The sequence below is a fragment of the Molothrus ater genome, chromosome 7 (assembly GCF_012460135.2).
Source record: "Molothrus ater isolate BHLD 08-10-18 breed brown headed cowbird chromosome 7, BPBGC_Mater_1.1, whole genome shotgun sequence".
In the NCBI taxonomy this organism is placed as follows: domain Eukaryota; kingdom Metazoa; phylum Chordata; class Aves; order Passeriformes; family Icteridae; genus Molothrus; species Molothrus ater.
Genome location: NC_050484.2, coordinates 18,715,886 through 18,857,471, shown reverse-complemented (window position 1 = coordinate 18,857,471; position 141,586 = coordinate 18,715,886). Strand labels below are relative to the sequence as shown.

The 141,586-nt window shown below is 38.2% G+C and overlaps 7 protein-coding genes across 22 annotated transcripts; 4 read left to right on the top strand and 3 right to left on the bottom strand.

Moving 5' to 3' along the window:
* Positions 1 to 154: 154 nt before the first annotated feature.
* LOC118689163 (cilia- and flagella- associated protein 210-like) lies at positions 155 to 8,349 on the bottom strand. 4 transcript variants are annotated; one of them, XR_004980570.2, is made up of 8 exons: positions 8,074 to 8,349; positions 7,157 to 7,313; positions 6,030 to 6,169; positions 5,543 to 5,735; positions 4,837 to 5,001; positions 4,035 to 4,141; positions 3,130 to 3,328; positions 155 to 581 (listed from the first exon to the last, which is right to left on the bottom strand). XR_004980570.2 is itself a non-coding variant. In XM_036387263.2 (7 exons), the coding sequence occupies exons 1-6, from the start codon at positions 8,169 to 8,171 to the stop codon at positions 4,040 to 4,042; spliced, it is 855 nt and encodes a 284-aa protein (XP_036243156.1). In that variant the 5' UTR covers positions 8,172 to 8,348; the 3' UTR covers positions 155 to 581; positions 4,035 to 4,039. The 4 variants fall into 4 exon arrangements, 1 of the variants encoding a protein (XP_036243156.1); XR_004980571.2 differs by having other exon boundaries at positions 3,130 to 3,296; XR_004980569.2 differs by having other exon boundaries at positions 3,130 to 4,141.
* Positions 8,350 to 8,475: 126 nt separating this feature from the next.
* PHOSPHO2 (phosphatase, orphan 2) lies at positions 8,476 to 18,567 on the top strand. 9 transcript variants are annotated; one of them, XM_036387268.2, is made up of 5 exons: positions 8,476 to 8,553; positions 13,538 to 13,669; positions 14,646 to 14,799; positions 16,131 to 16,310; positions 17,250 to 18,567. In XM_036387268.2, the coding sequence occupies exons 4-5, from the start codon at positions 16,226 to 16,228 to the stop codon at positions 17,975 to 17,977; spliced, it is 813 nt and encodes a 270-aa protein (XP_036243161.1). In that variant the 5' UTR covers positions 8,476 to 8,553; positions 13,538 to 13,669; positions 14,646 to 14,799; positions 16,131 to 16,225; the 3' UTR covers positions 17,978 to 18,567. The 9 variants fall into 9 exon arrangements, with proteins under 9 accessions (XP_036243161.1, XP_054371336.1, XP_054371335.1 ...); XM_054515361.1 differs by lacking the exon at positions 14,646 to 14,799 and having other exon boundaries at positions 13,538 to 13,580; positions 16,191 to 16,310; positions 17,295 to 18,567; XM_054515360.1 differs by lacking the exon at positions 14,646 to 14,799 and having other exon boundaries at positions 13,538 to 13,580; positions 16,191 to 16,310.
* Positions 9,898 to 16,533, bottom strand: CFAP210 (cilia and flagella associated protein 210). The gene is made up of 9 exons (XM_036386691.2): positions 16,486 to 16,533; positions 15,180 to 15,391; positions 14,764 to 14,937; positions 14,473 to 14,669; positions 13,409 to 13,565; positions 12,283 to 12,422; positions 11,282 to 11,474; positions 10,795 to 10,959; positions 9,898 to 10,300 (listed from the first exon to the last, which is right to left on the bottom strand). Exons 1-9 carry the CDS (start codon positions 16,526 to 16,528, stop codon positions 10,091 to 10,093), a joined length of 1,491 nt encoding a protein of 496 aa, XP_036242584.2. The 5' UTR covers positions 16,529 to 16,533; the 3' UTR covers positions 9,898 to 10,090.
* A 3,962-nt stretch (positions 18,568 to 22,529) lies between the features above and the next one.
* KLHL23 (kelch like family member 23) lies at positions 22,530 to 29,247 on the top strand. Of its 2 annotated transcripts, XR_004980567.1 has the most exons (4): positions 22,530 to 23,855; positions 25,476 to 25,628; positions 26,142 to 27,168; positions 27,255 to 29,247. XR_004980567.1 is itself a non-coding variant. In XM_036387260.1 (3 exons), exons 1-3 carry the CDS (start codon positions 22,643 to 22,645, stop codon positions 26,450 to 26,452), a joined length of 1,677 nt encoding a protein of 558 aa, XP_036243153.1. In that variant the 5' UTR covers positions 22,530 to 22,642; the 3' UTR covers positions 26,453 to 29,247. The 2 variants fall into 2 exon arrangements, 1 of the variants encoding a protein (XP_036243153.1); XM_036387260.1 differs by having other exon boundaries at positions 26,142 to 29,247.
* A 175-nt stretch (positions 29,248 to 29,422) lies between these two features.
* SSB (small RNA binding exonuclease protection factor La) lies at positions 29,423 to 38,311 on the top strand. Of its 2 annotated transcripts, XM_036387262.1 has the most exons (13): positions 29,453 to 29,502; positions 30,245 to 30,304; positions 32,702 to 32,776; positions 34,275 to 34,378; positions 34,546 to 34,720; positions 34,843 to 34,950; positions 35,041 to 35,141; positions 35,336 to 35,407; positions 35,492 to 35,534; positions 36,142 to 36,282; positions 36,646 to 36,829; positions 37,003 to 37,134; positions 37,855 to 38,311. In XM_036387262.1, the coding sequence occupies exons 3-13, from the start codon at positions 32,711 to 32,713 to the stop codon at positions 37,950 to 37,952; spliced, it is 1,224 nt and encodes a 407-aa protein (XP_036243155.1). In that variant the 5' UTR covers positions 29,453 to 29,502; positions 30,245 to 30,304; positions 32,702 to 32,710; the 3' UTR covers positions 37,953 to 38,311. The 2 variants fall into 2 exon arrangements, with proteins under 2 accessions (XP_036243154.1, XP_036243155.1); XM_036387261.2 differs by lacking the exon at positions 30,245 to 30,304 and having other exon boundaries at positions 29,423 to 29,502.
* Positions 37,969 to 42,753, bottom strand: METTL5 (methyltransferase 5, N6-adenosine). 3 transcript variants are annotated; one of them, XR_008508487.1, is made up of 8 exons: positions 42,305 to 42,617; positions 41,831 to 41,952; positions 41,059 to 41,173; positions 40,452 to 40,633; positions 39,988 to 40,070; positions 39,111 to 39,714; positions 38,950 to 38,999; positions 37,969 to 38,077 (listed from the first exon to the last, which is right to left on the bottom strand). XR_008508487.1 is itself a non-coding variant. In XM_036387266.2 (8 exons), the coding sequence occupies exons 2-8, from the start codon at positions 41,937 to 41,939 to the stop codon at positions 38,024 to 38,026; spliced, it is 645 nt and encodes a 214-aa protein (XP_036243159.1). In that variant the 5' UTR covers positions 41,940 to 41,952; positions 42,651 to 42,753; the 3' UTR covers positions 37,969 to 38,023. The 3 variants fall into 3 exon arrangements, 2 of the variants coding, with proteins under 2 accessions (XP_036243159.1, XP_036243158.1); XM_036387266.2 differs by lacking the exon at positions 42,305 to 42,617 and adding an exon at positions 42,651 to 42,753 and having other exon boundaries at positions 39,663 to 39,714; XM_036387265.2 differs by having other exon boundaries at positions 39,663 to 39,714; positions 42,305 to 42,614.
* A 737-nt stretch (positions 42,754 to 43,490) lies between these two features.
* On the top strand, positions 43,491 to 141,370 carry UBR3 (ubiquitin protein ligase E3 component n-recognin 3). The gene is given in 40 exon segments (XM_054515359.1): positions 43,491 to 44,000; positions 55,531 to 55,670; positions 56,058 to 56,216; positions 57,200 to 57,343; positions 57,969 to 58,018; positions 60,599 to 60,665; positions 64,433 to 64,563; positions 69,798 to 69,828; positions 69,831 to 70,025; positions 72,027 to 72,206; positions 72,943 to 73,076; positions 75,244 to 75,330; positions 75,776 to 75,841; positions 75,930 to 76,019; positions 77,535 to 77,663; positions 77,761 to 77,813; positions 78,433 to 78,566; positions 79,056 to 79,143; positions 80,539 to 80,678; positions 83,743 to 83,839; positions 84,262 to 84,403; positions 86,644 to 86,748; positions 87,606 to 87,779; positions 89,247 to 89,707; positions 92,617 to 92,705; positions 99,195 to 99,344; positions 99,764 to 99,897; positions 101,469 to 101,579; positions 103,134 to 103,334; positions 104,128 to 104,264; positions 109,760 to 109,845; positions 117,218 to 117,323; positions 124,254 to 124,354; positions 130,500 to 130,624; positions 133,129 to 133,236; positions 134,003 to 134,113; positions 134,935 to 135,111; positions 136,728 to 136,937; positions 138,178 to 138,317; positions 138,927 to 141,370. Coding segments are annotated over 40 exon segments (5,547 nt in total). The 5' UTR covers positions 43,491 to 43,554; the 3' UTR covers positions 139,045 to 141,370.
* Positions 141,371 to 141,586: the final 216 nt, after the last annotated feature.

Here is a 141,586-nt window from a genome sequence, read left to right as displayed (position 1 = left end):
GGGTAGCTGGAGTGCTAGATGCAGTCTTGTTGCAGACATCTCTCATAAAGGATTAAAAGACTCAGACAATGCCACAACTTCTCAAGATACTGTTTCTACCTTTCCTTGCATTCTCCAAAGTAAAAGTAAGTAGAAAACTGTCACCAAAAAAAGGTACAGTCAACATGGATTTTATTGTTACAGACAGATATATCCAATTCTATTTGTTGAGTAGGATTTTTTTTTTTTCAAGTCAAAACAGAAGGTTTTAGTTGAGCCTGGAGGCCCAGGCATATTCAAGGAGTACAGTACAGATGAACTGATAGTTTACCTTTGGTTGTTACCACTTGACTTTCTGAAAAGAATACTGCTTTGTTCCATAATAAAGTTAGACTAGTTCAAGTCCAGTTGCAAGCTATAGCACTTGTTTCTTGAGCTTGAGTTATAGGCAGGTTGTAGCAAATAGCATGTTTGTAACTTGGTCCACAGTTAGCTTCTGCTCTTAGGCACTGATTGGTTTTGCAGGCACACAGAACTTGGAAGGAGTTAGTGGCTAGCTTCTTACTCCTTTGTAGATGCTTCTGTAATGGTAAAATATGTTTCTGAAGAAAAAAGAAACAGTTTAAGTGTATAATTAGTAGTTTCTATTAATTGTATATGCACTGATAGATTGTAGCTGAAACTAATGCAGAAATACTTAATAAATTTTACCAAAGATCGTTCCAAACTTTGCCCTTGTGCATTGTGCCAGTTGTTGGATTTTTCTTGGTCTGCTCAGTAAAACACACTTCAGTACATGCTGCTTTTTCTTTCTAATCTTTGCTTATTTTCCTTTTACAAAGAAAAGGAGTCAGTCCAGATGCTACTTATTGTGGGGGGGTGTGTGTGCAATTACTATGTTATCAGTGTTGAATTTTCCTGGACCTGCAGTGCTGATGTTAAAGCCCTTCAGTACCCACCAGAACTGTTAATTTCTCTGGATAATGTATTGGAGCTGAGGCAATCCACAGAAAAACAAAGTGCTGTGCTGGTTTATACAAAATAGTGTCAGCAAGCAACAAAGAGCTCTGCTTTAAGACTGCTTACTAGAGACTGGTTTACCAGATCAGAGGACAGATTTGAACCATTCATGTATCACTTAAATATCTAGTAATAAAAAAGCCATGATATACCAAAACAAAAAGAAATTTAGGTTAAAATGGTGGGAGTGCAGTAGTATGAAAGCAGTGACTTCACACATTACAAGCCTAACAAAGCCTATACCACAACTTAGTCTAAACAGAAAAAAAATTAAGATAATTCCAAAGAAAATGTCTCATATGGTGTTCTCTAATCTCTCACCTTTACCTCCCTCTACCATCTTAGCCTTCACTGATTATGGGGATTTTTGTATGCTTTTTAGAGGTAGTGAATTTTCTGTCTCTCAAAAATACCCTCCAGAACAGGAAGATCAGTATCAGAAACAAGGATGCACTGCCAGAACAAGGAGGAAGATTACAGACTAGCTGCAGCACTCTTCCATTCAAGAGGTAACAGGAAGGCCTAAGTTAATAACAGACATTTGAAAGAATTTAGCTGTTAAAACAGTAAATTATTTGACCTCACATGACTAGGAACATGTTTCAAGGAAGCTTTGAAAAGATTTTTTTTCTTTTTCAGAAGTATAGAGCAAGTCTGTATTGGGATGTGAAAATGTTCATCCTTAAATGTCCCATGGTGCCAGCTCTTCTGTTCGTGGGCCGTTTGTTTCCAGGTATGTATCCTCTTCAAACTTCCTCAGAGCTAATTGGTAACAAAGACATGCAAAAAGAACTTGCACAGACCTAGTAAGTCCAACCTGGAACACTACCTAAGAGTAAAGAGCTGCACAGTTAGTTAATTCAAATTCCCTTAGGATATTAGGCATTTTAGAGAGCTGGTCTCTTCCGTTTGCCAGGTAGGAGTTGTATTAGATCCATGAGAACAGTACTTTTACATGTCCACCACCACACAGGTGTGAGCTGAAATACTGTTGGGAGAGTGCCATGTCAGACACTGGAGGCACACATGTTCAAAGTAAAGTTGCTGTTCTCTTCCCAGAATTGGATCACAAGTGTGGAAAAAATGCAGTTGGATTTAAGGTCTCAGTTTCAGTCCCTCTGAGGGGTTGCCTTGCATTTCTAAGGTCTTGGTCTTCAAATAAGGCTAATATCTATCATGACTCTCACCTGCTGCAATGTCCTGAAGCAGAACAATATCTGAGAAGATGCTTTTTTGAAGAAAACCAATAATTAGAGTTTACTAGTCAAATTATTTCTCAAGCATTTTCTGATTTGCTAGTTTTTAATTAAAACTTTATAGAATTCAGATTGGAGGAGACCATTAAGATCAAGTTCAGCTATTAACCCAGTATTGAAGTCCAACACTAGCTAATCCATGTCCCTAAGCACCATCTACATATCTAAATACCTTCAGGAAGGATGACTCCAGCTAATAATTACACAAGAGTGGCCCTAGGCATTAAATGAAGGTACCTCTCAATGAGTAGGTTCTTCCAGGTCAACAGTTTCTTTTTTCATCAGCTGCAGTTTATCTCCCTGTATTTTAATCTCCCTATCTTTAAATGGCAGCTGAGAAGGACTCTGGTGAGCAACTAGACCAGCCTCCTGCCTTACACAGGACACCTTTTACCAGCAACATTCCATCACCTCTGGCCCTTCTGATCTAGTGTCATCATACTATGCTTTGCAGAGGTTTTACAGAAAATTACTTATTAGAATTAGTTATCTAAAACAACATACGAAGTATGTGCATCTCAGAGTCAATAGAATAAATTGAGATCATGATTGCTGCTGGATTTTTTTCATGCTGCATTTAGGTAACTAAATGTATATTTAGCCAACATGCTTTAAAAATACACATAATTCCCACTTTATTCTAGGTGTACTGAAATGAAGAGTTGTTTTCTGGTACTGGAGTTTAATGGGTTTGATGGGTTGTCTGTTCAAAGTAAAAGGAGTAGAAGCCTGATGGAAGCAGGCTGTAGACTTCAAATGTAGATGTACGTGAACTGCAGAACAGGACATTTCTGGAAGCTGAGTAGGAAATGAGGCTGCAATCCACCTTGTTTCTTGCTGCTGTGGAAGTAGACTAAAAACCCATTGAACTCACCAATTGCATAGTAGTGAGCATGTGCAAATTTGCACTTAGGGATTCATTTGGAGCATTATCAAGCTCTGCAGGTTTCAGCACCACTCCTGCTGTAGTCAATACTTCTTTTAAGGCTCCAGCTTCTGCCATCAAAAGGCTTTTATAAAAGTTTCCATTCTTTCTGCTTGCTGAAAAAAAGCTTGATGTAATAAAATGAGCACTGGCTCAGAGAAAAGGGAAATAAATTTTTCATTAGTGAACAAAGGAAGAAAGTACGGAGGGACAATTTCACAAGTTAATTGCCACATCTCTTTTTGTAATATGTAATTTTCAAAATTAACTACTCCAAGATAATTGGAGAGAACTCTGCGTGACTTTTAGTTGATAGTGCAGCAATGTTAGTCTTTTACTTTAGATCTGAAGTGAGGTTTTGAAACAAGTCTTCATTATTTCTACTTATTGTGCTTTGTCTTACATTACAGAATAATGGGCCATGCTAATTGACATGGGTACAGAGTCAGTCAGCTCCACCCAGCCATGTTCTTCTATCCAAAAAGTGTGCAGCCGCCCAGACCACAGCAGGACTGACCAAGACAATAACAGTCTGTGCTGGCCCTGAGGAGAGTTCTTGGCCCTGCCCTCAGGCAGAGCTTTGAGGGCCAAAGCAGGCTTTAAAAGTCATGGCAAAAGACCAAGTGTTTTCTCAGTCCTGAGCAAGCTGGGGGCTCATATATGAGGCAGGAAGGCATTGCATCAACCATCTTTATCCACCCACACCCCAATTTTTACTGTTTTTAATACTGCAGATTATCCACTCCACCATTCTTGCAGTTGTTCTCAATAGGAAACCCACATCTTGTTCCTTCCTTTAATGTTTGCATAGAATAGAAGTTACATCCAGTAATGGCACTGATTCAGTTACTCACTGCCTTTATCTCCGAAATGCTCGATCCTGATGGAAAGCAGCCTCTCTCTGAGCATTGTAGTCCAAGTCTGCTTGCTTTTCCTGCTCTTTTCTTGCCTGCTTTTCAGCCTGATGAGAAAAGGGAATAACAAAGCTTAGTACTTTGTTCTCAACATCACCATCCTGTAGAGCTGAGAGAGGGTAAAAGCTTACAGAAGGTCTGTGGCATCCTTAGCTGAAACTTGGCACTTATCATCCCTCCCCACTTCTCTCTCCTGCCTTATCTCCCCAGAAAGGGTACATTGAATAGCTGAGTGAACATCAGCATTAGCTGCTGCTCTTTGGTGACCTGCCCAGAAGATACAAGAGGACAGCAGTGCATGGTTGAAAAAATGTCCTAATGGCACAGGATAGGATGTGATCTGTCATTGTTGATCTCTTATTACCAGCCCTCACAGTAATCCTCCCTGACTCATATGGGCCAAGTCCACCTGGAAGAGGTTTCTGTTCTACTGCTCCAAGAGGAGGCCCATAAACCTCTGAAATGTGTATCATGCATTGTCAAGTTTTCAGCAGTAACCTTCTCACTCCACAAACAAGCCTCTTGTGGCCCATAGATACAGTCAGTCACCTCTCAAACATCAGCAGCTCCAGTGCACACAGGTAAAAAACCAAACCAAACAAAATATGTACATCACACCCATAGCAAGCTTTCTCTCCCTCTCTCACCCCCCTCTTCTCTTCTGTCCAAGAGGTCTAGTACTATGGATATAGAAGTGTGCTTCTTTCTGAAGGGGCTGACAGTATACAGTTTTTCTATTTACCATTTGCTGGAGCTGAAATTTCTGTATTTCCATGTTTGCATCACGCTGTCTTTGTTTCTTGGCTTTTTCCATTTCCATGTAGACATCATTTTCTGTCATCCACTGATTACGATCCTTCTCATCCTCTTCTTTCTCCTGTCTCTCCTTTTTCTCTTTCAACTTCATCTGTAGTTCACAAAACACACAGGAGTTAACCAAGGAGCTGGCCTGCTAAGCTGGAAGTTGTATCTCCGTGCAGAAGCAGCCCTGAATCAGCGCTCCGATCAGCACGGTCAGTGTGGCTGGCCAGTGTCCAAGCCCAGGGTTTCAGCAGCCCTGGCAGAGGTGTGCCCAACACAGAAGGGGGAAAGGGAGAGGGGACTCCAGGAAAGGTGGCAGCAGACTTGCTGAAGCCTGCTGATACTTGGCACCAGAGTCACCAGCTGTGGATTGGGCCAGGCTCCTCAGCTGGAGTAAGCAGTGCAATTTGCACAAATTACAGAGCCTTCCCAGTCTAATTTTATTGAAGAGAGGATCACCATATATGCTGCCTGCACCCTTCTTGAGGATTTAGTTCTAAAATTCTAGATGATAAATGAAAAGCAACTGGTGAGAATGTGCATGTGTGTCTCACTCCAGACTGTGCTAGAAACTGGCATTTCCAAACACCATTCCTACGTACAAGTATATGACAGAAAGAGGAATAAGGACAGCCCCCGTTTCTTACCACAGTGACTCTGTTTTCTTCAATGGATTCAAGAGCAGCCTTTTTTTTCATTTCTTTCTCTTTATTTTTTATTTGGTACTCAACTTCTACCTCTGCAGCTCCTCTAGCAAGACGATCATCTTCAATCTTGAATTTCTCATTCATCTGTGCATTTAATTGTTCAAAAGCTTTGTCCTTGTCCTTCTCTGTCATCCTGCAGGAGAACATGAATTACTGTAACATCCCAGGACATCTGCTCAGATTACCAGAGGCAAGTGGTACCTATTGCTTCTAATAACACCAGCAATCCTACCTCCACCCCAACAGCACCAATAACTACTGGAACTGGTAGGCATTTTTTCTGCACTTTCTACTCCAAGTTTTAATTACAGAAAACTTGCTTGCATCAAAGTTCTGATCTCGATGATATAACAACTGAAAACACTGTTTGTCACAAAATGAAATTGCAAGTTTGAATCTTATCACTGAAAATTATCCCTGGACTCACCTGTTAGTCTCTGCATTTTTTTCTCTAGTCAGATCAGCCATCATTTCTTTTCCTTTAATATAAGCCCTAATCCGATCATCATCTTTGTCTTCTTTTTGTTTCTCTTCAGCTTTAAATATTTTCTGTTCAGCTACATATTCCTGTTTAAATGGAAAACGTTTATTTTCATGTAGAACTAGATTTTGGAAACATGAACTAAAAACAAATTCTAGCAAATACTTCAGGCTAGCCAGTAATAAGGAGTTTTTTACATCAGAAGTTCTTTACAGAAGATAGAAACCCAGGGATAAAAGAAAATTTTTATTATCTACTAATCACAAACCACAGCAAAAGTAAAATTAGTATGTGGTTGCAGTTCTGGGCTTATAGCATCTTTATATTCTCTCCTCTACATTCCCAGTGGCTCCAGCTATACTGTTCCCATCCTGTCTATCATTCATATGGTGCAGACTCTGAAGAGCTTGAACAGTAAGGCTGTAGACCATCAAAGTAAGGCATTTTGTAATGACTCAGAAGTGGCACTGTACCGCTTGGCAGTATGTATAGCTTTTTGTTGCACATACAAGGTTGGGGGGAAATGGGGGGAAATTTGTGTACTTGGGGTGAGGAGTATGCAAGGAAAAAACGCAAGTAGGGTTTTAGTGGAAATTCTCTCTTTTTACTCCCTCACATGGTAGTGAATCATCACAGTACCTCTACTTCAGTTTCCCTGCTCAAGCAGGTATTGGCAGGAAAACAGAACTCAGGTCATCGAGTTTATAAGATATTGTCATACTCAGGCTATTCCTTCTCCCTAACAAAGAAAAATGGACTTAAAACAGAGCAAGTACATGGAACCTAAATCCAGTTCTCAAGTAAAGGACAATCTCCTTGCTGACTCTTGCAGACTTTTCCATTGTAAACCAGTTAAAGCTCAGGTGCCTCATTAAAACTTCCAAGAGGTCTTTCTCAAAAGCACAGAGGAAAGACATGGCCTGCAACTGGCAGGGTAGCCATTTGATCCCAGGCTACTAAAGCTGTCATCAAACACCCTGTTACCCACAATACTGTTTATTTGTGGGCTGAGTCCAACCATCACAGTCAAGGTGAAATATGTATTTTGAACTGTCTGCTTTCCTACTACTTACATGATGCTGCCTCTGGAATTCAACTTTTTTCTCCTGATCCTTCTCTTTATCTCTCTGAATTTCCAGTTGGTACAATTGGCTTGATTGCTGTATTCGTTCCCCTTCTCTTCTCTTTTCCAGCTTAGCCAGATCTGCTTGATCCTTGTGCTCCTTTATTCTGAATCAGAAAAGGGAAGTGCATAAATGAGCTAGGGACAGCATGAAGTAATAATGAACAGATATAGATTATGCACATCTATAGGTACTTTAACAGTAAAAACCCTGGTACTTCAAAGTAAAATATCAGAGATGAAAACCAGAATAAGTTTCTATAAGCGAGAAACTGGCCAAAGCTCAGTTCCAGTCTGAGGGCACTAGAGAAGTCAATACTAGCAAAAGTGAACATGAACAGTGTATGGACTCAAATGTTAGATTGAATTGATTTGCCTGTTTCATTGTTATCCCGCTCCCTGTACAACCTCGGCCTTTTCCAGCAAGGAGCCTTCTAAGCAGTGCCACAGCACTGTGCAAGACATGGCCATGATGCCCATGCCAGCTGGAAGTGTGAAGGCTTCTAGGTAGAGGGAGAAGCAGCAACAGTGAGACAAGCCACTTGCTCTCGGTGCCAGAATTGAGCCAGTCTTGTTGGATGTGTTGGGATGGACATAACCCCTGACAGCAAGAGACCTTTCTGAAGCTGGAGAACAGAATTATAGAGGATGGGGAAAGGTCAGTCCGACCACGAGGTGAGGATGATTTAAAACCCTCGTTGAAAAGCAGTGAGTCACGGAGCCCCGGGCACGAAACGCGGGTTAGCGCCCAAGAGCCGCCCCTTTCGGCGGGCCGTGGCGCCGGGACCCGCCCGGGCCGGGCTTGCCACGGCGAGGTTTTAACCCAAACCCCCTCGCCCCGCTCCCGGGCCCCGCCGCCGGACTCACTGCGCCAGCTGCTCCTGGGCCACGGCGCGGCGGCTCAGGTAGCGGCCACGCTCCACCTCTGCCTCCTGCCGAACGGCGTCCGGCCCATCGCGGTCCATCGCCGGCCTTCTTCGCCGCCTCGTGCAGACGGAGCCTCTGCCGAAGGAGAAGCAGGGATCCTCACCGACGGCTCTGTTTCCGGGAAATGGGGACTCCCTCTCCCGGCCCGCTCAAAGGCGGTGGCCGCGGAAGCGTTCCGGCGCCGAGGCGGGAATGGCACCCGAGTGGGCGGCGGGCGCTGTGTCGCGATAGATGGAGCGGCACCGCGCCCCGCCCAGCCCCGCCCCGGGGAGCTGCGGGCGGGCAGCGGCCGGTCCGTCACACACGGAGGGAGGGGAGGGGAGGGGCGAGGAGGAAGCCGTCCCCCAGCCCCGGAGGCCGGACCCTTCTCCAAAGCCGGTTCCGAACATCTCGTTTCTCTGCGGAGCGTCCGTACCGTAGGTAAGAGGCTGAAATGGCCCCTCCGCCTCTGTCCTTCTGCTCCCGCCGGTTCGCCGGGGCGTTCGGCCGGGCTCCGTGCGCCGCCGCGCCTCACAAGAACCTTCGCCCGGCCAGGCCTGCCTGTTGCCGGGGCCCGGAGCCCTTGGCGGCTCTGGGAGCTGGATGAGGAGGTCGGGCCTCCTTCTCCTTCCAGGGATTCACTCCTTGCCTTGCCTGGGAGACTTCTCGAGGAGGTGAGTGCTGCCCCCGGGAAGGACAGCACCGCCCTTACACCCAGGTTTGCACAGTGTAGGGAGGTAAAGCCAGTTCGGCTTGGCCCTCAGCTCCCTAGAAGTACCTTGCCTCCAGGGTAGGCTCGCATCTTCCTCGAAGCCCTGTGCTTTTTCCAAGGCCTGGCTGCTTTCGGCAGCTAGGCCAAGGAACTTGAGGACACAGCAAAGACCTACGTTCAAAACTAAAATATTGGCAAGTGTCCTTTCTGGATTTTTTTTGGATGTATTATTTTCTGGTCTGGCCAGCAGAGACTGGCAGCTGTGGGGTGCAGCAAAGCAAAGCTTCAGGTTTCTTGGACTTTGCTTCCAGTGAACACCAGGCTAGTGGGATACCCTGTTTAAAGGCCAGGGTGCTGGTGGAGGAAGTCATTTCAGGAATCCCTAATTTCCAAGGCAAGGAAATGAAAGAAACGTAAGCTTAAGGAGGGAAATGTATCTGTGACTTGGGTGTTGGTGAGTAAAATTGCTGAGGAATCTGAGAGACAATTTTAGATCACATCTATTTACCTATTAAATAGATCACATCTATTTACAGCCTGAATTGCTGTTAGTCTTTTTGAAGGAACAGCCCAACTATGTTGCCTCTTGTTGATGTGCTGATTTTGTAGGCCCTATTTACAGCTGTATTGGGACCTATTTGTCTCTTTGGTGACTTTTTAAGGGCTGGAATCAATTTACATTAACATTTTCATGTAATAAAACTGATTTATAGCATGACATTTGTTTTTCAGACATAGGTGCAAAATACTACCAAAACTGCACACCCTAACTGTTCTAACTTTCACATAAGTTCTCTTTTTTTGGTCCCCTGTAGTTGTAACCTGGGACAGTGAATTTTTAGATCAATGAATATTAAAAATATAACAGAAGTAGTGAACTTTTGGCTGGAATGGCTTACAGTGACAATTATATAATATGAATTCCTGTCTCAAGTTTAATAAACTAACATTCATGAAATAGGCTGGGGATGTTTGAATATAACCAGTTATATGGCAATCTTTTATTTTTTCAAATGGAAGTCTAGATTCATGGTATATATTTTATATAAATAATTTACAGTTAACTCTGCCTGTATGGTTGAAAAACATATTTATTTAACTTGAAAATGGCTTCTGCCTTTCCTTGGTGGACAGTTTAAAAAACTTTCTTAAACAAAAACATTGCTTCATTTTTTTGTTTCTTGAGCAGCACTACAGTTACAACAAGGTAACTGGGTCCCAACATAGAATTATATGTTTGGAAACTAGTATTTATTTCTTCTTCTCTCAGAAAAACGGCCTATGTCCAAGTCCTCTTCCATTTTCACATGCTTTGAGAAGAGGATAAAGATGATGTGTCGTCTTGGATTCTGTTTCAATTAATTCCTTTGCATATTTCTGAAACTCTTGCTCTTTATAAAGTGCAATAGCCTCTCTCTGAGCATTGTAGTCCAAGTCTGCTTGCTTTTCCTGCTCTTTTCTTGCCTGCTTTTCAGCCTGATGAGAAAAGGGAATAACAAAGCTTAGTACTTTGTTCTCAACATCACCATCCTGTAGAGCTGAGAGAGGGTAAAAGCTTACAGAAGGTCTGTGGCATCCTTAGCTGAAACTTGGCACTTATCATCCCTCCCCACTTCTCTCTCCTGCCTTATCTCCCCAGAAAGGGTACATTGAATAGCTGAGTGAACATCAGCATTAGCTGCTGCTCTTTGGTGACCTGCCCAGAAGATACAAGAGGACAGCAGTGCATGGTTGAAAAAATGTCCTCATGGGACAGGACAGGATGTGATCTGTCCTTGCAAACCACCCTTGATTTGCACCAATGCTCTGAGGAGGCTGGTCTCCAACACCAGCATATGCCAAGCACATGTGATTAAAAACAACCCAACAAACAATAAAATCCAAACAAAACAGCAAACTTCTTCTCTTTCTCTCAGCAGGAACTAGTGTATTGGTTTAGGTGCAAGCTTTTTCTGAAGCTTTCTATTTACCATTTGCTGGAGCTGAATTTTCTGTACTTCTCTGTTTGCCTCATCTCGTCCATGTTTTTTTTTGTTTTCCATTTCAAGGTGGATGCGGGCTTTTTCCATTAACCTATCACGTTCTTTTTCAGCCTCTTCTTTCTCCTGTCTCTCCTTTTCCTCTTTCAACTTCATCTGTAGTTCACAAAACACACAGGAGTTAACCAAGGAGCTGGCCTGCTAAGCTGGAAGTTGTATCTCCGTGCAGAAGCAGCCCTGAATCAGCGCTCCGATCAGCACGGCCACTGTGGCTGGCCAGTGTCCAAGCCCAGGGTTTTCAGCAGCCCTGGCAGAGGTGTGCCCAACACAGAAGGGGGAAAGGGAGAGGGGACTCCAGGAAAGGTGGCAGCAGACTTGCTGAAACCTGCTGATGCTTGGCACCAGAGTCACCTGCTGTGGTCTGGGCCAGGCTCCTCAGCTGGGATAAGCAAAAGTAAGATCAGCCCAAGTTTCTTACCACAGTGGCTCTGTGTTCAGCAATAGATTCAAGGGCAGCCTTTTGTTTTGCTTCTTTCTCTTTGCGTTTTTTTTCTTCTTCAGCTTCTATTCTTGCAGCATCTCTAGCCAGTCGACCATCTTCCTTCCTTAATGCCTCACTCATTTGTTCAGCTAATTGACTAATGATTTTGTCCCGTTGTTCCTGTACTTGTCTGCAGAAGAACATGAGCTTCCATAACATACCAGGGCAACACATCTGGGTCTACCTGAAGCTACCAAACTCAGCAATTCTGGCTCTAGAGCTCTCTCCTCTTGAACACACAGGCTGGCCCACCCACCCAACTCGTGATCTTCTTCTCTTCCTCCTGTTTGGTTTATTTTTATATTATCTGCTTTAGCAAATAAATGTTCCCAGTGTTCTTGTATCACTGGTTTCTGTTCAGTAATGAGCTGGATCACTCAGTAAGGATTCCAGCAAGCATCTTGCCATCAGGAGGGGAATGCTGGCCAGAAGCAGGAAGGGAAGAAAACTCTTAGATGGACTCAGTGGTATCGTCACGTGGTACCCTTAATGCTAAACTGATAAAATATCTCCCCTTAAGAAAATGATGCTGTTAATTAATATTTGGGCCTTGTTGAGAAGTCAAATAATTTTTCTTGAGCTGACTCAGAGAAATATAGCTTATACTCAAAAATATTTTCATCAAGGATCTTAATTGTCTTAATTGTTGAGGAGGTGGAGATTTGGCAGGCCATATGAAAATCACTCTTCACAATACACTGGTGCAAAGCTTTGCACTTTCATAAGCCTCTGTACTTTGAAAGGTGAGATTGCTCCTAAGGAACCTGTGAAAAAATTTCCTTTTTCTCATGAATTCCCTGTTCTCTCTATGAGTAGAATTTAGAATAATGTGTTAGAATAACTGTTGATTGTGTTACATCATTAGTCTAAATGATCTGAAAACAACTACAGTATAATTTTTAGATCATTTATGATTTATACTCTAGCATTGCACCTACCTACGCATTTCAGCTTCTTTCTTTTTTCTTATCCGGGCAATAATTTCCTTTGCTTTGAAATGAGCTTTGATCCGCTCATCTTCTTCCATTTGGTTTTGTTCCTCTATTGCTTTGATTATTTTCTGGTCATTTACATACGCCTGTATGGGCAAAATGGTCCTGATGTAACAGATGATGTTTGGAATATCTGCACCTTGGGTAGCAGCTTATAGGAATCACTCCCTATTCCCCCTCCTCAAGTTTCTTTCAAAAACAGAAGAGAGAAAAGGGATCCTCAGAAAGGAGAGAGAAGACAAGAAAAGAATACTTCCACTTACTTCTGCCTCCCTATTCAAACATGCATCAAGAGGAGGCAGTCAATGTGAGGGTTGAGCATCAAACAGATTGAGCATCAAACAGCTGCTTCTCACACAAACAAATTGCTGTGCAATGCAGAGAGCGTTGTCCATGCTCCCACTGACACACATGGGCCAGGGGGATGGTCCAACCACCACCCACACAGATCATTCTGCTCCTGGCCCCACCTCATCCAAAACTACCCCTGTCTAAGAGCTTAATCCAAAGCACAACAGAAGAGGAGTTTTCTATAGTTTTATGTAAAAAAACAACTGTCCTTTGCATGCTGGCCAGAACTGCTGTGAGGCAGTTCTTGTTTGTACCTTAGTAGCATGCCTTTAAAGAAGAAATGAGATGGCAGCAAGTCTTGACTAAATCACTAAACCTCTGCAATCATAAATATTGACTCAAATTAAAAAGATACATTCAGTGTCTGTCTATTTCCTCTTTCTAACAAAGAATAATGGGCTTAAAAACAGCAGGAATGTGAAACTTAAATCCAGTTCTCAAGTCAAGGAGATATTCCTTGATGTCTACAGCCAAATCTTTAACCATAGACCAGTTAAAGCATCTTCAGACAACAGTAGGGAGGGGCCTCCAAGAGGTCTTTCTCAAAAGCACAGAGGAAAGACATGGCCTGCAACTGGCAGGGTAGCCATTTGATCCCAGGCTCCTAAAGCTGTCAGCAAAGACCCTGTTGCCAGTAGATCCCTTTATTTGTGGGCTGAGTCCAACCATCACAGCCAAGGTGAAATGCACATCTTGAACTGTCTGTTTTCCTGCTACTTACATGATACAGCTTCCGGCGTGCAAGTTTTTCCTCGTGTTCCTTTTCTTTTTTTCTCTGAGTTTCCAGTTGGTACAGTTGGATTGATCTCTGTATTTCTTCCTCTTCTCTTTTTTTTTCCTCTTTGGCCAGATCTGCTAGATGCTCACGCTCCTTTATTCTGAATCAGACAAAGGTGAATAAATTGTCTAGGAACTGCATGAAGTAATGAACTGCACAACCATAGGTACCTTGCAGTGAAAAATGTGATACTCTGAGTTGAAGGTAGGTAGAATATCAGAGGTGAATAACAGCATGATTGTTTGTAATGGTAACCCTGGTCAGAAATGAGCTGCATGGTATGCTCACAGTTTGCAGTGTCGTGGTGAGAAGCTTTAGCTGGATGACTCCTTAGCACCACTGCATTGGTAATGCTCTGGCCTATATCTGCAGCATCCTTGGAGAACAAGATTTCCCCAGTATGACCCACCATACCTGTGTTTCTTCTGGGCATGCGGGCAGCAGCTTAAACTGGTAATGTTCTGTACTAAGTTCTGCAAGGATCTATGTGTTGTGCCTGGAATATGTAAGACCAGACTTTGAACCCTTTCTCTGCCTTGGGAAATTCGATTCCTTTCATCAGATCTCCATGGCCAGTCCTATAAATACCACTGGGGACCACTCCATAAGATCTACAGAAAACCTGAGAGAAGGAATAGAAATGACAGTAATGCCTTCTCTTGTTGTGCAGTCTGGAAGCTCATTATGGGTAAATGGAAAATCTAATTTAAACTTTTCCTTGTCTGGAACAAAAACTGAGTAAAGTACACTTAAATTTCATTAACAACATTTGAACAGTGATTTGACTGAAACCTGCTGATGCTTCCAAGAGGCAATTTTGCATACAGACTGTTGGCAACTAAAAATGCATGTAGCTTTTCCCTTTTGGGCAAGATCTTCTGTGATCTTCTTTTAAAAGAATGGCATTTGTGAAACTATTAGCAAGTTTTTGTAAAAACCTCATAGAATGTATTTTGAGAAGAGTTTAAGTAAATAATGAAGTAGGGTTGCTTTTAATTATTACTTACTGTTGTAACTGATCTTTGCATAGTGCCTGTTTATTCATATAATGCTGATGTGCTTTTTCTTGCTCACTGAGAATGTATTCTTTAAATCGACGTTGCTCTTCTTCATAGTCCTTCTTTTTGCTATCAACTAATCTTGACTTTAGAAATTCAACTTGGGCATCTCTTTCTTTTAGGACCTTAGTAAGTAGAAGTGCACTCTGCAAGAGAACATTTAAAGTCATTTTTATGTTCAGAAGCCTTTAGAGACATTCAGTACAATTGCAATGTAAAATATATGAGTTGTCAACAGACATGGAACTGTCTCATTCTGTCATCCTGATAACATAGGTAGGTTTTTGCACGATCAATAACCTCCTTCCGTTTTGCCGCTTGGAACTTTGCTTCTTCCAAATCAAGTAACTTTCTTTCTTCCTCTTCCTTTTCTTCACGTAATTTTTTGGCTTGAAGTTTCTGTTTTATCAGGTTCTACAGTGCAGACAAAATTAAAAATCACACTTAAATTTTGTATTGGTTTTTTACTTTGCATTTTAGCTTTAGGTAAAAAAATACAAATGTTTAAGTTAGATGTTAAACATATTTAAATGGCATTTAGCTGAAATACATATTCAAAAGCAAATGTTAAACAAAGGGAGTATAGCTAGAAATGTTACGATGTGTGGTTTTGTATATACAAAAGCAACTTGTGTACAAATGTATCTTGTTCTTACCAGAGTGGCATTGCGCGGGTCTTCTTTTCCAGCAGCTTTGGAGTCCAAGTCCACTTCTTCCTGTTCTTTTTTCTCATCAATGTGTGGTGCTTCTCTAATGCTGCCTTGAATCCTTTCCCATTGTGCTTTTGGCAATACAATGACCTGACGAAGATCTCTTTCTTTTCGAAGGAAATACTCATCTAGAATATTCTTTTCTTTCCAATGATGTGCTGTGCAGAGGGAAGATAAAATATGAAGGTTACTTAACCAGAAAATCCAATAATCAAATGTGTATCAGAATTTGAATGCTGGCATGGTAATAATACTAAGGTATCCTTAGTATTACTTAGTCCCCCATCCCCAAACCCCAGAGCTAAGACAGGGTATCTGTATCTGTAGTCTGCCTACGAGCAGTGCATGTACTTGGACAGGCACTGACTGCCTGGACTTTGTACTGCCAAGTACTGCCCTTGCCTGTTTGTGTGTCTGTGTGGGCTTGGCTTGTAGTAACACGCTTCCCTGGCAATACTTGGGCATGATTCTTAGAACAGCAGGGAGCAGAGACCATTCCCAATATGAAAAGAGGAATATTGTTAAATTCATTCTGCTGGCTGGATGAGGCAGCAGTTTGAGCACAGACTGTGCCTTACTTCCATGTCCTGCATGCTCATCATATTTACTGAAATAGTTCTGTTGTAGATCAGTTTTTGATTTGTTGGCAAGACTAGGATTTCTTTGTTGCATTAGGCTCACATACACGTGTGAAGGCGTAAATGCAGCTTTTCTATTTGATGTCTAGGTTTTGTGAAAAGCTCTTTCAAGTGTCACCACCCGTTTTGAAGGGAGTGGCAATCTGTACAGGCTGGCGTTCTGTAGAAATTGTGTGATTTGAGCAGACTAACAGGCCATGCCTGAAAGGTAAGGAGGCTTTCTCTTAGAGTGACACCGGTGTCAAACTCTGTTTTCCAGATGCCGTTGCCGATCAGTCTCCCGACAGGGATGGGACCTGATCCTCTCCCTCTGTCCTAGGTGAAGACAGCCTCAGCAGAAGTAAAGGCGCACTGATGCGCCTGCAGGCAGGACTCTGCCAGCCCCTCCATCTTCCCCAGCCGCTGCCCCTGGAGGTTACTGGACCTGCGCTGCGTTCAGGTCAGTTCTCTCCACTCCGTTCCTAGGGAGAAACAGCCCCTCTTGCCGTCTGCAGCCGGGGGAGCTTTGATGAGAGTCCCGCTGGGCACCCCTCCAGCCTCCCGGAGCCGTGCGGCCGCGGGCTCGCCACTGCCCTCCCGCCGGGTCCCGCTGCCCGCGGGGGCAGCCCACTCACGGGCGCCGCGCCGCCGCCGCCGCCCCGCCGTAGCCGCCGCCATCTTCCCGGGCCGCGGCGCCGTTGCCGGGCGACCGGCGGCGCGCGGTCACGTGACGGCGCGCGGGGGGCGGGGCCCCGCCGGCCGGCGCTGCCCCTTCCCCTCACGGGCCGGGCCGCGGCCCCGGGCGCTGTTCCAGCGGCTGCGGCCCCGCCCGCCAGGCTGCTCTGCCGGCTGCGGGGCCCGGGCAGGGCTGACCCGCCCGGGAGGGGCCGGCAGGTTCCGCTCCGCTAACGGCTGCATTTCGTCTCGTTGGCTGCCTTGATTTAGCGCGGCCTCGTTGAAGGTTCGAACCCGTTCCGTCTGTTTGAACAGACGGTGATCGTTTCCTTTTGAAACACCTATTGAGGCGTTTTGCCAGGAGAATCCCTGTTCGGTTGCATTGGCGAGTGCTGATGGAGAAATTAGTGTCTGCTCAAACTGATGGTATGTGAATACAGGAAGATTGGTGCTGTGTTAGCAAGTATTAGTAAGCATGAGTTAGATACTCTCACAGTTACTATTTTAAACAGAAGTTGGACACTGAACTTTGGCATTTACAAATTGCATTTTTAGCTACAGCACAACTTCCCGTCATGGTAGTGGCCATAAATAGTTTATTTTGTTCCAATATTTTCTTCCAGAATTTTTCTCTTCTGAACACAACGTCAGGGTAGAAATATAGTACTTCTGTTTATATAAATAATTTTCTTATTTGTTTGTTTTGGAAACTATTTTCTCACAGCTATGAAATTTCTGTTGGTTTTTGATTTTGACCATACAATCATAGATGAAAATAGTGACACCTGGATTGTGAAATGTGCTCCTGAAAGAAAACTTCCTAATGGATTAAGAAACTCTTACCAACCAGGACATTGGACAGAATATATGGGCAGAGTCTTCGTCTACTTGGGAGACAATGGTGTCAAAGAAGATGAGATGAAAAGAACTATGACAACAATTCCTTTCACTGCGGGAATGATAGATCTTCTGGGATTTATTGGCGAGAACAAGGAGTTGTTTGATTGTATAATTGTTTCAGATTCTAATACAGTATTTATTGACTGGATTTTGAAAGCTGCTGACTTCCATAAAGTGTTTGATGAAGTGTTTACAAACCCTGCAGCATTCAGCAGTACTGGCTATCTTACTGTACAGCACTTCCATGCTCACCATTGTGCAAAGTGCCCTAAAAACCTTTGCAAAAGGAAAGTTTTAAAAGAATTTCTAGATAAACAGTTGGAGAGAGGAGTGAGTTATACACAAATTATATATATAGGTGATGGTGGGAATGACTTATGTCCAGTAATGTTTTTGAAGAAGAATGATATTGCTATGCCCAGGCAGGGGTATACCTTGGAGAAAAGGATTTCTCAACTGGCCCAAAGTCTCAGTCCTGTACAGTGTTCTGTTCTGGTTTGGTCATCTGCAATCGACATTATGTCTTACCTGAAATTACTTATAAAGGAATGATTCAAATGATAAAAGGAAACTGATGCAGTTGCATTTTAGCTTATTGGGAGAGAAAAACTACATGTGTATAAAAGCTCAAAATTGTAAAATTGGACTATTTTCTGAAATTATGGGGTTTTTAACCACAACATAAAACTGTTTATGTTCAATCCTGGTGATAATGGGAAAGTGCAGTAAAAAAGGCCTTCTAACACAGTACAGATTCCAACATAAGTGGAGAAGGGGTGTTGGGACAGGACTTGTCATTAGTTTTTATTTATTCCCTCCCCTCCAACCCTTTACAAGTATATAGCTGATATATATACTTGCAATCCCACACACTTAGGGGAAGGAGTAGGATTCCTGTTCAAAAGAATGAAATTCTTTATTAGAAAACATTAGGTGCCAGGAGCATGGTTCTAGACCCGTTGGCTTTTATGCTTCTCTGATCTCATGGCAAATTATTTGCTTGTAATCTTGTTTAATCCAAAGATGCACTTATATTTTCAATCGATTATTTTACCGAACAAAATTACTTTTTAATACTTTGTATTATCTTGTATTGTAAAGACAATAAAAGTTGCTGTCACTGACAAATGCAACACAACTAATTTGTGTCATGTATTCTGCTGGTCTGTGTTTCATCAGGCATGGAGAGAGTAGACACAAGTGTAGGTGTCAGCCTTTGGCCGGTCAGACCCTTTCTCCTCTGGAAAGCTGTAATGATGTTGCTTTTTTGTTTAAAGAAAAGTCTTTCTCCCATTCTGACTACTGCCCTGACAGTGTGCTACTGGCACTCTGTACAGAGCTGGCACTGCTTTGATCTTCCATGCTGGCAGCTCTGAGTCAGCCAGGTGCCTTTTTTTCCTCCTTGGTTGCTGCTGCAGTGCACAGGCTCACAGAATGGAACATACATATGCGTGTATACACTGATTTTACCTATTCATTCTCATTTATATCTACAGCACAATCTCTAACAGTCTGGAAGGAAGCATCAATGTCCATTTTAACTTTTAAACAGATTGTTCTGTCTAAGTAGTTCTAAAGAATTCTTTGTGACTGTGCAGTCTTTCTCTTTACCACTGACAGTGAGATAAGCCCCAAGTGTTGGTGCACATAAAGGTACTAAAACTAAGTCTCATTAAAGTTAAATCATGTGTTTTCCTGCCAAATGATTTTATTCTCATATCTCAGAAAAGGTTCAAAATGCTGATGTAGTCTGCTATTAAACTGAGGTCATATTTAGCTTAAGTGCTTTAATAATTGAGAGATTAGGCCAACTTTCACAGTACCTCAGTTGCAGATGTCTGAGGAGTAGCTCAGCAGCCTGCAGTTGCTGTATCTGTCTTCTTTTGTTTTCTGTGCAATGTTATTCTCATTTTCTTTTCAACATTTCATGATATCACTACCTTCTTTTTCCTTAATTGAAGATTTTTGAGTGGTCTTTCCTGTTTTCAGGCTGCTGGTTTACATTAATTTCCCTTTTGCACTTCTTTCCTTGCCTCACCTATTTTATTGTATTGTAGAAGGTTGCTTTGAACACTCTGTTGCCTAAGATGTCCAAAGTAATATACTTCAGTTCTCAGGAGCCTGGCTTTAGTGATGGATATTTGGTAAGTGTCTGAGATGTTCATATTTGGGATCTTGGCCTATTGTTTTACTCAAGGGCACAAAGACATCTAAGGACTGGTGGGTCTCAGGCTGTGGCAGGTTTAAGTTGTCTGGTTTACAGGTCATACAAAAGAATGATAATATATGAAATTGCCCTGTTGCAACAGGGCAATTTCATATATTACTTGGGCTTTTAAGTTGTTGTCATTTTTTGACCCCAGCTGGCAACTAAGTGCACTCCAATCCCTCACTGAGTGAGGAGGAGAATTGGGGAAAAAAATTAAACCTCATGAGTTGAGATGAGAACAATTTAATAATTGAAACAAAATAAAATATAGCAGTACTAAATTACTATAATTGTAATGAAAAGGAGAAAGAAAGGAATGAAGTGATGTATCATGCACTGCTCCCCACCCTGTGATGGATGCCCAGCCCACCCCCGAGCAGTGATGGGCCCCTCCCAGCCGACTCCCTCAGTTTCTGTGCTGGGTGTGCCCTCCGTGCTGTGGAACATCCCTTTGGCCTGGCCAGGTCAGCTGTCCTGGCCATGCTCCCCCCAGCTCCTTGTGGAGCTTCTCACTGACAGGGCATGGGACACTGAAAAGTCCTTGACTCTGGGTAAACACCACTTAGCAACAACCAAAACAGCAGTGTGTTATCAACATGATTGCCATGGTAAATTCAAAACAGCACTAACCAGCGACTAAGAAGGAAATTAACTCTATTCCAGCCAAAACCAGGATAGTTGTATGTTTCCTTAATTCTAGATGTGCTGCTGAATGTTCCAGATTCTGTGCTGGTCTCGTCTGTGTTTTTCAGAACTTGGTTATGGACTAGCTTGCTTTCAGTTTGTCCACAGATCTTGGTTACAGCTTGCTTAAAAACAAACAAAAAGTAGTATAGCAATAATTACTCAGCTTTTTCTTCCATTTACACTAACTATTGTTGTTTTAGCCTTAAGGGACCTACCTTGTAATTTGCTGTGAGAGTGAGATATTGGGTGAGAAATTGTTCTTCTTCATCCTCAAAAAAGGATTTTTCTGTGGCTTTGATTAAAGTGCTGAAGCAGGAGTTGAGAGTAAATTATGCAGAGTACTTGAAATATTAGCAATTATGTTCTAATCACTTTAAGTAGAGGATAGAGCTGACGATATTTGCCAGCCAAAGTGCATGTTGGAGACAGAAGAAATTTTTGAGTTCCAGTAGGCAGACCATTAAGCTATTAATTAGGTCTTGTTTGGGTTTTTTTCCCCACTTAATAGAAGTGAGGATTTTTCTGAAGCACCACAATTACCAAAATTTTCCACGTTTGGTTACAATGGAGGGGAGATGAGTATCTCCAGAGAGTGAAGCTGGTTGAAGCTGAGAGCCCAGCCAAAAAAAAGGGAAAAGCTCCTTGAAGGGATGTTCAGTACTAAGTGTTGCTGATCTCCTGACTTGCTGTCTGGGAAGCAGATGACTTAGGGAAAAATGTTATGAAAAAAAATGCATAACAAAAGTCATATCTGTATGGGAAAGGTTCTGTATGGTAGCAGGCGTGCTGTCATACACCATGACTGTGCGAGTACTTAGCCTTAGAATCGTGTGCTAGTGCAATAGCCGAGACTTCAAAGAAGTTCCTGCTTGTCCATAGGAAGCTGATGAAATGGAAAATGCAACCAAAACAAAGCTGTTGACACGGGGATGTATAAATACTTTGGGCTGCACAAGAGAATTTTCTGGCTAAAGAAATGGAGTAATGTAGCTGAGGGACGGGCCCCTGTCAGACAGCAGAGCTGTTGTAATTACTGAGTTACACTACAAACTCCAATTCTCTGGGCTAACAATGCATCCAGAGGGGTTGAAAAAAAGGAAGGCGTAGATGTATGTAGGTGTGGGGAAATTTTGGTATTGTGGGGTTTTTTGTTTGTTTAGATCATTTTGTCTCATGTTACTGACCCTTTGAATCCTGGTGCAGGGCTAGCATGGGAGGAAGGATGGCAGAGGAGTACAACCATTTACACTTTCCTGTTTGGATTTCCTTAGTTCATACTTCTGCTTTGTGGCAGAAATACCACCAGTAATTAAAAGAAAAATATTATGCTTTTTCATCTGTGTTGAGTGGGAATTATCAAAATTTCTCCTTTTGGGTATTGCTGGCACTTATAATAATAATATTTGCCTCCTTTTGGTTGAAGAAATTACTGGCAGTTCTTTCAATCTCCCTGCTCTGGTAGGACAGGGAGAGCCTGGCTGCTGGATGCAAAGAATCTGAACCCTGCTGGAGATGGAGAGCCCACAGCTGCTTGAACCCGGAGGATGCTGTGTTTCAAATAAAGAAAATATGTAGCTAGCAGAAAAAAAAAAAGACTTCTTAAATTGTGAATCACATTTTCAGGAGTTTTAAAAGCCAATATAGCCTTCTTCCTGAAAAATTTACTTATAGTTGGAATCTGTTTGTGGGCATCATTTATTACTGTCCTTTGCACCCTGCCAGATTCAGGAGTTTGGGGAGAGCTGTGGCTGCTCCCTTTCGGCACCTGCTCTCCGGTAATGGGGGAGCCCTTGGAGCTTGCTGCTCTTCGCAGTATCGCTCCTCCAAGCGCCCTGGGAGCGCGGGGCGCCCTGCGAGAGGCGGCTTTAGGTCGCTAACAGCGGCCGCCGAGGCCCCTCGCTTTGTTGTGTGGCTGAGTGACACCGAGCTGGTGACGCTCCCCAGGCATCTGCTCCTGTCCCTAACACGGCCGGGCCTTCTGTCACCACCGCTGACAGCCTTTAACCCCTGCCCCGGGGTGGGGAGCGCCGGGACGGAGAGGGCAGCGGCTCGGGCCGGACCTTTCGGAGGCGAGCGGGCGAGCGGGGGCCGGGCTGGGCGCCGGGGCCCGCCGGCCTGGCTGAGGGGTGCCTGGCGGGGGGGGGCGGCTGGGACACCAAAATAGGAGCTGTTTCTGCGGCCCCGCTGCTCCCTCCGGCAGCGGCCCTTCCAAAGACGGTCAGGGGCCGCCGCGGGCTGGGAGCTCCCGTGTGCCGGGCGGGTCCGCAGCCGGAGGGCGGCCGGGCTACGCGGACAAAGCGGCGGGAGCTGCGGGCGCGGCGATGGCCGCGGCCGGGCAGGAGGAGTACGCGTTCCTCTACAAGGACTCCGCGCACCCCGCCGGCTTCTTGGAGGCGTTCCGGGCGTTTTACCTGGACGGGCTGTTCACCGACATCACCCTGCAGTGCGCCTCGGGGGTCATCTTCCACTGCCACAGAGCTGCCCTGGCAGCCTGCAGCAGTTATTTTAAAGCCATGTTCACAGCCGATATGAAAGAAAAATCCAAAAATCAGATCAGCCTTCCCGGGCTCAGCCATGCAGTACTGGAAGCTCTCGTGAATTATGCATACACATCACAGATCCAGATAACAAAGAGAAATGTCCAAAGCCTACTCCAGGCTGCAGACCTGCTTCAGTTCGTGTCAGTAAAGAAAGCCTGTGAGCAGTTTCTGGTAAGGCACTTAGATACTGACAACTGCATTGGGATGCACTCCTTTGCCGAATATCACGATTGCTCGGAGCTGGAGAAAGAGTCCAGAAGGATATTGTTATGGCAGTTTGAAGAAGTGTGGAAGCAGGAAGAGTTTCTGGACATTGGCAAGGAGAAGCTCTCATATATTCTCTCCAGGGAGAATCTCAATGTTCAGAAAGAAGAGGCAGCTATTGAGGCTGTCATTAAGTGGGTGACACACAACGTGGAAGGAAGAATTGAAGACATCTGTGAAGTGCTGGGCTGCATCAAATTAGACTTAGATAATGTGTACTTAAGGTCAGCTTTAAGCCTGCAAAAAAAATGCCGACTCAATGACAGTAAGATAAGGTCACTCATATATAATGCCCTGAACCTCAATCCCAAAGGTCTTTCCAGAAGATCCACAGCAGCCATGTATGTAATTGGAGGATATTATTGGCATCCCTTATCAGAAGTGCATGTTTGGGATCCTTTAACCGATGCATGGGTCCAGGGAACAGAGATGCCAGATCACACCAGAGAGAGCTATGGGGTCACCAGTTTGGGACCAGACATATATGTAACAGGAGGTTACAGAACAGAGAGCATTGAAGCTCTTGACACCGTGTGGATATATAACAGCGAGAGAGATGAGTGGACAGAAGGCTGCCCCATGCTCGACGCCAGGTATTACCACTGCGCCGTGTCCTTGAGTGGCTGCGTTTATGCTTTGGGAGGGTACCGAAAGGGAGCTCCAGTCCAAGAAGCTGAGTTTTATGATCCTTTAATACAGAAATGGCTTCCCATTGCAAACATGATCAAAGGTAGGTAAACTTTTGTATAGGGTCTGCCTCCAATGTCAATTCTTTACTATTTGCCATTTTTAAGTGCCATGGAAACATTTAGGATTTGATCCAAAATCTAGAGAAATCCATGGGAATTTTCTGTTAATGTTGATGGGCTTTGGTTCAGGTCTTCACTAGCCAAATAACCACAACCATCCAAATGCTATACTGGGCTGTGCCATAGAACAGCGGATAGAAAAGTAAGTGGTAGTCTCAGTTTAATTTTGCCTTTTTCATGAGTAAAATTTCTGTTCAAATAAGAAAGAAATCAGAAAACTACCCAGGATAAGAGTCCAACATTGCGGTGTGATTTCAGGGTTTACCTCAGAAACCCGGGTCATCCATTCAGTACACAATCAAAGAGCAAGCTTCAATAAAGGGACTGTATTATTTTTACATATGATTTTCCATGCAGTCATTTACAAAGGTGTCATAATTTAAAACTTCTTGCATGGAGTTCCCTCCTATTTCTGTGTATCATCTGTTCAGGATTCTTTGTTTAATCTTTAGTACGAGGATAATGAAAAGCACTAATACCTGTTTCTAGCAGCCAAAGTAGTGATCTACTAAAAATGTATGAATCACAGCCTAACCAAAGGGTATTAACTCTGAGATAAGCTCTGTTGGTGTGAGCCTGGTGCTAAATAATGCCAGGGTCACTGGTTTGATCCCTGTATGTACCATTCACTTAAGAGTTGGATTTGATGATCTTTCTGGGTCCCTTCCAACTCAGACTATTCTGTGATTATTTTGTAACAGTAACAACAATACTACAGTTTAACATTTTATCATACATTTTTATAAATGAATGCAAATATTTATAATTAGATATAAAAATTTAAGTTAATGCAACATAATATTTTTCTATGTACAAGAGAATTTTTGGATGTATATGTAAAACAAAAAAAAGCAGGCCTTTACAACTTTCTCCATTGTTTGTATGTTTTCCTCAGACATTGCTACTATTTTCTTTTTATTTCCTTCGAAAGTAGAAATGCTATGCTAATCCTATGAGTTACACATTCTGTGCAGTTGTTTTGCCAGTTTTTATAAGTGTGAAACTAAGATGCTCAGACCCCCCTTTGCTTTATTTCATTTTGTTGTCCTAGAGACAGTGTTAGAATGGCTTCATTCTGTTTGTGTCCTTGTATATACAATAGCTTAATTAGTAATACCATGAGAATGACCAAAAGTATCAGAAAAGATACCCCAAGACACTGAAGAATCTCTACTCCCATTATCTTTGCTCTTGCCATCTAAGTGATTTTTTTAACAACTCTAACGTAGTGAAACAGAGAAACTAATTGCCTATTCCAAAATCAGTGAGACCATGTGACTTTACTTACTGTCTAAAAATCCTGTGAACTATTGGGTGGCCGTATTATGCGCAATATATATTGGTTACTGCAATTTTATTTAGTTATTCTTGACTTTTGCTGATATCTTCATAAATCTGTTTTATTCACATTCAGTTAAATACTTGCAAGCATATAGTGTTAATAAATATTAACAAATCATTTGAAATGGGGTTATGGATGGAAGAGGCCATGGTTATTGCATGCAGTCTGAATGCATGTTTGACTTTCACACTGTGAACAGGAGTTGGAAATGCCACTGCCTGTGTCCTGCATGAAGTCATCTATGTCGCTGGAGGTCACTATGGGTACAGGGGAAGCTGCACCTACGATAAAATCCAGAGATACCATTCAGGTAGCAATGAGTGGAGTATAGTCACCACAAGTCCACATCCAGGTAAATAATTTCTCTAACAAACATAGAGCTTGATTTGATTACTTGTACTTGGGAGTCCTTAAGCCCAGTTAGGGGTTTTTGGCATATTCCTAATTAAAAAAAGAAATGCCTCTAGGGCAGCAAGGGCTGTTTCCAAACTGTGAAAGTGGAAAGGAAGACCTTCTTCAGGTATCTGTTCTACAGAAATCACTATATAAACACTGAATTAATGAATGTCCACATTCTATTAAATAATATAACTTTCTGTAAAACCTAACTATGCATTGACATTTGGCAAAAACTATTTATATTAATTTTTAAAGGGTTTTCTCTATGTTCTACATCTGGTAACTAAGATTTTAAAGCAATTTTCACTGAGTACTAGTGCTGTAGTGTAGCAGAAAATCTTGAGGTGTCTCCTGAGCTCAATGAGGACATTCAGTTGCCCTCAGTGGTGCCCAATGTTTGTCATGTACTTGCAGTTTAAGTTAATGTTATCATGCTGAGTTGTACTGTGTTCCTTTCTTTCCAAAGAATATGGATTGTGTTCAATTACGTTACAAAACAAGATCTATTTTGTGGGTGGACAGACCACGATCACTGACTGCTATGACCCAGAGCAAAATGAGTGGAAGCAGATGGCTCACATGATGGAGAGAAGGATGGAGTGTGGCACGGTGGTCATGAACGGGTGCATCTATGTAACAGGAGGATATTCCTATTCAAAAGGAACATACCTGCAGAGCATTGAGAAGTATGACCCTGAACTGAACAAATGGGAAGCAGTAGGTAATCTTCCCAGTGCTATGCGGTCACATGGCTGTGTCTGTGTGTATAATGTGTAAGCATTTCATTTACATTTTGCTGTTACAGAAAACAGCAGATGCAGTATTCATAACAGTACTGATTACCTCATGAGGGGTTGTCTAATACAATCACTTAATGCACATTGTTAATAACTAGATATAATTTGTTCTCATTTTAAACAGCTCAGAAACATAAATGTGGTAACAAGATTTCCATATATTTTTCAGTCCAATCATTCTTTGTCATGGAAGTTCTCAAATTGGTCTAATACTTTGTACAGCAACATAGGAACTACTGTGAAAAATGGATTTGCTTTTGTTAATCACTGGATGAAACTATGACTTGGTGCTAAGATGAGTAAAGCCAAACAAAATAGGATTCTAAGGACTACTGGCCTTAAGATGAAATCTTTGTATTCTGAAGGTAGCTGTAGAAATGGATCATTGACACAAGCTAAGTGTATGCAGAGCAATATCACTGGGATAACCAGGTTATCAGATTCAGAAATGGGCATTTACAGGACGCCTCTAACTCTACCTTCAAGTGCCAAAGCAAAGAAGAGCTTAGGCTAGAATGAGGAAAGAAATGTTGGTAATAGCCCCAGAGCATGGGCCAAAAGCATGCACTAGTTTTCCTGAAGGAGAAGTAAAAGAGCATTTCTCTTTGCCAGTCTCACACTCTCTTCGACATTGCCAATGAGAAATGAAAAAAGACTCTGCAAGGCTTTGCAATGGGATCTTTGGCTGATGCACAGGTATTTGTAGTCTGGGTGTTTTTTGGGGGGAGGGCTGTTCAGAGAAAAGCCTTAATGTGTTAACTCTTTTTTTATATCAATTCAAGATATGTGCCTGTGTGGAATGGAAGGAGGAAATGAGAGAGACTGGAAAATTAACATCCACCTGAGATTCAAACTTCTCTATTTTGTATAATGCCATTTGATCTTTTCTAAACTGTGACTTGAACAAAGGTAACAACTAAAGAAACTTGTCAAAGTATGTTATGCATGAAGAAAAAACATGATATATAGGATTGATTTATTTATTATTTCTCTCAAAGCTTAATATGGGATCTTCAAATCCTGTGTAGAAAGTAGATTTTTGTAAAGTGATTTACTGACAAACAGATCACACTCTGTGGCCTGACAGTGGTGATCCAAATGAAGAAATGCTTTGGGGAACAGAGAAGGCTCTTGTAGCACTGATCCCCCAGTCCAGTTTATAAAATGACTGCAGAAAGAGCTGTTAGAGATTGGTGTGAGAGGCAGGGACAACACAGGGCTGCTGTAGGGTGTGGTGGGAACTTCCCACACCAGCACTGCTATCTGAAAAGAAATGTAGGTTTTATTGGATTTCTCATATACAAATAAAGGACTTTTCCAAGCAGTAAGCTCTGAGTTTATAATATTTGCTTGATTGTAAGCATTTTCAGCTTTTTAAAATTCTTTTGCATTTTTATGCTATTTCTGACTTGCATTTTACTGCTGGTAGCAGGTGGCACTCATCTCTGGCTTTGATGTGAAGTTCTGTGGTGTATATGTAGTTATTTTTTTTATATTTTCATATGTTGCCTCACTATGTCATAAGATTGTATGTGTTCAGTGTTTTGCTTTGTTACCCATCTCAATGAGATCTATTTAGGGATCCCATGTTTAAAGACTCTAAAGAGGGGTAGAGAATTGAACTCTGAGGCTGTTTGAAATGCGTGGGCTGAGCAGGTGAGTAAGAGATAAATTGAGTTTGTTTCTCCTGGAAATCTCCACAGTTGACAATTGCTCAAGGGCAGGTGGGGATTGAAAGGACAACATCACAAGAATATGAAAGTGATCTTTGTATTGAATGAAACCACACTGAACTCAATGTGTTTATGTAATTTTTCAGTGCAGATTATGAACCCATGAGGCTTCATGTTTGTTGAAAAACACAAGCATAAAAGAGCTGCTTGTGGCCTTGAGGTTCATTCTGGTCTGTATCCTGTCACCAACAGTCGTGAGTCAGTGAAAGCATCTAAGAACAAAGTGAGGACTAACAAAACCAAACCCCTCAGCATCCACTTGCCAACTGCTTGCAAACCAGGTGTGTGATGTTAGTGAAAGACAGTGCTGGGGATTCCAGGGCTGGGGCACCGGCACAGGAAGCTGGACTCTGCCTTGTGCCCCTGGACAACCTGCAGGCAAGCAAATGCTGCTTTTTGACCTGTGTGTTAAGTGCAAATTGGAGAAAAAGCCTTTAGTTCTCTGCTGTCAGGAAAGGGTTTGTTGGTCTGGCATAAATAAAAGTCAAAGAAATTACTGCTTGGTACTTCAGTTGAATCCTAATTTCTCAGAGATTTTCAATGCATTAGAGTAAATGGAGAGAAGGTAAGTTCAGACTAATGGTTAAATTTCAACTGGTGCTATTTTTCACAATAACCTACAATGCCCTTTTAAGTTAACTCATGTAGCACATCCCAAGAAGATGTGTTGCAACCATGTCTCGGGCACAGGCAGGAACATGAACTCAGCGGGAGGAATAGGATTCTGACCCCTGGTCAGCAGCCTACGAGGAATCTCTTGGCCATCTGTGTAGTATGTTTTTAGAAACAGTTGAACGTAAACACTGAATTATTGTGCTATTGGACCTGTACTGTGGTAGACACTGTTTTACTGTTTCACCTCTAAACTAGAAAATTAAGTAATATGGAAGTCAAATCAATTGTAAAGTCAATACTATTGCTGAAAATTTTCAGTTCTGCGATTCCCCTGTTTGTAGCATTATAGATACCCTCAGTACATCTGTAGTGTTTAAGTGAATGTTTGCAATACTTATTAAATGTGAATATACCAGTACTGTACAAATTCAAGTTGTCAGTTTTTGTTCCCAGCGCGCAGGAGCGGTGACATTAAGGCTGACCGGGCGAGCACAATCCCCGCGCGCCCGGCCCGCACGAACGCGCGCGCTCCCGGCGCGGGGCGGGGCCGCGCTGTGGCCCCTCCCCCTCCCCGCCCCGGAAGTGGCGCGCGCGTGAGGGGCGGGCGGGTCGCGAGGGCTGCTGGGCTGCGCGGCGCCGACTCGCGGTTTCTGGAGCGGCGGAGTGGGGCCCGAGCGCGCAGGTTCGTGTGGGGCCGCTCCCGGCGGCGCCGCTGCTCGGCCGTGCCCCGCCGGGCCCGGTGCTGCTGGTCCTGGTCCTGCCGAGGAGCGCCGGACAGCGCCGGGGCAGGGCTGGCGGCGGGGCGCGGCGGCCGGGCCGGGAGGGAGGGAGGGAGGGAGGCAAGGAGGGTTCCAGGAGCAGGGGAGCACGTGCCGTCTCGGCCCGGCCGTGCCGCCGCTGCCGCGGTCGCTTCCCGCCAGCAGCGCTTCCCGTGGCGCTCGGTGCGCGCTGCGGGGCCCGGGCTCTGCCGGGGAAGCGGAGCCGGGGGCAGCGTTCCCGCTGCGGGGAGCCGGGCCCGGCCTAAGGGCAGCGCTCCCGCTTCTGCCGGGCAGAAGTGTCCGCTGGGCGGGAGGCTGGGCCACGGCGCCCCAGGCTGTCCGGCTGTGTGTTGCCGCTGCAGGCATGTAAAAGTGTCGACAGCAAACTGATGCTCTCCTGGCACAGTTCAGGGGACGACATTTCAATTGCTTAAAGAATTCTAAGAATTTTTTTCTTACATTGCACTGATTCTACTAAAAAAAAAAATCTGTTAAAGTGACCATCTGTGAAAATGTGTGGCTGTAATTAATCCTTACCCTTAAATAAAAACCACGCTCGGACCTCTTATGCAGGGATTCCTGAAGGAGGCACAATATGACTACAGATCCATGTTATCTTAACGGGAAAGCTTTCTTTTTAAAACAAAGCCTTTCACTCTATTACAGTAACAGCAGAATAATCAGCCTGCAACTAAACTTTGTCTTGAGCTAGAAACTAAATGTCTGGTAAGAGGAAAATCTGCTTGGGAGTTCTTGTGGCATGATCTAGCTAATACAGTGTGGGATCTAATTCGGGGGTTTACTGTAATTGTTTATCATTTAAACCTAATGACTACTTGCTTTATTTTAACCTGGTTTTTTAATGCTTCATGTGGTACTGATACAGACTTTTGGCATATGGAAGGAACACGTCAGTATAGTTTATTAAGAAAGCCCTTAAAATGTTTTGTAGGATTTTGCATGCAGTTCAGACTGTGATTGCTGTTCATTGGAGCTTTTTATCAGTCATCACTGCTGCACAGCAACTGAAAACTATTGATCTGGAAGTTGTTCTTGTGCCAAATGACTGAGCTAGAGAGTCTGAAGTGAGCATGTGCATGTGCAAAGGCTAGAATTTCCCTTAAATTAGTAAGTCTGCTTCTGCTTTTGTTCTAAATAGGTTAGAGCTCAATCACTGAACTGAATTCCATGCATGGCAAGTTTGAGTCTTTCTTAGTCTTCCTTACTAACACTAAGTTTGTTACTTGCAGCTGAAAGGATGCTTTTTAAAAAAAACTTTTCCATGTGTAAGACTTATTCTAAAGGACTTGTCCTAAGTCCTGTGTTCGATCATGCTTTTTGGTATTATCCTTGAAAACACTCTAAGGAAGTAGACTTGGTTTCTTTCTCTTCTTGACAGTGAAGCTGAGCCTTATGTGGAAATTGAGTTTTTGGTTTTGAGTGTTTTGGTACCTGGGCTGAGGCAGACTGGGACAGCAGGCAGAGACTGCTCTGTAGGTTGCCATTAAATTAGATCAAATTTGGTGTAATGTAAAATAGAACACTGATTTCTCTCACAAGGAGGGTGCTAAGACAGTACCAGCACCTGAATGGTGGTGAAGCATTTGTCTCCTCTAGTCAGGGTGGCTCATGTGGGACATCTCTGAAATAACTGCAACGCTCAGCTTGGGTGCTCTGGCCTGGGTTTTGTAAGGTGCTTTTTTAATGGATCACACTCAGCATAGCTGGCAACTACCACTTGCTGAAATCATGCTTTAAAGAGTGTTACAGTGTTAGGTACAGGTGAAAGCACAGCACCTTTCAAGGCTGTAAGTGCTGAAGAATTACAATTAAGTTCCAAGGCTTGAATGTGGCTTTGAGATCAGGAAGAGGAGGTAATGGCAATACTGCAGACTGCAGTAAGCTGAACAGTTACTGGGGAATTAAACTACTAAAATAAGAAGATGAGGCTGCTAACGGGGCATTCTGCTAAAGAACATAATTTCCTGTAACAAGGGCACCTCAGGGGAGTTTTCCCTGCTTCTGTGTTGCCAGTCATTTAGATGCTCTGAAAGATGTTACTGCCCTGCAAGTAGCAGAAGGTGTATGGTCAAATCTCCCCATAAACCGTGCAAGACATGAGTGCAAAACCATCTTTGCCAGCAGCCTTTGTGATCACAGATCTATGAACTGGGGTAATACGACCAGGAAACCTCTTTAACTTCTGCAGCTGGATTTAAAAAGTGTGGTAGTGCTCAAAGGGAGAAAGAAGAAATCTCTGCTTCATAGTTCAAAACTGAATTCAATCTAATTTCTGACAGCTTCATAAAGCTACATTTTTTCTCAAGATTAATCTTCACACTCTATCCTTATCTTAAAAGCAACTGGATAGAAAATGTTTGATCCCAGTTAATTTTCTGGCCAGTAGCTGCTTTTGTAGTGACTGCATCTGATGTACTGGGATTATACACTTGCTGCCAGTTCAATAAAGTTACTTCCAAGTTAAAATGTCTTATGTTACAAAGATACTTGATTCACTATTGAAGCAGAACTGCAGTGAAGACACATTTGTAAGGGAGAGAAGGAGACATCTTTAGGAAGTGTCAGTAAATGCAGATATTTTCATTCCATCCTCCAGTAAGTTCTGTGTACTTTCCAAAGATTAATCACGAGGCAGAAACTTCAGAAACACTTTCTCATTATACATGTGTAGGAATTGAACATTTTTGTTATTGATTGTTTTGCCTAGTGATGAGAGGTTGGATTTGACTTAAAAAACAAATGTTGTTGGCTCTCAGTTTTGTTGTTGTTCTAAACTGAGGATCTGTGCCTAGAAAAAGGTATATAACAAATAAGGCTGAGAAGTGCCAGCATTTCCTAAATTTTATCTTGACTGCTGAATGCCAAATGCTGCCCTAACAACCAAAGTGAGGGGATTTTTTTTCCCCAGTTGTTTCATAGTTTCCTCTTGGAGTTCTGCAGTCATGTTAGTAATTGCTTCACAGACATAAATGTATGGCTAATGAACTTGGCTGTTACCTTATTTAGATGAGGCTGCAGTGAAATGCAATGCTACATGAATGTAAGTCTGTAGAAAATATTATTCAAAACTTAGTGCTTTGCTCTTTATTCTCTTCAAAACAGCTGGTGAAAATGGCTGAAAATGGAAATGGTGAAAACATGTCTATCTTGGAAAGCAAAATCTGTCAGCAAATTGAGGTGAGTTCAGTTTATAGTTTGGGATCTGGACTGAGGTGTTTTGGGGGCGTTCATTGGCAGGGACTTGGCTAACTGGAAGCTAACTTATTGAAGACTCAAGTCTTCAGCTCTTTAAAAATGTCAGAAGTCTGTAACAGGTATTTAATACTTTAGGATAGTCATAATTGTAATTTAAGTTGGAAGCTATACTTCTCTAGAGTTGCTTGTAAGAACACTATTTCAAAACAGAAAAGGTTTAATTTGCTAGCACTTTAGGTGCTATAGCAAGTGAATCATTGAACAATTTACTACCATGTTTCTGGGGTTATTCTACATGTGCAAATAGGAGAAGAGTGCATTTTAATTCTATGTGCTTCAATTTTTGTGGGAAAAAAATCCTCCTCCTTGGGAATCTCTGCTGGTCAAAATAGTAGCACATTGCATAACTTGCTATTATGATTTACTTCTTTGTAATTTATTGCTACAAATTACAACTAAACTTATATGCCTACTTTGGATTAACTCTTTTTTTCTTTAGAGGCTTGCAGGGTTACCCTACAACAAAAAACCTGAGCCCATTGCTTTAAATGGCATGTAGAACAAAACCACTTTCCTGAAGGACCAAAATGTAGCTGCATGCCCATTACCATATGGAGCCATTATTCATATATAACAAACAAACAAAATGTGGAGATTCCTCAACCTCTACATTTTGTTGGTTTGTTATATATAAATAGTTGACAAAACTAGACTTTTGGTAATGTGAGTTTGAGATGTACTAGAGGAAGAGGTAGTGTTGTAAAACTTGCACTGACTTTTCAAAGCACTACGATATTGGTGAAAATATTCCAGCTTACCTTATGGTTTCAAGTATTTGACCTTTGCTAGATGACTGCAGGGAAAGAATCTGATTAACTTGTCTGTCTTGAAGTGAATTGTCTTCCCATGCCGGACAAGATCGAAATAAGAACATAATAACTAAAATTAAAAATTAAATAATGATTTCTTTATCTTAGAGTGTTTTCTCAAATGAGACCTAGAAATTCCAGTCTGTGTGTATGATTTTTCAGTGTGCATATACCATATTCTTGCATACATACTCCTTAAATAAGGAGTACAACCTGGATCTGCTGATGACACATTTGACTTTTGACTCTGCTAAGCTTGATCAGGGTGATAAATGCTTATCATGTTAACAGAAAAAGCTTTGCTCCTTTCCTAAACAAAACTGCAATCTATTTTTGCCTCATTAATGCCATTGGATGAAGAACTGTTTTGGTGTGGGGTTGGTTTCTGGTGATTTTGTTTTAACAGCTTACACATTGCAGCTAACTTTTTATAAAGTATCACATTAGAGCAGGAAGTAATAATTTCAGAATTCCCAATTGTTCAGATTAATTAATTAGTTTTCGTATGTCTCAATCTACTGCAATAAGCTGTTTAGATGAAGATGAGATTTTAAGACTGAAAATTTAAAGACACATCTCTCTTTCCTCCCCTTCCCCCTTCCTTTTTGCAGTACTATTTTGGCAATCACAATCTACCAAGAGACAAGTTTCTAAAGGAACAGATCAAACTAGATGATGGCTGGGTACCTTTAGAAGTAATGATCAAATTCAACAGGTAAAGCAAAGTACAACTAATGTGGATAAAAGATTAACTTTCAGCTACCTGTCTCTATTGGGGGCCAAGTGTTCCTGATGTGCATTTACTTTTCCCATCTCTTTTTTAACATCTGGCTTCAGTTTTGCCTGTGTATTTGTAATAACCTCTGTCTGCTTACTCAATAGGTTAAGTCGCCTTTCAAAAGATTTTGGTGTTATTGTAGAAGCACTTAGAAAATCCAAAACTGGTTTAATGGAAATAAATGAAGACAAAACTAAAATCAGAAGATCTCCAAATAAACCCCTTCCTGAATTAAATGACCAGTATAAGGCTGCAATTAAAAACAGATCTGTATACGTTGTAAGTAAATTTTTCTCTACTTTGTGCTGTCCTGCATGACTTTAATTAACACGTACTATAGAAGTTATAATTTTTAAGAGTCACTTTGTGGCATATAATTGAAGCTCATTGCTATCTTGCAGAAAGGCTTTCCACTAGATGCTACTCTTGATGATATCAAAGAATGGCTTGAGGATAAAGGTCCAGTTGAAAATATTCAAATGAGGAGAACATTGCAGAGAACGTTTAAGGTAATGATGAACATTTAGCCCAGGGGCAGGGATCCCTCCTGGACAGCATTCTGTTCAGTTACTCTAACAATATCTCTTATCACTTAACAGGGCTCAATATTTGCAGTTTTTGATAGTGTTGAATCTGCTAAGAAGTTCACAGAGATACCAAATCAAAAGTACAAAGACACAGAGCTGATAGTACTTTTCAAGTAAGTCCACTTAACTGGTACATGAACTAACAGTGGTCAGGGGTGGATTTAACAAGAACCAGGCTTGGCCTGAGAAGTGAGTTTTTCATGGCTTTTGGAGACTGAGACTTAGCATCTCAGCTTGGAAAAATAATTTCATCTGTTTCACATCTATTATAACAGAGTATTTTAAATTAACCTATATTCTGTTGAAGGGAGGAGTACTGTACAAAGAAGAATGAAGAAAGGAAACAAAACAAAGTAGAAGCAAAAGCAAGAGCTAAACAGTGAGTCACTGCCAATCAAAGTGTGTGTCTTGCTTGCCTGACCATGCTTGAACTGACTCATAACTAATTTAACTTTTTTTGCAGGGAAAAAGAAGAAAAGCAGAAACAAGCAGCAGATGCTGAAATGGTATGGGTTTCTTAAATCACCTACATTTTATAAAGCTAACATGGAATATTCTGTTTGAAATGTTGTAATACAGAACACTTTCTAGAAAGTCACTTCAGCTTTTCCAACTAACTTACAGTAAGAGTGTTTTGTCATGGTGTTTTAATATTATTTTCAATAGGCTAATTTTGTTTAAAGGCTCATGTTCTGAATTTACATTATTAGACATGTTTGTCTGTTCAGAGTGTTCCTGAATGCACTACTGTGAGATGATGGTTGTTCTATGGTATTTAAAGGATCCATTAAGGATTTCATCAGTATTATATAAATTTTTAACCTATCAGACTTCAGAAAGCTGTTTTGTAGAATTGAAAGAGTGTAATTAATATGGGAAAAGAGTCATAAGTTCCATATAAGTGCATCACAGTAAGCAAAGAAAAAGGAGGGGACACACACTGTACAAGACTTGGACATCAGCAGGACTAGGTTATGTAGGAAAAATGCTTGAATTACTGTAACTTCAACTGCTTGTTTATCACTAGTATGTTTAACAGGGTTGAGTTATGAATATATGAATATTCAAATTTGACTCTTCAATGATAATGTGGGGATTTTTAATTGAATTTAGAAGTCTCTGGAAGAAAAGACAGGATGTCTTTTGAAGTTTTCTGGTGATCTTGATGACCAAACGTGCAGAGAAGACCTCCATGAAGTATTTTCTGGTCACGGAGAAATCAAGTGGATACACTTTGTCAGAGGTGCAAAGGAGGTCAGTAATCTTAGACAAGGACTTAAGATTTCAGTATTGAAGTTTGAAAATGGATGATTAAATGTTTGTTCTTTTATGTTATCGAGTAAGTTATTGTCTTGTGAAATTGCAGAATATTTAGAGAATTAAATTTTTCCCTTCTTTCAGAAGAACAGATAAAGGTTCCAGCCTTGTTAGTTGAGAAGGTCAAAACTAAGAATGTTCATTAGCACAGTCTGAGGGCTTTGCTTCAGTCTAGTCATGTTATACAATCATACAAAAGTAATGAATTTGCTGAGGCACTCTACAGGATATGTTGTTCATCATTCTAGCTGAATGTTTTTGCAGTAAGATTAAAATGAAAATACCACTCTTCTTTTAAAGGGAATTATCCTATTTAAGGATATTGCCAAAGAAGCTCTGGAAAAAGCCAAAGCAGCACATAATGGAAACTTGCAGCTCCGGAACAAGGATGTTTCATGGGAAATACTAGAAGGAGATGCAGAGAAAGAGGCTCTGAAAAAAATCCTGGAAGATCAGCAGGAATTGCTGAAACAGAAAACAAAAGGTTCTCCCTCCTCTTATTAATTTAGGCCTTTATAATGTCCTAGAATTGGTGGATGAAATTCACTATTAAGTAGTCGATATATACTACAGACTGACCTTAACTGTAAAGCAGCCTCTGCAGTTGGCCAGTTAAGAGACAAATGATACAAAGTTCCCGATCTTATGTCTCCACAGGGCGCAAAATTAAAGGAAAAGGAAGAGGAGGAAAGATACCTCAGGGTGCACAAAAAGGAAAAATACAGTTTCAGGGCAAGAAAATAAAGTTTGAGAATGATGAAGAAGATGGTGAAAATGATACTAAAACAGGTATGTCATTCTGTGCACTTGATGCAGCTTATTCAATACTTTTACAGAAAGTAGCTCCATGTACTTGTGTTTCACATTTGGTTCTGCTTTGTGTCATTTCTGCTCTCCTTACAGTATCTGCCTTAAGAGTCTTGTGCTTGATTCCTTCCACAACTGTCCAAAAAGCACATTAAGATAATTACGATATAGATATTAATTATCTATATAGTAGTATTATATTGCATGGTTGTGTAAAACAACCATGCATTGAAACATGGTGATTGTCAGCAGCATTACACAACTGGACAGACTCAGTCTCTTGAGTGGTGCTTTTTTTTTTTCCCTTTAAGGATATGAGAAGATTTAATAGCTCAGCCTGTCAGTATTTAGCTGGAAGTAGAGGAAGAGCTGGGTTTTAGTTAAGCAGGTGCTATATGCTCCTATTTATTCCATATAGCACCTGCTTAACTAAAACCTAGTGACCCCTACTCCTGGTAGATTCTATTCCTTCATTTTCTTACCTGCCCTCCTGCTGTGGAGTTAAGACAGGGGTGGAGCTCTTCAAATGGGGCATTCTAGAACATCTGAAAGCTTTAGTGACAGTAATAAGCAAACCCTCTAGTGTAGCTGTGGCTGTAGATAACTGGGACTCAAACTTACGTGGTGGGAAGAGTTTGGGTTTTTTCAGATTTCAGGCAAAGCTTTCCTTTACTCTAAATGACTACAAATTCAATCTTGCAGAACCAGCAAGTCCCAAGAAGAGACCACTAGAGGAAACAGAAAAGGAAGAACCTGCACCAAAACAACTGAAAACAGAAAATGGAGATGGCAATCAGTAATAGTCAAATAAAAGAATTTAAAAAATTAGTGGTTTTATTGTTCCATTTTCAATAGATTTTAAATACATGCCTCAGTTCAGGACTTTTTTGGCAGAAAATCTAATGAAATCCACTTCAATGTCAACCTACAATTAGAGAAAAGTTTCATATTATTGGGTTACGGCTTTTTTGTTTTGTTTAAGAAGCATGCTTACTGCTGACATAAAACCCTGGACAACTTTTCTATTTATAGTTTTGTTTATACTGTCACATCTTCTCATTTTTTCTGGCATCTTATTCAAATGTAAAAGGTTTTGGACTTTGTAATCTTGTGGTTATGTTTAATAGCAGCTGGCAATAAATTCAGAACTTAAAACTGCTTTCTACTGAAGCCTGGTTAATATAATGTTTCAACTGTGAAGTAGCAAAGATAAGAGAGCGTAGTCAGCAGCTGATTAAAGCTTCTGTTTGCCGCTCAACTTACTAAACAGTGTTCCAACTATTGCTTACTCTCCTCTCTACTTTCCTCATGCTAAGGGATGGGGATACATGGCTTCCAGGCCAGTATTCAGTAGCAAGGAATTTGCTGTGGGCTTTAGGCTGCCATACTGTGGGCCTGGACTGTATCTTTTACCAGTGAGCACCAGTTCCTCCTGCTGCCCCCAGGCTGGCTCTGAGATAATGCTACTGCTATAACATCCTTGTTACTGTGGCCTTCAACACTGCATCCACTCTGGTCTGAGCTGCAGAGAGGACTGAGCTAAGAGTTACTAGGAGTCAAGGAGGCTGCCCTTAGCTTTATCACATCTAACTGCAGTGCTGCTTTAATCTTTGTGTAGAGCTTTGGCATTATCATGATGCTTTTCCCTGTTCAGCTACAAAACAGAGTAACAGCAAGGATGTCACTGAATGCTGTGACCATTCTTCATCCAGTACATATGGCCCTAAAACTTAAATTTCATTAAGGAGAATTTATTTACCTCAGCATTTTCTCAGTTAGGCTAGGTTTTATACTTACTGATTTCTTCTTATGGAACTTGTATGATGCTGGTAAGTCAAACCTAAGTTCTGTGAACAGTATAAAGAATACATGTTAGACCAGGATGATAATCAGTCACTTAAGCACTACAGCCATGTGCTTCTGTTTCTAATGTCTGCATCTGTTGTGGCCTATCATACCTGTTTTATGTCTGCACTACATCATGACTAAACATTGAAGCAGTCCATATCAGACAGTTAAGTGGATGGATGTTGTGTTTCAAGCACTTGTGCAACTTCACATCTCAAGTTCTATGACTGTAAAAAGCATCTGGTTAGCAGAAGAACTGGGAAGATACTTGACTGGCAAAAATATTTAGGTGGCTAAGGACAGGATGCTTTTTCTGTGTGTGAGAACTGACCTGTGTTTCACTTGTCTTTTTCAGCAACATGCACTTTGAAGCAGGAGGAGGTAATTTCTGTTTGAAAACAAAGTCTAGTCCAGGAACAAACCTAATTCTGCACAGAATAAGTATTTCTCAGAGCTTTATTAAGTGCCTGCTTGTATTCTTGCCAGGAAGCAAAAACTTTAAAAAAACATTTTAAAAGTCTGCTAAAAAGAGAAAGACCCGTGTCATTTCTGTGTTAAATCACACCTAAATTTATCTTGGGCTGTTATGACTGGCTGATAGTGTTAGAGATAATGTACAAAACCAAAAGATATTGGGCTTTTTCCTGTTAAATAAATATTACCTGCTAAGACTTCCATCTTCACTTCCCATTCTGCTGCTTTCTTTTGAATGTGCTACAAGTAAAAATGAGCTTTTAAAATTATCTGTTTTATAAGCATCTACACCTCTGTACTTAATAAGTCTCCTGTGCTTTTGATTTTCAAGCCAAAGCATTGGATCACATAATTACCTTGATGTATGTGAGATTGCAGTTATTTGATGTAATTAGTATTTATCCCAAACATACCCCACAAAGCAGTTGACAAATCAGTGAAGCTATAGACATCTATATAGCCAAATATTTTGTTGTCTGGTTAGTTCCTGCCCTACTAAAATGAAGAACTTACCTGTCGTGTTGAAGTTTTGTGAAGGGAATATACAGCTGTTTTTGCCATTTGTAGAGCAGTTTTCAGAAAAATCATATCAATTCCTAAAACAATAATGAAATTATTAGAATTGTTAAATGGAAGTGCAAAGATCTGCTTAATTTTTTATGGAATAATAGCTACTTGAGAAACAGCACTGAATACATTAAGGTACAGAAAGTATTTCTAAAACATACTCAATTGCTTTTAATAAAATAAAGATGATAGGGATAGGAAATATCTAGTATTGTTTATTTCAAACCCCAGTGACTTTTAGTTACAATGCTGAAGTTGCTAATCTTAGGAAGCTGATTCCAGATAAACAAAACATTAAGAAATTAGAATATAAGCAATATAAACTAATAAACAAGGGAGTTGTTTCATTGAAAGCATTTCTCTTGCTGTTCATTTGTGATAATTTCTAACTGAGCTTCACAATTACCAACCTTTGTTATGCTTGGTACCAAATGGAGGGTTCATAATAACTGTGTCAAAAGTATCTGACATGCTGTCAGATAAAGAACAGATGTCACACTGAACCATGTTGACATTCGTGAGCTCAAAGTCTTCAATATTGCTATTAAATATTTCCAGTGCATCTGCATCTATGTCAAGGCCCACACAGAATCTATTAAGAGAAGTGGCACATATTAGTCTACAAACTAAAATGGTGTTTAAATTCTACAGTAAGGGATCTGTGTACACAACTTGTTTTATCTAGGAAATGTAACGAGCATACATAATACATTCAGTGCTGATAAAAATGCAGTACTTCTCTTGCCCCTTCTCAGGTATAAATCTAAATTTTGTTAAGGGAGTTTAATGTGTTCATTTAATGCTTCTGGGGAGAGCAAATGATTTCCAAATTAATGACAGCTGTCCATCACTTTCACAGTATGAATGGCTATTGATAGTCAAAACTTGGTAAATACTAGCCTGACTACGCACTATATTATAAACCTGAAATGTTTTAGTTCAGCAGTGCTATGTTTTAATCTTACTTTCTACTTTTCTATGCCAGAAAGAATATAACCAGAAATATTAAATACTTACCCTGCTCCTAACATTGCACTTCCAATGCTGAGCATGCCACAACCACATCCTAAATCTGCAATTGTTTTGTTTTCAATATCATCAAAAGTATTGTGAATTGTATAAAGCATACATGCTGGGGAAAAGAAAACCCAAACAAAACAGGTCAAGGATACCAAATATGTATGTGATTAATCAAGAAAAGCTGTTTCTGCCTTCAGAAACTCTTAATTTTGCATTAGAAAACCCCTTTAGTTAAACTGATGTTCTCACTGCCTGTAATTCTCTTTTTCATTTATATGTGAAGAGTCAAAAACATTTTGACAAGTCACAAACTGTGGATTTTTGGTGGAGAGATAGAGCTCTGAGTATTGCTTGTAGAAAAAGTATGCCTCTAAACTTTTTTTCGGGAAAAACAGTAGGAGGATATAAAATATGGAAAAGAGCATAATTAAGGGTATAGATGAGCATCTGTATACATACTTTTACTGGTTTTGTGGGTCATGACATAGCTCCATTTCAGCTTCTACAGTTACAGATTAAGATTGCCTCTATCACAACATTCCCTATTAGATTAATTAATTTGATTTTTGGATTGGACATTGTCTTAGGTTGCATTTTTCAAACGAAGACACACATTACCAGAGTACTATACTATACACATTCCTGCTGGATATACTTTCTTAACTACTTTCAGTGTAAAACCTTCAGACAATGCAGTAGAAAAAACTTTTTGAATTAAAAGTGTTGATGAAATAGTAAAAGAGAAAACAGTGGTGTGGGTCACCTCTACCTGCAATATGAGGTCTTGTTGGATACTGTTCAAGGAGTAGTTTTGGATTTTCAAAAGTATCAACTTGTTGAAGACAGCTTTCCAGTTCTTTAAGCTTTAATTTCTTCATGTTTATGGTTTTACTAAAGAAAATAATGTGTAATCAGTTACAACAATATAAATAAACCACGTATGATCTTAAATTATTTCATACTTAAAATCCCCTGGTACTCTTCAGCATCTCCTGGGTTTTTCCATCTCCTGCCGTTTCCCGGGACGCAGCTGGTGGCGCACCGATGATGGGGAATACCCGGGCGGCGGCAGCCCCGCTCCTCACCGGCTCCCGGAGTTCAGGCACCGGGCTCCGCTTCTACAGCCCGGGCCCGCCCGCCGCCCAGCCCTAAGCGGGGCAGGAGCTGAGCCCCAGCGACCGCCACCATCTGCACCGTCCGCTCGCCCCCAGCGCCGTCCCCGCTCGGTACCGCGCCCGCTCACCGCAGCTCGGCCGGGCCGCTCCGGGCGCCACCGCGCACTTCCGACTTCCGGCGCGCCGCCCCGCCCCTTCCCGGGCTGACGGGCACCTGCGGGAATGAAACGCCAGGGAGCTTCCCGTGTGGCGTTAACAAGTGCGAGCTTTGGTCTCGTTTATTATAAACACGAGACATTTTATTGCAGCCTTACGTGTCACCGCTGAGCGGTGCCTGTGAAAGCGCCAGGGACACACCTGGCAGAGCGGGCTTTCTCGGTGGTCCCGCTCCTGAGTGCCCTTAGGGATAGAACAAGGAACTGGAATTTTGCCGGCGCGCTGGGAAAAGCGGTCGTGGAGAGGAGTAACATTCACCTGGAACCGCAGCGCGACACAAGCCGCCAGCAGACCGGCAGCCGTAGGAAACGCAGGCAAAGCCAGAAGTGAGGCAGCTACCTTGAGGCCCGTAGCTGTCGGGTAGAAGGTTACTCTCATTTAGGAATAGATTTTTTCGTATAAGGCTTTCCATTGCACAGTTGAAAATCTATTTATCAAAGTTTAAAGCCGCCGATCGGTGTGCGAAACACGATAACTCGCATCCACATGGGTTCTCTCCTGGTCGCAGGGCGCAGGCAGCCGCACGCTGGTACCTCGGGGCGCGGCTCTGCGGCCACCCTGGGGTGCGGTGCTGCCGCCGGAGCCCGGCGCTGCTCTGCTCCCACAGCGGGGCCCCTTGATGCAGCGAGCGTAGAACCGCCGGCCCGAAGCCTCAGAGGTGCCTCCCACATTCCCCGCAGTTGTTCCTGCCCTCAAAGCCGCCACCACCTGAGCCCGGCGGGACCCTTGTGGTCAGGATACACGGGCTGCAGCGGGGCGTCTCACGGCAGCCGCTTCGCTGCATGCACGGCTCGGTAACAAACAAGCTCCGCTGCCGTCGGGGCCGCCGGCCCGCCCAGGTGTACCCTCCACGCTCCTCGCGGCTGCCGGGACCCCGGGAACGTGAAGTTTCGGGCCGGCGGGCGGCGACATTTCGTGCGACGGCGGCGCGGGGCGCGCACCTGCGCGCTGGGAGGGCGGCGGGAGGGCAGGGGCGGAGGAAGAGGAGGGTGGTGTCAGGGGAGGGGAGAGGCGGTGTCGGGAGGGGGGCGCGGGCGGCGGGCAGGGCGCCGGTGCCGCGGCTATCGCGAGAGGGCGGCGCCGCGGGGCGGGGAGCGAGGGCGGCGGAGGGATCGCGGACCCGGAGCCCGGCGCGGCCGTAACGGCCCCTCGGTGTCCCGTCATGGCGGGGGCCGGTGCCAGCAGCAGGGACAAGCGGGAGACGGCGGCGCGGCTGAAGGCGGCGCTGGGTGGCGAGAGCGGCGCGGCGGCGGCGGCGGAGCTGCGGACGCTGCTGGAGCTGGTGCTGGCCCCGGCGGCGGGCCCTGGCGGTGGCGAGGCGGCCGGCGAGGCGCTGGAGTGGTGCCGCTGCCTGCTGTCGGGCGGGGAGCCTTGGGACAGCTTCGTGCAAGCCGTGCGGGCCTACGACCCCGCCACGCTATGCGGCCTGGTTTGGACCGCCAACTTCGTGGCCTACCGGTGCCGGACGTGCGGGATCTCGCCTTGCATGAGCCTGTGCGCCGAGTGCTTCCACCAGGGCGAGCACGCCGGGCACGACTACAACATGTTCCGGAGCCAGGCGGGGGGCGCCTGCGACTGCGGCGACAGCAACGTCATGCGGGAGGCCGGGTGAGCGCGGGGCGGCCGCGGCGGGGCGGGCGGGCACCTGCCGGCGGGGGCGGCCCCGCGGGCGGCCGAACCGTGCCCGGGCCGGGCCGGGAGCGCGGCCCCGGCCCGCAGCCGCCCTGAGGGAGGGCAGGAGGTGAGGCCCCTGCCGCCTCCCGGGCCCCTGCCTCCATCCCTGGCTGCGGCTCGGACCGCGGGCTGAGCGCGGAGTCCGCCGGGGTTCGGCAAGGTGGCTTTGTTGATGTGGGCGTGCCTTTTTTTAGGAGGCTCGTGCGAACCTTGTTGCCCTTGCACCGAGTGCCAGCCTTCAGGGAAGTTGATAAGGCAGAGTGCATGGGAGGCAGTACCTGTCAGCTTCCAGCTAGCAACCTTGGCCTAACACAGCTAGCCGGGAAGTCAAAATACTTTGGGACAGCATGTGAGCAGATAAGCCAAAGTGAACAGATTGAGTAAGAGGGACGCATTTTTGTGTGATTTCCCAGTCTGCAATTCATTTTACCACCTTAGCTTTAAATTAAGGAATGTGGTAGCCCTTGGATGAATACAACAGGGCAGGTTTTTGTGGAAGTCAAAGGTCTTTTGTATTCTGACCTACTGGAGGCAAGACTGAAGTGCCTGGTCAGAAGAGGAAGAATCGGGTACCTCGTTAAACCCTCCTTTGTTCTCATATGTACTCAATGGTGGAAGGAAAGATCAGTCAACCAGTTAGTACTGGATGAAGGTGATACATAGCCAGTAAACTTCAAATTTTACAACTGAGTGTCTTCTGGAGCTCCCTGTGTTCCTTTTGATTCACCAGCTAGGTAAAGACTTCATCTAGATGACAGTTTGCAGGGCTTGAATGAGGATTCTCTTCTGACAAACCTTCTGGAATAGTCTGTCTTGACTGTCTTAGCCTGGATGACATGGTATGCTCTTGAATTCAAAGTTGTGGCATACCTAGCAGAAAACACGAGGAACATAGAGAGGTTTTAAAACATTTTCCTTGGTTATTTTCTTGGTTTTGCAGCTTTACAGGCTATAACTCTGTATCATTCACTCAGCATATTAAGATTCCTTCTCTTTTTGCATTCCTACTTAGAGATTTAATGACTTCTTCTTTTTCTGTTTCTTGAATGTTGTTGCCTTGACTCCAATTCTTTGTGTCTGTATAATCACTGTTCTCCTGCTGCAGACCTTGAAGTGGCTTCGGTTTTTGTTTCTTATGCTTTTCTCACCTTTTCTTTCTCTTGCAATCTGCCTTCATCATTTATTCATTCTTTTTTGGTGGACTCTTTTCTTATTGATAGACTTACTCCAATGTCAGAATTTTTTTCCTCCTTTTGTTTTCAGTAATCTTAAGTGGTTTCAAGTTGCTACTGCTGAAGTGATTCTTTCTTTATCGGTTCTTCTTCAACTTGTGGTGATTCTGCTTTCCTCAGCATCACTGAAGTCAGAGTTTCCATTGATCTTGAGAAACAGGAAAAAAATTAATACTTCTTCCACTGTTCATTGTGGAATAGACTTAGGGCTCCTCTTAGTGGCAGGATTTTAACAGAGCACACACAAATTGAGCTACTTTGGATGAATACTAAAATGACTTGTGATGCTGTGCTCATCCCAGACTGTATAGCTTTCTCAGTTGTCTTTTCTTATTTTGAACAGTTTTCTTCTTGAGGAAATCTGGCTTAATAAAGAAGAAATAAAAAATGCTCTTAAATTTGCAATGTAAGCACATGCAAACCCCGAGGGAGTAACAATCTCATTTTGTGTGCCCTACTTACTACTTTTAATGGTAGAATTTGAGAGTAAATTTTCTTGTTTGTGAGGTAGGTCCCTTCAGGAGTTTTGATCACTAAAGCTAAAGAATTGCTGAACAAATGAATAATATTTGTTCAGAAACAGCACTTGGCATTGTGCAGTAGATTTTCCAGTCCTCTTGGACATATAAGGAGGGCAATACATGGCAGCATATGGGGTGCCTGCATTTAACATAAGGTCACTTCTACTTGTGTAGACAAGAACTGATGTTAAGCCATTGCAATTAGTGAACTAGAAATTTGTTTGCTGTGCAAGACAAAGTAAAATAAACTTTCACCAATGTAAAAACCATTATTGTGTGCAAACACACAGTTTTACCTATTGACTTGAATTGCTACAATGCAGCATGTTTAGACAGTGTTTTACTTTGTGTATACAAATCAACTGCACAGTTACAAAGGTAATGCTTTGCATGTCAAAGTTAGGAGGCCTTCATGGTGGACTTAGGAAACTGGAGTGTGTCTAGCCTGATATAACCTTGGCCACCACAGCCTAGGCTTCTATTAATAGCAAGGGAATCAAATGTGGAGCCTACTTACAAACTTTATCTACCATCTGTCTGCTCAGACACAGTTTTGTGTAGATGCTGTATATCAATATTATAGTAGCATTCTTTTGTTTCTGTTCTTGTTATCTGGTCTTCATATTCATATTATTTATTTGATGCAGCTCAAAAATACTGTTCATGAAGTCTTAGTTAACTGATCTGCTATAAAGGAAATCTCTCCAGTTTAGAATCTGGAATATCTTCTCATTGCCTTTAAGATGGCTAATGTAAATCTAGAAATGGTTTACCCTAGAGTATGAGTGTGTGTTAATCTTTTAGTACTAATTAAATATAGAATTTGCTTTATAGAGATACCTCAATGATAGTTTATTTTTTTATTTCTGATGCCTTTATAAATAGAAGCTGGACTATAGTGTAATAGATGGATACTGATTTGCCTTAGGTACCTAGGTTTGCTTTAGGTAACTTGTGTAATTCTCATTTGTTTTAGAAAAATCAGATTGTCACATTTTTGAACCTTTTGATTTCCATGCAGATTTCAGTGGTTTTGTTGTTCAAGTTAATTGCAGTTGGTCTGATCTACTAGAATGTAATGTAGACTTTAGAAAATATTCAAGTTTGTAAATGTAGCTGCTTGTGAAAGCATTAAAAATTCTACCTGTGGCAAGGTTGAATAGATTTTAAAATCCATTGATATGTAAGGAGGCAGAAATAGTTTGTAGTTGTCTCCCATATGGTATCTAGCTATTTGCAAATGAAATCTAGCAAGGCCTTCAGAGGTAATTAATAATGTTCTGAAGAAGCAAAAATCTTCGGTTCTAAAGCATTTTGAGTAGACATATGCTCATAGTTCAAATGAGTTCATCTGTTGGATTAAAAAATCCCATGCAGTTGGGCAGGGGAAAATTCAGACTTGAGTATTTTTTGGTTGGTAGATGGTCTTGTATTATAATGAAAGTGATAGTTTATGAAATGAGCTTGAAGAAAGCAGTATGCTGTATGGTTATTATAAGAGTATAACTAGTGAATAATCTGTTACTGCTGAGTACCGTCTTGTTTCTATGGCTGTCTTGTTCTAAATCCCCTCTAAGTTTGTAGACAATAACCTGTCGTACTAGAGAGCCTCAACACTTTGGCTATTGCCTACTGCCGTGTCCTGTTTCAGAGTCTGTCAGTTTGTTGACTTATTTGTTAAATTAATCATGTGGAAAGCAGATGTTTTAGTACTGCATTACAGTACAACACAAATAATACCTCCATCAAGGGTTGCATATCCTGAAAGGTGAAAAGCCAGGTTAAGAATTTTGGTTAATAGGCTTTTGCAGTGATGTTTTTTGTTTATTTCTTGGTAGTTATGGCAGCCAATGGTTCCATTGACATAGTATTATCTTCTCTTATCTTACATTAAAGGGATTAAGGTGTTACCCATTTCCACTTGCAACAGTGGGCTGTTTCTTTATCGAGTAACAAGTCCTATAGTTGTAAGAAAGGTAACTCTCACAGATTGGTGATATATGCTGTGTGTTCAAAAGCACCTTCAGGTTCCTAGCTCTAAACTTCCTGCAGTTCTATCTTTACTGATCCCTGCTTATCTTTCCACAATAGATCAGACTTCTCTCTGTTTTCTTTTTTGTCATCATGTTGTCTCTCTTGGAGACAAACATATCTGTTGGCTCTACTGTGATCCCCTTGTGAAAAGGCCAGACAATTCTCTTTGCCTCCTTTTGCTGGCAAGTATGAGAAGTATATTCTGTTTCTAAATAGCTTGGTTTTTTCTGCTTTAATTTATTTAGAAAAGGCTCTGATTTTTTCAGTGTTTTAAAATGTTTGCACCCAGCAAGGATTATTGAATGTTTTTGTTAAATTTTGGATACTTAATAGGTAGATACCTAATTTTGATGACCTTTGCTATTCCATCCCCATAAAATTCTATCCTTCCTTTTATTCCTTTTCAGAGATTGGGAGCTATGGAAGATTATATTCTATTTCTTTTACCTTCTCTAGCTAAGTAAGAGTAAAGGAGCTTTTTCATATTCTAGACTTTTAGAAAATGAAAATCTTAGTAAGTGAAAATTTTAACAGTGTGACCATAAAAAAGGAAGCTTGTTCTTGAGAGAGCTATTATTGCTAGCTATCTTTGGATGCATTCTGTGCATGTTTATCATGAATGGTCTCTTTTACCATCTTGGGTTGTGGAACTGGGATCCCCTTAAGATGAGAAAAGTCAGATCTGCTTGTGGCTGTGTTTTGGGACATACAGGCAATTATTGTTTTACTGGCACAAAGTGGATTACTTGGCTGTTTTATGGAGTGTCTTGCAACAGCAAATCACCTGCTTAGCATATATATAACATGCTGCTGCTTCAAGGTCATCCCTTCCTGTGTGACGCTATCAATTGTCTTGTTTAACAATTACCAAGAAGTTTTCAGTTCTCCAGGACCTAGGCTAGGTTTGGTAATGCAGCCTCAAAGAGATAAGGGTGCTCTTTTGGAACTTTCTTCAAGAAGTTGGTGAAACAGATGCTTTATCAACAGGCTGAGAGCCTACAAGTAGCCAACTTTAGCTTGGTCTCTGAGTTTTATGAAACCATGTTAAAATACGTGTGTGTTCAGGATTGTTGAGCTGGTACAAATGGTGTTTTATAGGGTCTCTGTCAACTCCATGCAGCTTTTCTGTGACTGAAGTCCTTTGGGCTACCAAGGAGGGACTGGAGAGAAGTCTGAGCTGTAGTGGCCGTTAGCTTAGTGTGAGAGTTTGGATAAATCCATAGTCATGTATGATGGATGTGACTCTTCAGAACAAAACCTCCACCATGTTCATCCACATACAAAGTACAGGAATTCATACTGGGATTCACAAGGACCACAGATTTTGAAGTTACCATGCATTTATAAATATCTGATTTCCTCTATTCTCCTTCACGCTTCCCCCAGACATAAGGCTCAAGATAATGTCTTGCTTCTTAGGATTCCAAAGTAACACTGAGTATTTTACATAGAGCTTCATGTTAGGCCTTATCCTTGGAAAGCAAAAGACATTGCAGTTAAGTCTATCATGTCATACAGTCAACTCTCAAACCTGCCTGACTTGATTTCTTTTAAGAATGTCTCTAATTAGGACCACATCAACCTCTAAATTACTTGCTGAGATGTATTGCAAATGGTTAACAGCCCAGTGCTACTTTTGTATTACTACCTTTGGAGCTATGACCTGACTAGATGCATTGTTACTTTCTACATGCCTCTGGAATAATGTGTAGTTGTTTCAAAGTCATCAGGAAGATGTTGAAACATAAATATACACAACTATAAATATGTAGAAGCCTGAACTCTTGCTATGTTTGTTACTGAACAAACTTAAACGATGGTTTTAAACCCAAAGGTTTGCTGATAGGACCAGTCTGATTTGAAGAGCAAAGCAGTGCTGTGAAGGCTGAGTTCACAAGATATGGCTACTATATACCTTGCCTTGCCTGAAATTTGGCTTATTTATTGTATCACTAGTCTATTGCTTCATAATTTGCCTTGGTATATATTCAATTTAAGAAGACCTGTGTTTTAGAGCTCTCTGAAACAGTCTTGTTTAGATTTGGGCTAACCAGTTTTGATTTTCAGTTCCTTTACTTTGATCCCACCAAATTGTAAAGCTGCTTTTATACTTTTCATGAACATATGATCTGCCCAGAATTCTAAGTCCACTACATCACGGTGGAGTGTTATTTGAATGGTATATATCTGATCTATCTGGAGCTGTCAGTGGACCTGTTGGCAATGGAACAAATGTGGTTTTGGGAGTATGTTTAGGGAACACATTCCTAAAGAGCTGTTGTTTCTTTGATCTTTCTTTGTGACCATGTAAGTTGATTCAGATTTCAGGCCATACTTCCTTATGACTTTTACAGTATCAGGAATTTTACGTTTTTAAAATATCCTGGAATAGTATCTGAGAGCTGCAGGTGATTTTAAATAATAGTATTTAAATATTAGTATCTGGTGTCTTCCTCTGTAGAGGGTTCTGGTAATAAGCTTTGAAAACAATGAATTTTCTTTGCATTGAATTAATAGAATGGCTATTAGGTAACAAGGACTAAATGAACTGCCTCCTTCAGGATGCACCTCTGTTTCTGCACAGTTCCTGCACTGATAATAGCTCCAGCATGAAACACGTAAATACTTTCAAAGAAAGCTGCAAATTACTTATATATACACCTTGTCTGTTGGAGGCCTGGCCAAAGCTTAAGTTGATACCTATTATTAAAATTCACACATCTCATTCAAGTCCTGAAGAAATGAAGGTTATTTTTGCATTTGTCTAGCACTGTGTAGTGACTTAGATCTTTGTCATATGAAGTATTTGGGTCAAAATACTACATGCTGTATGTTTGACCTGTTTAAATTCTCTTTGGAGAATTTTCTTAACCAGAAAAGGTTTTGTTAACTGTTTTTTGAAACCTGTTTCTTGATTTTTGTTCTTTCAAGTAGATGTACTGTCCATGTACTTCAAGGTCTTGGAAGTCCATTCCTTCTCCTTCTTACTAATTTTTTTCTTAAAAAAAGTCCTTATGATTGAAACTACTGCCAAATCTACTGTTTCTGATTGATAATGGGTACTTGCCTACTAATAAAAGTCATTGTAGTTTTGTCTACTATACAGGATGTTTATGTCTCAGGACTAACAGAATACTAGAAATGCTCTGCAGAGCAGCTTTGACTGCTTTTTCTTTGACCTGGTGTGCTTTATTTAATGTGGCACTGAGCACCAAGAGAGCGTCTGTGAGTCATTGCCTCTCTTCCTGCTGTTCTGCAAGGATTGGAATAACTTCTTATTGTCCAGCCTCTGATTTCTAGCCTCCTAACCTGGCCAGCCAGCTTTGCCATGAAAGCTTAAGGCCTGAAAAGATTTCCTTTAAAGTTATTGGGTTTTTTTCCTTGAGAAGCCACTAGTTATTCTGCTGTGTTTCATTGTCCTCTGCTATTGACTCTGTTGCCTCTGTTTTGGAAATTTTCGGGTTAGAAGAGTGAGACTGACATCTTTTCAGTTGGCTTTGCCTCTCATAGCAGAAATGCAAGTATTCAGTTTTGTCTGTGAGCTCTGTAGCTTGCAGTTTTCATAAAGAGCAGAAGAGTGCTCATTGCTTGGGTCTTGGAGTCAGTACCATATTGATTCACTTTTGGAAGCCTGTTTTGCAGGTGAAAGGAATTTAACTAATGAAGTGCAGTTATTAGGGTGTGTGGGGGAACATGCTAAACTTAATAGGAACAGTGGGTTTATTTCTCTGCATTTCTTCAGAATTCCCATTGTATTTGTAATTGTGAGGGACAGTGGACTTACATAAAGCAACCCTACAATATATCAAAGCCCTTTTTCATCCAGATAATTTTCTAATCCTGATTAGAAAGCTTTACTGTAAAACAGAAAGTTTTACTTTGTTCTGAATTAAGATTTGGTTTGATATTTGAACTGCAAAGGTAGGAAAAAACATTTAAACACATAAGAAATGATGTAATGGGTTTGTAACAACTCAGAAACAATTGTAGCACTCAAAAAGTACTTTGTATCTTGCATCTATTTTGTAGATTCAGAGTGTGTAAGAGTAGTATTTGTGTGTTAGCTTTACAGTGGAGACAGAACACATGCTTTTTAAAAAAGTTGTGTTGAATTCATATTTATAAAACTTCACTTGAATACTTTATGAAACATTACATGATGTCAGTCATGAGGTATACATTATGAATATGTATTGTACCATATATACACATATGAAATGTATATTATATTTTAAGTAAGAACACAGTTTAGGTATAACTTACTGAATTGAAGAATCAAGTAGAGCTTTACTTTCTTTGCTTAAGAACTGATTTCCAGCAGTTTCCATTTTGATTCTGTTGCTTGGGTCCCATATCCTCATCCCTAAAAGCTTCTGTCAGAGTCAGGTACTCATAGTGCTGTAGTACTGTTAAGAGTGTGAAATTGGGATGTTTTCTTTTGGCAGTCTTATGATCCAGTTTAAAAACAAATGACTTTTAAACACGGGGAGGCAGGGGACAAAATAGTGAGAGAAAAGTGAGGGTAAAAATAGTCCATCTGTATATATGTGAACTTATGTCAAGTTTCTGGAATGCAGCTGCAACTTGAGACACTGTGGGATGCAGTGGATGAAGGACTGATCAAATGCTGTAAAGGTGTGGTCTGGCTGGTACTGAAGGCATTTATCAGCTGCTATGATAACTGTGGAGATAAAAAACTCTCCTTTGAAGTGAGGGAATTGCCTCCACAGTGAGCATTGCATCTACTTCTTGTGCTGGTTGGTCAGGATGGCATTTTCCTGAATGTCTTTGTTTGAGATTTTGGTTTATTTTGTTCCCTGTGTTTTGCTCCCTGTCAGGTTAACAAGGAAAGAGGTGATGGCAAAATGATTTGGAGATTTCAGTGTGATTTCCAAGGAGATTGGTCCGTGAGTTTTGGTGGATTTAAACTGGCCCAGTGAAATTTTTTATATATCCCTATAAGTAAATAGCTTCTACTGGCTTAGCTTCTGAGCTGGTTTAACATAGGATCAGTCAAGTGCTAGTGCTAGGACCAATAAGAGGGCTGAGGACAGAGTTGTGGCAGGACTGATCTAATTCAACTAGGTGTGAAGCTGTAGCCTAAAGGAGTTATTTTACCTGAAGCCACTTGTAGAATGCATTTTTGAAATTCACAGTAAAATTATTAAAAATGGAAATAGTAGGAAATAATGGAATAATTCTGAGAAGTTTGACGTTGAAGTTGTTCAGAATATATTAATGCTGCTTATGTTTGTAACAGATGATATTGCTTACTCATGTGGACGTCAGCAATGGTCTGCTTTTCACAAATAAGATATTAATGCAGTGTAAGACATGTCAGATTTTTTTTAAAATCATATGGAGAAGATTCTTTGTTAAACTTAAGTTTTTATTTAATTACAAGTTTGCTGTTTGTTCTCTCCTTTTGCTAAAATTAGTCTTATCTTTTTGTGAAAAAGTGATTTCAAAGGTAGGAAAATACATTCCTGTTTGAAGCTGCTGTGGTTTATGCATGTGACAGTGAAAGAACTTTTCCTTACAGGGAATCGAATCTGGGTCCTTTGTTGGTCTTCCAGGGTCTGTGTTAATATAGCATTAATAGCACACCTTAGAATTCAATAATCTTTTCTTGATATTCTCAAGAAACAACATAGCCATAACTTTCATTCTCAGGATATGTGAAGCTTGGGATGGTAAATCCATGGCCCTGAGATTGGTGCAGTTGGTTAGAGCACAGTGTTAGTAGTGCCAAGCTCATGGGTTCGGTTCCTGGAGGCACCATTTGCTTCACAGTTGCCCTCCATGATCCTTCTGGGTCCCTTCTGACTCTGATTCTGTTGTGATGGATTCAGAACTGGCATGGTGACATCAACTTCATGGGGAGCAGAGCTTATTTTCTGTGGAAGGAAGCCTTGTGCTTAGCAGAAACTGGGATTCAAATTGACTTTACCTGTGTGTTTTGTTACAGTGGCTTCCTTAGCTTGTGATCATAACCAGTGAAAACATCTTTTGACAGAACGTAAAATGTATGGGGGGGTGGTGGGCTGTGAAAGATTTTAGAGTGCACTGTGTTCCTTCCTTTTGTGTCTTTTAGATCTTTATTTACTTTTGATCCCTTCTTATAAGGACAGTGGTGAAAGGAAAATCAATTACTGTAAAAGTATGAAATACCATATTTTAGCATAGATGAAGCCACATCTGTGATTTATAGAAGTTCAGGTTTCTGTATGTGCAAAAGATAAATTTTGGATGACTAAAGAGAAAAAATGAGTGACTTTTACAGGCCCCTTTGAATTCCCTGCAGTTTCAAATTGTGCTGTTTATCCATACTTGAACAATTAACATGGAATGACTTATCATAACTTCTGTGAATGTAATATGGAAAGTAGAAGGCAAAAGTGAACACTATTTATTTGGGCATTAATTAACAGAAAGTTGTCAGTCATCATTGAGCTCTTTCTGTTCCAAGGATATATTGGGTTTATATACAAATAGCAAATCAACAGGCTAGTACTGTCCTTCTGTACCTTTTCTTAATAAAAAGTCTCATTTCTAATGTTCAAAAGCAAAGGAGAAGCTCTTAATCTTTATTCTTGTGAATTTGCAAGCCATTTTTGTGAATTGCCATTTTAACTGTTGGACTGGTATTGGTTTTTTTGGGGGTTTTTTTGCCTTTTTTTCTTGATTCACCTACTTTCTATGTGCCTTTCTTCTGTTTCCTTCTTCTCTTGAAGATGATTCTTCAGTGGTCCTCAAAGAAGAAAGGCTTAAGTTTTAGAAAGTAACAGGCTGCTTCTGGAAACCATGGCATAAATTTGGAAAACAGTTTCAAAGTCAAACAGAGCTGTGGTTTTTTTCCTCAATTTTTTGTGTTGAAAAATTGTTAGTAAAATCTGGTGAATCTTTTCAGTAAAAGTTTATTGTTGTGTGATGTATTTTTAGACTATTCTTTGTTTAGTGTGGTTTTTGATGTGGATAAATAACTCTTTGATGTTGTTATATGTCCTTTCTAAAAATAGCTTGGGAGTTGAAAAGTATTCAGTGTCTCCTGAGTCAGGCTCATGTTAAGTGAGTAGGAAATCATTCTGTCTGCTCTAATGGGGTTTGGCTCAACATCATGTCACTGTGCATTAGCCAAGCCTCAGCTACTACCATGCAGGAATTTTCCAAAGAATAAATGTTTTCTTTTCTTTTTAAATGAAAGAATTTTGTAAGGATTTTGTAAATCATAGTTGCTGTACATTTGAAATTCACACTGATCCTGCAAAGTCTTATGCCTTTTTAAGTTTTTTTTTTGTCAAAAGACATTTTTAAAAGTCATTATCTGAATGAGGACTTGAAAAATCAGACCAACCTCTGATTATGTCACAGAAAGAAGAAAGTCAGTGTTCTTGTGATTGTTCAATGGAAGATACTTCTGATACGTATGGGAAGAAGCTGAGATGTTGGATATGCGAACTTTGAGCAGCAGAAAAAAAAATGGCAGCTTTATAATTCTCTGGCCTCAGAATCACAATGGGCTTGAACAGAGTAGTTGGAATTTCAGAATACCATTTCCATACCACCTTTAATGTAAAAGCATCTACTCTGTGAAAAATGGAAAAGGAATGCTTTTCTTAGTATATGTTAACACTGCTGAGCTGTGCTTGGCTAACATTTTTCTCATCTGTTTTCTAGGTTTTGTAAAAGACACCAGATTAAATCGAATTCGAATGTTCCATGTGTTCCGAAACACTTGTTGATGATGTCAGAATTAGTTCTTCCACAGTTCATCTTTAGTCTGATTCAGCATTTACGAGAGGGATATAATGAGCCTGGTATGTTTTGGATTTGCATGTATCTAACAATATCTTACCCTGCTGTTAGCTCTTTGCAGTCTATGAAGACACTGTACATGAATGCTATCCATAGTTTATGTCACTGTATTTTGTACCTCTCTTCCTAACAAAATTGCAGCCTGACTAGGTGATTTGATTTTATTACCTGCTGGCATGCTTAAATATGTTTTAGGGGTTACCTGGCATTGTGCTGAGCTCGTCCAGAAAATGAAATGAGATATAGTTTGAAATTGGTATGTGTGAATTTTAGACCATTGTGAATATATAAATTATTTTCATTTGCAATGGTTGTAACTGTTCTGCTTGTGACAGTTTTGGCTGAATTATATTACATCTACACCAAAAGTTCTTCTTCTGTGGTTTCAGCTCTTGATCTGCCATCAGAGAAAGACCTTCATAAAATTCTCCAGGTTTTGGAGCCTCATGTTTCCTTCCTAGAAGACTTGACCAAAATGGGAGGTGCAATGAGATCAGTTCTTACCCAGGTTTTAACTAGCCAACAGTTCTACAAAGATCTTAGCTCTGGTATGTTTGTGTTATTTCTAATAATTAGATTTTCAAACTATGAAGCATTAAGTTTTGTTTATAACTTCAGTTTCTGCATGTTTTTATTTGACATCTCAAAACACAGAAAAAAGCCTATTTTTAAGGCTATTACGTTGATAGGAGGGTGAGCTTCAGGAGTGACTAGAAACATTTGCTATTAAGATCTGTAAGAGCAAACATCTTATCTGTGTTCCAAATAAATGTATAAATAAACATCTTTTCAGAAAAGTTTTTATAAGAAATCCATTCTAGCTTAGTACTTCCAAACTAGTCATAATAAGGTTATTTGAAGTGGAATATTTCTAACTCATTTTCACAGAGGTTACTGGAAGAAACCTGAATGGCAAAAGGCCATTGTCTGTCCTTTGCATGTCTGTGCAAAGCCTTTTTCATATTTTTTTCTTAAACTTAACCTCCCCCCCCCATTATTTATTCAATCCTGTACCAAATCACAATAACTCTGAAAATGTTGGCAGTCACAACTAACCCCAAACCCCTAGTGTAAATTAACTCCATGTTGTTTTCTTGTGATTAAGAGTCCTTTGCATAGGGACAGAACAAATAGTGATTACTGTAGTTTTAAGTTGCCATAACTGGCTTGAGCAGCAGCTACTTAAAGAGCAGGCAATCCCCAAACCTTTATTTGAAAGGAGGAACACTTAGTAAAGCTGCTTCAGGAGCAGTTCTCTTTATTCTTTCCTTCCTTTCTCTCTCCTGTTATAGTATTCAAATGGGAGTAATTTAATTACTTCTCTTTCCTATATGTGATAGATTTCCTGATACAGAAATACAGAAAGGGAATGGAAAGTCAGACATGCTTATCTGGACTCTTGAAATGGAGAATATGTGTTATTAAATTAAAATATTGTGGGCCATTTTTTAGATTGCTTGCATAGAGTGTGAAGCATATGAACCGAGGAGCTGCTTTTGTGCTTTAATACTGTTTTATGTGTGTATTCAAGGTGTTGGAGAGAATGCATGTGCAAAGAAAAGTCATGAAAAGTACCTCATTGCTTTGAAAGGCTCTGGGTTGGCATTTCCTGAGGATAAAATTGCATGTAATATGCAGGAACAAGGAGCTGGAACTAGCACATTATCTGTTCAAGGTTTGTGTAGAAAAATATTTTAAGAGAAGACTTGATTATTGATGGGTTTTATATAAACTGCCTTGGGTTTATTTTTAAGAAAAGCTAATCTTAATGAAAGTTAGGGAATTACCTGTTATTTATTGCATTACCAAATTACAGGACTCTTACTTCTATCAGCAAAGCTAAGCATGTTAACTTCTTGTTGCTAATATGCTAAGCACCATTTTTCCAGTCATAATATTAGTGGAATTTGAGTAGGCAAGATGTAATTGCTAATAGTGAAATTTTGCCATTGCAACAAAGTGATTATCAATCCACAGCACTTCTTCTTATAAAGATTCTGTGGATTTTATTTTGTTGATCACTGAAGTCCATCAGACTTTATTATTTATCAGAGTTTTTTACTCAATTTCTGAAAGAATGTTTGTTAACACAGCGCACTGAAGTTCTGCAATGGCATGGATTTGCAAATCTCTGGTTTTGTATTGCTTGGAAATCTTACTCCAACTTCAGTCCACTGCTCTGTATCTTTTAAAGAAGATTAATGTAGTGTTCCATGTCATGCTGGCTTAAATATCTTAAAATACTGCCTTTTCAATAATAGACTTATGAAAAGAATCTCTGAACTTTTTTATTTCAAAAGGTTTGGCAGGTGGTACAGCAACATCAGGACAAGGGGATTCTTCAGATGAGGTGAGGCTTTTTAAAGACTGTAATGACCTGCAACAGAATATTAAAGGGAGAGAATGCTTGCAGCCAAATCCCACAAATCTCATTACTTATACTTGCCCTACATTGTCCCAATTTTAGTAATTAGGAATAATGGAGGTATGAAGGAATAGATCTCATGCCTTTGATTTACTAAGGACCTCTTGAAAAATCCTGAGGTTTGCTAATACTGTTCCAGTTTAATTTATGTATGTAACTGAGAAGAAACCTGTGTAGGTATTCCAGAAATCACTATCAAGTAAATTGGGCTTGATTAAAGCAAACTTAGAGCAGGTGATGCTATGAGTGGTGTTAGCAGTTTTTGGCACTTGAGAATCCAGCTGAACTGGTGATAGCAGCAGTGAGAATTTCTCTGTAGATAAATTCCCATGTGTAGACTTGACCTTACTTACCAAACATATGGAGTGGGAATAAAAAGGAGAGAATCTCATTTTGAGTGGAGCTTTAATAAATAAGTGGAAGAAAGTTAAATTCTGATAGAGTAACTTCATCAATTTTTTCAGCTATTTAAAATCTAATTTCAACTAGTAAGCCTTAGCAGACATTTTGGTAGGGCAACATAACAGACTTCAAATAATGGAAAGACATATCCCATATAAAAACATGAATCCCTCAGTGTGGCAAAAGCATTCATGGACTGTGTTTCATTTGATTCCTTGGAACATAAAGTCTTGAACAGGGGGACAAGTTTAGAGAGGGCCTTTTTTCTCCTTTTGCAGAAAGGAAAACATGAGAAATAACAGCCAACCTACAGATTAATCTTTTACTTCAAACCATCTACTATTGTAGAAGTAAACCTAAGTACTGAACTGTGCAAAACTTTCCCAAGCTGTTTAGTTCCCTGCAAAAGTACTGTCCTGATTTGTGATCTATGTAAATTTTGTAATCTAGTGTTCCATCTGTGAAACAATGCTACCGTTAGATCTTGGTGAGAAAGAACATTTTTAACCTTTCTACACTCATTTTAAATACTGGTAGAAGAAAATCCTGTTAAAAGTGTACTCTTGCCACATTTCTTAATTATAACATAGTTTTACTCTGCTCTAAGAGAATATAATCAGGTATTAAAAACAAACTGTAAATGCCCTGTGTAACTGACATGGGAGTACAGAGGAGAGAAAGTTATTTTTTTGATAAGCATTTCAGCTTTCCATCTGCACAGTCTATTTTGACTTTTGGATGAAGGGTGTGAACTTCCTTTTCAGTAATTTGTATTTGCAAAGCAGCTCATGATTAAGAAAAAGATTATAAAACAAATAATTAACTTTTTTTACTGATGGTTTTTTCAGGGCAGGAGACTTGAGTTGCAGAGTCCTGCAGTTCATAGTAATATCCCAGCAAGTTTGATTTTTTTCTTGAGAATACATGGCCCCTCTGACTGGGGACTGGGCAGTGGCAACACCCTGAGAACTTACTGACTCATTCCTGATGGAAGCACCAGAGGTACCCTGTGATCACAAAGACCACAGGATGCCTAAGTATTCAAATGTGTGTCCATCTTAAAATGAATTTTCAGATGGAGGAAATGAAAGGGTAGACAAAATCAGACCTTTCATTTCCACCATACTTGTGGCCAGTCCGTAGGTATAAAGTGTGAACAATCTCCTTTCTCAACTCAAGGAAGAGTAGTAACTTCTTGAGATTCAGGTTCTTTATCATTCCAGAGAAGTTTGGAAGTAAAACATGGCATTTGCTTAGGGGAGAAGGATATTGAGTACTAATTTTTAACAGTAGATATCTGTATTAATTATATCTCATTTTATTAGCTCCAGTAAGAATCTTTATTTCTGGTTTCATTAGGACTACCAGTGTTGGCAAAGATCCATGAAACATTTAGTATACTCCTGTGATGTCATGTGCTTTTTTAAGATGCAGTGTTAGATTTTGTGAAGTGGTGGTGGAGATGTTGTTAACTTGTATTACATTTTGGAACCTTTGCTGTTTAGTTTAGTTTGTGAAGTACCTTGAAATCTTCAGATGACAAGTGCCTGTGTAAAATGGTTCTGTTATTCTCTAGGGAACAAGCAGTTAGAACTGGCCTCGTAAAGGTGTCAAAAATACTTTATTCCTGCATCAAAAATTTATATTGATTAGAGAGTATATAGCTAATTACATATGTTGCCAACTTTGATACACATTATGTTGGCTGATATTTTTTCTCTGAAACAAAACCTGACAAACCCTACAAGTGGATAAGGTAAAATCTTAAATGTGCAAAGATTAGAAATTTTGTAGTGTTAAACTTTTGTAGCAATCAGTTTTAGAAATCAAAGTAACTAACCTTACAAAATAAATGAAATAAATGTGGATAATAAGGCTGCCTGTAGAAGGAAAAAGAGAACTTAAAAAATTGTTTTTCTCTAAAGGGTTGCTCACAATGCGTGATTCCTGTAAACAGTAAAAGTGGTTTTCTTGTAAGAATATGTTGAAGGCCTCTCTGTTTTAGTTTGGTAGTTAAACCAGAATTTTAAGAGCATACAATCTCTTGGCAATAAGTTTCTAAGTATATGATTGTCAATTTTTGAAACTCTTCCTCTGCCCCAGGAGGACCAGGATGGTAGCCAAGGCGTGGGAAAGCGCAAGAGGGTGAAACTAAGCAGCACCACCAAAGGTATTTATAAAGTACTGATCTCAGTTCATCATGTTTGCTTTATGTTTGTCTTAAAAAATATCCAGGGATACTCAATTCACTTCCCAAGCACTGTAGTGCTGCATGTGACAGGTATTAACATAGCATAGTCTAAAAATGAGTAGCAAGTGAAAATGTGGTAATTGGCAGGTTAGATTTCCCTTGAGTGAGTACCTCTGTCTGGGGCTCTGTTTGACCATTTTGTCACCTCTGTGCTGTAAGCTGACCTGCAAAAATTCATTCTGTTTTACTGTGTGCCTATCAAGGCTGCAATATAGCTTTACAAAACAGGTGTTTGATCTATCTGTTCTTAACAATTTTTTTTGATTGTGTTTGCAGCCAGGCAAGAATGGTTCTCTCTTGTTCTGGTTGGTCTTTTTTTAGTTTATTAATGTTTAAGATAAAATACTAGAATGAAGTCTCTTTTGAAACCACTCCATTTTTTCTTCTAGCTTGAAATTAGTCCCTTTTGCAGTTTATAGTCCAGCATGAGTAGCATTCACATTGAGGTCAGTGAAAGTTTTAATTCAAGAGCAACCATAGGCTAGACAAGATAGTTCTGTCTTGTGCTTGACATGTTTCTGTGCTAAAAAGTGTTTAATAATATTTAAATGCTATTAAATGCTATTGTTAAATAAAGAAGAATTTTTTTGATTGTGTTTTTTCATTATGAGTGTGAGGACACTGAGATAGGAAGTGCAAAGATTTGAAAGCCTTCAGAAAAGAATATTTGGGTAGAGGAATTGTAGTGAAAGTTGGATTAAAGTTTCTGGAAGGTCTCTGGAATGAAGGTTTGGAGCCTGAGTTTTTAATGCAGAGGTTCATGAATCAATGAAATAGTATGATGTGAGGAGTATGGGAAAGTAAGATTGATTGTTTCTAGTGTTTCCAGATTGAAGGAAAAACGATGAGGAAGGTGAAAAAGCAGAGAACTAAATATTCTGGCAACTGTGTTGTTTAGAGGTGATCGTAAAAATGACATGAGAAAGATTGTAGTAGAGATGTGGAAAAGGCAGTAGTTTTGGAGATATGCAGGAAACATAGAGGCATCCAAGTAAGGTTCTCTTACTTGGATTTAAGAGGCTGTTAGCTTGTCTAAAAGATGAATTAAAGTCAGCTAACACAAGAAAAAAATGCTGCTGTTCTGATGCATAATAACTCATTAGGGAAAGAGGCAGGGAGGAAGCCCAGATTTAGAAGCTTCCTGATCAGAAAACCAATATCAGCAGTGGCATTTCAGGATAAGTGATACTTGAATTCCACATTTCATTTTCCCCCAGGATTGTAGTCTTCCCCCTCTGAGGCATCCCAACATGGACTATGATCATGATGTTGATAGCTCCTAATATCTGCCCCAGAGGAGGGAGTCTGCCAAAGGGGGAAGGGTAAGTATCTGTTTTTATTAAATATCAAATAGTTTTCTGAAGTTTTCAGTATTCATATTTTATGTCCAACAGGGTATAAAATAAGAGTATGAAAAGAAAATTTTGGAAAACTGAGTATTGAATAAAAACAGATTTACCTTTTCCATATAAGCCAACTCCCCATCCCATACTAGCTCTGCAGCGGTACTGTCTTCATCAGGGCTATATACTGGGGGTATATTGGAATGGTACATCTTATATTCCAGAGAGATATTTCCAACACTCTGTGAGGTGTATTGTGGCACAAAGAAAGAATAAAATACTTCTTTAAAGAAAGTACAGTTTTTAAGCTGAGGTTCGCTCATACAGGTATGGGACTGAGTACTGAGAATTTTTTAAACTCTGTTTTAAAACCTCATACTGCATCCATCTGAAATACCAGATGTTTTTTAAACCCAGAGACACTATTTTTTGAAAAATAAATTTAAAATCCAGTGATGCTTTTCAGAAGAGTGGGAACATTAGTCCCAGCATTCTTGATAAATGTTCCAGGTTTGGTTAAGAGCATTCTGCCTACTCAAATTATATAGCAGGTGTAAGCAGGTGTGTATTGTGTCCCTGCCTCAAACTGCTGCATAAAGTGTTGGATATGCCCTGTTCACCTATGCTGTGTGTCAGAGAAAGCTGCACACTCAGTGACAGATACAGTGTTCTGTCGTATCCATGCCTGCTGTTCTCACTCAGAAGCACTTGGTATGTACCTAAACTTGTGCTCTCTGCTCTGTGGGCAGAGGACTTCAGTCTTGCATGGTTACCAAGCTTTCCTGGGCAGTCAAATCACACATGCAACTTCATAACAAGAGATGAGGAAGAGAACATAAATGAGCATCATATGTTTGTTGCTGTAGGTGATGTGTAATACCTTACAAATTAGTTTAATATTTATTAATATTACAACATATTATAATATTTTAATGTCTTTTATGATCATAAAAAGGTAGTGTTTTATATCAATGCTTGTCAAATATATTGAATAAAACATATTCATTTTTTTTGTGACTTGCTTGAGTCTTGAGGAGAACCCTAAATTTTAAGTCTGGGCAAATTGGTTACTTGCCTGGGGAACTCTGACACTTGGGAATGGTGGAAAATTGAGGTAATTCCTGCTTCAGAAGAGCACAAATGTCTGTCTTGCCTAGAACAGGCACAAAGCTATCCAATGCAGCCTCTAAAGCTGTCACACTTCAATGAAGATGTGAGTCTTCAAAGCCAGATGATGTTCAGTGCAATGTTTTTGGATGTGTACAGATGGGAGCACTTCATGCACTCCTGTTGGAATATGTGATTTGGTGTGGAGCTATGTATCCTCAGGTGTAGTTGATTCTAGGTATAGAGAAGCAGTAGTATTATTTCTTTCTTCTTTAGTCCTCATATGTTACTGGAGTGAACACCACGTGTTGTAGTTGTAAAGCATAATTTTTCAAGAGGTTGATTATTTATGATGAAGAGTCTTTATATTTTAGTTTTTTGAAAACAGAGTTAATATGATTTATGCTCTATCAAGTGATCATTTAATGTAGTTTTTTCTAGCAAAGGTCAGATTGCAGCTTTGCAATCAGGAAACTGATCTGCTTGAAAACACAGCTGACAAAATGGAAAGAGCCTGGACTTGATTCCTATGTAGGTGCCCCACAGGGACCTACTATCAGTATGAGTAAAGGGGCAGAGTGAATGGGCAGAAAAGAGGAAAGATGAGACTGTCTCTCCTGCTACCATCAGGAGTTAGTGCCTCTTGATTATCTGGGTATGGTAATTTTTGTATTAAAAAACCCCAGCAAACAGCTTAGTGGTTGGTCAAGCAGTGCATGTATTGCTTTGAAAGTAAGAATAAAGGATACATTATTGCTTCTATTTATTTTGTTTAGAGCTTGGTAAAGTGTTGTTTAGGTAATAGAATTAATCACTTAATCATAAATTGTATTTTTTGTTTTGGTATTTTAACTTCAGTTAAGCAGTACTCTACAGTGTTTCCCTTGGTTAAGTAGTTGTGTAAATACTGTGCAATTTGTTGTCATGCATTATAATCAGTGTAGCTGTTACAGTCAGGTGATGTGATTCAATGCAATCAATGAAGATTGATAGAATTGTACTGAAAACTTTCACTGGCTTCTCTGGGAGATTCTTTTTATAGCTACAGACTCTGACACTCTGCAGTATTGGTGATCTTCATTTTCCCAGTGTTTAAAAAGAAATTATTTACAGAATGAATGAAGATGGTCTTAAATTTTTGTTCCTGAATTTTTATATGACTGCAACAGCACTATTATTGTTCTTAGTTTTAACACTTACTGCATTACACATGCCCTGCTTCAACTTTTTATGCAGATCAGTCTATCATGGATGTTTTGAAGCATAAATGTTTTCTAGAAGAACTATTATTTTGGACAATAAAATACGAGTTTCCACAGAAGATGGTGACTTTCTTACTCAACATGCTACCAGATCAAGATTATAAGGTACTTGGCCTTACTTAATTCAAACCTAAGTATCTTTTTATATTCACATACTTAGTGTGTATTATCCCTTGCAGGACACCATGTATGCTTATGTTTGAATAGTAAGTAGTAAAATAATGCAGATCTTTTACCTTGTTTTGAGTATTTTATAAGAAGTTCCTAAGTGTTTAGTATTTGAAAACCAATGTGGACAAAACAAGATGGATAAATCTGGAGCAGCAGTATTAATTTGGATTGATGATTTATTTTCCTTTTTGTCTGTTAGTGCATGTTTGCATGTGTTGGATTTTGTTTAATTTTATTTTACTTTGTAATTTGTTTTTTGTCACTAAAAGCATGTGGATCAGCACTGTATGATTGTGTAATGTGGTATGGCTAGGGAATAATTGCAGTGATTTCATTCCTATTTCAATTATTGTAGTAGGCAGTGGTTTTTCCACACAGGCCATTACAGTGTGAGTATTCTTGCTGCAGCTATATCCTAGGTAATTTTGGCAGCCTTCCAGGTGCTTCCTTACAGAGTTTTGCAGTTGTCCCTATGAAGTATCTCCTGGCCCAGAGTTGTGGAGACTGGATGTCATCTTCCTGTTTTAAATCTTGGTGTGCAGCCAGGTTTGGTTGTTTGCTCCACATGTTCCCAAGACCTAGTATACATAGCAATCAGGCTTAACATTTTGCTCTGATCATGTCATACCCTTGAGCCATGCAAATATTTTGGACCTTCTCAATGCCTGCTGGGAGGAAATTGCAGTCCAGGCATGCAGATTTTTTCAAAAATGTCTGTTCATAATGGGACAACACTGTATTTGTGCCCCCTTAAAACCTTGCTGCATCAAAACAAAGGAATGAAGATTACTTGCAAGGAAGAAAAAGCCAAGATATGGGCCTTGAGTAGTACTGTGTCCATCTCAAGACACCACTTTGATTTGGGATACCAGCACAGATTCGTCCTGGTCTTAGATTCAGCTAATACATGAGGAGACATTAGGACTTCCTAACTGATGATCCATTGCTATGAAGCTTGAATTCTTCCTGATATTTGGACACACACACGGACATCCAGTTCTCCTGATCCATTGCCAGCTAAATTCCTGCCTGTAAAAACACCCAGCTGCTAGCAGCATGCAGAAGAATCTGGTAAGTGTTGCTGTGTTTCCCTTACAACTGTACCATGTAATAACATCAGCTTCTGATGATTGTGGGATCTTTCTTCCTTTGACAATGAGCCATAGTCTTCGGTGACTTTCTTTATTCATTTTCTTTCTTCACTCAGAATGGAGATCATGGTGTATTTGGTCTCTCTACTGATTGCCACCTTTAACTGGAAATAGTCCATTTTCTACCCACCAATACAGCGTGCTCAGATTGAAAGGTTTTTATAAACTTTTTTGTTGGTCGGTTTTTTGGTTACCAATTTCGTACTGTTTTTCATTAAGCAGTTAATTCCTACGTTAAAGCTTTAGTAGAAGCACAAATACCAAGTGTTCAAAATTTTTTTAGAATGTGTTTAATTGTCATGGTCGTCTAAATGGCATTTTAAGTAGTAGAGTCAACTCAGAGCAGGAAATGTATCACATAGCAGTACTAGGGAGGCAGTAAACTTTTTTTGCAAGAAACCTTTGCTTTGTTGCAAAACTGTCAATGCTGCATGAATTTTAAACATGTTTATGAGGCCTGTGGTTAATTTACAAGGAGTGGCTCTACCTTTTACATGGAAAAGAGAGAACATAACATTTTGGGATGAGTTAGAAGAATGTTTTATCTTACATGCTTCCATTTAGCTTTTTTGAAAGAAAAGCTTGTTTGCTGATTAATCATACTGCATTCTCAAACAACAGGAATACCTCTAGGGATTAAAACTGCTCCAAATGGTCCTGCAGCTTTCTGCTACTTTCTCTCATCCCATCTACATTACATGTACTGTTCTAATTTTTTTCTCTGTCTGCTGTTGTGCACTTTATCTGATTCTTTGTGAGGTGATTTAGCTCATTAAATCAGCAGAATTCTGCTAGGTTGGATTCCTGGTAAACTGAGGGAGATAGCTGGACATAGAGCACAGAGCTGCCTATCTGCATATGCTTTGAAATTGTTGAAATCTCTGACCTCCAGCATAGGCATATGAGAATCTATCACCGCCCTGTGTAGCAGTCACTGAACCACTAGCAATCTCAGTTACACAGACTTTTTTTTTTTTTGAAATAGGAAAACAAACTTCCCTTTAAGGATTCCCAGTACTGAAAAGAGGTGTTGAAAGGGGTGGGCTAAAACCCTGGGTTAACTAGCTCTTCCCTCTCTCCCCACTTTGGCAAATGAGAGAGATAGCACAACAAAAAGTGTGGTCTTTGCCTTACAGATTTGGGCTTGAGGCATCCCTTCCATCACTCTCTGACATTTGAAGCTTGGAAGACTTACAAGTGAAGAAAAAGAAAGCAGAAGAGAAATTTATTGAAGCTTCCAAGAAATTAAAGGTGTTATGGTGTGGACCAGAGGAGAAATAAAAGGCCTGAGAAAGAGACTTTCCTGTGACCAAGGAGAAGGCAAAGAATGTGTTGGCAGTAAACAGGAAGATGCTGGAAGAGTGTAAATCATCCAAGAGCAGAGCCTTGCTGAAACCTTGCTGAAAAATGCAAAAGCATCTGATGGACATAATGAATCAACAAACATAATTAACAGAAATGCTGTTCTGTGTCAGGCACCTCCCATAGTGATCCTTGGGGCAACGATTAAAGCAATAGGACTTCACCAACCCCTGGATATGCTGTTCTACAAATTCTGTAGAGCAGTTTTTCTATTGGAACCTTAATTTTAGTGCAGCATTCAGCTGGCAGAAATAGTTTACATCTTAGCATTGAGAATATAAACATGGGAGATGCAAGTTCTAGCTGAAGCATGGGGTTGGTGTTAGTCTCCAGAGAGTTCTGGGATTGAAGTTGAGTGGTCACCAAGAGGAAAGGCTAGCTGAAAAAATGAACTTTGTTTTTCTAGAGGTAGAAATTTAAAAGCTGCTTAAGATCATAGAGAGTAAGTCAGTGAAGATAATTCGATGCACAGGAAGCATGTGTGTCTTAGGAACCTCTCTTGCAGAAGGTTGGAACTGAGTATTTGGAAACGTGTTATGACAGAAATTGCATTCTTGCTACATTCTATATTTTTCCTTAGTTGTGTATATAGCTTTGGCCACTGAGAGAAAGGATATGTGGATGGACTGATTTGGCCTACTGTGCCTGGTTTTATGTACTGACTGCAGTTTACCACAGTATTTCAGCTTCTTAACTTTTGGAATGAGTTTAGTTTCTGCCTCTCAAAATTGGAAAGGGTTGGATTTGTTTGTTTAACTTGCAAGTGAATGTAGGAGTAAAGCTTCTGTCTTTCCTTTAGTTAAGTGTTTTCCAGAGTCTCTACTATTATACTGTAGTGAGAGCAAATTTACAGTACTTTCAGAAGTTCATTATGGTAAACGAGTGAGGCACAAAAAATTTTGATGCATGCCAATGTAAACTAAAGAAAAAAAATTCCAAAATTTGTCCTTAGAGAAGAACCTTGTTTTTGCAGTCAACTTGAATTGAGCGTGCTGTGTAAAACAAGTGAAACGTAGTTTCTTCATCTCAGAACCCAAAAATCCTATTTAAACATAATACAGTGTGTAGAAGTAATACATAAATAAAGTATACTCTTTTACCAGCAGCATTAATATACTAACTTCTTAAAATACCTGCTACATATTTTCTGTCTGAGGCTTAATGTGAATTAGGGTGTAATTAACATTAGTGTGAATGTCTTGATGATAGGTGCTAATGCCAGTGATGAAAATTGTTTCAGGCCTTTAACTTAAAGGAAATTATGTGATGGGAATATCTGTAATACCAGAATGATATTGTATTAACTTTGCTCAAGTCTTGAGAATATGTTGTGCCAAAAACGCTCTAGGTGAGAACAGTTACCATTGTTGGGTGCTGTGTGTGGAACATACTTTCAGTTATTATACAGGTTTCCATCACTGTGGGCCAGGTATAGAAAGGCAAGTTAAGTATTCTTGCAGTGTTTCCTGCAGTGATGTCCCCATTCTCACCTTGGTTCAGTTTCTTGCATCAGCAACTTTTTCTTTGGGGCTATTTGCTGGGAGAACCAGTTTCTGTACCTAACAGCAGAATTATGTCATCATGTTTTTGGAAGTACTTCTGGGGTGATAATAACATGGTAGTGCCATAATAAAAATATGGGAGCACTGAATATAAGGCAGATCAAATAAAGTAGTGATCTGTATACAGTCTGGTGAAAGCATGGCTGCTGAGGGTGGTTTTAAAATTTCTAATTCTATGCTTACGAAAGGTTAATACTTCCAGAAGGAATAGGCAAGGGATTTTTAGACTTTGGATTTTTATCACTACACAGCTTGTCTTCTTACTAAGCCAAGCAAGTCCAGATGGTGCTAATTCAGAACCTAAAGTACTAAGTGAGAAGTGATTTCAAAGCTAGCAGATATGTTCATTGATGTGCAGTGAAAAGGTTGATTTATAATGCATTTTGAGGCTAATGGAGTGGAACATAGAACTGTACTAAGATATTTACATGTATTTATATATGTACAATACATTTAAATACTGATCTGGTTAAAAAACCCACTAACAGTTCTGTGAAGAATAACAAAGCTGCATATTAATTTAGTTATTGAGGAAAAAACACTAGAGGTTTATTTAAAAAGTAGCATAGGATGCTATGACAGTAGAAATGAAAATCAGTGTAGAAATGTCTTGCTTGAAAATAAATGAAAACCTTATTTCATGGTTAGATGGCTGCAAGTGATGAGGCAGCTTTATAAGGCACTACTAAAATAATTGTTCACAGTGTATCATTTTAGGACATCCTGTTGTAGGATGTACAAATTTAGGATAAAGTAATTGTTAGAACTTTACTACTTTCACAGGTATGCTGAGACATTATATTCCTTGTTTGAACATTTCTGGGTTGGCTTTCTTTAGTCTGGGAAGTATAGAATGAGAAGATTAGATTCTGGGGAGAGGCAATAAAATTAGCAGCCTAAGATACCCCTCCCTATAAATAGGTCTTTTCATTTGGTCTGTTTCTAGAAAACAGTCATCACTTTTGGTTTGTCATAGCAACTAGTGTTTCCCAGGGTATGTTGATTGTACATTCATAAAGGAATATTTTATAATGAAAGAAAGATAAGTTTTGTATGATGCTTATTAATGTCAACATTTCTTTATAATTTGCAGATTGCTTTTACAAAAACATTTGTTCAGCACTATGCTTTATTATGAAAACACTGAAGAAAAGCCATGAATCAGACACCATGTCTAATAGAATTGTGCATATCAGTGTTCAGCTGTTCAGCAATGAAGAACTAGCACGCCAAGTAACAGAAGAATGCCAACTGCTGGATATTATGGTCACTGTTCTGTTGTACATGATGGAAAGTTGCCTTATTAAAAGTGAATTGCAAGGTAGGGTTCAGTTGTTTTTTTGTTTCTTTCCATGAATAATAAATTGATTATAGCGGAAATTTAATCTTTCTTTGGTGGTCAATCCACCCCACTGATGCCTTTCCAAAAATGTACAGGATCTAGCAATATATGGTAGAGGAAGATCTCAAAATTCCCTGGGAATATAAAGGTAGTTATCAGGAGTGGTACTAATGTTTTATCCTTTGGTTTGTATGGTTTTCTTTTAGGAATGTTACATGATTTAGAATGCAGGTTATTACTTACTACTTAATTTGTTGTGTGAAGTGCCTAAGCAACTATTTGAATGAAAAATTATATACGCAAATTGAGACCTGTATGAATTTAAAAAATATTTTCAAAGAATTTCACAAGCTATTTGCAGTATTTAAAATTGTTTTAATTTTTAAAACTTCTGATTGCCTTGATATAATTAGAGGAGAATAATTTAATAGTTTGTCAATATAGCAATTTTATCAACCTTTTGTTTGACAAAGTGGTAGTTTGAATTTGAGCTATTGTAGACTGTATAACTTCTTTAGTGAAAACAGCTGTTCTATTTTCACCCTCCTTGTTTTACCTGTCCTTATATGAAAATGGCACAATTGAATCTTTCTGATGTCTGATATTCACACTCTTATGTGCCTAACAGACTGGAGACCTCAGCCCTCTTCATCCTAGTTTGAATCTGAAAGTATCCCCTAGACAGGCTGAGTGCTGCTGCTAAATAAGTATCACAAACTTAGGCATGAGATTGTATTTTTTTTCCCAAAGTATTCTTGTCTCAGAGTCCAGTCTGTGTATAGCCTAAACCAAAATATCTGTGCAGAAGTGGGAAATCCTCTCTCATCTAGCTATCAAGAGTGCCCTCATTCAGCAGCACTTCAATATGAAAAATGTTTCTGTTGCCCTACATAGACTGCTTTCCTGAATAAAGGACTTCCTTTATTCAGGAAAATGCTGAATATTTAATAGTTTGTATATCAGGTGATTTTTGCTAAACAAATGCCATATTGGTGGAATGTAATTTAAAACTCTTTCTAAGCATCTTTTGAATGTTAGTTTTTGATCAGTATGGATGTTGCTAGCATGGTGGTAGGGTTCTGTAATGGGTCAGAATTTCAATACAGCAGAGAAAGGCTGTACTGGACAGGCCAAAGAGAACCACTCTACATACAGGTTTACCTCATCATCCAGAGACTGGAGTCTCTTAGTAAGTGTCTTTTCTTCTGTTCTTCTTTCTGCTGAAATAGAGTATTAACTGACATGGGTACTGGAAGTTGTTTCACTTGGATCGTGAATCCAGAACCAATTCTGTTTCCATTCTGATCTTTCTAGGAGTCCCTCTTATGAAAAGGAAACAAAGAGATTTATTTGGCAGATGTAGAGGATGGAACTTCTGTGATTTGGGGTGGGAGGGAAAGAAACACCCCCCGGGCTTTGATTTCTCATCCTCCTCTTCTAGGAACCTTCTCCTGCCCCAGTGTTGGGCAGGCTGAATAAACCCTCTCTCTGTCCCAAATTCAGAGTGGAAATGTTTTGCTCTGCTCTTTTCAGACTCAACATGCCAGTGTAGGTTTTGATCACCAGATTTGTTCTTGAATGCTGTAAGGTACCTTGCTCACTGGGGTTATATCAAATTCAAAGTAGAATGCAGGTGTTCGTAATAGGAATTGTATTATTTGTTTTTTTTAATAATTAGAAATATTGGAAGAGCCATAGCTGTGATGGTTTTCCTAACATGCTACTTTCCAGAGGTTGTGATATTGTTCAAAGTTTAAGTGACTCTTGCTGAGTGGCATCTGTGTAGGCTAGTCCATGATGAAAAAACAGCTTCAGGTACATGAAAGAACCATTTTAGTTTTCTGCAGTTTTCTCTGTGTGTGTCTGACCCCAGCATTACAGTACATCCGAATTGATATTTTTGCATTCTTTTGTAACTTTATTAATAAATGAAAGAATTACTTTGTGTTCTTGTTTTGTTTTTTTCTTCTTTAAATCTAGATGAAGAGAATAGTTTACATGTTGTGGTGAATTGTGGGGAAGCACTACTGAAGAATAACACTTACTGGCCCCTGGTTAGTGATTTTATAAACATACTTTCACACCAAAGTGTGGCAAAGAAGTTTTTGGAAGATCATGGTCTTTTGGTAACATGGATGAATTTTGTATCATTTTTTCAAGGTATGTGACTTTTATGATCAGTACTAATACAAGGATATTAAGACAGTTAATGTTCACTGTAGCACAATCCCTACAGTTCTGTATGTATATATTTAATCTATTAGTATTCCCCCAAGACTGTATTTCTTGAAGAGTACTTTATATTCTAGAAAACAGGTTACAAAAATTATCTAATGGATCTTTTTCTTGTGTGAAGTAGTTGAAGAGCAGTCACATCACACGTAGTCTACTGAGATCTATGGTGCAAGAATTCTGAGGTTATACTTAAAGTACAGATCACAACTGTAAACCAAACTGTTTTACTGGTGAAATTCAAAATTTAAATATACAGGAAATTAATCTCATATATCTGGATCTTCTTCTAAGTGTTGCTTTTGATTATGTAAAAAAATATTTTAAGATAGTGTATCTCAATGCTGATAAATGTTTTGCTTAGAAAGACGACCAGCATTCAGATGTTCTAATTGACTGAGTAACATTCAAAGTAGAAGTTCATGTTCCCTGAACAGCAAGGACTGCAGTTATTAGCCAGGTTTTTGTCTTTTCTGGTATATTCCTGTTCAAACTTTGTTTTATCAGATTCTTCCACTAGATAAATTAGTTTTTGTAATAGGAATTGGCTTACACTTTGTGGAGTTGTTTTTCGAGGTGTGTAAATGCATAGTACTAAAAAGACTGCATTCCATTTATCCCTAGTTAAATCTTGGGTTGTATAACTCTGCTTAAATCTTTGAAGGTATGAATTTAAATAAACGGGAGTTGAATGAGCATGTGGAGTTTGAATCGCAGACATACTATGCTGCCTTTGCTGCTGAGCTGGAGGCCTGTGCCCAGCCAATGTGGGGTCTGCTGTCACACTGCAAAGTTAGGGTAAGGCTAACATTTCCCTGTCATGATTCTTGGTTTTATTCATGACTTATTCTACAATTCTCAATCTTGAAAAGACTGTCTTTTGTGTTTTGAAAAGACTTTGGTTTGGCTGTCTTTGTCTATTTAAATAACACAAAACTCCAATCAACTCGGATTCTGTGTATAGTGAGTGTAGAATTCATGCTTGTACATAATTTATTGTCTCCAGTACTGGGACTACAAGTTCAGGATGTGTGCAGTCATTTCATGTGAGTGTACATATGGAATAACTTCAAATCTAATGAAGAACTTGATAAATGTCTCTGAGTCATTCTGCCTTTGTTCAGTGGGAATGGAGATACATAAGTCATCCTAATGTGATTCTAATGTTGGCTGTGTCTGTGAACAGACACTTCATTATGATGGGAGATGGAGTAATTTATGGGTTTGTGTGGGTCTCCTATCAATTTGAGGTGAAAACCTCTTTGGTTCTGACATGAAATGGTCTCAAAACTAGAGCAAAGACTTGTTGCTATTTGCTAGACTGTAAATTATATTAAGTTACAGCAAAAATAGAATCCATTAGCTTTTAGGAATATTTAACATATGAAAAATACTTTTTACTGTTTTTCTGTGAAATAAATACTTGTATTCGAAATTAGCTTATTAAGATAATTAATAGTGTCAGTGAGACAGTACTGACTGGATTGAACTGCACACTGAGAAACCGTGCGAGCAGTCCATGTGATTTTAGAACAGTTTGAATCAGGCAGTTGTGAAAGCCTTTCTGTGATGTAAATTACACTGATACATTATGAATTTATCAATTTATGAGTCTACATTGGTTTTTGAAAACCGAATTACAGCTTCTGGCTGTTTGAAGTGCTCTTCATTTTTCCTTAGTTATGGGATGGTCTTTTTTTTAAGGCCATGCTCCTCCATCAGTTGTCTTGTCAGTCATGTCTTCAGCCACATGTTTGAACCTTTTGGTCATTATCAATAAATCTGAAAATGTTGAAGAAATTTCATAGCTTAGTTGTTGTACTTATGAAACCTGGAGGGTTGGAAGCTCATGTCTCACAGGATAGGGAAAGCCAGCAGAGCCTGTCCTTCATAGAGTGTGGAGCAACAGGATGGGAGTGTGGCTGTTGTATTTCCTGATGTGAAAAGGTGCCTGACTGAAATAGCTGCCACTTGCACAACTTTTGGCTGGCCTGAACACTGCTGCCTTTTGCATGAGAAGTGTGTCATTGGATATCCTGAGAGTGTGAGGCAAGTCTGGAGTCTGTGTTTAGGGAGAAGTGAAGATTAAAGGAAAAATCTGTTAAGAAAATAGGCTTTGCAAGTTCTGCTGATCACAGAGCAATTTGGTTTAGCTTCTTTTCTGCTTTTTCTTCTTGCACACGACTGCTTCTCTCCTGGAAGGCAATGTACAGCTCTAGCCCTGAAACATGATTTAACCTGAAATATAGTGTAGTTTTATGGCATTCTTACAGTTATATCATGCAATCATAACAAGGTTTGCTTACCATTGAAATCCATGCAGTATTGCGGTATCATATCATTTAGGGTCTCTTGTGTTAGCCAACTGTAAGGACCTTCTAAGTAGATAGAACTTACAGGCCATTAGCTACAGTAGAAGTAAATGGATAAATTAAGTAACAGTAGGCACTGGGACCACCTAGAGAGTGAGTCCTATGAGGAGCAGCTGAGGGGAGCTGGGGTTGTTCAGCCTGGAGAAGAGAAGGCTCAGAGGTGACCCTACAATTCTCTGTAGTACCCTGTAAGGAGGGTATAGCCAGGTGGGAGTTTGCCTCTTCTTACAGGTAACCAGCAACAGGACACGAGAAAATGGCATCAAGCTGCAGCAGAGGAGATTCAGGTTGGGCAACAGGAAGAATTTCCTCATGAAAAGAGTAGTTAAGCATTGGAGTGGGCTATCCAGGAGTAGTGGAGTGGAGTCCCAATCCCTGAAAGTGTTCAAGAAACAACAGGACCTGGCACTTAGTGCTGTGGTTTAGTCAATAACGTATTGTTCAGTCAATGATCTTGGAGGTCTTTTCCAACCTCAGTGATTCTGTGTACTGTAAAAATATTATTGAAATAATTGTTTTATTTGTAGTAGGGAAACAATGGCACTTAAAACTTTTTTGGCTCATATAAGTGTGCTGGTTTATCTTAACTGCAGGAAACACAGGAATACACACGCAATGTTGTCAGATACTGCCTTGAAGCACTTCAAGACTGGTTTGATGCTATCAACTTTGTAGATGAGGTAAATATCCTTAGTGAATTTAAGCAAAGCACTGTGAAAATCTGATTAAATTTAAAAGGTGATACGCTCCCTACACCCAGCCCCCTCCCCTTAATTTAGGTGACTATTCAAGCTAGTGATCAAAAAAGGATTGCCTTACTGAAATTAGAGATTGTAGTTGATACTTAAAATGTTATGTCTAGGACCCTTTTTTTCCTGTAGTCTTGGTGATTTAGATTTGCTGGTGCAAGCTTAAGCTGTGAGTTTTAAAAGCAATGCTTTCCCTGTCTGAGGGAAACTTCTGAATAATCAGAAAGACAGGAGAATGAAATAACTGCTGTGTTACTGAAAAGTAAGTCTATCAAATGAAGACATGTAAAATACTGCCCTTGGTGGTTGTGCCAAAGATATTTGTATGTTTGTTTTGTCCAATATATTATATTAAATACCTTTATTTTACTTTCAGCCAGCACCTAACCAAGTTACTTTTCATTTGCCACTGCACCGTTACTTCGCCATGTTTTTAAGTAAGGTAAGCATGTGTTGTAGTTTCACAGAAGATGGAAATTCCCTGTTGAATGTAATCATTCAACACAGCATATGCTTGCTTTTGTTTCTAGGCTGTTAAATGCCAAGAACTAGATCTGGATACTATCCTGCCAGATCAGGAAATGCTGATGAAACTCATGATTCACCCACTTCAGATTCAGGTACGGGCAGACTTCTAACTTAACAATAGGAAGTATGTCTTATTGTGGGATGTAAAAATAAGCCCTATATGACAATAATAACTACAATATACTAAGTAGTTAGGGTAACATCTTTTTTTTTCCCTTCCTCTTTCCAAAATTAAAAATGGGGCATTAGTTATCATACTCTGAGAAGTACATAATGATAGTATTCACTACAGCTCTTCAAAAATGGTAGGATGGACCAATCCTCTGGAAACATAGAATTGTAAAGTGAACAGAATGGAGTGCAGTTTGACAAGAAACCCAAATCTTTTGTATTTTAAATTGAGAGTGAGTTCCAGAATGGATGCACAACATTTTTATTTGCAAATTTGGACTTGTGCTTAAGTGGCAGTGAGAAGTATTTGTAATCACTGCTTTTAGATCTAATCCCTTTTTAATCGTGATGCCTTAATTTTTGGTTCATTTTGGTACCACAATACCTTCATTTTGAATTGGTTTCAAGATTTTAAGGAATAACTACATGTATAAATCACATCATTTGTCTTTGATTACTTTCATTGTCTGAAATACTTTCTTATATGAAAGTATGGTATCTGTTTCATAAACTTGCAGTGGATCTTTATATCTCTTACTCTCCAGAAGTCAATTAGTATAAAAAAGTCTATAAAATTGTAGTATGTATGCATGTCTATGTGTAATGATAGTGAATAAAATGATGAGAGGGCTGGAGCACCTCTGTTATGAAGACGGACTGAGAGAATTGTCGTTCGCTCTGGAGAAGAGAAGGCTCTGGGGAGACCTTAGAGTAGCCTTCTACAGGGGCCTACAAGAGAGCTGGGGGCAAACTTTTTAGCAGGGCCTGTTGCAATAGAACAAGATGAGTGGGTTTAAAGTGAAGTAGGCCTGGTTTAGATGACCTGTAGTACCTTTTTTGCTACGAGGGTGGTACAACACTGGAGCAGGTTGTCCATGGAAGTGGTAGATGCCCCATCCCTGAGAACATCCCAGGTTAGATTAGATGGGGCTCTGAACAACCTGACCTAGTTGAAGATGCCCCTGATGATTGCAGGGGGATTGGACTAGATGACCTTTAAAGGCCCCTTCCCACCAAAACTGTTCTGTGACTCTCCAGGAAAGCCCCAGGGGGACTTGTTACAATGACATGTAGTGACAGGACCAGGGGGAATGGCTTTAAGCTGAAAGAGAGTAGTTTAGATGAGATATCACAAAGACATCCTTTGCTGTGAAGGTGGTGAGACACTGGAACAGGTTGCCCAGAAAAGTCAAGGATACCCCATCCCTGGAAGTGTTCAAGACTAGAGTGAATGGGGCTTTAAGCAAACTGGCTTTAAGCACCTGGAAAGTGTCCTTGCCCATGGCACAAGGGTTGGAAATCTTTAAGGTCCCTTCCAATTCGAACTGATATCTGATTTCTATTTTTCTATGGTACCATACTGATGATCTGCTAACATTGAACTGAGTAGCTGAACATCCCTGAAATGTTTATAACTTTTTATGTTCCCTGAACAGGCAAGTCTTTCTGAAATTCACAGCAATATGTGGGTTAGAAATGGTCTACAAATTAAAGGACAGGCCATGACTTACGTGCAGTCTCATTTCTGCAATTCAATGATTGATCCTGACATTTATCTGCTGCAAGTAAGTTATGTTTTCTGAGAAGCCAAGCCAGTATTATTTACCTACAAACTATTGACTAGAATTAATTTAATAAAATTAATTTACTCTCTTTCTACAGGTCTGTGCCTCTAGACTGGACCCAGATTATTTTATTTCATCTGTTTTTGAAAGGTAGGACTAAAAGATGAATGCTCTTGTTTGATGTTGTGCTGGCTGTTCTGCTGATTTACAGTGTGTAACAGAAAAATTGCATATCTGATACATATCTTCAGTGATACAACTCTGCCTAGCCAAAACTAACACCTAAGGCCTCTACTAAAACAGGTATCTCTTGATTTTAGACAGCATTGGCTTTTGATTTACAAGGTAGTAGTGAAGATACTTGTTTTCTAAGCATCTTTAGGACTTTTTAAGTTTCATATGTGTTCATATGCTAGGATATCCTATCCTGAAGCAGTAGTAAGAGACACAGAATATTTCCTTTTCTGGAAAAAAATCAGGGTTTGAACACCAATTAGTATGCATTAGTTTTTATATGTTGTTAAATATAAGGTGTTTTCATGTGAAGTGAATATCACTATAGCACTGTTCCATCGATAGTTAAATAAAAATTGAAATTTAAAAAGAAGAGGGTTTTCATGTATGTTTGTTCGTACTTTGGGTTTTCATTTGGGCTTTTGTATTTCATTTTAGGTTGTTGTGAGTGCTATCCTGAGCTTATCAGTAGGTTTCACATTGGTGTTTTAATGTTGGAGAATGTTTAATTGTTGTTTCTGACTTTGCTGTGTAGATTTAAGGTGGTAGATCTGTTAACGATGGCTTCACAGCATCAAAATACAGTTCTTGACTCAGAACATGAAAGGTCCATGCTGGAAGGAGCCTTAACATTTTTGGTCCTTTTGTTAAGTCTTCGTTTACACTTAGGTAAGAGTCACTACTTTAGGAATATCTGTATGTAAATAACATTATTACACCTTCATTTATATTCAACACTTAGTAGGTGCCTTAAAGCTGTTTAGCCATATAGTAACTTAAAGCATTCAATACTCAGTTTCATCTTTGCTAGTTACTGTATTTTAATCCCTTATAAAATAGAAATAGATATAATACATAAAAATGGAAAAAATTGGCTTTAATGGAAGTGGGTGATTTGTGTAGGTGATGACATGAAGATTCTGTATCTTTTCCAGAAAGACAGCAATTTGAGTTTATACTGGTATTTTCTGATTGAGATAGTGCCTTTCATAATATTTGCATGTCCCCCTTTTTTTCCCCCCTGTATTTTTAAGGCACTGTATCATTACTTAGTATTAATTTGAATCATGTTTGACATGCTTTTAATGTCAAATGAAAACTGAATGTGTGTCTTAAAATCGTGCTGTTTTAATAGCTTTTTACATTTCATCGTTCTAGGAATGACAGATGATGAGATCCTCAGAGCAGAGATGGTGGCCCAACTGTGCATGAATGACAGGACACACAGCTCATTATTGGATCTCATATCCTTGGAATATATTCACTAATGTCTCTGAATGAGAATGGCAGGTGTCTGGATTGTAGTGAGGCTTGAACAACATGCTTTTAGGTTACATAATTAAAAAACTGTGTGAAGGTGTGTTTGTATGTACTTACTATATGTATACACACAGTATATACTGTATATACTTACTAGCAAAGGCTCCAATTTTGGTTTTTCTTACAATAAATACAATACTTTTTTAATAGTTAAAATTACTTTTGATACAAAATGCTGTACTGGTCTTTAGAAGTCTTTTAGGTGTAAGGCTAAAATGTGTGTTTTCCAATGGTGTTGTAGAAAGTTTAGCAAAGCATCACATTTGTCTGGATTTGAGCCTTTGATTTTTGCTAAGTTTATCCCAATATAAAAAACAGACATTCTACATTATATTGGCTTTTGCTATCAATAGCTGAAAATGCAAATAATAGCAATACTACATGTTGCTTTGACATTAGAGTGAAGTGCATGTGTTATGGGGAAAGAATAGCAAACTCTAAGAGTCCTTCTGCACAGGCATTGGGTACATGTCCCTGGACAGCTGACTATAAATATGCAGGTTTTCCTGCTATTACTCTTGGCTGTGTAGGCAAATTAAATAGCTTGTTCTGGTTGCATGTAAGAGCTTGCAATCCAGGTATGGGCAATGAGCAAAAATATTATGAATACGAAGGTAGGAAAGGATGAGATTGAGACTAACAAATGAATAATAAGAATAACAATTATTATTATTATTACTATTATTATTTGCTCTAGTAACTCAGTCAAGTATGTAAAATAAGTGATTACTTAGACCAATTCACTTAAGTGAATGACTTAATTATGTAAAATAAGTGAATAATTTATATAAGCAATTACTTATCACTGAGCAGAAGTTTACTTACTTCTAAGTGCTGCTTGTGTTCTAGGGTAACGTCAGTAGGTCAGTTAAGTTTTGCTACCAAAAATGAGAAGTGTGGAATCCAAGATGCAGAATTATTCATTGTGTTTATGGATCCTGAACTATTTGCTTGCTTTTTCTGCACTTGGATGTAAATGCAAAATATTCTCCCTATGAAGAGAGACAAAGTGTTTGTAAGTGAAGACAATCACAGAAACTTTATATACACTACAGGGTGGTTTCTCATTAAGTACTAACAGCTTGAGCCAAATATGTAGCAAGTCTTACTTTAAAAAGTTTAACCTCCTAGCTGAGAGGCTTAGATTCTCTTCAGTACCAGTTACTGTTCTTAGCAGCTGGAGCATACAGACCTCTTGTGGTAAGCACAGAGCACTGCTGAGATGTGGTCTGAAATGACTGATGGAAAATATCAAGAGGGGAGGGAAATTCTGTGTCCTGCAACTAAATTAACTTTGCTTTCCTTAACATAAGCATTACATTCCAGAAAACCCTAATCCTAAAAGTGGTATTATTCCAGGAAGCTTAAGCTTTGAATCAGTCCTGTCAGCAGTTGCTGACTTTAAAGCCCCTGTTTTTGAACCTGGAGGTTCCATGCAACAAGGAATGTACACACCTAAAGGTACGGTAATCAGCGTTCTCTTGCAACACAGTCAGTGGTAAGATGCCTAACCAGGGTTTGTTTGGTTTTGTTGTAGTGGACTTTTTTTCTGTAAAAAACCCAAAAAGCAAACCCAACCTACCAGTGCTGAAAACTGCCCCCCATCCTCTCCACAAAAAAAACCAAACCTACCACAGCCACCAAAACCCCACAAAACTTGACTTTTTCATTATTGTCCATTGCTTATTTAAGAGCATTGTTAAAGACTATCAGTAGTCTTAAATAAATTGATTTTGATCTAGAGTGAAAATGAGCTTCTCATACTAAACAAGTACCTTCAGAAAGCAAAGGAAAATATAGAAATGAAAAATTATCTTATTTGTATTTTACTGATCTGCATACTTAATTATTCCTATGATTTAAATAAATTGGTGTATATTTAGTAGAGTCTAGAACTGTTTGCATTAGTGAAATGTCAAAGATACTTTCTTTGAACTTCTCCACCTTTTGACTATTAAAGATACCACAATACATAATTCTTCATTTTATGTTGCTTAACTGTATTAGTATCCTGTAAAATTTTTTGCTGTCAGTAGTGAAGGCCTAGAAAAAAGTTCAGGCTAGACTTATTATAGAACATTGTTCTGTAATTCTACAATGCATACAGTGCAAAAATGACAAGTTTCTTTCCCTGACCAGCTTGTCATCTAAATTGGACTCAACACAGCATTGGTATATCAAAGGAGAGAAATAATTTAAGAACTCAGTGTTCCATTACTGTGTCATGTCACTAAGCAGATAAGCCTGTAGAAATCTGAAATGCTCCATGTGCTCTGGTTGTGCCTCAGGCTAATGGCAAAGCTGAAGAGAGATTAACTCCTTCCTCCCCCGCATACCTCCCTTGAGAACTGGGAAGGTTAGAATCTGGCAATTTTGAAACCATTTGGTGGTGGTTAATGTAGGTGCTAGTATTGTAATAACTTGTAATTATTTGCCAGTTTTTGTACTGGGAGATTGAAGTGTCAATAAAGCTCTTTTATACAAATTACAACTAGTGAAATAATTTTGTGAAACCAGAGTTTTGGAAATTGATTCATCTTGGTTCTTTGATGTGTAATTAGGCAGCTTAACACCCATGTATCTAAAATAACTTAATTTTATTGTTACATAAACTGCACATTTCCTTATGTCCTGTCCAGTTTCTGGAGCTCATTACATGCTGGTCATTTTCATAACACAATGTGAAGGAAAAAGAGATGGATTATTCTGTTTTTAATTATAGCACTTCATATTTAGGGAATCTAATGCTAGATTACAGTGTTTGCAGTTTTTTGTATATAGTTTGGGTTTTTTTTTTTTAACTTAGGAAAGCTTTTTATTCCAGAGGTAAACTGTCTGAAGTATCTCACCTATAGCATTGAACAATGAAGTGGTTTATGACACTATACAGATTCCCTTTTTTTTAAAAGTAATAAAAGCTGAAAAATCTTCTGTAGGAATAAAAGCTGACATGGCTTTCTTTACCCTCTTAAGTGTTCATATTCCCTATGTAAGATTATATAGGTTCTCAAACCCTTTGCTTTTAAGAATTGTAGTCTGTGACCTGTCATAGTTAAAGCAAGTCATGATCAGATCAATTCCCTCTAATCCTCTAATCGCTTGTTTCCCTAAATTTGAGGGAGTGGAATCTATTTTATGTTCACAGATTCCTAGATTTTGTTCCATTAACCACCATTTAAAAAAACAAAACCAACCGAAACCAACTTCCAGAGCCAGATTCTTTCTCACGCTGTAGATTTGTGTGCTGAAGATGAGCTCTATGTGCATTTCCAATATTCACTGTATGGCTCACTCAGTCCTTTTTTCTCATTAGGCATTAGCAGCCCAAACAAGCTTGGTGTGTGCTCCAGACTGCAATACTAAATTCTGTTCAGAAAAAACGTGGGGTTTTTTTTCACAAGCTTAATTTGATTGTGTTTAATACATAATGGAAACTTTGCTAGGTGTTCTCCCTCAGCAGTCTATGAGGATATGTGTAGAACTGTTAGCCTTAGCAGGGGTTAATGTACAGAGGATAGACCACTAGGTGTGAGTATAGACACTTGTCTTCCAGCCTGGGGAAAATTAATCTCAGAAGTGTGGTAAAGCTGCTTATTGCTGCCTGTGGGAACTTTGAAGAATGTTGTGAGCACTGGTGTTACGTTACGCCTGCTGGTGGAGCTCAAATTCTGTATCCGCTGGGTTTCTTCCTCCGTTTGGGGTCATTGAATCTTGCCTTCATTTTTTTGTGTTATGAGAGCTAAACACTTCAAAACAATTCATAGAATTAATGTCTTCATTTGGCTTTAGATTGGAACTTAATTTTGTTTTTTAGCGACTTGTAAATAGAAAAAAAACCCATCAAATGGGATATTTTTACAGACTCTTTAGACTTTTCTGTTTGTGATTGCTCTGAACAACCACTCTGGATGTTACTTTAGAGCTACTAAGTTAAATGGATGTAACTAAGATTTTAATGCTGAAATAATGCTTAATACTAGTTATAAAACAAAGGCATATTTGTTAAGGATTGATCACAAATATAATTTGATACAAATCTTGACCATTTTTGATACTGAACAAGACTTGTGTTGTTGCAGCAATTTTGTTCACTGCACTTAAAGGTAAAATATCATCCACCTGCTAACAGCTCCACAGTCTTTACTTCCTCCTTTCAAGAGGCTTGTGCTTATCACGTACAAAGTGAAAAATAATGTAGGCTTTTTCTCACAAGTACTTGGAAATGACAAAGAGAAAAACAAGTCGCATACAGAAATGATGTTTTGGGGGTTGCTTAATAGAGTGTTACGTTTTTATTTTTGAAACCAATCAAAATTTTGCAACAAATATTTTTCTAGTTTGATAAAGAGTGGTAATTATTAGTATAGAAAGTATTATTAGTAAGAATTATTATAAATTGCCATAGTTTGCCAGGAAAAATTATATAATAGAAGTGACATAATTAGAGCTAGTTAAGGAGAGAATCTAAAATAAGTGGTAAGGTTTTTAAAGAGAATGTTAACATGTAATTTCTTTTAAACAACAGCTGAAGTTTGGGATAAGGAGTTTGACCCTGTCATGGTAATACTTCGAACAGTTTACCGCAGAGATGTGCAGTCTGCCATGGACAGATACACAGCGTTGTAAGTTGGATCATTTTTAGAAATGCAACATCATACTCTTGCTCATTCCACAACAAATGTTTTGTTTTCACTGCCTGATAATGCTAATCACTTATCAGTGTTTCCAAGACCCAGATTTGTTCTTGAGTAAATAATCTATAACAAGCAATATCAGAGTTTTGGTTATCTTAGTCTGTTACTCTTCCATAAATGTTTAAAAATACACCAGAAAGGCCACAGACAAAGTAGTGAATGTCATCACAGATAAAATACTTAACCAAAGATACTGTTTAAAAATAATTTACAACTTACTTGAAGTCTTATCTATTTTTATTTAGTTTACACTTAGGTACACAAAGCAAAGTTTATCTATAGCAGTGACAGGTTTCTACATTATTGCAGTGCTTAACAGTGGTTTCAACATTTAACATTTGTTTCTACAGCTTAAAGCAAAGTGGCAAATTCCCTGGAAACCCATGGCCTCCTTACAAGAAGAGAACACCGCTACACCCAAGTTACAGAGGGCTCATAAAGCTTTTGCACTGTAAAACTCTGCACATTGTGCTCTTCACACTTCTTTACAAGGTACAGTCATGATTTGCATTAAGTGCATTGGTTCACTTCGACATTTTTTGCAGAAGTTCTTAGGAAGCATGACTTTTTAAACTTTATTTGGAATAGTCAGGTTCCATTTTATATAATATTTTTGGTTTTGGTTTATTTTTCAAGTCTAGTACGAGTTTTTTTCCCTACCACTTAGATTATTTCATGAATGATCGTTTCATATATACACACACTAAGTCAGTACCCAAGTGGATGAAAGATCCTGTTCCACTTTGAGGAACACTGTATTAACCATCAGAGTTGTCATTCAGATTGTTCTTCCATGATGGTTTCAGGGAGCACAGTGGCATAAGTGGTGTTCTTCTGGCTCCTATTGCAGAATTTTAAGGCATCAGCAGTGGCTGTTCAAAAATACAAACTTTAATAGCTTTAAATCCTCAATGTCAAATAAGTCTCATAACTGCAGTTGTTTCTAACATCATTTCCCAAATATATTCTGGCTTTTGATAATGTTACAGCAGCCATTTTTTAGGGTTAATTGGTGCCTTTAAGTTATGTTTGGTTTTATCTTTGATAGTTTGCTGCTGTCTTCAAGAGAAGCAAGGCTTTTTGAAGAGTCCATTCATCAGAAAATGGACTTTGAATCTGTACTTAGAAAGTGTTTTCAAAGCAGTGTGCTGCAGAGGCAGATGAAGGACTACACGAGTTGCTTTGTTTGAGTAGCGTTTTTCCTGGGCAGACTTTTCCTTTTGTGCTCTTCTAAGGGCTCCCAGCTTACCTAAAACTAGTATTTTGTTTCACTGTTAAATTTCTGTTGAATAGAAAATATCTGTTGTACTACAGGAAGGCTGGTGAAGGAAAAGAGAGCTTGGGACTACATAGAAGATCAAATAATGTTTTGACATGGAACAAAAATGGAGACTGTAGGGAAGGAATGCATCATCTTTTACTGTCCTGCTTGGGTGTCTTTGGCCACTTGTTCTCTTAGTCCATTAAGAACCCACAAGGGCTTAAATCTTGAGAGTCTTAGCCATAACTGGGTTGCTGTTTTCGCTGGAATACCAAATGCTTTCCCACCAGATTCATGGATGGTGGAAAATACATAGTGGTTGATTTGTAGGGCAGGCTTTTAAGTCATGCCTGCCCTCTTTGGGAAATTTTACCAATTGATGACAGCCTTTATTATATCTCTTGGTTTTTGGGACTTCCTGTGGAAGAGCAGTAAACTCTGTTTGGTGATGTTACTTTTCAGAAGCATTGGTCAATATGACTTTTGATTCCAACTGCCACAATTACACGTGCTCTTCATATTAACAGAATACTGAGTCCTCTTTAATTAAATAACCTCTATCATCTCAGATTTGTTTGGGCTTGATTAAATCAGGTCCTCAGTCACTTTTTAGAAAAGATGTTGTAAAACAATATTATTTTTAAGAACTTTGTCTCTCTGATGTTTCTAATGGCTTTATCTACTTAGAAAATTCATCTGTTCAAAGCCAAGTAATATTTAAGACTTTTCTATGCTACACTCTAAAAATACTAATTTGTATAGTAGCCTATCTGCAATGAAATTTTAAACATATTTTCTCACCCACTTTTTTGGTAACTTGCATTTTTTCGCCATTTTCTTTCCTTCAGTTCAGACTATTCTCAAGAGGAAAGTTGTCCTGGTTTTTAATTTTAGCAGTACTGGTTCTTCCTATCAATGCATTGAAAGCTGTGTTGGAAGAAAGATATGGCCATTTATTAATTTAAAGATAAGGTCTTTTATAAAAGATAAAAAAAAAAAGATTGTGTGAAGATGGTTATGAGCTAAATTGATGTTAACCTTTCTGGTACTCCCAGTTATGCCAGCATCACTGATAGGACTAGGACCTTGTGAGGCCTTTTGGTGATTGATGACCTGAAAAGGGGAGGGAAAGCTGGGAGCAGCTTTTTGCATGTAATTGGCAGTAGTGGTGTCTGTGCAGCTGTACCTGTCACTCTGGTGTTAAAGTAAACCACAGCTTGAACTAGTAATGGCTTTAAGGTAAAAATTTGTTTGACTGGAAAGACATAAAATCAAATTTTGCTTTTGTGGTGATGACCAAAGGTTAGGTTTTTCCTAAATCTCAAAATAATTTTAAGTCAAATTTAAAACAAACAAACAGAAAAATCCACAAAAACTGAAGAGTCCAAAATGTATTATCCAGAACACTCTTTCATAAGTTTAGATGTACTGAAGCCTCAATCTTCTGTGGTTTGTCTGTTTTCCTACCTAGATATTGATGGATCATCAGAATTTATCAGAGCATGTGCTTTGCATGGTTTTATATTTGATTGAGCTGGGGTTGGAAAATTCTCCTGAACAAGAATCAGATGAAGAGGTAAGAATAAATACCATCATTTTCTTCAAAACACAGAGGTATTTTTTAATGATTCAGTATTCTTTAAAATTAGATTTTAGCATAGTAGTTAGAATAAAGTATCTTTATTAACTTATATGGGGAACAACTAATAAAACAATAAAAACATTGTTGTGAGGAAGAATATGGTATCTTGTTCTGTTTTTCAGCAGTTTCTGTATATGAGGTCTGACTACACAGATTGATTAGATCTTTACCACTGTGTAAATTAGAAATTATGCAAAAAAATTTAAATCATTAAGTATAAAAATCTCTAAATTTTCACCTGAAACCCTTATCACTGAGCGTTTTATTGCTACAGATCTATATCTTCAAAAATATGTGAATAAGTCAGATTTTAATTCTACTTTTAATTCTACTTTTAATGATATTTGAATATAAAGAGACATTATTTTTGTGATTCCAGATTCCCTTCTATTACCATAGTTTTTTAACTGATCAACACTGCTTTATGACTAAGAATTTGCCACTTTTTTTTCCATAGATTGACTTCTGTATAATTCTGACTTTTTATATTGATCTTCAATTGTACAATTTAGCATTGCTGTCTGGAGTACTTCTGCTAGCTAGTACCAATGGCTGTATTTGATTATATTCAAATAAAATACTTAGACCTATGCATTTACCAGCCTCACTGGCTCACATCAGTTATCAAAACTAAAAGGTATATTAGCTTTGTTGAGGTACATAATGTTCAACATACTGTTCGATATGAAGATATTATGGCCTCTGTAATACAGTTACAAAAGCAGCACCAATTATTTAATATGAGAAATTTGATAAGAGAAAGTATACCACAGTTTTCTTAATTGTTTTAGGAGTCTGCACGTGGACAAGAGCGTTGTCACGATAGTTGGTTTCCAGGCAGTAATTTGGTTTCTAACATGCGTCACTTCATTAATTATGTCCGAGTAAGAGTACCAGAAACTGCTCCTGAGGTGAAGAGAGAACCACCTGCAAGTACAAGTTCTGATGGTTTAGCTTCATCACAAGTAAGTAGATACAAATACCAGATTCTCTAGGTTAGTTTAAGTTGTTGCCTGTGTTGGCATTTTTGTTAGTTTTGTTACTGTTTTTATGAGTTCCTTAGGATATTTTTTCCTTCAGTTATTTTTCCTCTATTTACTGATAGCAGAAATAGAAGTTATTTCCTATGATGCTTCCTTCCTAATGATGTATTTAATGACTTTTTTTGTCCTCAATCTACCAGAGTTCAAGGCGGAAGAGCCTCCAGAGAGAGGTAGATCTGTGTGCAGTTTGTTCTCCTAAGCGATTAACTAGCAACGTGCTTTAATTGTGCTCACCTTAACTTTCAGTGGAATCTTCTAATTTTCCTGAATTTCCTTTTAATTCATATTGCAAGGGCTCATGCTTTTTTTCATGTTCTTGACGGTAATGTTAGCTGGTAGACTTTGAAGCAATAAAACATTTGTAATATGTATTTGGAAATAAAAGCTTCCTATCGAATATAAAATGCTGTTGATAGCTTACTGCTTGAGCTTTGTGTTTAGGCCTGTTTGATCTTGCCAAGATACTACTAACATTTAATAATGTAGAATAGTCTTAGCTTTCTTGACTCTAGGTAAGTTTAACCTTATATTGAAAGGATTTTTGAAATTACTAATAGTGATTTGTTGCTGTTGATGTGAAACAAAGGAATACATAAATGGTGGGATCCTGAAAGATTTATGGCCAGTAGATGATAGAATCTCTGGGTCAGTGTTGGTTTTGTATCTGTTGGATACAGTACTTCAGATTACTGTGTGCCAGATGTAGCAGAATACAGTGAATATTTCTTTTGTATGTTCATGTCAGAAAAATAGACAAAATCTAAAGTAGGGACATGGCATATATGGTACTGCAAGCAAGAGTAGTATAAGATAGATCTAAATGTGCTCTGTCATTAAAGTAACTGCACTCCTATGCTCACATGCCCTGGATAGCAAGTTCTGGCAAACAGGCTTATATGGCCTCTGGATGCTACCGAATAAATCCAGATAAAATGCACAATGTTCATGGAGATCTGTGGGCTCACCTGTATTCACCTGTGTGATGTAACGAGTTACGTTGTGCAACAGTGCTCACTAGATTTGAATAGGCATTTGAATGACATAAAGGTACTGAAATTATCACCATTCTAGAAAAACTAAGGAAGTATTACCTGGATAACAGAATTGTAAGTTAGACTAGAGTAAAACCAGTTGCTAGTTTTTTCGGTATGGATATTTTCCCTTGGTACTGGGCTTTTTATGCAGTTGCATATAACAGACTTGTACAAAAATACAATATGCAGGTTTAGTATTTTGTTATCCTAACTTTCAATACATTTTGGGAGTGGAGAAGCATCTTTAAGTTTCATGGTTTTCTTCCTAGCTTCAAATATTTTCTGTAGTTTTAGAAATGTGTGGTTTTTTATACTTGTATTTTTGCAAATTAATCATGATAATTTTTTTCCCAAGAACTCAGGGACAGCTCAAGTGTTCAGTTTGGTCGCAGAACGTAGGAAGAAATTTCAGGAGATCATCAATCGGAACACCAGCGAGGCAAATCAGGTGGTTCGGCCCAAAACATCCATGAAATGGTCAGCACCTGGTGCAACTCCACAGTTAACCACAGCCATTCTAGAAGTCAAGGAGAGTATACTGTCTTTGCTGATTAAATTGCATCACAAACTCTCAGGAAAACAAAACTCTTACTATCCCCCATGGCTGGATGATGTGGATGTTTTAATCCACCCAGAAATTCCGAGATACTCGCACGGAGATGGAATGACAGCAGTAGAAAGAATTTTACTGAAAGCTGCTGTACAGAGCAGACTGAATAAACGTATCATTGAAGAGATATGCAGGAAGGTGACACCTCCTGTACCACCAAAAAAGATGAGCTCTGCAGAGAAGAAAACTTTGGATAAAGAAGAAAGGTAACTTTAATAACAAGATAAAGGAGCAGTAGAAGGACAGTGTGTGTTGTGCATCTATTGATTGATCTTTAGGATTTTGTATGAATTACATACTAAAAGAACGAGTCTGGAGGGTATGAGAGACAGAGATTGACATTTGGGGGATGTCAGACTCAGCCACAAAGAATTGGCTGCAGTGGGAAGAGACTGACACTTGGCTGGTGGAAAAGGCTGGAACATGGGATTTGAGGGGAGTGGACAGTGCATAGTGTTAGAAGGTTAGGGCATAGAAAGTGGGGAATTGAGGTCAGAGTACTTACCACAGTAGCTGCAGTAGAGAGCACGGGTTGGAGTGAACAAGAAGACAATTGAGTACTTGTTCATCCAGTATTTTGAAGGGTTTATGTAACCAGAATATGTAGTAGTGGTTCTAGAAATTTGAGTAGAAAAGTGCAGTCCTCTGACTCAGTAGGTTTCTGGATTACTTTTATTTTTCTGCTATTTTATTTGTTTGAAAATAAATTTTTAATGAAAATCTCTCTGATATGTCCAAGGCCTACACTGTACTGGAAAATAACACATAGGAATATGGCAAATAGATTTAATATATTTGTATGCTACATATTTTACAAAGTAAAATTATTTTTGTCCTGCTTTATTTAATAGTTTAATTTTCAACACTGTTTGTAATAGTTCATTTAATGAGTGAAATAGTCAGGGTTTAGCATGTAAAATTGCTAATCAGAAAGAGCCAGAATGAATAGCTGCTTTAGATAGAACACAGCTACATTTTGGGCACCTAATCATTAATGTGGTACTCAATAGTGCTAGATTTATGTACAGGAGAAGCAGGGGCATGGATGAAACAAGTAACTTTTCATATAGTAAAAGGGTAAAGTCATTCCTTTCCCTCAGTAAAAGGATGTGATATTTTCAAGGATCTGTGGGAGGCCCACTAAGTTTTCAGTTAAGTTTGGGGGCTAAAGCAATGGTAAAAGTGAATGTTTCCCATTTTTTGTTGTTCTGAGTGATTATCTTCTTCTTAAATTTATAATGGTATTGGTGGACCGATGAAATTTATTGAAGGACAGTGTGATAACTGAAATGACTAAAGACAATGTAGAGTGACAATGTTCATAAAGCCAGGATGCAATTTTTACCCTTTCAATTGTTTTAATTTTCCCCCCAATTCCAGTTTTGTGTCAGTGAAGACTGAGCAGACAGTGAACGTTAAGCAATCACCTTTTTTTAGCTTCAACATATAATGGCATCACTCAGGCAATGGATTGTTGCCATAGAAACTGAAATACAGAACTAGAAGCAAGCTTGAGCTGCTTGCAGTATTTTTTCAATTGCAGTGTCATATTCCCATGGGCCATCATGGAAAATTACTGAGCTGTACTGAATCTGTCAGAGTTTGTTTATGTCTTCTTATTAAATGCATCTATTTACAGTCACTCTGCTTTTAGTTGAGGTGTTGAGAAATTTCCAGGGAGAAATAAATAAAATCAAGTCTAATGAATGCTCTGGTCTGATCCTCAGAATAATGAATCTTAGTGATGTCGTAAACAGAAGTTATTTTGAGAAATGGTGACTGTAAAATGTAGCAGACAAATGGGCAGAGATATTGGGGTCTTTCAGGTGCCTTTAAGAAAACAAATTAGAAGCTTTGACTTACAAACAAGTCCCTTCAGGATGACAGGTTACACTCTGTGAGCTGCTTTGGGCCTGTCCATGCCAGTTCCTGTGCAGGACACTGATAATCACACAGTGCTTGAGATGTAAGAGCACTCACCCATCAGGGTATCAGACACAAGTGATATTTCTAAAGCCCATGTTAGTTACCTGAATCATCTCTGAGCACTGGAAAAAAATGCCTTGGAAATGCTGATGCACAGAATTTGTAGCTATGATAGAACTTCTGTAGCTGCACTGGGGAGGTGCTGTGTAACCCCCTCAGCTGAGGACATTTTTTGTGTGGTGAGAAGCTGTACTATAGGGCTTTTGTTTGGTTTTCTCACTTCCACACTCCCATTTCCTCTATTTGTAAGCTCATGTCAAAGTAAGGAAAATTAATGTCTGTTTTCTTTGTCGCTTTACATCCATCAATATTCCTGTACCCACTGCAGTATGTATTTATATAGGGAGTTATAGAGCCTTGGTCATACAGCCTTGTGCAGGTCACTGAAACAGTTTAAACAGTAGAATAGACAAGAGTAAGCCTCTGGTGTTTTTCATTTATAAATCCAGAGCTGTGACAAACAATGAGGAGAAGTTTGTGAAGTCAGCTTGGCCTCTGGGAGATAAGGGCTTTTAATCTGGATGCAATCTCAAGGTTCTTTAAATCCCAATACAAAAGTTGTTGGTGGCCAGTATTTTGGGTGGAAGTGGGCGAGAAGGAACCACTGTGAGGAGGCTTAGCTGGAAAATAAATTATTCATAATTGTTTCCCATGCCATCAAAAGCTTGATATCAAAAAGGGAGTGAGGTAGGCTTTTACTATTGTTATTAATTTGCAAATGTTGATTTCTCACAGAAGTACTCATTTTTGTACAAATGACATTGCTCTCTGGTTTTCATCCCATGTGGAACAGATAAAAAAGTTTCAAGATTAAGGTATTGAGTTCCTTTTCTTGTGATGGTATGGCCTAATCTGTTAAAAGATCTTGTGGTGAACACCTTTGAAGGTTGTTTCAGGACAGGATTTTATTCAGTATTTTTCAGACTCAAAAGAAAGTAACACTAATTTCTTTAAAAACTCTGCTTTAGAAATGCAAAAGAATCCTTTTTTAGGCTTGGTAATTATCCCTTAATATCAACCTTCATTTGGAATGATACTGTTTAAGGTGGTAATTGTAATCAGCTTGACATTTTCAAGGGGTTTTTTTTGCTCCATTTTTATTTTTTTTCTTCCCCCTTCCTTCACATAGACGACAGAAGGCCAGAGAAAGGCAACAGAAACTGTTGGCCGAATTTGCCTCGAGGCAGAAAAGCTTCATGGAAACTGCCATGGATGTTGGTAAGTTTTTGTGTGGTTGACTGCTTGCTTTTATGCCTTTTCCCACATGTTAGTATTAAGGTTTCTACTCAGTTGAACTTACAAAGACACACACAAAAAAAACCCCAACCATCTAACCAAACAGGAAACCCTCCCTCAGATTCTGCTTTTGTATCCACTTGTTAACTTTACACTTAGGGAGCCTAACTTTGATTATAGCACAGATATTACTAAATACATAACTGCCAAAGAATAGATTAAATCTGTTGGACATAAATTTATTCCTAGTTTTTGTTAATATAGAGTACATGAAATGATTGAATATGTGATATGTTTTAAAGTATTTACATTTAATATAAAATGTCCCCAAATTAGTTTGTCTTTTTAAGATTGTATTTTTCTTTAATCTGTAGTAATAAAATTTAAGATTATTTCTCCATAGAGCCTCAAAGTTCAATATGGTGAAAATTTTAGCTTTTAAATGTGTTTATGGATCTAAGGAAAACATAATTTTTAGATCACCTCAGTTGCTATAAGTGATAATGTATTCTCTTTCAAATACTGTCTTTACACACAATCAGGTTTTGTTTTTCTTGAGGGTGAGTTCTCTCAGATTCTCATGCGTAGAAGTGCATAATCCTGATTAGTTTGTGTTCAGCTGAGGAATAGAAAATATTTTTGTCATTTGGGTCACTTCACAGAAAATTAGCACTTCTGAAAGATAAGAAAAAGCTGGAATCTTCCCAGACCATCCATCAAGTATCATCTGCCGTGAAGTTCTGATTTGAATTTAAGCATTGGTTAGAAATATTTTGACAACTGTATTTGCTGAAAAAGTCTGTCTTGTGAAATTGTTAAATTCCCTTCAGTTCATAGGTTGCTGAGAAGATTGATTCATTTAGACTTACTAAGTTTTGGATACCTTAGCAAACTTAAATGGGGCTCTGAGCAACCTGCTCTAGTGGAAGCTGTCCCTGCCCACAGCAGGAGGGTTGGAACTTGATGATCTTTAAGATCCTGTCCAACCCAAAATTACTAATATTCTATGAAATTAATCACTCTAAATACGGTGTTATGTTTGGAGGATGTGCAATACTCTAATTTTCATCTGTGAAATTTGTATTGTAAGTCAGCCTCACTAAGTGGCAGCTATTTGTTTGTAATCTAATTGTTAAAGTAAGGAAGAAGAGCCTTGCAGTTCTCCTTATTAAAAATTAAGTTTTTATATGGTCATGGCTAATTGAAAGTAACTGGGAAACTTCGAATCTTCAGTCACTTATATTTTGAATTTATCATATTGCAGCTTTGAAATTGATGGGTTTTATATATGAAATCAGATATATATCTTAATATTTATATATGGATGTAGATGGACCTGTCAATAGCTATACAGCTATATTTGCTTATATGCATAAATGTGCATAATTACTTCCATGCACAGGTTTTATAAGCTATGTTTCAAGATACCTGCTTTGATTTGTGGATGAATCATGGTAGCTAAATCAGTAAATTACATAGCATTTATTTTTGTGAAGGACTGTGAATACTTAACTTTTAGTTAATTCATATTAAATTCTCAGGTAGGCAGACCTGGGCCTTTATTTTTATGATTGTGCATTAAAAAGTTCTTGGGCATGCAAGATTTAGATCACTTGCTTCTTAGTATTTAAAGAATTAGTACCTCCAGATGCCTCAATGTAAAATGTAGTGTTTATTGTCAGTTATACCAGATCATGCACAGCGCTAGATAGAAACGACTTAATAAACTACATTTTCATTAAGTTAATTCTTCATAAAGATATTTGGCAGCAACTTAATAGAATTCCAGGCATTGTGTTAACTAATAATTACTTTGCCTTTCCACTAATTGTTTTCAGTGTCTTCTATGTTGTCATTCCATTTTCTGACTTTGTTATGAAAATGCACTGAAGTAGTACTATAGTCCAGTACTAGCTTTTATGTTCTGACTGGCATTAAAATAGCTCTCAGAAAGTAAGTTCATATGCCATTATAGTGCATGGGGTTTGTTTAAAAATCTAGATTAATTTTTGCCAGGAATATTTTCTTCAGTTTGTTGAATCTAAGTGGTTTGTTTGGCTGTGAATTCAATCTCTATATGATACATAAAATGACTGAAAATGTTGCAGAAACTATCGTTATTCTAATTTTAAAGCACAAAACACAGTAAGAATTTTGAAACTAGTCTTTTTTGAATGATTCAGTTCAAAACTACTCTTATGTAATTCATAGGTTTACCCTGAGTCATAGCCTAACAGTGCTGTAATAGCTGTTAGAAAGTAAAAAATTCTTTCATACTAAAATCAGTAGGAATTCGCTCCCCTCTCAAACAAAGTCTGTTACCTGTTACTTTTCTTACAGGTTGAAGCCCAGCAGTAGGTTTGTCTTATTTAGTTCTCTTGTTGTAACAGTAATACTGTCAAAAATGCAGAGATGGTGAGGCCTCAGCTCCCTTGTTTTGTGACTGTTTCAGTTGGTGTCATTTGGGCAAATTTATATTATTATCACTGGTAAAACGTGAGAACTGTTGTAATTGGTTTGGGGCATAGCACTTAAAAACTTCATAATACCTTTCTATTGACAGTGTAGAAGATTGGAAATACTCTGAAAATAAATGTGCCTAGGAAGAGATAGGAATAATGGAGAATAGCCAAAGCTTAAAGGTTATTTTATTATAACCCACATACTTCTTAGTTTCTAAAGTGTTTAATAAAGTGCACAGAGGTGCTGTTAAATCCCCTGAGGTATTCCCCTTTGATTGTTGGGATGCTGCAATGAAACATGGCTTAAAAGGAAGTTACCTAATTACATGTTAATTATTCAATATTAAATGTGTCTCATTTTACTAGTAGAATTTATTTATTTGAATTGACATTGACAAATTCATCTGAGATTCTGAAAATAAAGGTTGGCATTTTCTTTCACATAGTTACTGTAGAAAAAAATCCAATTATGTAGCACTTTCCATTTGTGCCCCCTGTTACTTTCTATTTATATTCTGTGACATCTGCAGAACTGCATTGCCATTCAAGCCTGCCTGGAAGTAATTAGGTGAAATTTAGAAACAGTTATGTTAATGAACTAGGATAGAACAGCATCCACTGTGCTGTCTTTAGCTGTTTGGCTGCAGGATAAACAAAAAAGGAAAATAATAAACCAAGCAAAGTGTTCTAAAAACAGCAGATAGAGCTCTTAATGTGTCTGAGGGACTGTCCAGAGAGTCAAAAATGTGGTGTTGGTTTCAGCTCCACATGTCTTCCTGCTCCTGGTTATAGCTCCTGGTTACAGCTCCTCTGAGCTTCACCAGCACTGCCCCAGGGTGAGACCATGGTTTATCTTGTCATGGGGAACTCTGTGCAAGAAATTTTTAAAATTTCATAACCTTCAGAAGGGACTTGATAAGAACAAAACTAAACCACTCAGTTCTAGCTTAATAGTAGCCTTTAACAAATTACAGTTATATTTGTGAAGATTTGTCTGTCTGAATTTTATAAAAACAAAATGTGATCTGTTCCAGGCAAGCTGCTGAACTACTTATCATACTGAAAAATTGCAAATTGGTTAAGTTGTTAATTATAAATGCTAAGATTGATTTCTTCAATAGTTTTCATGTCTCTGAAGTGGCTGGTGTAATTTTAAAACTTTTTTAATGCATCCTGATAAGTTTGCAGATGATCTTTTCTGTCTTTCTTACAATGTGTGCCTTAGCAGGATGACATTTTGTCCTTCATGAAACATTCCTTAGTTAGACTTAAAAAGAAGCTCAGAGTCTTAATGCAAGGTGACATATATTTCCTAACACTCAAGCTTCTGAACCCAGATAGAAAAATAAATTAGGTACTGATCTCTTGAGAATGTATATGCTGGGTCAGGGCAAAGAATATTAGCATACTAATGGTTGCTTTGATACCCAGGGGCCTCTTTGACACAATGTGTGCAGCAGGACAAATGTTGACTACAGCCAGTGGAAATTGTGAACTATATGTACTGTGTTTACAAAGCCCTTTTGGTTTGGGGGCTTTGCTGAGTGGAGGAAATAACAGAATGCATCCTTAGCTCTGGAGAGTAGAAATGAAATTAAAATCAGGTAGCAATGCATTCTGCAGTACATCAATGTGCTAGTTTTTAACAGATTGATCAGTAATTTGTTAGGAGGTAGGAAGTGCTAGGTTTTTGTAGCTTTGTGTCTCTACTTCTATTGGTACAAAACTAAACAAAGAGCTAAATTATTAACTTTTAAAAAACTCTTGGGAGCTACAGGGTTTGGCTCTTCCCTGGATTTCTGTCACAGTTTAAATTTGTCCATCCTCCTTCAGTGTTTTAAGGTTCATATTTATTCAGATTTGTAAAATAATTCCCAAGGACATAGAAAAGAACCCACTGAAAGGGGATGAGGTATACTACAACATAAGACAAATCTCATGACAGAGGCTTGGTGAACTGATAGCAGTACCATGTGTTTTACCTTGGCTTTTTCCTTGGCTCCTTCTTTACACACTGCTGTCGTTAGGACAAGTCTATGAAATCAATTAGGTTAAATCCTTGGAGCTAGTTAAAGTGAGTAATTGAGGTTTATCAGAGTCCATTCAAATGAAGTGAGAGGTTTTGTTTGGTTACAGTTTTTCTGGTATTCTACTTATTTGAGATTTAAATTTCTTGCCAGTATCCCTTTGTTTTCTTTTACTAGCTCAGGTGCAAATTACTTTATTAGGAAGTCTTCCTTGGTGCTAGTAGCTTACTTTCCTTGGAGGTTTATTGTTTGCCAGAATAGCCTAGCTACATCCACATCTAAGTAGTTGTGAAGGAAGCATGCACTTAATCACTGAGTTCTAAAAGTAAATTAGCCTGATTTTTATGTGCCTGTTCCCCATAGGCAATAAAAGTATAAATTGCATATATCGAACAGATTTTAAACATCTTTTAAATCCTAAGTTCTGGGATTTTTTTTCCCTCAAGTTACAAAATAGGCAATTTGTGATGAATTAATGGTATTTTGTAAATTAAATATTGACAGATTCTGATGACTTCCATTGAATTGCTCTAAATCAGATTGATACATTGTATTCTCTTTCTACGCTTCTGAAAAATACTGAGCGGTTGCATATTTTTTGTGTATTGACAATATTTTAGAAAAGGTGGGAAAAGAAAGCTGGAACTCTAGGCCTTGCCATTTCTTGCATTTGATACATAGGTGTACATGATTGTGCATTGCACAATTATGAGGTGATGTTCAATATAAAAAATAGCATATTTTATGCTCGCTCCCTTCTCTGCCACCATTTGCTTCTTAGTTTCCTGGATGTTTTGGAACATTTGCAATTGATGCATTGTGCTTTTTATTTCACTGTACAGCTGGCTGCCACTAGATGGTGATAGACATGTGTACAATATTAACAACTGCACATCAGTGAAGATCAGGGCTCATTTTCATATGACCCTCACTAACTGACTAGGAAATCAGTACTTACTAGAACAGTGTAATTTTGATTCAGCCCTGTGAGCAAGAGCATTGCATGGAGTTTTTTATAGCAAAGAAATATTCTGCCTGGCACCCAACGCGCCTCTCCTTATGGCAGCAGCCTCCTGTGCCAAACTTGTAGTAGACTTTCAGAAGACAGCAGTTGTCCTAAAAACAATTCTGCATGAGGACTGTTGTTCTGCTCAAGGTTTTTGGATTCTCTATCCAGTACTCCAGCCTACTTAATCAGAGGGATAAAGGGTATGGTAGAAGTTAGGGAGGAAGTGTTTTCCTTTAGAAAAATTTTGTTCTCGGAAAGACACAAAGAAAACCCACATATTCTAGGTCAAGAGGCTGACTGTATGTGCAGCAGGAGTGGATCATTTAGTCCTAAGGTGCTTTTCTTTCAAATCAATAAAGAATTCTTCACTTGGATGGTAACATAACATAAAATGGTTTGCCCTGAAATCAGCACCACCTACTGTCATGTGATCAAAGCTGTGTGAAGTGCAGTGGCTTTGATACTTCAGAGCTGGGCCTTAGCCTTGAACATTTCTGTGCACCTAGGAAGGAGCAATGTGGACCATGAAGAAAACACAGAATCATTTTTCCTTCTAATGGTTGTTTCAGTCAGCTAATCTGGTTTTACTAGAGAGTCATATTGTTGTCCTTCATCTCTCTATGTTCAAAGTTTTCAGTATATCTAATGAAATAGAAGTTAGATCTCTCTTTTATAGAAGTTTTTAAGAGATCAAGTTTAATACGAAACTCAAATAAAGCATTTAATTCCACAGGGAGTAATTTTGCCTATTGAAAAAACACGTACTTCATTTTGTAGGTGTCTTTCCTGGAAGCAGAAAGGTTTGTTTCAAGCAACTGACAATGTTTTAGTTGTAGATAAACTAGAGAAAATATTTTGTAGTTTTTTCATCACTGCCTCAATGCAGATGGGTTTTTGGACATCCTCACATGGAAATCCTCAATTGGATTTCTTTACTTCTGTTTAATATGATTTTTTTTAAATTTGTTTTTAGAATCACCAGATGCTGACATTGCCATGGAGGTAGCTACATCTGAACAGCATGTTTCTGAGGCAATATATGACTGTGTTATTTGTGGACAAAGTGGCCCTTCTACTGAAGACAGACCTACAGGGCTAGTTGTACTATTACAGGCATCCTCAGGTATGAATGTGTGGCTTGTAGGAAAAACAGTGTTTCTGCAGCTTTTAGCATGTGTGCATAAATCCTGTTGTGTCTCCTTAAGTCTGGAAGCACTGGGTTTCCTATTTTTTTTTGGTGGATGGTCCTCTATGAGACACATAAGGAACTTCTAAAAAGTTTGGGGAAAGAACAAATTGTTTAATTCCTTCCTACTTTCTATTAGCTTTTGCAAATGCAGAAGTACATTACAGACCTGCAGGAAAATCAGTCCTGGAAGGAGAAAGGAAATTAAACAGCCATCAGTGCATCTGCATGTAGATACGAATGCTAGTGGATACGGGTGTTTGTGTGTATGTTCCAAACCAAAATGGCCTGATTGTTCTCTGAGTTGTTCAGCCTGTTGTTACCCATGGCACTGTGTGTTCCCTCTCCTGTGGCAGTGCTGGGGCAGTGCCGCAATAGCACGGAGCCAAGGAGGCTCCCCACGACCGAAGAGGAGCAGATCTATCCCTGGGACACCTGTGCAGCGCTGCACGACGTCAGGCTCACAACGCTGCAGCGCTACTTCAAAGATGTAAGCATTGCATGGCAACTAGGCTAGCACCTAACAACAGTTGGATGTAAAAAGAGAATGAAATTGCAACTTAGAGCTCTCCTAGTTTCATGTCTACATTTAGCAAATGCTTTTTCGTGTTGCAGTCATTCTGAAGTGTTTACATTTGATAGGCTCCTTATTTTTAAATAGTTTCTGGCTTTCTTCCATTATATTTTGGCAATAGGCATCTAGTATATATAGAGCTATACAGTCATTAAACATCCACACAGATACTCTCTAGAAGAAGGTATTTCACTCTCCCGTGTGACCACACAAGTGAAATTTGTGTTCACTGTCTAAGCAAACACCAGTTCTCTTGTAGCCATTCAGAAAACCCAGTCAAGGAATTGCTCTTAATTAGGTAAAAGTACTTTGGAAGTGCAGAGTAAGTGGAAAGATTTGTTGTAATCTGTAACAGGTTTCTGAGCACTACAGAGAAGGGGAGTATGAGTTGATGGGAAGGAGAAACCTGTAGAATGCATCCTCTTCTACTGAATCCTCAACTCTGCACAATATCTGAAGTTCAATTTTACATTTATTGATAGTAGATGTCTGCTTTGCAGTTCTGTTAGCTGTTCCAAACAGTTTTACAGCACTTCACAAAGCCAAGTTACAGCTTTTCCCTTTTAATTTTGAGAACCAATTCTTGTTGCTTAGCAGGACATACTCAATTGTAGACCTTAGCAGAAGGGCTGCCTGTGACTTCCCTTGCTAGTGCCTAAAAGAGCTATGTAAGATAATACACAACTGTTCTGAGAAATCATTTTCAGGGAGAATAATATGGAACCTTTGATCCTAAATTAGCTTCTATAGATTAGTCCTAGGTGAGATGCCAGCTTTTCAGTGTATCTAACTAAATAATGAGCCTTTAGAAGCTTGAAGATTGTCTTTAAAGTGGAAAAACAGGCAATTTTTATTCTAACATAGTTGCTAGCTTTTTCATAATGACATCCACAGATAATTAAAATTTGCCAACTGCAGCCAAGCTCGTTTATGTAGATTAATGTAGAGTAAAATTCTTAATTGTTTTGATACAGTCCTAAGAATTGGTCATTTTTTCAGAAAGCATCTTATTCTAAGGAAAATATGCATTTTCTTGCTAGAAAGTGAAATTCTGAAAGACCTAAGCAAAAAATTATTTTTTAACAAACTATTTTTTAGCTGAGAAAGAGTTTGTGGACATGCTTTTCTTCTTTTGACATTGATGATACTGGGTTAGTGTATCAGTTAATTAGTATTTTTTCCTGCTGAAGTGATAAAAAGCATTGAAGTAGTGCTGAAGTGGAGCTTTATTTTTACATGTTGGCATACTGACAAGAACTGCAGAAGTTTTACTATTGGAAAGAATAGCATAAGAGCTGCCATGTCAGTCAGCATAAATAAACACTTTTTATAAATTCTTTTTTCTTTATTTCCTCAGGATCTCTTTAATTAGGTAGCATGCAAATAGAAATTTGTCTATCTTGTAAATCTTGATGTTTTAATAAATACTTTTATAGCTTTGTATATTATAGTTGTTGTTTTTTCTTCCTGTTGTTGCTTTGATTTAGAGTTCCTGCCTACAAGCAGTGTCAATAGGCTGGGAAGGAGGTGTTTATGTACAAACCTGTGGTCACACTTTACATATAGATTGTCACAAATCTTACATGGAATCCTTACGGGTAAGTAAAGCTGAGGCTCATAGCTGTTTATTTGGATCTGAACTGCTTTTACTGAAATCACTTGGATTTATGCTGTTCAAATCAATTCAATCCAATGTTTTGTATGCCTGTACAGAATAGTTTCATTGTGTTTCAGGAACTTAGTCTCTTACTGCATCTTGACATTATTAACAAAAGTACTTTGTTTTCTGTTATTCTGATATATCAGAAGAAATCTCATGCAAAATAAACCAGCACAAAAAAATAAAGACTAAATGATGACTCCTTGTTTCATATGAACCAGCATTTTTGTTCAAGATGACTTTACAGGATATTTCTTCAGGTTTTGTGTTTGGTGGATCTTTTGGTGGGGTTTTGTTTGTTTGAGGGACGGGGATGGTTGGTGGAGGAGGGTGTTTGTGGTTTTTTTTAGTTTGTTTTTCTGGTTTAGGATTTTTTTGTAATTTTTGTTGATTTCTTTTCATTTTGAAAAAAGCTGTGAGCAACTCTTTGTATTTTTAGTATCAGCATTGCTCCTACTGTGTGAAACTTAACCTCTAAAGAAACTAGAAGGTGTGCCAACTTGGATCCCATGATGAATTCTTTTCCATATTCATTTAAATTTGCTTGCAGCAGTAATTGCATCATCAAGATAAATATAAAATAACATAAAAATCACATAAAGAATACAGCAGCAAAATCTGGACTTTCATGATAGAGTCTCACTTTACAGAATTTTGGAAAAGAAGATTTTTTGCACCATATAAATTCTGAAGTCATTTTTTGGTGGATTCTCTATTAAACTTGAAACAAACTGTTACTCCATGTAATTGTATTCTTGAAGAGTCTAGATTATTTAAGTGAACTTCTGCTCCTAGCATGTTTTACTAGTAAGTAGATGAGTGCATAATAATTTTGACTATTTACTACCATTTTTTGGACTGAAACAATTTATATAGAGCTGTGTTCATCTGGATAAAACATTTATTTTTACATAATACAGTTAGATATCAACATGGGAAGCCACAGAGGCAATTCATGAAGCTGAAGCAAGGTTTCTTGCCAGTTTACAAGAGTACTGAGGACACATCCTCACTTTCCAAATGTGTATTTCTGTGCCCATTCTTTCATCCTTCATGTGATACAAGAAATAATCAGGGTTCTTTTCATGCTGCCTGCCAATGGCTACTTGATTAGGCTTTTTTCAGCCTCTACTTGGAGTCTGTACTTGGAGGTTAGGCCATCTAATATCTAGAACTTAATGGGAATTGTCAGAAAGAGACAACACACTTGAGATTTTGGAAATACTCCATTTAAGACTTTCTACTTTATTATGGGGATATTGTTGACAATGGAGAGTGCTTAAAAATCAGGAAAATTGAGTTGGAGGATCGTAAGACAGTCTCTAGTAGCTAATACCTTTGTCAGTAAAATGGGTAACTATTCTAATTATTCTTTCTTTACAGTTTTAGGTCTTAGACTTAGTTTTGTTCAGTTTTAGCTTGCTACAATATCAAGCTAAAAAACCAATAATCATTCACAAATTTCAGCTCCATCTCTTTTATTTCCTTTTAGAATGACCAAGTTCTCCAGGGTTTTTCAGTGGACAAAGGAGAATTTACCTGTCCCCTGTGTAGGCAGTTTGCCAACAGCGTTCTTCCTTGTTATCCTGGAAACAACATGGAAAGAAGCGTTTGGCAAAGTCACAGTAACAAGTGTTTGCAAGATCTTGTGCAAGAGGTGGAAGAGCTTCAAGAACAGCTGGGAACTTTCCCAGTAAGCATCAGTGTAAGGCAGAAAGATCCTTGTTAATTTGCCTCTACCTTTCAGTTTTTTACATTATATTGCATTTGTGATCTCTTAGAATCCTGGCAACCTCGGAAAGTTCGTTTTCTTCTGATATTGAAGGCAATATACCATTGTTTTCTTATCAAGAAACTCAGAGCATTTGCTGTGTTACCTATGAAAAATAAACAGTTGAAAGCTGTGACAAAATGTGATTAATATAATTTTTTTATTGGGTACATTTTCAGTTTTCTCCATAGTAATTTACATAGAACAAAGTAATGTAATATGAAATATATTTGTAATTCTCGTGCAATGAAAAAACAGCAATAGTCTCATAACTGGAAGCTATTTAAACTATGCCTCTTAAGAACTTTATAAGGTATGGCTTATTCATTTTACAGAAAGAGCAATTTGCAGATGCTCATGTTTTACAAAGCTTCATGAGGTCCTCTGAATGACAGAATAAATTATATTAAATTTTGTTACCTTCAAGTCTCAATGGAGATGCTTTGTGTTTTTGTGTACCTGTACAGTGCAAGTATACTTTAAAATAGCACAAGCACTGAGATTCTTAAACTTAGGAGATGGAAAAACCAGTTATGTTTTCATATTCAGAACAAATCAAAATAACTATCCAAAATATCCTGACAGTTCTGTGAATGCACATTTTTTCATAACCTGCAAATGTGTTTTACAAATATGAAAGCGCTACGCTTTATAATCAGCTACTGCATTTCTTCAGGTAAAATTAACTAATCTTCTTTTGTGTCTTTGTTCATAGTCTGAGACCAATCTCAGTAAAGAAATGGAATCTGTAATGAAAGATATAAAAAGTACCACACAGAAGAAGTATACAGATTATAGTAAGACTCCTGGATCACCTGACAATGATTTCCTGTTTATGTATTCTGTAGCCAGGTGGGTATGTTTCCTTTATATTTTTTCTTCTGTATTTCTCACTAATGATATTAGTCACTAGATACCTGTCTTCTTTTAAAAAAAAGCATTTAAAAATATTTCATCCTCTCCAAAAAGGACTTTTTGCATACTCAGTACATCAAGGTTACATTTTCTGATTTTCATATGCAGGCATTATGCAAGATGAAAACATGTGTCTCTCAGTTCATTTTACTATATGTAGCAGTGGCACAAAACCCAGAGAGCACTGTCGTATGCTTATTTAGTTTTCTTCTTAATTCAAGGTTTTGCTTTCCATAAATCAAAATTTTATGTTGCATTTCTTGTTTGGCTTTCATTTCCCAAATTGTCAAATCTACTTTATCTGTCTTTTACAGAATGAGATTTTTTTTCTGTATCACTGCCATATTTCTAGTTTTTTAAATCACAAGGTGCTTTTTATCTCTCTGTCACACATTAGTTTTATTTACTTAAAAGAAGATCACAGAAGGAGCTTTTTTATTACATCAGTAACCAGGAATTTCTCTTCATATAGTCTTTAGACTCCTAAAAGACTGTCAAAACCGGCAGTGTTTTTTTGGTGATGTTTGATTGTAGTTTTAGAGCTGTCAGTGTCACATCCGCTCTCCAAGAAAACCAGCCCCTCCTTCTCTACCATTCATGTTAAGGTAGTCTGAATGGTTAATCTATTCAGTTACTGTAATACCAGGTTTTCCCATAAGAACTTGATATACTCACTAAGCAAATAATTTTCTAAACTCTGGCTTAGTGAGGCCTGCAGGGAAGGTGCTGACTGCAGAGAAACTGCAAGCATAGAAGTGATGCCATTGAGGAGCGTTTTTTTATTGCAGTTTCATAAACTCTCATTGCTGAGTGTCTTTAGTACATAAGCAGGGGACATATTCAAGCCTTGGCTCAGCAGGACTCTGAGGTTCCACTTAGCAGGACCCTGTAAGGTTCTGCTTTTCACCAGAGGTTACACCCTCTAATCTCTAGAATTCTCCTCCAACTCAGATCATTATATTCTTCTGTTAAAAGAAATACTATCTGTATTCTTTCAGAGTATTTTAACTGATGCAGAAGAGCTATGACATTCTATACATAGCAAGTTAAAGGATTATTCTATATTTTTAAGTGGTATATGCTCGACAAGGATAAGTAATATTGGGATGTTAGCAATTACGTGTTTGATCAATACAATTAAATACCCTTCCAAAAATACAAAGGACTCAAAACTAATATTTCACATATCAAAGTATGATTACTTATAACCATAACTTGACATGCCATTTAAGATAAAAAAGGTGTTAAAATACCTTCCTGGGTGCAATGTCATAATAACTTTTAAAATGCTAGCTAAACATATTTTAAATGTATCTATGTATTACTTTTATATTTACACAGAGAGCTCAGGATTTGTTTTCATTCAAAGAGTTAAAAATACCTCAAACCAGAGCCACATTTCTTTGCTGCTTGCACTGCTGGAGAGAGAACTCTTGGTTGACCACTAGGATTAGGATATGTCACTTGTACTCCTTGTGACCTCTTCCTGTTAGGGTTAGACTTGTGTCACCAATTTTCCATTTATGCATGTTTGAGGAATTTCAGGTGTTGGATCCAGCCTTCTGTATTGTTACTGTAACTCATAAGATCACTTATGAGGGAGCCTGGCAGATCAGCTTCAAGGTGGTTAACTTCTCTTGCTTTTCAGTGCAGCAATCCAGATTTACATTCTTCTACTACTTGATAATTGCATAAGAACTACAGGGTTAAAAAATTAAACTTTTAAATAGACATGTTAATATAACTTTACAGTTTGTATTTATGGAAATAAATCTGTACATCATGCTCCAAACTGGAAGAGTTTGCTTTGTATGATTTTATTATGTGTTTACTTTTAAGTAATCAAAAACGGACTATCCACAATTAAAATTACATACTGAAGTAGTTTTACTTTCTGTAAATTATTTCTGTCATTCTACCTATTTCTTCCTTATTTCCATCCAGAGTTTTTCTTGAGGTGATGATACCCTTGTGTTCCTTACCAACCAGTACCCTTTGAGCATCTCTAGCTCCAGGTGTTCAGAAGCATTTAATTGTTTTTGGTCAGACCATCTACAGCTGTTTCACAGTTTTTCCTGGTATTTAACCCTTGCTTAGATGAGCATTTGAATACAATGATATTTTGATTAACTCCATATATTTCCATGTGAATTAAACACTCTTAATCTTCTTATAAGAGTGTTCATGTAAGAACATGACTTCTTTTAAGTCATGTTCCATTTTCAGTCAGAAAATGACATCATCTCCTGTCCTGAAAGATGCTGGTTTACAGCTGAATGCCAGCTTTGCAGTGGATTACTGCATGCTGGAATGAGAATGTGAAACAATACGTAGCCAGTTGCTGCAGGTTATTCTTTCTTCTTCAGGAAAAAAGGAACCTACTTTTCTTCATTTTTGCTTACCCAGGTATATGTCACTGGTAGCAGAGAAAAAAATTACAAAAGAACTCTTTACCACCTTGTGAGAGGGCTAGCTGCTGCCTGCTTTCCTAGCAAAAGAGGCATTCTGGGTCTGGCATCCTGATTTGCATGCACAGCTGGAACAGCAGCTCCTTGGCTACCTCCTGCTTTTCCAAGAGTCATAATCTTGTTAGATTTGGACCCTTTTCATGCATTTCTCCTTGTCTTTGCTGACATTTATGAGATGAGTGTAGGTGTCATTCCCAAATCACGTGTGCCTAGCTTTAATTTTAATAGTTCCACATTCAAAGCATTGAAGACTGTCATTTGTGGTGATATCTTGGAGGACTGTTTATGTATTGCACAGCAGTAGGTTTCATGCTTTTGTTGGCTGTGCAAACAAACCTTTTGGCTTTTCTGTCAGCTATGTATAGACAAATGTAGGAGCCATGTGTTCTTTCCTTCTGAGTCTGTGTCTCAGTATCTGGGGTTTTTCCTTGTATGTGTTGTGTTTGTAAATTGAAGTGAGAAAAATGATAGTCCCAATAGGAAGAGCAAGTCCATCCAAATATCTTCCCTTTCTGGAAAGGATGTGGCATTTTTACTTCCCTCTACTCTGTCTTGTATGAATTCCCAGAAATGTGAAATCACCCTTCCCACCCCCAGTACGTTCCTTTAACAAAAGCCCCCAGGAAGGGATGAAGTAGGTCTGCTGTTAATCAGGAGTCAGGACAGCTGAGAGAAATCCATTCTCTCAGGGTTTTTTCTGTGAGGGAGGAGGATAAAGGCAGTGTCCTACAAAATGTTTTGCTGCAATGAATGACACTGAGATTTCTAGATAGGAAAAGAAGACACTTATATAGATTTTCTTTCTCATTCTCTTTCCTTTATGTTGAGGATTCTGAGATAGCAAAGGATTCTTTCAGAGACCACTCTGTGTTCCACACTCCTATCAGATGCCTACAGTTTTTCTTCATTACTTTTCTTCAGTAAAGGGCAGGGGATCTTCAAGGCAGAAGGGAGCTCAAATTAGGGAGATACACTGGTCTCCTTCAAAAATTATTGAGGTCTGTAACTGATGTAGGATATTTTCTGAAGGATAAGTGTTCATTTTCACAGAAGATGCTTTCTCTACTCTACATTTTTATGCCAAGTTATAGATATGTTTTCAAAGTGACATATTGAAGGAAAAGGTTAATACTTACATTTCCAAGAAAGCTGAGCTATAGGGTGCTGCCTTTGAGGAGCTGGGGACAATGAAGAAGTGTGAGAGGTGAGAGTTGGTATTGTACATGTGAACAGAGTATGTGATTACAGAAATAACTTTCCTTACATTCCCTATAGTAAAAAGTACTATATGACACCTCATATGTAACAGCAAGAGGTACTTTTCAGAATTGTTCCTGAGGGTTTTTCTTTTGTGAAATGGCACATATGCTTTGGTGAAAGGAAAATTTAAAATTGTAGATCTAGAAAATTGTTCTTAAACATTCAGTAGTCTTTTGATTTAAATCTTAATTATCCTCATTTTAATGGAAGACTGTCATTGATTTTGTTCTACAAATTAGTTATCAGAATGTTCGTAGAAATAAAACATCCTGATTTCCTTCATATTCCCATGATGAACCAGCACATGCTGATCTACAGCTGCTATTTTGTCCACTAATATGAAATCCCTGTCCCTGCTTCCTTGCTGGTAGATTTTCAGAAGTTCAGTGAGCACTGCAAATCGCCTGAAGAGTGGAAAATTCCCCTGTCACACAGATGCCCTTATCAGCAGCAACCAGATGGAGCTCTGAGCAGGCACATTATCAATGTTAAATTGCCTTTTCTGAGTAGAGAGGATTAAAGCATTCCTTCAGAAATGGATGGCATAAGCTGCAAACTTAGGGATAGGAATATTCAAAAATGTTGCTATTTTAAAAACATAGGAAAATATCTTAACAAACACTGCATATCAAAGTGTATTATTCTTTCAAGTTGATGAAGCTGAAATTCTGAAAATAATTTGTTTTGAGTAAAAATCCTCTAGTTTCTTCTTAAATGGCAGGGGAGGGGCGTTCTTAGCTTGGATATGTTATGTGCCTAAAATTCTAGAATAGATTTTAATATGGAATCAGTCACATTATATCAAACCTAAAATTGTTTCATTTCTCATTAAAGGACAAAATATGTATAGAAAGAGATTGGCAGTTTGGATTGAATCAGCAAAACAACACTTCAGAATAATAGAATTATATTCCTTCTAATTTTTAAAATGTATGTTGACTTACTAAAACAGGCTCTCAGAGAATATAACATAAAGTGTTTGTTACAAATCTTGACAGTACAAGATGCAGCAATGAAACATCCAATTCCAAAATTAAACAAAATTATCAAATTTGGCCTAAACAATTGGTGCCTAAGTATCAGATTACAGTAATACTGAGAAAGAAAGCATCAGTGTGGCATGCAGAGATTCAGTGACACAACTACTGGTTCATACTAATGAGCTGCAGTGAATAGCATTTCATTCAGAATTAACCTCCAAGGCTTTTATTAACTAACTTATCTATAAAGGGCAGTGCTTTAATTATAATTTAGACTGTATTCATATTTAGTTGATGCCATATCCATTGTACTCTCTGATTGTCTGAAGTGAAACAAAAGCTTTGCCAATGGAGAGAACGCTTTTTAGATTTATATGATTGACTGAAAGTTAGCCAGTCTGTATATTGTCTTTCCAGATTTGCACCTAAATTCCCTTATTATGCTGTGTGTGCATACAGAAGAAAGACACAGAATTAACACTTTTTAATTCTCCTCTCACAACTCAATATAGTACTGTGTTAATATAGTACTTAAAAGCATATATAACAATATCTTAATAAAGTTTGTTTTGTTCTGAGCTGTATTTTGGCAGTGTTTCACACTGAAGATTAGTTCACAGTATTATTTTATTTAGTGTATGCTGGGAGTTTGTCATGATTCATTTGTGTCTGTAGAAGCTTGAATAATGTTGTTCCATTCAATACTGTAATGTTTTTCTTACAGAACAAACTTGGAACTTGAGCTGGTCCACCGAGGAGGAAATTTGTGTTCAGGAGGTGCAAGCACAGCTGGGAAAAGATCATGTTTAAGTAAGTTTCATGTTATTAAACGCAGTATAAATTATTAGAATATTGACTAAAGATGTCTGTTTTTTTCTGGTATTTTCTAAATTACATCAACTTTTTCCTTCTAAAACCATTTTTTTCTGCCATAAGGAGTCTTTGATTTTTTGTTTCTGTTAGAGAAATCTGAAAAATAATTTGCACAAATTCTTCATTAGAGCTGTTCATGTCTTGTGAGTACAATTATCTAGAAATCAATTGTCATACTATGCATGTAATATTTTTTAATAACTGCATTTTTGTGAGTAACACTAGAAGTATATTAAGGGTGAAGCAGGAAAGCTTTGTTTCACCCTGGTTGTTGCTAGCAATAGGAGAGAAGTTTGTTTTCTGAATGCTAATATAGCTCATGACTTGGTGTCATACTTAGAAATATGCAGCTACAACATCCCATGTCTTTAATTTGTCTAGTGCTTCCACAAAGTATTTCAAATTTTCTTTCCTAGAAACTTTCAAATTTTGTTGTTCTAAAATCTTCAGTTATTGTCAAATAAAGCAATTTCTTGCTGCCAGAAGTGGTTTTTTCTTAAAAGAAAATATTTTAATCTTTTATTGGAATATTAACAGTTACAAGTGGACATTTTCTTTTGTCAGGAAAAACTGGAAAGCCTGCCAGAATACTGCTACTGATGCTTATTTAAGTCAAGCTTATGTAGCAATAGCAGCAGATTTGGTAGGAAAAAAGAAAGCTTAGGCCCATCTCTGTCTTTTGTACACAATTTCTGGGGGATGCATTCCTCATCCTTTGAGGTGACGAGCCACCCAAGAAATCTCACCAGGTTGTCATTATGCTGTCCACATTCCCTCTAGGACAAAAGTCTTCTGCTACTGCCCAACTAATTTCATTTGTGTGTTGTTAATTTAAAAAGTCGTTTTAACCTGTATTGTACTGCACATTGTCTTTCCCCACCATCATTCTCCCCCTTTCTCAGCCGACCAAAGTACCTGAAAAGTGCACGTGTTAAAAAGAACATCTCTAGATCACTGTGTGCAAATTTAGTCAGCCAGGGTTCTGCAGATACCACTCTGTGGTAGTCTCGTAACAACTGTGAAGTTTGGTGATTAGATATTGTGGGAAATGGAATATATTGTCCCAGGTGAGCTGTTACAGCAGCAAACATCAGGGAAGATGGTGGGAACAAATAGGTCAAGAGCTGTTTAAATAGATTGTACCATGAGGGCAGCTACTCTTGGGAAGTAAAATTAAGAATGATTAATGTAGCTCTTAGTATCGCTGACCAAGTGTGTGTGAGAAGAATGGTAAAGAAAATTTGCCTGCAAAATTGCCATTTTAAGGCTTAAAGTTTTCTATGTGTGTGCAACCAAAAATCCAAATAGTATCCTATTATTTTTTACTTAAAAATCAAGTCCTATTTGAAGGAACACATTACAGTTTTAGAGTCTATGGCCTTGCAAATTCTCATGAGTTTAGGGAAAATTATGATATATAACAACTGTACAAGTCTTATTTCTCTGTTTTAAAGTGTAACGGACCTGTTTGTCTTCATTGTTCCATATTTACAGAACAGGGTCACAGCACAGCATTAAGGCTGAATAACTGTGATTTCTCTGTACAGTTTTTATATAAGGCCTTGAGTAACCTGTCTAATGGAATATGGCAGGGTCTGGGTGGGGACTAGGTGATCTTTAAGGTCCATTCCAACCTTAAGCATTCTCTGATTCTGTGCCTCTCTTTAACTTACGTAGATGTTTTTCTTTGCTATTCGTACTCTGGTAATCTTGCACTAGTTGATGAGCAGTTCCACAACATTTTAAAGTTACATATTAATGAATTTATAATCTTCTTTTTAACTTTGAATAGTATTTTTCATTCTGTCTGTCTAGTCTCTTTTTTTTTGTTTTGGTTTTTTTTTTTCCTTTTTCCCCTTTGTGAGAAGGATAGGATTAGGGTTTTGGGTCAAGATTAAATATTTTATCCTCTTGTTCTCTAGCTGCAGTTTCTCTGTAAATGAGCTCCTTATCCCACAAATAGCAGTCTGGCATTGCACCATCAACTGCATTAATTGGAAAGGACATTATTTACAACTGGACATCAAAAAATTATTTAAGAGTTGTTTAATTCTTCTTAAATAGGATATCTAGCACCTTTGTAACTTCTGGAATGGCTCTAAACATTGAGAAACAGTATTGCTTTGTGGGAGTTGTTTTGGTTGGTTTGTTTTGGTTTTCTTCTTCTCATTCATTTGAAGCCCTTATCTTGATTGTGGTGTAAGCACAGCAGTTTTATCACTGCTTTTAGTGGTTTTGTGAGCATAGAAACTCATTGTTTCTCTTCATGATTCTTCTTTATCAAATTTTTCAACCATGTTTAAAGTAACAGCTGTCTCCATTTTATCATTATGAACAGTGACACTTGGAGCTACTTAGTATTTCCTGTTGGGAGAAAATCCTGACTCTGATTTGCAAGATCGAGTTCCAGCTGTCTCTTTCCTATAGTCGTTGATGTAGCTATGGTTGCAAAGAGTCCTATGCAGCTCTCTGCAGCCACTAAAAACAAAGAGATTGAAATAAGTTTTTAGGAACGTCTTGCTACAGCAGGTTTCTGTCATTGATTGGGCTTTTTGGTGTTGCAGGATTTGGGTTTTTGGATTTGTTTGCTTGGTTTGGAGTTTTTTTTCAGGTAGGAGCTGTCAGTCTGCAGTTCCTTGGTGCCCATTCGTGCTAACTTGGAAAAAGCAGTTTTTGTCACCAGCAGATGATCTTAAGTATTTTCTAAAACACTTGATATGCCACTAATATGTAGTGTGGGAGAAGCAAGGATAGTACTGTTAGAATTCTGTTGCTAAAGTTGGTTTCATACACTGGTGAGTTTGGTATAGAGGTCAATAGCTGCTTCATCAGCAATTAAGACTTAGTGGAGATGTAAGAGATTTTGTAAAGACTATCCAGTCTTAATGCCTTAATAGGCTTTTGCTGACCTTCATGGTTTTTTACTGATTCAAGTCTACTGGATCAGTGATGAATGGGAAGATGTTGTCAACAGGTCTTTGCAGCTGCTGTTGCTAAGTGGACTATGTAAATCTCTACCAGGAGAAAAATATTTCTCAGTCTCCTTACTGACAATCAAGTCCCATCTGGTTGTATCAACTGGTTTTAGTTGTAATCTACATTCTTCTTGATAGTCCCAGGAAGCTATGGGAGAAGAAGGGGAAGAATCCCTGGTCTGGTAAGATCTTCACAGTTGAGACAAGGATGTTTTCAATTCCACCTGCAGTGAACTGCTGTGTCACTTTGTGATGTTTTCACATTGCAAATATGAATACTAATTTAGGGAATGTAAAAAGGGAATATCTGGATCAAGACAGAAAATTCCATGACAGCAGTCTATGTCCTAAAATAAAGAGAGGGGGTATAAACACATTATCTAGACTGTTGCAAGCAAGGCAAAGGCAGCTCGTTCCTTTGTTTTCATTATGACAGCACACTGCTCTACATTGTGGAATTAGAAAACATCATCTGATTTGAACTCTGGTAATTTGAGTTTACCAGTCAAGAGACCAGAAAAAAACACGTAGGAAAAAAGGCAGCAAAACTTACACGGAAATTTGGGATCAGCTCAGCAAAGATCAAACCAAGATTACGAGACCAAAGCTTAAATCTGAATGGAACTTCCTGAATAGCTAATTTTTGTCAATTGAGCACAGCATTTTTAGAATTTCTACCATTCATCTATCAAATTGTTGTCTTTTTATGTCTTGAATTTAGTTTTCTTTTGTGCTGTGCATATCATACTAAAACTGAAAAGGGCTGTGAAACTGCCTTTGTGGAATTCTGCTTTTTGCATTGTAACACAGCAGAATATTTTCAAGACCTTTGTCAATGTTTGTAAAGTGAGTCTGCTTTATTATTAAAAACAGTAAAGAATGCAGCTGCAAGTGCTGGTGCAGTGTGGGTATATAGACAAAATACCCATTATCTTTGGGGCTTGTGAGAGGAGCAGTATTACAATGCTTCCTTGTACAGCTTCACTCTCAGTGCAAAGAGAGTGTCCTATCCATTGAGCTGCTCTTTTGAAAGTACAGATTCCAACTGAGTTTATTGCTCCCCTCTCACAATAGATTAACTCCAAAAAGTAAATCTACCAAGAACAGCAGTGACAATAACAAAATAACAATAGTTATTTTCATTATTTTTAGAAATGGATTAAGGAATGCTAATAGGACTGAAAGCTAGTTCTAACTGCTAATCCAGATGATTCTATGAAGTGTTGTTTAAGCTTTACATGTATTCTGTGAAAACAAAGACATAAACAGCAGTGCATCAGTGTAGACAATACTTGAGTCTATGATCATGTTTTAAAACAGTAGTAATCTTGCTCACTCAAATGTCTAAATTTTAGAACTCTCCCAAGCCCCTGATGACTTGCAGCAATGAGTTATATTGTGCATCCAAATAGTGTGATTTTTATATTTATTCAAATTACCTGGATGCAGCCTGCCTCAAATATTACAAGGTTATTAGAAGAGGAGGATCATATTCAAATTTTTTTCAAATTTTGTTGCTGCTGCGCTTTCTGAAATTAATATTCTTCCTACAAAAATTGGATAAGAATGATCTTTTAGTGACTCCAAGCTGCAACCAGGTCCTGCCCCTTACAAGGGTGGGCTCTCCTGGAGAGAATTGGCTGGAAGATGGACTGTGAGGGCCAGAGGGCTTTGGGATACCTGGTGAGGTTATGGCCTCCCTTCCCACTCTTCACTAGCCACGACTGATGTTTGTGGGCCATTGTCACAGTAATGTTTTGCTGGTACTTTTTTAAAAACTGTCCTTACATGTATTTTAAAGGTTCCAAGTAGGCTGTAAGTAAATGGGACGACATGCAGTATTTTTATGCTTATGTTTTGGAATTATGCACTCCACAAATACTCAGGAAAAGCCCTGGAGTATTCCTCTGGCAAGCAGGTTTGTGCCAGACACTCAGGCATAAGGATGTGGCTGCAGCACCAAGCACTTGGTGCTCAATCGAGTTGCCAGTTCTTGCTTCCCAATGCTCTGGTGTTTCCCTTGGCTTTCTCCAGTAGTTGGTAGTCACAGTCAGTGGTAAGTAAAGCAGTGGGAGTGGCTGTAGTGTAAAGCAGAAAGGAAGCTCGGTGTGTGTCTCGGCCGGAGCTGCTGCGGGGCCGGGCTGAGAGCAGCCGCTCGCTCGCTTGTGCGGCCTCCATGGCAGCCCCATGTGCTGCCTGTGCCTTCCCGGGCTGAGAGCGGCGCTTTCCTGGGCACATCCCGGCACTCCCGCTACGTGTCTCCATTCTCACGTGTGGAGATCACTAATACATTCTCCAGGGCTGGAATTTGATGCTTGCCTGCTTAATTTCATATTAGTAAAAGCTCTGGAGAGTAGCTGTTAAAGGAATAGGGGATGAATTAATTACCCTGAACAATTTTCAAATTTTTTTTTGTTTTTTACATTTTGCGTAGTTGTCTGTTTCTGTTTAAAGCAAGGAATAGTTGAGGGAGAAAAAAGCCTTCATTTTAGTGAAAAGGCATGGATATTTTCGTGGGTTTCATTCCAAATAAAACCATGCTTGAGGTTTTTTTTTATTATTTTGATAGAATACAAGTATATTTTCAGATTTTATATTTTCAACTTTATCAGCAAAGCAGTGTTTTGCTAAGAATCTCTTGCCAGGAGAAAAGATGACTTATTTTGTCCTCATTGACTGTTTTTATTCAGAAAGCAGGTGGCAGCTATCAATTCCAATGCCATCCACAGCTCCAATTATTTTACAAACCCCAGGAGCTAATTACAGCCCTCAGGCTCTGGCAGTCAGCTGATTGCATCATGCGACTCTTTTGGCCATTGCGTACCTCTGAGTAATTGTCTATTTATGGAAAATAAATTAATAGCTGCTATTTCTACTTGAAAGAGAGGACCTGTAAGTGTGTAGGTTGAGCAAGTGGGTTTTAAAGAGATGTAGAGAGATTTAGAGAGAAATATGCAAAGGGATCAATTGATAGAATAAGGGGTGGAGAGGAAAGATGATGTCAGGATACCAAGGGAGAAAGTTAAAATGAAAGGGAGAAAGAAAGCAGGGTCCTAGAAAACTGAACAGGACAAAAGCATGACACCAAATAGCAAGATAGAGTGTGACAGGAAGAAAAAAGTAAGCAAAACTGTGGGAAATGATACTTTAATTATTTCAGTATAGACCTATGAAGATAAAAAAAGATTCATTGAAAAATTGAAGTCTGAATCCCGAATAGTCCCTGATCTAGTTGAAGATATCCCTGCTCATTGCAGGACGCTTTGACTAGATGACCTTTAAAGGTCCCTTCCAACTCAAACCATTCTGTGCTTTTTATTGCTTTATTGCTTTATATATTATATTAAAGAGCATTTTCTGAAAATGCTCTTTACCTAAATGGTGCTTGCCTTCTTGGGTGGCTTAATGGAAGGAAGGGTTAGATGTTGTCTTTGTGTGATTGTATGATTCATAGATAAATATAAAATGTTCATTTTAATATAAAATACTGCAGTAAATCACCATGAGTATTTATGCATCCTCTGTCTGAAAAATTCTGCAAGTGTTTTGCAAATTATATTTTTGATGCAGTTGAAGTACAGAGGTTTTGAAATTATGAATATCAGCAAACTCTGCCTGCAGGTGGTACAGACAAATCTGTGACATTATAAAGACTGTTAGTGTCATTGATGTGTAATCAGACTTTTGTTGGTTTGAGGATTTTTTTGTCCAGAAGTTACCTACAAAATAACCATATGAAGGCAGAAAGAATAATAAACCTTTTAAAGATGAAGAACCGAAGTGATCCTGCTGTAGGTCAGGACTTGTAGCAATTTAGATTAAATTTCAAATATGTGGTGCTCAGAACTTAAGAGTGAGAGAGAGGATTGGAAGCCAAAAGTAAATAAATCAAAAGTATATCAGTCTCTGTTAAAAATAATTGTTTAAGAAATCACTGCTTCTAGCATAAACTGGAGAGGCAAATGTAGTGAGCACAGAACCTTGGCAATATAACAGCATATGAAACAGGATTTTTTAAAAGGGCCTGTAATTGAGAACATGGAGCACCAAAACAACTGAGATCTGGTCAAAGCTTTCTAAACAGCCTTTCTCTGAAACATTTTTCTGTATATCTGCATGTGTTCACTGCCTTCTATTGAAATCTTACTTCTCTTCAAATCTCTTTTTAAAAAATAAATCAATCCTTAATAAAAATATGCTTGTTAGGGTACCAGCTTATTTGGAATGACGTGACAGGCTTCTCAGAATCTCCTAAAATACACAATGGCAATTTAATGTAAAAAATTCATGTCACTGTATATAATACTCAGCAATGTGTCTTCTTCCCCTTTCAGATCAGCTGTTCCATGTGCTGGCCATGCACATGCGCCTCTACAGTATAGACTCTGCATACAATCCCTGGAGGAAACTAACCCAGCCCTCGCAGGAGAAAAACTCAGAGCAAGTATTTTAATTTACCCTGTATCAGTTTTGCCTGGTGAAAGAAACATCCTTACAGAGGGACTTTGGGTAACTTTGTCTTAATTTAAATTCTCTGTGAGGTATGCTGGTGGAGACTTAACATCTAAAAATTGTATGTATGAATTTGTAAAATATATTTTCAGATTTCTTTTACATAAAAATCTGACCAGTTTTGAGCTAAAGTTTAAATGCACCTCTTGCAGGCTTAAGCACATGCAAATTAAACAGTATTGGGTAAGTGGATAGGGTGCTGCTGTTCTTGATATGGATGCTCAACAAAATTTACATTGAGATAAGCTGGTAGCTTATGGAAAGTTGAATAATGATTAATACTTGTAAATAGGTCTAATAAATGTGAGAAATAATTATATTTTAGGCTAAAAAATTTCATCAAGCTTATTATTTTTAAGCAAGTTACTGATCTGAGTTTGCTTTTAAAAGATGCACCTTACATACACAGCTGTACAAGGATTAACAACATAATAAATTAAACCATGTACTTTGTTCTGCAAGGACTCATCTCCTTACTTGACTTAAGACCCATCACTTTTCAGATTCTACCTTGATGATGAGGAGAAAGGTTTCTTGCCTAAAACCAGATCATGATTTTTCCTCGTAAGAGGAAAACAGTACATATTTTTTCTCTTAGCACCTTAAGCATCTTCCTCATCCTAAGCTCTACATTTTGTAGCTTGCAGTTATGTCAAAAGACTGTCCTTTTAGTGCCTCTCCAGCTGTGTGTTTGTCGGTGCTTCTGGGAGCCTGAGGTGGAAAACATCATGCAATTTCAAAAACTGATCTAGAATTGTGATATGCCACAACCCTAACTGCAAAGTGGGGAGGACTATTAAAACAATTGTTCTCATTTCTAGTTTAGGATTTTATTTTTCTCTTGGACCCAGGCTTCTTTTTGCAATGAACATTAGGCTACTGGAGTAATTAAACTGTATTAAGAGAGTAATTTATAAACTATTAGCAGAAGAAAGCATCAAGCATTTATAACCTGAAAACCTGTTCAGCATGCATTCAAACTGCTTTGAGGGTCTGTTTTCATGTGATTCTGATTGAATCCTGACCTAGATTGAGTAGTGGGATGATGTTAATAAATTTGGTGTATGGTTGGCTGAGTTATAAGCAGCAGGATTAAGATCATGTGGCCAGAATGGCTGTGGGACAGATCATGCACTTCTCATTTTGGCATTTGAGGAGCTTGCTGGCTTTGGAAGCAGCTGTTAATAGAGGGAGCCTGCAGAGCTGATGGGATTCACCATGCATTGGTCATGTCAAGGCTAAAGGGTAGTATGTTAGATTTCACTGGGCAATATTTTGAATATTTTGAATCACTTAGAATTTAATGTTACTGCAGGTCTGTAATGCCTTGCTTTGCAGAAGGGTTTGCATGCTGGGAATGCATTTGAGCAGTTCTTGTGTCTTCTGCACTGGTTTTCAATATTTCATGGTAGACTTGATGATACTGGTTTGGCACAAAGTCCTAAGTGGTTTGTAGGAAGCTACAACTGAAACAGCATCCATTTTGCCATGAAATAGTTTACTGGTGAGAGGCACAGATGCTTTTGAGCTGGAATAATTTTGCTCACTCTTGGAATGTTTTTCCTTCCTTAGTCTGCAGGCACCAGAACTCTACAAAGGAGGCAATTTGAGGACGTGTTTTTCATGTATGAATTGGAGCATAAAATGAGTCTCTGTAATTATACTGCAGAAATTTGAAGTGGTAGTTTGACTTGAAGATGGCGTTCTTAGGATTGGTGTGCATGATCTGATTGCACATTTCTTAGAGTCACACATCCTTCTGAGAATAGCAGATTTTTTCAGGTACAGGGAAGGGTACTCAGAGCAGTTAGAAGGTGACACACTGCTGAAAACTGAAAAAGCTTAAGAGGATGGTGGAGAAATAATCATTGCAGATTTTAGATGTGAATGGTATTCTGCTGCTTTGAAGTTAACCAAGTCTCCTAAAACATCAGCCTGACCTGCACATGAGACTTCAAGCAAAGACTTATAGAAAAAAATGTCAGTGAGGGAAAAAGTTCTATATTTTCTGACTGTATTACTGTGATTCCAAACAATTTAACTTTAGGGAAGTCACAGAAGAAAAATATCATCAAACAAATATGCCATCTTTTTCTATTTAATTTTCACTTTAAATTATTATTTGATTTGAAAGCAGTTTTCCAGAGAAGCTAGTTTAATCTTCATTTATTTAAAAGGATAATTTTTAAAATGGAAAGAAGAAAAACCCACTCACAAGCAAAAATCTGTGGAAAACAAGTCCCCATTACATTGTATTCTCATTCTCCTTTAATTGTAGCTATTTTCTTTAAATATACATAAATATTTACAAATAGAACTACTCAGATGTAGAACCCACAATTTTTATCTCCGTTTTCTACAATTCAGCTGCCATTCTTCATAAATAATGCCTTAGATTTCCTGTGTCTGTGAGAACTGATCAAAGTACCTTGTAAAGAGTCTCTCAGAATTCCTTCACTTCCCAAAACCACCAGTTTTGCCCAGTGTCTTCTACAATTGTATTTAGATTTCCTTGTAGCTGAAAATGGCAACTGAAAGGAAAGATAGGGAGAAGCTCAAGTGGCCACAAGCAAGGTTAAGTAGAAATAAGGAAATCTTGAGCAAGAAGATAGCCTCTCAAAAAGGGCCTAAATAATGTGAGCTGTTTGGAAGATAAGGGGAGGGGGAAAGGAAGAAGCTGAGTCTGGTGAACTGTGAATGGTTTAGTAGATTATTTCTCCTGTGCAGTTTATGTTGCAAAATTCAATGTACACTTGGTCCCACAGGCTGTACTTAAGCAAATTGTTCTTCTGGGGCAGATCTGGTTTCAATAGTGATCAAATAAACAATTATTGTGGTGCAAAGGGGGAATAATAGCTTCTGGCAGGGGGCAGGCAAGGAGCAGCTGGAGGCAATAATTACTAAACCCAGATGTGAATTTAATGGACTAGTCCAAACAGGCACAGTTTCAGGAACAACAAACATGAGATGAAAGGATTATACATGTTTTTAAAAATTTAAATCTACGAAGGCTGAATTTTTGTGTCTATTCTGACAGACAGAATATATCAGCAAAGAATGGATTGATAAAACATTAAGGATCTTTGCAGTAGAACCACTTGGGGGGAGGAACTGCATGATAAACTGAAATGCTGGGTTATTTTTTCTGCAGTGTTTCACTGATGTTTCATTCTAAGCTAGGTCACTTCAGAGGCTGTTTATGGCGTCATACTGGGGCAACAAACTGCAACTCAGGGATAGGACTGAGCAGCTGTGTGTAGGAACCTCTTAAGTCACATCTCCATCACAGAAACTGTTGTGAAATGGGCGAAAAGCCCACAGTTTTTGTGAAGATACTCTGAGACAGAGAGAGTAGGAATGGTGGGATAGCAGGGTTTAGTTAAGGGTTATGTGGGTGGTGGTCTATACATACATGTGCTGCAGTAGGACTTAAGTCTGTGTTCCATACAACAGAAATCCTGCCTGGAACAGCTGGCTCTCAGGACAGATGATGCAGTACCTAGGTTTTCACAGTAGTGCCAGCTTTGGAGTATTTGCTCTTGGCTTTTTCTTCCTTCCCCTGCACTACAGCTCACCATCTTCTTTGGCTGTGCTGATGTTACTTGGGCAGGCTGCATGAACGAAGTCAAGCAACAAATCCATGTTTTAAAAAGCTTAAATTGAATGAGTTTGGGAACGGGTGCCAAGAGACTGCTGGGGGCAGCGTGGTAAAAGAGAACAGGAGATGCCCAGTGTTAGTACTGTCAGTGAATGTCTAATGAGAAACTGACCTGCTGTAAAATCTGCTGTGACACAACGGAGAGCAAATATGAAATTGTGATTATATCCTAAGGTGCAGCCAGAATAAATAGTAGGGTTCTGCTTTCTTGCAGTGAATATCAGAAGCTGTGTATTAGTTTGACCTCTCTGCCATCTGGGATTTGTGTGCTTTGCTTCTTATCCTGCAAATTGTGGAGAAAATATAAGTTTGCCCTAGTTGATGAAGCTTTAGTTTAGGTGTACCTATATCCCCGTGTCTCAAATTTTCTGTGTCAGATAGTTCAAAGAGGTGTGAGGCTCAGAGCTTTGACTTTACTTACTGAATTTCGACCTTTATAATTAGTTGGAGTTAGCGTCAACCAAAAACTTTTAAGTGTCTCTGGTTGAGAGAATAGGGAATGGGGAGCATAAATATAAGGAACCACCATCAGCAAAATGCTGCTTATTTCAGAGTACAACAGAATTTCCCATTTCTCTGTATCCATTCCCAAAGAAATGACTCCTGCATAACAGCTCTCCAGGAGAAGGATCCAGAATACAGAGGCAGAGTTTCTCAGCTGTCAGGTGACAGGCAGCCCTGGGTTTGGCACAGAGAGGTGCAGCCCAATTACCTTGGGCTGGAGGAGAGGTCATTTCCATAGGGAAAGCTGAGGTTTGCATTTTTCATTTTAGGACGTGTTCATTTTGCACTGGATAGTTTATTTTCACCACCAACTCCCTTTAAAAAATTGCTTCAGCATACAGCTGTTACACATTTGAATCATATTGTATCACTTTGGTCCTATTTGCTGTTGTACTTGCTTTCTTTTTATTAAGTGCTTCTGTAGCACAAGTTTTTGTAGTCAGATTTATCAAGCTTGCATATATGCATTAGGGATTAACAGAATGCACAATTTCCATAAAACACGTTTCTAAACACATTTTGTAATTTCAGTTCCATTTTCATAATGTAGAAGTTTCTGAGGCTCTTAACAAATGACAGAGCAATTTTTAAGTGCTTCATGTGCTGCAGTACTTGATGTAAGCAAAAGCAGCTTATCGAAACCCCTGACATTTAATGTAGCTTTGCTTCTCAATTCTTGTGAACTGAATAAATTAGGAAAGTAATTCAGTTGGTCCTGCACGTGCAAATGAGTTCCTTTGTGTGTGATGTTGAAGCCAATCAATTATGGTATTCTGTTGATGTGTGTATATATATATATGTATATAATAATTTGGACAGAACTGGTATTTGACCTAGTTGTTACATAACTATTAAACAATATTGATCCCTCTGTCGGAAAGAAGTGTTCAGCTAAATGTGACCAGAAGGAGTCAGGTTTTTTTATGCTATTCCAAATTAAATTTTTCCCAAGTATATATAAATTAATAATTAAAAATGAGAAGTAATTTAATTTAAGGGATGTCCATGGTTTAAAAGTCATTACACAACGAGGGTTATTTTAAAATCCAGTGTTGTAGATCACAGAGAGTAGAACTAGCTGTACGTAAAAGTAGAATTAGAGAGACATAGTGAAATGAGTATCTTCATGGCCTGTATAATTTTGAAAATGAAGCTTAGCAGTGTGATAGAAATTTTTGCCCCCCTTATCTTTAGAATTCAATATACTGATTTTTAGAATATTTGGGTTTTTATATATATTTTTTTTTTTAATATATATAGATGTATATTACAGTAGTTTGAAACAATTTTATTAAATGATTGATTATAGCAAAAAGGTTATAGATGGTGTTTATTCTAGCTGTCTGGGTTCATTAATTCAAAAGGACCAGTAAGGCCATGTTTTCTCTCCCTTCATTTTACAAGATCAGTCAGCCATGTGACCATAAGTGTTCTTTTAATCCTCCTCTTGTATGACTGCTTCTGAGTGTTAAAGTTCATATCAGATGACTCCTGGAAGTGCCTTCTGTAGAGAGATGCCTGAATTTTTCAGGAAATCACTAATTATGTAGTCTTTTTTCAAAAGCAGGATAATGTTTATGGGCCTCAGAGATGATGAACTGGTTGAATCCCCAAAGCTGCTAGAGGACACTAAAGATCCCACGCGTGCATCCACATACCACCTCAGGTGGGCAGCCTTCTGCAGTCCATAGAGTGCAGGAGCTCACTGGTTCCTCTGCAGGACTGCTGGCCATTGGCAGAGGACTGCTTTGCCTGGGAGATTCAGGGTCACTGGGGCCAGGAGTTCCCAGTGTGACTCCTGCAGTGCAGATCAGCAGCACCACTGCTTGCCAGGGGCAGTAAGAACACACCCAGCTCTTTGCACCTGTGTGTGTTGGGGAGGGTGTGTATCATATTTTATCTCAAGCTGCTCCTGCTTGAGATCTCCATCACGCCCCATATCAGTTAAAACTGGCAAGAATGATTTTTCACCATTTGATTGTTTTTTTTGGCCATTTGATCTGAAGAATACTGTTGGTTGGAATTTTGTTGAATATTGCTACACAAAGCTAGAAACTATCCTATCTGCAAGCATTTTTTGTTTTTAGTGTAGGAAAACAAGATGATGCTACATCAGTAAATCTGGATAGTTGAACAGTTTGTATTATCTCTGTGCTTATTTGCTTCCTTCTAGACATCCAGGGAGTTTAATAAAGACTGTGTGTAAGATTGCATAATCCCACCTGTCATGGCTGCTTGAGCCTTCATTTCTTGACGTGAAGGAAAGCAGGAGCTTTTCTAAGGTCTCTGTTTTGCAATAGGAGCATTCCCTGTAACTTTAAATGTATTTTGAGGATTCCTTATTGTTACAGCCTGGTTACATGTATATGTGTGAAATGCCATGCTTTGGAAACCAGTTCAACTGTTTGAATATTCCTTGACTCTCTACATAGACATAAGGAGTTCAGGCAGTTTTGAATGTTTTAAAACATTTCAACACAATCAGGTACCCAAATGGTAATTTCCTTTATTATATGAGTAACATTAAATTTTTGAATTGAGATCCGTTTTAAAATTGAGATCAGCTAGCAAATTGTCGGGTGTTAGGCATCTGTATGCTTGATATCAAATGTAATACTATTTCAAATAAATACAAAATAAAGTAAGAACATGGGTTTATAGTATCAGGAGTGATTTTCTTTTGGTTTTATTTCCAGGCTGGTAAGTGAAGAACTGCCAGAAGTTCCTGTGCTTTACAGAGATGTCTCATCCCTTTTACTTATCCAGATTTTAACCATGCCTCAGCCATTGCACAGAGGTATGTTACAAAAATATGTCTATTTAAATTATTATGTAGATGAGGCTGCTTTCATGATGGTTTGCAGGATGGTAAATCATAGCTGATCTACTCTGTATTCTAAAATAATGTTTCTGCCTTATCTACAAAAGGTGGCATTGAACAGAAGTTTTTGTTCTGAGTTGACAGGTTTATCTGTGTTCCCTGTCTTTTTACCTTATCAGTCAACTATTCATTAAAGATACAAGAGCTGAGCGGAAACTATTAAGTATTTCTACTGAAAGAAAAGTGTCCTTTGTTTGACCTTCATCTTTTGCTTAGAGGGACAGCTCAATACTTCAAGTTCAACTGAGTGCCTAAGGGCTAAAAATTTGAAAGATTGTAATTTAATTTGAATTTCAGAGTTTAAATTGCAGCAATTTTATGTAAGAGTTCATATATGAAGATAATAATTGCTGTAATGCAGTGATTTCAATAGAGACAGCATACAGTGTAATTATGAATAAATATTAAAGAGATATTAAAAAATTAAATATTTCATTACTAAAATCAGAACTGTCTTAAAACCTGAGTTTCTTTTTCTGTGTAAAAGGACCAGTTGAACCTGGTTCCGCTTGCTAATAGGTAATGTATGCTCCAGAATAGGGGTTCACACCCTCTGGTCACTGGCTTGTTTATTTGTAATTGTACCTTTATTTGAAAATGAGGACAAACAAAGCAAATATCACTTTACTGTTTCATATCTGCCATGGGATCTGTGTGGCAGTTTTGATATCTGCTGAGTTTTGGTAGGTTTTGAATAGGTAAATTTAGGAATTGTTCTGCTCTTGATGCTTACACCTTAGTAGAAACTGTTTCCCTGTAAGAGGTGTTCAGTCCTTGGTATTGAATGTTTAAATTCAACTAAAGTGACTCTGTATGTATCCATTAACATTGTGGGTTTGTTTTTTTCAATTCAATACACTTAAAATTATAGAATCATTTAGGTAGGAAAAGACCTTTAGTATCACCATATACAATTGTTAAGTGCATGCTTATGGATTAAGTATATCCAAAAGATTATTAGAATATGAAAATACTAAAAGAATAAAATGTTTTGCATAGGAAGACTATTGTCAAAAATGTCCTGTTTTTTAACAACAATTTAACTCTATTGGAAAGACTCAATCAAACTAGTATAAAAACAGCAAATAAAAGTTTAATGAGACTAACATCTGAAATTCAGGGAAGGAAGTGTTGAAGATAAAGTACAAACCAGTGGTGTCTTTGTAGTCAATATCCAAGCATTGAATACCACCATTTAAGAAAGTATATTTTATCCTAGAAAAGACAACATTCAATTAATAGTAATGCATTCTGTGGAGAATTCTGTGAAGTGCCTCATATCAGCAGCATGTGTTGTCTTTGCTTTTAGGTTTACTGTAGGTTGCAGTTGAGAAGGAAATGGCAAGTGGCAGATAGAAAATAAATGTGTCTCTTTCAAATCTGTGAAGCATTAAATTGGAAATAAATTGCCTTTTATCTTCCTAATTTTTGTTTCATCAAAATGGTTAAGCAGAATGAAAAGAAAGTCTTTCATAATTCTTTGTTTGGAGGTGTGGAGTGGTGTTCACAAAAGTAAGCCATAACAAATTTGTTTAGTACTTTTACAATGGGTTTGTAGGTCACAGAGTCAAATTCAATATCATTAATTCTTTGTAGAGGGCTGAGGTATAACTAAGGTAAAGTGGCTTGTGAAATGTCTCATGGTAAGCACAAGGTCAGCAATAGGGGTGAACAAAATCTCTGTTTGACCCTCCTGCTTCCTGAATTGTCTGTGCTGCCTTGCCCTTGCCATGCAGGAGCTGTGGACTTGGCTGTGCACTGGGATACACACAGGAGGCTGATGCCTGAGTGTGTTGACAGATATTTCCAGTAAATTCCTTTAACAATAGACCTAAGTAAGTTGCATTGTGTCCTTAATCAAATATGAGATTGTTTTTCAAATGTGTACTCAAAAGCCTTTTTGTTTACACCATGTGTTTTTTAAAAATAGAGAGCGCTCTTTAAGGAGGACTCAAAATCTCATCTCTTGCCCTTCAGATGGCAATTGTATTAACTTCCCTATTAACTGTTAATTTTAAATTCAGACTGGGAATTGCATTAACTTCCCTATTAACTGTTGGATGGGTGTTGGTAGCTTTTTCAATCTGACATAGATTAAAGCAATAAAAATGTCATTACTGTTCAGCCTCTTCATTCAGAAGAGAAAATTGATCTGAACCTATCAGAAACAAAGAAGACTGCTACAGAAAAAACTTAGTGGTGGAGGTCAGAGCATTTACAAGCATTAACAAATTTGCAGAGAAGGGAATGAGACTGATATGTGTCCCTCTGTGTAGTGTAGCAAGCAAAATAAATACTGTGAAACCTCTTTATTCTTTTGAGTTTCACACTAGGACATGGGCAGAACTTTTAAAGGCTTCAAATGTTTAGAATTTTGTTTGAAATTTTTGAAACTGTACAGGGCTAAATACATAATAATCCACGTACGAGTTTTCTGGTTCAGTTCTCTGGCAGTTGTTGTACAGAGGATGGAGTGTTCATGATGTTGTGAACTGGGACTCCATACAAAATAAAGATTTTGCTTCCAGCACCTTTCTTACAGAAATAGCAAATGATGGCGTGTGTACCATATCAGAAATAGAGAGAGTGGCTTGGTGGTTATCAAAACCTAAATCTGTCTTTGTAAATTGAATTCAGTACCCCCCCTCCCCCCCACCAGTCCTTTCTGCAGCACAGTTTTTGGATGCTGGAGTCATTTAATTGAAGTTGGATATTGTTTCTTGTTACCATCAATTGTAAAAAGTTTTATTTTCCCACCACCTGACTTGGGACCCTGTGTACAGATTTCTAGGAGTACAGAGTGTAGCTTCTAGTGATTTCAGTTCCTGCATTGCACTAGGTGTAAGGAGCAGCACGCTGCAAACACTAACACTTTTAAAAATTATTGGATAAGGATATTGACTAAATATATAGTATGGATGTAATCAGCTTGAATACTATCCAGTTTTGGTGTGGAAGCTCAAATATTTATCTGTATCTTGGAACTTTAATACACCTTTCATGGATTATCTGAAGTTCAGTGCTGTCTCCCTTTGTTCTGAAGTTGTGTTTTCAAAGAAGCGTTCAAGCTTTTGATCAAGAAGAATATTTTTCAAAGGTTATTTATGCAAAGATCTCCTTCTAAATTTAGTAAAAAGGGCCCTATGTCCTTAATTTTGCATCTGGTTCTCTTTGTAGATTCCTTCTGTCATAGGGTATACCATCTAATTTGATATTGAAAATAAAAGATTTATATTGTTGGTAATATGCTTATTTATCGGCACATTTCTTGCACTAATGTTAAAATTAGAGTTCCTGAAGTGTTACCTATTTAAACTTAGTTTTTAAGGGTGTTGGTTGATGCATATAATGGGATGAGATGCTTTGAAATTATTTGGTTCCAAAAAGTTTTAAAAATAGGAACATAAGTGCATTTCTCAGTATTATTGAAAAATAAGTACAAAAGTTCTGGATTAGCCTGTTTTGATTAGATTGGCCTAGCTATAGTAATGATACTTTCAGACTGTCAGACTATTAGATTAGGGACAGGAGTCCTAAATGCATTTCAGTGCAGAACTTTGCTCAGTGGCTTACTTGACATAATTGCAAGCTTTAGAATTATTAAATTGAAAAGATGATGTAGCAAAAGCACAGCCTGCCTCAGGGGCAGCAGGAAAACAGCACACAGCCCCCACAAGCACACTGCAGGAAGTGAAATAAATTTGCTCTTTTCAGCATTACCTACAGCTGTCAGATATATGGCATTTAAAGAGGTAATATAGTAATGAAGTGATAATTGATGCAGTCACTGATGTTTCAATATGTTTCCCACAGGCTGTTTCTATGACTATAAAAAAGTCTTGGTGCTCATTATACAACAGGTGGCCTCTGAGCTGTTCCTGTGATATTTTCCTAAGGGAAAAAAAAAAAAAAAAGATGATGTTTGGGCAGAATTCAGGACTTCTTAAGGGTGACCTAGATGTGGGAGTGTGCAGTTTTTGTGCAGTTCTGGATTCCCCAAAAATGTAATTCATAGTAATTTATGAGTCACATACATGTAAGTAAATACAAGAGAATTCATTTAATTGAGACATAACATGGGATAGACATATTTCTGGTGAATGGAACAATTAGTATTAAGGGGAGGGGGAGTGGGGGACAAAGAGTAATTCTATTTAGCAAAAGTCAGATTTTTTTAAAATGTGCAAAGACACCCAGTGTTGAGCACTGCAATCACCTGTGCAGAGCTACAAGATGGAGCAGGCTGTGGCAGGCTGGAGCCTGTTTCCAGCAGTGTGCCTTTGCTGCTCTGCATGCAGGGGGTTTCCTTCGTGCTTTCAGTGTGAAATTGATTTGTATTGCTTGTGTCTCCTCTTGAGGGGTTAGAGCTCAGTACCTGAGTTCAGTTCTAGCTATCATTACAAACTCTTAACTCGGGCCAAAGAGGCAATTTTTACACTTCTCTGAATGTGTGTGGTTCCATCTTGTAGATTTCAGTCCCAGAAAATTTCCTGCAAGCTTGCCTGCTGTTATTCCTCAGGGGTAGAATTGCTAAGAAAATGGAGGTTTCAGCAGAGATAAAAAATATGGCCTCAAGATCTGGTGGATCTGGTCAATCCTCCTGTTGGGGAGATGTGAAGAGGAAGGATCATTATAATGCTGCCTGCTCTGGAAGGAGGGGGGGATGAAGTAAAGGACCATTCATTGTCGTGTATAACACAAGCTCCATAGGAATATAATACAGAAAAGTGAATTTTAAATTACATAATAAGAAATGATGTTTAAGATGCTTAAATTGTGCTTATAGTTGATACTCGTATAAGCTTATACTCAGAGACATTAAAAAGTTTCAAAATCCATGTCTGCATTGATTTGTAAACACTTGTTACATAGACAAACAATTGTTATTTCAATTATATTAATTATGTACTCAAGTCTTAGCGGTGTATATTTTATAATCTAGTAGTGGGGTTTGATATTAAATGCAGGAAAGGAGAAACAAGGTGTTTCATTTTCCTGGCCTCCTCATTTTCACATATGAAATTCATTTAAATCCATTGGGAAGAAAGAATGAATTTAACCCAGTTTTTGTGAGGTGCTTATGTAAATTGTTTTGCTTGACTTCAAAGCCTGAGATGACTTCTTAAACCCCTCATTTTTGTCTACATTTTTTTAGATATATATTAGTTATGTTTATGCTTAAGGAGTGGTGTAAGTGATGATAGAAACTTCTTTGATCTGCCTAGATTTAAAAACAAACTAGATAATTTGGGACTGGAAAGGGAACCTAAAGTAAAAAGATAAAAAAGGACTGCTTCAGTATCTTCATTTCAGCCAATGATCTTTTTTTTCCTGTTTCCATTTTAGGAAATCTTATTTTGCTTCTGTTGCTAGCATCCCCAAAAAAATTTCAAAACCATTCTCCTGCAGCCTAGCTGTAGGAAATAATAGTCTTTTAAATATTAAAAAAATAATTATAAAGATCTTTGAAGATACAGTAAATGCCAGTCTGCCTTCTGCCTTCCTTCTGTATGCATGTGAGGTCCAGTAAATAGGCACTCACTCAAGAGTGTTTTGCAGCAAGTGCTTTATGGTGGGATCCATATCTGGAAGGGAAGGGTTAGAAACTGATATACTAGATGTTCTTGTGGTGATTTTTTTTTTAATTTGATTCTTCCAATATTTGTATGAGTGTCACCCCTGATGGGAGCCAGAAGAGATGGTAGCCTATGCATTTGCTTACATCTACAGTAATCAGTAACTTAAGTTATGTAACCTTTGGACAAAATATAAACTTGTATTATCACCAGGCCACTAGGATGAAGTCACTGCTAACCAGGATTAAGATGAAAATAAGGAGCAGTGGAAAATTACTTGCCCTGTACTTGTTCCATTCACTATGGCTGCCAAGTCATATCTGAAAGCCAGTAAATACATGTTGTTTTGTATATTTTGAAGGGCTGTTCTTTGTGTAGCACTTGCTTTTCATTTCAGAATTATCATTTTCATAACTAGAGACTCTGTAATCATTATATTTGCTAAAAAGATCAAATGTTTTAAAATTACTTTCTTTGTTTTACAGAACACTTCACCTGCATTATAAAAGTGCTGTTCACTTTATTGTATACTCAAGCCTTGGCAGCACTTTCTGTTAAATGCAGTGCTGAAGATAGGATGGCATGGAAAGAGTCAGGAGCCCTCAAAAAGGTTGGTTCATTTATTAAAACAGTTATGAAATTCTGCTTAAGTATTTCTAGTGTGAATGTAACAGATACTTCTGCTTTGCATGTAATAATTTGCTTCTGTTTCAAAATCCAGTAATTTGTTTTGTAATTTCTGCAGGTTTTTGTACATGATAAGACTTAAAAGTTTCACAATTTGTGTCTCTATAGTTTCAGTCTCTGCATTGTTGCAGTGATTGTAATCAGTAAATGCAGCTTTCCTTCCTGTGAAATTGAAGTTATCCTATATAAGCCATGGGCATTGATCTGATGCATTTCTCTACAGGAAAAGCAGGCAGCCTTGTTGGAGAAAAAACCCTCTTGACTTTTCCAGCTTGCTTGTGCTATTTGTGGCTAGCTATACAAATTTCTCTCACTATGTGGTCGAGAGTGCTCATGTGATGAAGAGACAGAGAAGGAAATTTGCCACCATTGTTTCCTTGACTTTTGGTAGTATTTACAAGTAAAGTGACAGTGCATCTTTCTATTTCAGTTCAGCTGATTGAATGCCAGTTGCCACCCAAGACAAAGTTCTCTGCACTAGCACCAGCATTCATTTAATCCTTCAGTTAACTTTTTGCTCCACAGATTGCTTTTCCCAGAAGGTCAGAAGAATGCCAATGTGAGACCAAAGGAAAGGATACAAATGTTGGGACCAGGAGAAGAAATGGGTATTACCCCTTTATCAACAGCTGGGCCTTAGATGTAAAATAAAGTAAAGACTGAGAAGCATGACCTGCCTTTTCACATGTAACTTAAATTTGTCATAGTGGTCAGTCTGAATTCCAAGGTCTTAAGGACAAATTATCTGCTGGCTTGCTACTAGTAGAATTTTTTTTTACATTGGGATCACTGGACAGTACTTCATTTTGTTAGGTCCCTATCCAGCCCTTCTTTCAATATAATATCATTGTCTTAGAAATACAAAGACATTTGCTTGAGGTTGTTGCTAGTGATGGGGTTTTTTTTTCATTCTTTACTCAAGTGATTCTCAAGTGATACATAATTTTGCAGTTTAAAGCACTCAGGATTGGCCAGTGGTAATCACACAGCTCCCTGTTCCTCTCTCCCAGCCCTTTGGCTACCCTTCTCTTCTTCAGCCTGTCCCTCATCCTCATGCATCACAAGGGAAGCTGGTTTTTAATTTAGAAACCCAAGTTCTTTCCTTAAAGTTTCTTTAAGCCCCCGTGGTTAAAAACATATGGTTCAGGTTGGTTTTTTCTACTCTGCTGGTAAGATTGACATTTTAATCCTGGCATGACTACACAGATGACACCTCACTAAACTTTGGTCTATGGATAATGCCAAGTGAATCTATTACAGTTTGGTATTCCAGACTTTAAATATGGGCTGAAAACATTGCTTTATATTTATGTTAAATGATCAAACAACATGAAGAGTTTAATTTCTCAGCCGGGCTGATGGATATTGTACTTTTGAAACCAAATTCACCCTCATTATCTTTGCAAGGTGTGTTACAGTGTCATAGGAAGCACACTGTAAATGCCTGTGGAGTAAACTTCCAGGAATAACATAGGTAATTCCTATGGTTGGTTTTAGCTGCTGAATTAAGCGTGTGTTGCCTTCTGGTTCTTTGACTATAAGCATAAACAGTAAATGTGTGGTCCCAGTATGAAAGGTGAAGACCCCATCTAAAATGGAGAGTGAAAGTTGATGTCAAAATGCACTAAAGAAACCAACTGATGAATTATATACATCACTATGTACTGAAGTATTTGGTTTCTTTAAAGAATCACAGTAATGTTCCACTCCCTTGTTTGTTCTGGTGAGAATATACTAACGGAACTCAGAATTCATATCCAGTCATCTTTTTCCAGGGTATAATTTATTCTGACTTGGAAAAATACTTAAGAGAATACTGCCTTCTATTTCTTAAAGCTATCTGTGTTGCTTTTAAATGTAGTTGCTTTGGCACAAAGCTATGTGGCTATTTATTCTTTACACTAAATATATTTTCCATCTGTAGTAGACATTGTTCATTCCAAATGCAACTTTGTACTTTCTGATAGATTCATTTTAACTTAAAATACATAGCAAGTGTTTGTCATTCATTCTGATTGGTATGTTCTCAAAAACTACTTTTTTAAAAAAAATCTTGTATTAGACTTAAAATTCTTTTGGAACGAGATGTATCTGTGAAGTGATTCTTTCTAGTTTTAAAGTAAACATTTATATACTCACAGAGAAAATGTGAAATGCAAACCTTATACAACAGCTTTCATAAAGCACTCAGTTTAGAACATATGTAATTCAAGTAGCAATTCACATTTCACTCTTGAGCTAAATGCAGTCCCTTTCTGTAAAATTATATATTTGTTTTTTAAATTTTTTTAAGCATTGTGTATCTTTGTAGGTCAAAATTCACATGTTGATCAAAAGGAAATATTCTTCATTGCTGTTGCTATTACAGAAACATTTTCTCCTATTTATAACCAGTTCTTTTTGGATTTCTTTTCTTCTCATTTGCAGAATACATCCAGTGGAGAAAAATCTTGGGAAGTATTGCTGGGTCATGTGATTAGTGAACTGTCTAAGGGGAAGATATATGAAGAAGAAGAGACTGAAGAATTAGCAGTGGTACTGGCAAATTTCTGGAAAATTTATCCAGCATGTCCCCTTGAAGTTTTTTTGCCTCGTTGTTATAATGATTTTTCTCTGATCTTGCTAAAGACTTGCAGTACAGCTCTTTATTTTCTAGATCAAAGCATAACCCTTGGGGACAGTTTGCCTTTGCAAATGCCTCTGCTTCTTTTAATAATATCACATGTGGTCAGTGCCACATTGAGAAAGTTATTGACAAATACTTCTTATAATTACAGGTTTTAATCATACATATATATACATATACATATATACATATATATACACACATACATATATATACATATATATACACATATATACACATATATATACATATATACATACATATATACACATATATATACATACATATATACACATATATATACATACATATATACACATATATACACATATATGTACACACATATATATACACACACACACATATATATATATATATATATATATATATATATATATATATATATATATATATATATGGGTTTTAATCATAAGTTCGAAAGACCTTTCAGAAACTTCAAAAAGTGAATATTTAAGTAGAAAACCCATTTGTTGAGGGGGAAGAAAACCTATAGAGGTATTTCAGATTATTAGTGAAATGCTGGCCTTTGGAATGTATGTTTGATGCAGTCATTTATTTAATATGCTTTAAAAAATACTTGGTTCTTATTGGACTCTCCATACTTAGAGGATAATTTACTGGGATAGAATTTAGTAATAACTTCCTCCTGTCTAGGTAACTCCGGATTCTGTTGAGTGCTATCTGCAGCAGTTCTGCCTGCCTTTCCTCAGGATCACGAGCCTTCTTCAACACCATCTCTTTGGAGGGGATTTGCCTAGTTGTCAGGTACAGAATGAGAGGGGCACACTGAAACGTTTCCATATAAAAGCTAGAGATGAAAAATTAAACTTGAAGTTCTCTTTTTCAAGGTATACATTTTCTATCCTAAGATTTTTAAAAAATCATATATTATAGCACTGCAGCTTTCAGAAAAATGGTATTATATTCTTAAACTTCAGCAAAGTCATGCTTATTTAATTAGGTCATAGGTGATTGTCTCGTAAAATATCAAGATACTTTTAAAACTTGTCCAGCATTTGCAGAGATGGTGTAATTCCACACACAATGGAATTCAGTACTGATTTTCTTAATGCCTGTTAATACTTCATTCTCAGAGATATTGCATCAGCAGACAATTATGTTTAAGTTCCATGACTAATTTAAGTAGAGTTTAGGGAGTAGAGCAGGTCAGCTCCCTCTTTTCCTTGCCTCAACATCATCTCCTTTGTAAAACAGCTGTTAGCTATTTTGGGGTGCTGAACAGAAAAAAAATTAGTGTGGAGTTTGGGGCTTTTTGGTTTTGTTTCTGTTTCTTGGATTTGTGGTTTTTGTGAGGGAGTTGTGTTTTGTTCGTGGGGTTTGGTTTGGGTTGAGGTTATCAATTTGGTTGGTTGGTTTTGGGTTTTTTTTAATGACAATTTTTTTGTTTCAAGAGTCCAGTTTGAAATTATCTGGTGAAATTGAAGCTTCCTATGTCACTAAGCATGACTATTTGCATCTTAGTACTGGAATACTTTTTAATTGAAATGGATAGATTTTTAATAAACTATGTAAAAATTAAGAGTCTAGGTATTAATCTAAACCTCTCTGATTTCATGCCTAAAAAGGAAGATGAAGAATTCACCGTTCTTGCAAGCTGCCTGGGTCTGTTACCATCTTTTCAGTCAGCTCATCAGTTCACCAGTGCCTCTTGTCTTGATTGGCCAGTGCCAGCATTTGACATGATATCACAGTGGTGCTCAGAACTGGCTTCATTTGCAGGTGGACATCCTGATCAAGTAAAGGTATGTAGCAAAGTTATTTTTTCCAAAATAGTCATGATATGGAAGCAGCTGTTTATTGCTTGATGCGTTATGCACATACATTCTCCAATCCTTAGCCAAGTGTAACCTTGTAACCTGTAAGTGAGAGAGAAATTGTAATGGGAAATATTGGTAAGTGGATGTGGGTTGAATTGGCTAAAAACAGGAATAAGAAGACCTATGTGGTTTTTATGATTGCTGGAGACAGAATATAGAAACACTACCCTTAGATGATACTAAGTGTGCACCTGTCTTCTGCACCTGTAGCCAATAAAGGGCAGGTAATAGAAACTTTAAGAAAATAGCTATCAGAACTTTCCTTGCCTGTTTTAAATTATTGTAAAACATTGCATCTTCAGTTGCAAAACTGAAAAAAATGAAAATGTTAAAATCTGTTTAGTAGTTACTGATGAATGATGGTACCCTTCATTTTCTCTGAAGGTTAAAGAAATAATACCAAGACTTGAGTTAGTGCAACTGAAATAATCAGTTTTGAAATGGAAATGTTTCAACATGAATGCATTGTTTTGATGACAAAGCTGCATCTCAACAGTTCAAGTCCCCCTCTCCTAAATCTGTGGTATCAGGGGAAAGCCAGATGCGTTCCTCACTCTGCAACATGATTGTTCCTGTGAAAATTTGAATACCCAGATTAAACTCAAAATACAGTTCCTGCTAATCTGTTAGATATTATAGATTGCAGTGAAATTGATAGCATTCTTCCCATGATTGGAAAGTAACCAGGTACAAATGCAGTATTTCTTTCTCTTTTTTTCTTTTTTGCAATTTAGGTTTCAAGGTCATGCACTCTTAAAAAAAATTTTTGGACCTTGCAAAAAAGATCCCATCTGACCACCATGTTCATCAGTTATGAACACAGAAAAAAATTACTACATTGAAGGAAAATATATTTCTGTTTAAATCCCCCCCAAACAACATAAAATTGGACAGTGTTTTTAAGAGCAAGTGAGAAGAGTTAGGCTTTTCAAAGCAGTATTTAAGACAGGCAGTGCCTGTCTTATCAAAAATTGTGAGTTCTAGTAACTTCTTAATGGTGGGTGTCCAATACAGTTTTGAAAAACGGGCAGATGTCTTCAAATACCATTTACAGAGATAAACTTCAGTTCTGTTTTTGAAAATTTGAGTCTAAATTTTAGCTAGGAGACAGCTTTCATAGTCAGTGCCAGAGTTTGGGAGTAACACCTTGAAAGTGCCAAACAAACTTAGTGCAGGGAGTGAGAGTCTTTCTTGTAGGTGACTCTTAATCTTCTTGTTTAAGCTGTGAAGGTTTTTGTACTTGAAATATGTCACATGTAGAAAACATCCTGGGAAAAGGCTGGTGCCCATTTTGTACCTGTTACAAAGGATGACATGTGACTGCAGTTGGGGAGGGTAATCAGCCAGGAGCAGGCGACTATTACAAGGTGACATTTGACTTCTAAATTTGTGAAATGCAAAAGAAATGAGATATTTTTAAACTGCATGTTTCTTTTATGTGGTATTCTCTTTTTTTTTTTTTTCTTTCTTTTTTTTTTTTAGAAAATATGAATGCTTTAAAAAATTGACTGAACTGATATATATTCTTACCTTATTTGTAGGCTTTGCTTATCCAGGAACCTAAGTGGGACTTGCCACGCCTCCTTCAGTTGCCTGAGAATTACAATACCATTTTTCAGTATTATCACAGAAAAACTTGTTCCGTTTGTACCAAGGTTCCTAAAGATCCTGCTGTTTGCTTAGTTTGTGGTACTTTTGTATGCTTGAAAGGACTGTGCTGTAAACAACAGAGCTACTGTGAATGTGTACTGGTAAGAGAGAGTTAATTCAAATTCTTCAATTGATATTCACACTCATTGATATTTGTTAACTCCACTGCTTGGTTTCCTTTTCAAAATGTGTTTATATAATCATAGAATAGTTTGGGTTGGACAGAACTCTTGAAGGGTCATCTAGTCTTAACCCCCAGTGATACAGTTGAGTGCCTCTTTCTGAGGGATAGGCCTAGACTGGATTCTGGAGGGCAATTTACTTGCATAGAACCTATTTCCCCTTTTTGTGAAAGTGTGTAATGTTGACACGTGGTTTTGATTCACAGCCAGTTGAAATTTGTTTACATTTGGGTTGTTCGTATACTATTTTAATTTTCCTCTGGTTTGTTTCCTTGCTTTCCAAGTACATAGAAAATCAGTCTGTGGTTGATTTGAGTATTTTCTGTTACCCACCACCTACTAGAGATCTACAGACTGTAACTACATAGGTGCTGATTTAAGGTCTTTGACTTTTTCAGTAGCTAAGTTTTCTAGTCAGTATATACATAAGTTCTTTTGGGAGTCTGAGTTGGATGACATCTATTACTGTTTTTCATACTATGATAAAGTTTTGCTTTGATAGGTTTTTTCTTTACTTCCATTGAACAGTTAGGGGAAGACTGGAACTATATGGACTTCACAAAACTGTGAGAGCAGTTTGTTAGAGAGATATTTACAAATGGGCCTAAAATGTCAGAGATTAATGACATATTCAACAAATCAAGAATTACTTAAAATTTTTTTATTAGATTTGTAGATCCATAGACTAGATCTGTGAGCGTGGATAGAGAAAGCAAATGTTTAACAATATAGACTGTTGTAAAAGAGGTAATACTATGTTTTTCTAAATACTTTCTCCTGTTTTTGTTATCTATGGAAAATACTTGGTAATCCTATACAGTTTGCTACACAACAACAAATTCAAAATATTGTACGTAAAATTTTTGTTTATTTTTTGTAATTCATTTTTTTACATGGTAACAAATATCCTCCCTTGCTGATTAGGGAAATGTTTTTATATGCAGGTGGTGTTATGGCAGCACAAGACACTAAATTCTAGTTTGGATGGAGAATTTTGGGGCAGGCTATCCTTTGGCAAACTGTCTCTTACTCAATAATGTCTTTTAAATGTTATTTGAAGGAAAACAAAGTATTATTTTTTAAATTTCTTCTGTCACAAAGCTGACAGACATTAACAGAATCTTTGCACTCTTGCCTTTCTACACCCATAACATTACAGCATTCTCAAAACTGTGGAGCTGGGACAGGAATATTCCTTTTGATTAATGCATCTGTAATCATCATCATACGAGGCCATCGTTTCTGCCTTTGGGGTTCTGTTTATCTTGATGCACACGGGGAAGAAGACAGAGATCTAAGGTAATGTTTTCATTACAGCTGTGTTTCATTGTTGGTGCCTCTATGTAGATCAACTTTGTCTTGTAACATACAATAACAGATTATAATAGATCTCTACCTTCCTTGTGTGGAAAAATGGAAAATCCCCATTTATTGCACTTGGACTGACTTTCATTGGTTTGGTTTTTTGAGGATTTTTTGGCCCAGAGGTGGTGTTGTCATGATCATTGAATTACACCAGGAACCTAGCAGACAGGTTACTATGTTGCCATTCCCAACTATGGTTAATTCTGTGTTGTGTTGGGAAACACTTGTCTCCCAATGTTGTTGTTTGGCCTTTAATCAAACAATGCAGTTGGATTCCAGTGTAGGGACGGGGCATAACTTCCAAGCTGCACATGACTGAGAAAACAAGTGATTGTTTCTGGATTCTGCTATCCAGTGTAAGGAAGGGAAGTCCCAGCAGTTACCCTACCAGAAGCAAAAATGAAAACCTCTCACCAATAAAAATGCATGTTTACCCTGCAAAAAAGTTATATGAGTATTGTGTTGATTATGTAATGAAGCATCTTTCCATTTACTTGGTATATTAACTATTTATTTTCTTCTTCCTTTTTTTTTCCTCCACAGGCGTGGTAAACCCCTATACATATGCAAGGAAAGATACAAAGTGCTTGAACAGCAGTGGGTGTCTCATACTTTTGATCATATCAATAAAAGATGGGGGCCACATTATAATGGCTTGTAAATCATCATCATCATCATCTACACACCATGTAACTGCTGTTTCCATGAATGAATGGATCTTGACTGACAATAGCTTTAACTGAACGGGAGTTTGGCTCCTTGGCTCGGGGTGGAAGTGGGTATGGGCATAAAAGGGAAATGGAACTTTGTCAACATGTGGAATCTGTGCAAAATGAGCTGATGTTGCTACAAAAGAATGATACAATAATTGAAATTAAATCCTCAAAATGGTGTGAGCAATCTTATTGCACTCAGTAGTCTATTTTTCTTGTGTTTTTTAAAGTCCATTATTGTTAAGAAGCACAAATTTACTTGGAGTTGTTTAGAGGCTCCAGGGGTAGCTGTCTGGGTTTTATTTTACTTTGCATGGAATTGAGTTTTTAGCAATTTTTGCTGAAACAGTGTATATGTCTATTACATCTACTAAGTATGTTGGATAAAATTTCTTTGCCTTTTTTGTGTTGGCTTGAGGTTTTTGACTTGATAGGCATTTGTAATTAGGTCTGTAAAACAACTGTGAGACTGCATGGTAATAATTGGTCTGAAAGGTGAATTTTAAAGAGTATTTCACTTATAGAGGTCTATTGAAATATTTCAGGCATTACTGAAAACTTACACATTCTCAGGAACTTCATTTTTTTTTCTCCATAAGTAAATGAAATAACTGTAAATTAGGTATCTTACTGCTCTTCATGTAATCCAGAACACACACTCTGTCTTCATTTTTTTTCCCGGGAAGGAGCTTTTCTTTTTTTCACATCATTTGAATAAATTGTTAATGATAACATACAGAAATTGCTGTATATAGGGAATTTTTTTGGTGCCCAACATAGCAGATCCCAGTTACAAGCATAACAACCATAAGCCTGCCTATCATTCCAAACCAGATGTAAGTTTCAGAATGATTGGATTAGGAATGTGCAGGCTATTCTAAAAATGAAACATCATTTTGTATCTTTACTGTCATTTCAGGAGCTTCCTCAGTATTGTATTTGTTTAAAGTAATCACTGTTCTTTCTGCTTGGTTTCCTAAAAAGGAAAAATAAAAAAAATTTAAAAAATTCAACAGAGGTAGCCAAGATGAGCTACCAGTGCATGTGCAGCCTCACTGGATGAATGCCAAAACAGTGCTTAGAGGACTAAAAAATTCATGAGAAGAGGCATAACTGGGCTAAAATCCATAGTGTAAGTAGGTAGGAAAGATTATAGTCAAAATACTGGTATGTAATATATTGCTACTATTGTTTTTCACAAGTCTTGGACATTTGTGGGCTATTTCATACAGTACTACCAAGCAGTTCCCTGGTAGTTTTGACTTTCACAGCTTGTGTGTAAAATAAACTTTGTATGTGTAAAATAAAAACATCTTATGATAAAGCCACATATACAAAGAAAACAATTCCCCAGTGGAAATCATTATCTAGTGAAACGTGTATAGGGGAAATAAAATGACTGTATAGCAATCAAGAACAGACCGAAGGAAAAGTAAATACAATGAGTTTTTCTGGATACCTGCAATTTAAAAACGCTACAATAAAGGATACTGGTTTTTATACATACATATAAATATATATATATATATTTCAAAAGTATTACACTACTTCCTATAAGATTAGAATTATCCTGTTTCACTGACTAAATGGCTGTGTCTTTTCCAAAATATTACTTTTTTGATACTGTATTATAAGTTCTGCCTGTGATATTTTTGCATTGCTCATTAAGAATATCAGGCCATTTTGTAAGTGTGGTTAAAGAGCAAAAAGATTCTTTACATTGCCAGCATAACATTATTACAGGGCTCATGAACTTGAGTGATCTGTAGTTTGAAGCTCCAATGCTTTATTTACAAGAGATAATGTGTCCAGAATTTGATTACTGTGTTTTATTTAAAACAGAATGTTCTCTGATTGTGCATATGGATGTGAAGTAAAACTATTAGCCTTAATTTTAACATTTGGGTATTTCATAGTGGTTATTATAGTACTGGTGAATTAGTCACCAGTCAAATTAAAAGCTACAAAAAATTACTTGGTTAAAAAATTGTACTTGAATATCCTTGCATGCTGCTAAACAAGGATTTTTATTTCCCCCATAACTTTTTAAATCCTACTTTATTAAGCTAACCTTGAAAAATAACAGGTCCAAACTAGAGTGGTGTGTGTGCGTATTACTCAAATGTTCTGGTGTGATATCCTGTATGAATGATCATTTAAGTACAGTACATTACTGTAGACTCTAAATCAATCTTTATAACACATCAGAAGAGTACAAAACTAGGAATACAATAATTGGCATTGTAAGATATGTTAATAAAAGTCTACTGTCAATCTGTGTGTTCATGAAATTTTTTCTCTCTGCCCCAGCAATCCAAAACGACACTGAATTCCACCCAATAGCCAGGCAGTTATTTAAATGTTAAAATCTTATGCATGCAAAGTACTTTGCATAGAGAGTAAACCTGGTAAGTGTTTTCATTTATTACAATAGTAATTTGGATTATTTTACTCATAACTATAGCACTTGAAGTAGTGCTTAAGTGTATT

Excerpts from the sequence above, each read along its gene's own strand:
- LOC118689163 (XM_036387263.2), bottom strand. The coding sequence starts at position 8,171 with ATGGACCGCGATGGGCCGGACGCCGTTCGGCAGGAGGCAGAGGTGGAG. Across the intron at positions 7,314-8,073 it reads GCCCAGGAGCAGCTGGCGCA|AATAAAGGAGCACAAGGATC; the intron begins GTGAGTCCGGCG and ends TTTCTGATTCAG. Across the intron at positions 4,142-4,836 it reads AATTTCAGCTCCAGCAAATG|GCTGAAAAGCAGGCAAGAAA; the intron begins GTAAATAGAAAA and ends TTTTCTCATCAG.
- PHOSPHO2 (XM_054515360.1), top strand. The coding sequence starts at position 13,547 with ATGCTCACGCTCCTTTATTCTGAATCAGACAAAG. Across the intron at positions 13,581-16,190 it reads TTATTCTGAATCAGACAAAG|GTGAAGACAGCCTCAGCAGA; the intron begins GTGAATAAATTG and ends CCTCTGTCCTAG. Across the intron at positions 16,311-17,249 it reads TGGACCTGCGCTGCGTTCAG|CTATGAAATTTCTGTTGGTT; the intron begins GTCAGTTCTCTC and ends ATTTTCTCACAG.
- CFAP210 (XM_036386691.2), bottom strand. The coding sequence starts at position 16,528 with ATGGCGGCGGCTACGGCGGGGCGGCGGCGGCGGCGCGGCGCCC. Across the intron at positions 14,670-14,763 it reads ACAGAATGAGACAGTTCCAT|AGTGCACTTCTACTTACTAA; the intron begins GTCTGTTGACAA and ends GTTCTCTTGCAG. Across the intron at positions 12,423-13,408 it reads CACGCCGGAAGCTGTATCAT|GCGTATGTAAATGACCAGAA; the intron begins GTAAGTAGCAGG and ends TTGCCCATACAG.
- KLHL23 (XM_036387260.1), top strand. The coding sequence starts at position 22,643 with ATGGCCGCGGCCGGGCAGGAGGAGTACGCGTTCCTCTACAAGGACTCC. Across the intron at positions 23,856-25,475 it reads CATTGCAAACATGATCAAAG|GAGTTGGAAATGCCACTGCC; the intron begins GTAGGTAAACTT and ends CACTGTGAACAG. Across the intron at positions 25,629-26,141 it reads CACCACAAGTCCACATCCAG|AATATGGATTGTGTTCAATT; the intron begins GTAAATAATTTC and ends TTCTTTCCAAAG.
- SSB (XM_036387261.2), top strand. The coding sequence starts at position 32,711 with ATGGCTGAAAATGGAAATGGTGAAAACATGTCTATCTTGGAAAGCAAA. Across the intron at positions 32,777-34,274 it reads AAATCTGTCAGCAAATTGAG|TACTATTTTGGCAATCACAA; the intron begins GTGAGTTCAGTT and ends TCCTTTTTGCAG. Across the intron at positions 37,135-37,854 it reads TGAAAATGATACTAAAACAG|AACCAGCAAGTCCCAAGAAG; the intron begins GTATGTCATTCT and ends TCAATCTTGCAG.
- METTL5 (XM_036387265.2), bottom strand. The coding sequence starts at position 42,474 with ATGTCTCGTGTTTATAATAAACGAGACCAAAGCTCGCACTTGTTAACG. Across the intron at positions 41,953-42,304 it reads AGCGGCCCGGCCGAGCTGCG|TAAAACCATAAACATGAAGA; the intron begins GTGAGCGGGCGC and ends TATTTTCTTTAG. Across the intron at positions 38,078-38,949 it reads AGTTCCATAAGAAGAAATCA|GTTGACATTGAAGTGGATTT; the intron begins GTAAGTATAAAA and ends CTCTAATTGTAG.